Source organism: Aquila chrysaetos, chromosome 15 (assembly GCF_900496995.4).
Source record: "Aquila chrysaetos chrysaetos chromosome 15, bAquChr1.4, whole genome shotgun sequence".
NCBI lineage: Eukaryota > Metazoa > Chordata > Aves > Accipitriformes > Accipitridae > Aquila > Aquila chrysaetos.
In genome coordinates this window covers 28,113,043-28,251,477 of record NC_044018.1, presented here as the reverse complement: position 1 = coordinate 28,251,477, position 138,435 = coordinate 28,113,043, and the positions used below count along the sequence as shown (strand labels likewise).

Here is a 138,435-nt window from a genome sequence, read left to right as displayed (position 1 = left end):
CCAGCGTCCCCAGTGGGCTACGGGCCCTTCCTCATCGGCTCCCCTCCTGCCCCAGCCCCTTCCCTCACCCTTGGTTCATGCTCCAGCTTTGGGGCTGGGTTCCCACCTCGCGCTGTGCTTCCCAATCGCTGCTGCCAGGACTCGTGCCTGGCCCTACAGCCTCGCAGGGTGCGGGAGCCAGGGCATGCCGGTGGAGCCACGGGAGGGAGCCTGGGAAAAGCACGGGAGCCTGGCTGAAACCCTCCGACCAGGCAGGTCTTTGAAACCTCCCCAGGGGGGCTGGATGGGAATTGGGAGGCCGGGTACTGCGGGCACCTTGGAAGACCTCCAGGTTCATTCAAAATGAAGCTGAGGCCCTGAAACAGCCCTTCCAGAGGAGCAGCCAGGATATTTAGTGAGATATTTGCGTGTGCTGGGGAAACCTTGATGTGCAAACACTGCATGTGCAGATATTGGTTGCTTTGCCCTGTGTCCACCCCTCTTTGCTAGTGCTGCCCTCCCTCCAATTGCTCTTTCTGGTTAGGGCGATGTTCGGCTGCTCCATTCCCCTCCCCGATTGATGCCATTCTCGATGCGTCCTTGCCGTGGTGCTGATGCCAGAGCTGGGCTCCTCTGCCATAAGATTTCCTACTGTTTGTATTGGCTAGTGGCCTGGCTGAGCCATGCCCCACGTGGGCTAACTCATGAATCCCAGCTAAACCTTTGGGAATCACCTTCCTTTTCCCACTCGCCTGTGCTTTCTCACTACTATAGTGACGGGCAGAAAGGGCAGCTTTGTAGTTAACCACCGCAGTGGGATTCATCCAGCTTTTGGCTCAGCCCTGAGGCAGCTTTTCCTCCCCGTGTCTCAGTTCTCAATCCATCCCACCCTCCTCTCCACTCTCCCCAGCCTGTCCCAGAGCCTGAGTCCTAGAATTGAGTTTTGTTTCCTCAAGGCAACGATCCTTTCTCATGAACTACCAACAGAGAGTCCCCACTGCAGCTGGGGCACCGCATGTATCGATACCCAGATCAGCAGAGAAGAAAAGCCAAAAAGCAGCAGATTTTAAAAATGACAAATGCTCTTTATTGGACCATACAGTATGGTAGGCCTGGAAGTGGAGAGGCGGTAGCCATGAGGACAAGGAGTTAGAAATCAGTGTGGCAATTCATATACACAGAAAGCAATAACCTTTCCCACAGGTGCCTGAGAAAACAGAAGGGGCTGGAAAAACTCTTTAGTTGCAGACAAAACATTTGGAGGTTGTAACGCATGTTGCAGGCAGAGGCTTTTAGAGCATCTTGGAGCTATTTTCATTGCTGAGGACCCGAGACTGTGGTTTCACAAGGCTATCGCCCTTGTTTTAGGAGGAATGAAGCGAATGTGCGTGGCCGAACGCGGCTATCCCCGTTCAGCAAAGTGCTTCCACTTCGCTTTAAATGTGTGACTCCAGGGGACGAACAAGGACTGTGCTGAAAGAGGGCCACCACCGGGGTCCACGACGGCTCTCCAAAGCCCTGTTGGTGACCTGTTACAACCTATGCTTTAGCCAAAGGTGCTCCAGATTCTTGCGGTGGGGTCCTGGTCTCCCCCCGCTGCCCCAAAGGTGGAGGGTGAAGGACGGAGGAAGGAGAGGGTCTAGCGCAGCTATTTACACCATTGATTCGTAGGGCAGCACTTGCTTTCGGAAGGCAGGAAACACGCCGTCGTCCGCGTGGGGAGGCCCCCTGCTCACCATCCTTATCTGACGGTCTTTTTGGTAGTGGTGGTCTTGGAAACGATCCTCACGCTGCCTCCCGTGCTGGCACCAATACCTCGGCTGCTCCCGGAGCTGAAGGTGCTGCCCCCGCCGAAGCCTCCGCTCCCGCCGAAGCCTCCGCTCCCACCTCCGAAGCCGCTGCTGCTGCTCATGCTGTAGCTGCCGCCGCCGCCGCCGCCGCTTCCCATGCCGAGACCTCCGCCCATGCCGAGACCTCCGCCCATGCCCAGGCAGCTGCCGCCGCCGCCGTAGCCCATCCCGCTCGAGCTGCTGACCACGGCTGCAGGGAGACACAACGCACACCCGCTTTAGGGTCCTGCCGCCTCCCCAAGGTGGGGGGACCTGCACCATCACCCCTGCGGCCGCGGGTGAGCGAGCAGGGGTGGAAGCCGGGGGAGATACTTACAGACGCTCACGGCTCCGACTCCCTCGCCGGCAAGCCTGTTGGGAAAGGGGAAAGTAAGCAATAATGCCAAAGCACAGACAAGAGATAACATTAGCTGCTGGGGCCACCTAATTAGACTTTTGTGGCCTTCAGTAGGGACTATGCTCTGGTGGAGTATGTCTGTATCACAGGTGAAAGGTGACAATGCTCATTTTTATTAGTGCATCAGATGCCAAGAGCTGGAGAAACTAATCTTTTCCTACAAAGCTCACAATTTAAAATATCCCTCTCTCTGCCCTTGTTTTACATCACTTGGTGCTCCAGCCCCTTGGGGCGAGCTGTATCTGTGAGCCCAGGGAGATGCGCCCTGCTCTCAAGAGCAGCGCGCAACAGGTCCATGTGCTTGTCCCCACCTGCTCTCCTCGCCCTCCAGCAGCTTCCTGTAGGTCGCGATCTCGATGTCCAGGGCCAGCTTGACGTTCATGAGCTCCTGGTACTCGCGGAGCTGCCGGGCCAGGTCGGCCTTGGCTTTCTGCAGAGCATCTTCCAGCTCAGCCAGTTTGGCCTTGGCATCCTTGAGGGCCAGCTCCCCGCGCTCCTCTGCCTCAGCGATGGCTGCTTGGAGGTTGGCACACTGAAATTGAGGAAAACAGATATTTGTTTAACTTGGGCTACTCCAAACTGCTCTCCCGAGTATTGCTGTGGTACTGTCGATACTGGCTGGTGGCTCCCAGGATGGCACTGAGAGGTCCCGATGGGCCATTAGGAAGGTGTCGTAGGGTGGGTGACTGGGGAGCTGCAGCCATAATCCTGTCCCCCAAGAAAAGGGGAGACATCTACATCTCCTTGCTTTGCTACACACCTTTGCTGGGGTATCTTAGTAGCACACAATTTGCTTCCCCAGCAAGAAAGCAGCTATCACAGCACATCCTTGCACTGAGGGACCTTTTCTGGTGAGCAAAGACAGAGTTGGCCATTCCCTCTTTAATGCGGGGGGAAAGCTTGACCTTCCAGCCCTGCTCCAATGCCAGGACCTGGCTCTTTCTGCCGTGCCTGGCCACCATCACCTCCTGCCTGCCCTCCACCATGCAGCAGCTGCTCTGCAGGAACATCCCCCTCCTACCTGTTTCTTCACGCTCTCGATCTCGTTCCGCAGCCTCTGGACCATCCGGTTGATCTCTGAAATTTCTATCTTGGTGTTACGGAGGTCATCGCCATGCCGCCCGGCGGAGACCTGGAGTTCCTCGTACTTATAGGTAGAAAGGAGGAGAGAGCTGGTTAGGCACCACGGGGCTCAGGGAAGGATGAGGGGACTTCAGGGCACAAAGTGCAGGTCTGGATGCAGGTTAGGGTGGGGGACAACATTCCTCTGAGCAACCTGCCCATGTAATAACAGCATTTGCCATTGGTTATCAATATATGCTAGGGCAGCAGCTATTGCATTGCATAGAGCACCTATGGGTTGTCACCTACTGTTAAGAACCTGGAAAGGAAAGAGGAGTGCTCTGTGTCTAAGGCCAGATCTACCAGTGACTCCTTGTGAGCCCAGGGTCAAGGCATTTAAGCATCTTGTTCCTTGGTTTCACCACAAGGAATATGAGGCTGGTCAAGTGTAGTGGGTCCACAGGTGGACAGTGGGGATCTGTATGCAAGAGCCTCTTGCAGCATGCACAGAAAGATAAATTAATCTCTGGTGTAATGCTGTGATCCTTTCTGCGTTAGTCCTGCCTCCCAGCAGCTAGTGTGGTGCCCCATGAATCACAGAAATCAGTCTGTCATTCTGGTTACCCACCTTGTTTTGGTACCAAGCCTCAGCCTCAGCCCGGCTCCGGTTGGCGATGTCCTCGTACTGAGCTTTGACCTCTGCAATGATGCTGTTGAGGTCCAAGTTACGGTTGTTGTCCATGGACAGGACAACGGAGGTGTCGGATACTTGCTGCTGCATCTGGGACAATTCCTGCAGAAGATGGAAAAAATGAAGTTAACGGTCTGTTATCTGGGATGGAAGCTATGCAGACAAGATGGCTTGGGAGCCCTTTCTGCCAAGCCATTTTCTTGCATTTTCCCCTGCTCTGTCTCTATCTGCCCTTCTCTATCTTATGCCTGCATTATAATTTCAAAAAGGCAGTGACCACCTTCTCTTTTACTGCTGTACAGCACTAAGCATGGTGGCTGGAGCTCGAGAGCATGGAGAGCTGTACGGCAGGGAGCTGTGGAGGATGCTATTGCGGGGAGGACTGACTGCTTACCGCTTCGTAGAGAGCTCTCAGGAAGTTAATTTCATCTGCCAGCGCATCTGCTTTGGCCTGCAGCTCGACCTTGTTCATATAAGCACCATCCACATCCTAAAGAAAAGAAAATCAAAGACTTCTGATGAAACCACAGGCCAAAGGGGCTTCAGAACACCAGTGGGACCATCTTTCTGCTTCCAGGTCTGTAATTCTTTAGGCTTGTTTTTATGTTGCTATAATCAAGGTGGGTTTTTTTTTTCATGTAATGTTAGATGTTTACTGAGAGCCAGCACCAGGTTCTTGGGCAGAAGGCGAAGCTCTGACTCACAGGGATGTGACCAGAGACAGACTTGAACTGCGCCGCAAGAGGCCAGATGGTTTGCAACTGCAACTGGAGGAGCTATCTTCAGAAAACAGGGCAGCTCCATTGGCATGGGGAAGGTTATGCCCATTCGTGGCCTCAGGAGGACCCAGCCCAGGTTGTAGCCTAACCCAACCGTGAGGTTAGAGGACCCCAGCTTCCATCAGCTTTGCTTGAGCTCTGTGCGTGCCAAGTTAATTTCATTGTCCGTCCCATAACTCCCAGTTCACTCGCCTTTTTGAGGACCACGAACTCGTTCTCTGCACCAGTGCGCCTGTTGATCTCATCTTCATATCTGTTAGGATAAAAGAGTGAGAGGGTTTTGGTGGAAATGAAGAGCAAAGCCAGCATGGGAAGCAGAGATGGGACCACTCCAGTACCAAATCATTAGTTGTGGCTCACAGATATATTCTTTACTCCCACCTGTTTACAGTCCAGAGCAGATGCAGAGCAAATGATTACTGACTCTGAACCGGCAAGACTCCATGGTGTGAGTAGTCCCAGCTAAAATTAATAGATTTTAATCACTGCGCTTAAAGTCAAGCTTATACATAAATGTGTGCAGGATCAGAGCCTGTTTCAGTAGGAAGCAGGAGCAGGTATTCTTGGTGACCTTTGCCCAAAGCAAAGTTATGCAAAAGGTTTTCAACAAAGCTGCATTGCAACGCCTACAAATATATAATAATGTAACAATTTGATATTTGATATTATAATAATGCTAATGGCTCTGAATAAGCCGCTGCAGCATTTAATTAAAAAAAAAGTCTGTGATTCTTTAGCCATGGTTGTGCAAGAGCAGATCATGATGCCTCAGACTGTGTTTCTGTGGAACTTTTTATGGCTCTGAGCAATATCTTCTCATCAGATAATCAGGGCAGGGCTTAGCTAGAAAGTAGACAAAACATGTAGGCTCTTGAGGCAAAGACCTGGATTTTAAAGGCAGGTTTGTGCCAGTCCTCTAACTAATATTGGCAGAGATATCCCTGCAGATGGATCTCCAAGCGGTCATGGGAAGAGGTGGAAATTAGCCAGCGGACTGGGAACCAACTCTAGACTTGAAATAAAATGCATTCTCTTTCCCAGGCAGTAGCTCTAAAATCCAGACAATATCATTTGTCATTTTTGGCCTGATCAGTATTTCTAAAAGCCCATAATACATATCAAGATCTGAAATGCACCCAAGTACAACATAGCAGAAGCTATGTCAGTCCATCCTGTCAGCTCTAAGTGCCGTCTCCCTGTCCCCACCCCAAATCTGTCTCTTCACATCCTTAGCTATCTAATACAAACATATTTCAGGCCTCCAGGGTGTTTTTCTCAAATTTGCACTTGGCCAGATCTGGTTGAATAAGGGAGAGATTGTTCTCACCAGACTACAGCCAACTAAAAATGAACGGCCTCGCCTAAAAAAACCACCTAAATGTCCCTTATAGTCAGCAGACGCTGACTAGCACATCCTTAAAATGATTCATCCCACCTCCGCTGGACACTTTATCTCAGGATGGGATTAATTGCCTCCCCAGGAAAATAGTTTTCTTTGACAATGGTCAGAGAGAGCTGAGCATCTTTCGTGTAATGGGAGCTGAGCAAGGCCGAGCGCGTGCAGGTCGCCTGGGGCCCTCTGGAAAGGCTGGGATTTCCTTTGCAAAAAGAGAAATGGGGGATTTTGGAGCTGGCAGTTTGTAGCTATGTTTCATTCCCTTTTTTCATGTCCATTATACTCACGAGTTATGCATTTTTCTGTCTCCAGGTGTATTATTTTGGGAGACTCAGGGGATCAGTCCGTGACCTCCGTTACACTGGAGCAGCTTTCCACGGGTGCATGATTTCTGTGCTAAACACTGCTGCTGCACCTAAGAAATCTGGCATAACTAGAGGTAATTCTGAGACCAAGTTTTGGTTTTGTATGTTCATTTTGCAAACTGGGAGAGGAACCCAGTGCAAACACAAGGTGTGCACCAGCGAGCATGAGCCGCCTGCCCTGAATTTCCCGGCTGTTAATCATTTATGCTAAAGAGCACGATTTCTTACTTGTTCTTAAAGTCTTCCACCATGTCCTGCATGTTCCTCAGTTCAGAGTCCAACCGTCCCCTCTCTCCCATAAGACTGTCTAGCTGCCGTCTGAGGTTGTTGATGTAGGCTTCAAAAAGGGGCTCAAGGGACTTTCTGGTGACTGTGTGACCTTGCTCTTGGAGGAGGCTCCACTTGGTCTCCAGCACTTTGTTCTGCTGCTCCAAAAAGCGCACCTGGGGAGAAACAAAAACGGCACATGCTGAAGCCCATGTGAACAATGCACAAAAAATCCCGCTGCCAGGAAAAGGAGGGATCATTCAACACAGAAAGAAAAGGTCAAGAGACGTTGGGACAGTCGGGGGGAAATTATTAGGATCTTCCTAATTCAGGGCACTGGATTCTCAAAAGTATCAAAAGCAGCTAAGATGTTTAGCGAGATTTTTCAAGAGATATTAAGCAGGCCAAACACCTGTATTTGCAACTTTAGGTGTTTCGCCCCCGTCTAGATGCTCAGCCCACCTTACTGGTTTAAACTGGTGTTATCCCCTTGAGTTGTGTAGAGCTTTGCCATTTTACAGCCAGCAGAAGATCCATCCAGCCCCCGGGATGCTTTTTACAGGGAGGAGGGAGATTTAGTTTTTCAATAAAATAAGGCACTGAAAAACTCATCCTTGCAAAGAGGAAACATAAGACAGTTCTTAGTTTTCAGCCAAACCCACACTGTTTGTTGGCTGGGATTAGTCCAGGCAAGCCCCTCAATCCAAAGGAAGTTTCTTCCTGTTGTTTTTTTCCCGAGGCAACTGATAATATGCATGGCTTGATGCTCAAGACCAAACTCTCACCTTGTCAATGAAGGAGGCAAATTTGTTGTTCAGTGTCTTGATCTGCTCACGCTCCTGTGTTCGCACCTTCTGGATTTCCGGGTCAATATCCAGCTTGAGGGGTGCCAGGAGGCTCTGGTTGACAGTCACTTCATGGATGCCACCAGGTGGGCAAACAGGGAACCCGGGGCCACCTCGACCACCAAATCCGGGACCTCCCAGCCCAAATCCACTGCCCAGCCCATAGCCGCCACCACCACCAGCTCCTCCTAAGCCAAAACCAGCGCCTGCTCCACCACCATAGCCAAGACCAAAGCCAGCTCCTCCACCAAAGCCGTATCCACCACCGGCTCCACTCCGTAGACCTCCACCGACTGAGCTGTAGGAAATTCTTTTGCTTCCACCTAGGTTATAGAGACTTCTGCTGCCGAAGCCACCACCAGCTCCAAAGCCTCCTCCACCTCCGGCTCTTCCTCCTCCAACTCTGGAGACAGAGACGGAGCTAAAACTGCTTCTGGTACCACTGCCACCTCCTACGATAGCAGAGCCTGAGCTAAAGCCCCTCATGCCCCCTCCAGTAGATGATCTGAAAGAGATCCGACTCATGGTGGCTTGTTCAATTGGAAATGCAAAGAGCAGCAGAGGGGAAAAAAAAAAGGCTGGTGAATAAAAGCTGCGCGGCAGGAAAAGAGCAGAGGGCAACGGAGACAGAAACCCCTGTGATGGGAGAGCTTGGGAGCCTCCTCTTTTATCTGCTTGGAAAACTTGGCACGGGAATTCAGAACTTGACGTGCCTTGCAGCAACTTGCCTTGTCAAACACACCTAGGCTACGGCAAGGCACTGAAAAATGCATTGTTTGCAGGCAAGAAAGTAACGGAGTGAGGGAGCTCCCCCCTCTACCAAAGCCTGCTGCTCTGAGTCATGAAATTAGAATTGAATGGGACGACGTGCTGAGGTCTGTGCTCAGGGGCAGGATGCAACATGATTCTCCCAAGACCCTGGGAGCCAGTTTTCCTTAGGCGAGCAAAGGGCTCACTCTCTTGGGTAAGGCTACTTGCACTAAAGCTTTTGCAAGGTGAAGTTTAGGGTTTAACACGTTGGAGAGCAAACAGGGCAGCATAAATAGGGGCTTTTCCAAGGCTGCCAGCTCTGGGACTGGACATGCATGTCCTGTTGTCGGCTTGGGAAAGCTGGGGCTGAAGGTGGTTTTACTTATCAGCGCAGCTCTTTTGATTTATTTTGGAAAAGGGATCTGAATGATCACGGGCTTGCAGAGATGAGCTGAGTGGAAGTTGTCTCGTGGCAGTATTTTCTGGGATCTTACCAAAAAAATTCTCTCCCCTTGTTGCAGGGGAAACTGAGAAATTAGTTAGCATGGCTAACAGCAAGTTAATCCCTTTTCCAAAATAACTTCAAATTACATTAAATAGTACTACAAGGCTTATAAAATAGTTATTAAAAAGTTGCTTGAAATGATTGCTCTTCTTTTGAATCTCCTTGTCAGGCTCAAGGTTCAAAAGCTCCCTGTGAAGTGGTATTTTTATCACTTTTTTCCACCCCCCTGTATTTAACCAGCAGTTTCCACGTCATTGCTGGCTCTCCAAGGCGTTCTATGAAGGGGAATTCACCCGCTTTTCTGCCAGCTCCCGCCCATCCCCTTCTTCACTCGGCTGAGATCATTCAATTCGAAATTTTTTCTAAAATAGCTTTTGCCTCTTGATCTTGGGCTCTTGGGTGAACCCTCGCCCAGGAGCTTCAATCCCCATGCTGAGGCTGGGTCATGCTTTAAGACAGCGTAAAGGCAGGAGAGCTGGGGACATCTTCTCTTGTGTCCATGAAGAGCTGGACACTGGTTACAAGAGAAGATATCCCCTCCCTCCCATCCAAAATACTTCTGTAAACTGGATTCTGCCGAGCCGCATCCTTGTACCACGAGGGCTGCCCACCTCGGTCATGTTACGTGTCAGATAAAATAATAGTGCAGGGCAGAGAGATGAAACCCCGAGCAGCTAAATCAAAAAGATTCTTGAAATCGGCTACGTGAGCAATAAGTACAGGAGCTTAATCCAAAATGAGCAGCTTAAGGGTATCTGCTGCATCTCATAGCTTGTTTCTGTTGATGTGTTTCCAACTGCCGTGTTCTCTGTCTGGGAACTTGAAAGAACGTGAGCAGAAGGGGGTTTTTTTTGTTTTGTTTTGTATTGGTGGTTGTTGGTTTTTTTTTCTCATTTGCAATCAGAAAAAGCCAGTGCTCACAACTATCATCTCCTGCAAGCACTCCTGTCGCTGCTCATTGCCAATAGCGTGCGTCACCCGCACCCGCAGCGCCTTCGGGCGAGCTATCGGGAAGCCGATCGTTGGACGGGCTGTTGCAAGGCACCCTCCCGCTGAAAGGGAGATGGCTGGGCGGTAGCAAGGGGGTGCTCTCGCCTCGGGAGTGGAGACGTGGGAACCTCCTGGGTGCTGGAAATGCAGAGTTTTGCAGGGAAAACTGCACCCACGCTCGCACGGCCAGAAGCAATGAACCCCCATTTCACAGGTGATGCGTAGCAGCAGGTAACCTCAGTAATAGCACCACTGGGGTTATGCTGATATTGAAAATAAATAAAATCTGTTACAAGCATGGCAAATGTATGGAGATTTGCTTTCCTAAGCCTGCAGATGTGAATTGGCACATGTGTGCCGGATCCTGTGGATGGGGGCCAGGCAGGGAGCCTGCCTTTGACTTCCAAAGAGCTATGCAAAGTCACACCTGGGAACCAGAGCACAGGCTGCAAATGTTTTAATTAAAGCAAAGAGAAAGGATTCATGTTGAAGGCAGTCATTACCTCCCAGCTCTTCTAGGAAAGCCTGTTGCTGCAGACAACGGTAATTAAGTGGAATACTACAAAGGATTTGGAGGAGTAAAGCAAATGATGGTTTAGGCACCAAAACAAGGGAAATTCTTGCAGAATCTCTCAGTCCCACACAGTTTCTTTGCTTGGCTTGTGTCGCTCACATGCACCGTCCTCCTGAAGCTGTCCAGAGCTGCATTTGCCCCCTCAGACAGGAAGATTGCCTGCAGAGAGGATGTCAGTTTGGGAGGCAGGATTTGTTCTAGAGGGGTTGCCTGGGGGGATGAGGGCACTGCTGGGGGTGGTGGGTGGGCTGCGGATGCAGAGCAAAGGGAGGAGGAATGGGGCCAGCTGAGATGTTTGCAGGAGCTCGGCTGCCTGTGAGCACCACTCGTGGACTGTTCTTTGCAGTTTTTTTCAGCACAGGCTGGAAGAAAGACATTCAAAACTTTTAAGGTTAGTTAAGGTTAGGTTGTCATTAGCCGTATTAATTCCTTACACCCGTGCTGTGTAATTCAGTGTTTTCACAGGTGAGTACAGAAATCGAGGTGACTCAGAGTTTATTTTTAACCTTCACTAATTTTTGGCCTCTCTGTCTGCAACATCCTCTGCAACAGCAGGGACCAAGGAGTTGGGTTTTGTCCCCAGACTTTGGTCTTTCTTGCTGCGGCTTCTTTGATTTTTCTGGGTGAAGGGAGAGTTGATGCTCCCGTGTTTCGGTGCATCTGGGTTTCAGTGAGGTTTTCCTGAAGCGGTTGTGAGCGTCTCCTGTAAACCTGCTGGGCTGGCGTGTACTTGCTTGCTCCTTCCCATTTGCTGCACTGAGTTATGTAAAGCCGGGATGTTGAGCGGTCAGGGAAGAGCGAAGTGTCTGACTCTTTGAAATGCAATAAGGTGTGAGTGTTTGTCTGAGGGGTTTTTTTTCCCCTTTTTCTTCTTTATTCTCCTTTTGCAATGATGGCTGACCAAAATACCTGCATCGGTTGGAGAGTTGCTGTGCTCCAGCTCACCGAAACCCATCCTCTAATCTAGATCATCCTGATAAAATCCTCGCCCAGAGCCCTGTATATGCTTTGTTTTGCTACGACTTTTTAAGAAAGCAAAAATTAAATCCTGGGGGTTTGCCCAAGCTAGCAGAGCTGTGCAAAACCTTCCCTTCCATGGAATAAAGGCTTTTGGATTAACCCCAATCGTATGTTAAGAAATGAAGGGTGATTAATTTTTTTGTCGCTTAATGGATAAATCCCCACCCGCCACCTCCTCCTCCTCTTTTCTCGATTCTTCAATTTGTTTTGGGACAATTGATTTCAAGCTTTTCATTATAATTTTATCAGAATTTTGAAACTTTTCCCCCAAAGTAAAGCAAAGGCCCCTTCCAGCTCACTCTGCTGAAGGTTGGAATGTTTCGTGCTACTGGTTCTGTTTCAGAATAAAAAGATGTAGGAGCAAATAAATTACAATCCAGTTTTATTGGACATGTTCCAAAAAGAGAGAGGAAGGAAAACACAGCGTCATATCACTATCACTGAAGTATAAAAAGCTGCAATTTTTTTTAAAATGGTATTTTCACAAAAATAAAAAGATGTGGTGGAAGGCTAAAGGGGTAAATTCCATCAGAAAGGGGAAGATAGATTTTGGGCACTGGTGTGCCCAATTGGGCTCCTGCTCCCAATTGCCTCATTTCCCATGTGCTGGGCTGAAACCTGACTGCACTTTTCAGTTTACCAAATGTCTGTCTTTTGGCAGAGAAACCCACACATAGTGGAAATGCTGAAATACCCGCAGGAACGGTGTGGACATGGCCCTTCAGGCAGTTTTTTCAGTGTAATTTTCGCTGTCTCAGACTTTCACCTCAACTGCTGCTACCAAGACAGTGGGGAAAGTCAGCAAGACTTGGACTGTTGGATTATTTGGGCATTTTTTTAGACCATTGCAATAAAACCTAGCATGAGACAGGACAGCAACCCCATTTAACTGCAAATGCTGATCTTGCTTTTGAAGAACTCTCTGGCTCAGTTATTATTTAGAATTTAAAAATCCTATAATTTAGAAAACAAGCCCTTTTCCATATGCTTTGGATCAGTCACTGATAGCTCCTCTGACAAAATACACCCACAAGATTACGGTAAGGTGCCGCTTTGGGCAAACTTTCATTTAAGAAGAGAAAGGACAGGAACGGGAGAGTAGTTTGGGCTTCCTTTTAGATAAGCTTGTTGCAAGTTGAATCCGCATCGCTGTGGGTGGTACTTTTCAGATGGAGGTATCTCAGATTGCTTTCCTAATATTACGCTCTGAACCACTGGCCAGGCTCGTGTGCCTGAATTCACATAGCTGCAATGCTCAGCACATCTGGAAGAAACATGTTTTTCGAAGCTTGGCTGTGAATGGGGAAAAGAGGGATTTTCCATCACACTCGAGTGACTCAGAAATTACTCCTAACGGGCTCTGTGGTCCCATAATAAGGGATATTTTAGGAGGGGCCCCACACTTGCAAACCACTGCCTGGGATCTTTCAGCAACCTCCCGGGGTATTTCTACATAGCAGAAAAATAACCCACATCTCTGATAAAGATGAGTTGCTTAACTTGAAGGAGTGAGTTTGGTTCATCCCAGCAGTGAAGGCAAAGCAGACTGAGCTGAAGCCAAGTTCCCAGCCCATCCCTGGGCTTCTGTGGGCCAGAACTGAGCTAAAAACCCAAGTTATTGCATCTTCACTGCTATTTGATCTGTCTCAGCTGATGACTGTCAGCTAGCCACAATTACAAACAAGCTGCTCAGCCTCATTAAAAGCACACAACAACAACAAAAAAAACAATTTCCCATTCAGAAATTCACTTAGGCCCATGTTTTCCTTTTAATCCTGTTTCAGGTACTTTGAGAGAGCTGGTCAACACGTGCTCCGCTGCCTTGCTTGAACTGTGATCCAAATGCTTAAGAAATACGGTGCGAAGAGCCAGGACAGAGGTGGGTGGAGGGAATGGTGGTGTGCAGGAAGGATACAGGAGTGATGCAGGAGCAATGTGGGAGCAGTGGTTTTGGGGAGGGTCTGGTGTTGGTTTTACTCGGGCTGTGTAGCATTCTTCAGGCTTTGGCTTTTTATGCTCTTTTTGCTGGAGGAGGTTTTAGAGACAATTTTCACACCTGGGTTGGTGCCCTTTGCACTTCCAGAGCTGAAATTCCCTCCGCCAGTGCTCAGACCGCTGCTGCCACCACCTCCGTAGCCAAGACCACTTGCAATGCCGAGACCACCACCACCACCCCCCAGTCCAAGTCCTCCTCCGCTTCCAAAGCTGTAGCCTCCACTGCCGCCGCCGCCACCTCCAAGACCAAAACCACTTCCGCCGCCTCCTCCAAGACCGAAACCGCTTCCACCACCTCCTCCAAGACCAAAACCGCTTCCACCGCCTCCTCCAAGACCAAAACCGCTTCCACCGCCTCCTCCAAGACTAAAACTGCTTCCGCCGCCTCCTCCGCTTAGGCTCAGTCCACCGAATCCTCCTCCTAACCCAGCTCCACCAGCCATGCCAGAGCTGGAGCTGATGACAGCTGCAAGAAAAAGTAACCAGAGGGTTGGACATCTGCTTGGCAGTCGCCCAGTTCCAGAAAGAACCATCATCAGGACCTTGACCCACAGGACTTGAACCCAACTTCTGTTCTCTGTGCAAGCCACTAATGCTGGTGGAGGGCTCTGAACGTCTTATACTGGGCAAAACCTCACTTTTCCCAAGGTTGCTCACAGCCTCTGCTCCCACTGGGCACAAAGCAAGACAAACACTGTGATACTTACAGTAGCTGATGGGGTTCAGTCCCTCTCCGCTCAGCCTGTTGGAGACCAGATAAAGGGGAGGTTAGAGCACAATGAAGGAGGCAGGCAGGGGGACCAACTGCTGGACAAAGCAATAGTCGCTATTATTCCTGCAGGGATTTTGCTCCCACCTGCTCTCCTCGCCCTCCAGCAGCTTCCTGTAGGTCGCAATCTCGATGTCCAGGGCCAGCTTGACGTTCATGAGCTCCTGGTACTCACGGAGCTGCCGAGCCATGTCAGCTTTGGCTTTCTGCAGGGCATCTTCCAGGTCGATCATCTTTGCCTTGGCATCTTTGAGGGCCAGCTCCCCACGCTCCTCAGAGTCTCCGATGGCTGTCTGCAGCGTGGCACACTGCAAGAGGAGGGATTGGGACTCCTAAATGCTGCTTTTCTTTTTGGGTAAGAGTCACCCAAGGAAGAAAATCATTCTGGTTGGGGTGTTAATGAAAAAAGTTATGACCGAGGTCGTTCATCCATAGCTAATGTTGCTGGAGTTGAAATGCCAGCCTGGCAAGAATAATTTAATACGTGTTACAGCATGGTACCATTTCAGGAGGCAATTCAACACATTTAATGAGGCACATCGTACTCTGTGCTAACATCCCCAGTCAGCAAAGAAGAACTGCAGTGCTAAGGGACTACAGAACAGGGCTCCGTGGGCTCCTTTTGCTATTCCTACCTGGTTCCTCGTGTTCTCTATCTCTGACCGGATCCTCTGGATCAGCCGGTTGAGCTCAGAGATTTCCCCCTTTGTGTTGCGCAGGTCGTCCCCATGCTTCCCAGCCGTGGCCTGAAGCTCCTCGAACTGAGGTTCAGAAGGAAGAGTAAACAGTCTGAGATGTCCAGGTGGACAAGATGTGGCTCAAACAGCCTCATATAGGGACAGCATACAGGAAAAATTCCCCAGAAATGTGTCCATGGCATCTATAGGTCTGTTCACCTTGGTTTGGTACCAAGCCTCTGCCTCGGCCCGGCTCCTGTTAGCAATGTCTTCATACTGAGCTTTGACTTCAGCTATGATGCTGCTGAGGTCCAGGTCCCGGTTGTTGTCCATTGACAGAATGACAGCGGTGTCGGACACTTGTGCACTGAGCTGAGCCAGCTCCTGCGAGGAAGCATACAGGATCTCAGCCAGCTGCACTTACCTTTTCAAATGCCATGAATGATGGCAGTCACTGTCCAGGGGGTGGCAACAGGGCAGAAATCAGGGGAGGAGGGTGTCTGTACCGCATCATAGAGGGCTCGGAGGAAACTGAGTTCATCGGTCAGAGCATCCACCTTGGCCTCCAGCTCCACCTTATTCATGTAAGCAGCATCCACATCCTGGAAAAGAGCAACCATGGGGACATCTGCAGCTCCTGGTACCTCTTCTTTAGCTCAGCCAAGAACTGGCCAAGCCTGGAGATGAGGCTGCCCCTTTCACAGCTGCAGTGGTGCTGCCTGACTGGAGCAGCTGTGCTGGGCACATCCCCCTGGAAGAACACCAAAAGGACATCTCTTGGCCAAAAGAAGTGCTGGATGTAACTTAGTGGATAAGGAGGGGGTGCAGGCCATTTGGCCTTGGTACCCAGGGTTCCTGACACTACTGACCATCTTTGTTTCTACATGGTCTGTTTTGCCCAGGCAAGCACGTGTGTCTGTTGTGGGACAAGAATTTACTTCCATCCTCCAAGCCTCTCCATTCCTTTCCCCCAAAACCACAATCCAAATGGCAGCTTTTAAAGGATGAGGATGCAGCTCCATGAGATCTCCCATCCTTTAGGACATTCCCAGCCTGTGCAATGGTTAGGGTTAGCTCAGCATCCGTAACACCTCCTGTCTCACCCACCTTCTTCAGCACCACAAATTCATTCTCTGCTGCTGTGCGACGGTTGATTTCCTCTTCATATCTGTAGGGATAAAGGGAAAGACATGCTGGATCATACCTCGGTAAGCAGAAAAGTTGTACAGGTAGGACCGCAAGGTTATCTGGGCTGGGTATGGCATTTCCAAAACAATCTCCTGGAAACTGCCTAGCTCAAATTTGTGAGAATCTCATTTCTCAAAGGGTTTAAATGTCATTTTGACATAATGCAGATGGAACAAGGAGTGTAAAGCTGGTTTAGATGATTTTCCTTTGCAAGCATCATCACGATTTGTTGTGTCCTGGCTGAATCTGCATTTTCCAATTGGAAAAATGTCAATGGACCACCTTTCTGCTGCTGTCAAGGAAGACAGGGGTTCTGCAGGGAGAGATACCTCACAGGCTAGATGTTTGACTTTCAGAAAGCTAAATTTAAGTGAGATTAATCCTACTGCCTAACGCTAAGCTGAACCGTTTGCATCCTGCTTCACCCCAGGGAACCTGGATGTGCTGCTAACAGGCACTCACTTGTTCTTGAAATCCTCAACGAGGTCTTGCATGTTCTTCAGCTCCCCGTCCATGCGTCCTCTCTCATTGAGCAGGTTGGCCAGCTGCCGTTTCAAGTTGTTGATGTAAGCCTCAAAGAGTGGGTCCAGGTTGTTTTTGCCTGAGTTGTTTTTTTGACCCTGGTCCTGCAGGAGGGTCCATTTGGTCTCAAGAACCTTGTTCTGCTGCTCCAGGAAGCGAACCTGAGCATTGGGAAGCAAAAGAAGCTTAGCAGAAGATACCTGGCAGCATGCTGATGGCCAATAATCAGTAACTGGGACGGAAGCATAGCACAAACCAGGGAAATCCCAAACCAAGAGTATTAAATCCAGTGGTGAATATCCTCCAGATTATCTAGGGCTGTGTTAGCTCACCCAGTAGTTAAGCAAATCTGCCCTCAGTGGACAGTTCTCTTTAGAGTCAATTTAATTTAGCAAGCCAATGAGCAATCATTAGAAAATGTGGGTTCAGCTCTTTCATCACTTGCTTTCTTTAACATCCTTTGGTTTTTCTTTCTTTGTAAGAGATATTTATCTTCCTTCATTAAAGCTAAGATCTTAGTACTACAGGTTAAAAGACAAGTACTTAATTATCTTTCCTTTTGCTCATGTATACTACATACTTACCCAAGTAAAAGCCAAGGAAGGACTTAAGTTGAGTCAATATACAGAGGACTTTAGCTTGCAGGCAATACAGCACTAAGGACTAACATATCTGCTGTGATTCCCCACAGAGAGAGCTGGGCTAAGCAGCTAGGTCTGGACCTGAAACTGGCTTACTCCATTTAAACTAATATATCTTATTTCTCAGGCACAAAACCTGGATCTAATCCTCTTATTACTAGTTTCTAGTCTAGTTTTCTGCCTTGTAACTGTTTAGAAGAGTGTTCTTTTTTGATTACTTTAATGAAGACATGCAGATAGGAAATATGCAATAGGCTGTAGATCTATGAAGTCGTATTTTTGTAGCTACAAGACTGTCTCGCTCCCTCTCTATCATGATTCCACAGCACTTGATAAAGTCTCACCTTGTCAATGAAAGAAGCAAACTTGTTGTTGAGGGTCTTGATTTGCTCCTTCTCATCTTTTCGCACCTGATGGATGTTTGGATCTATCTCCAGGTTCAGTGGTGCCAGGAGGCTCTGGTTGACAGTCACTTCTTGGATTGTACCGACTCCAGCTGGGCCACCACCAAATCCCGCTGGGTTCCTGCCACCACCCAGCCCTCCACTGAATCCTCCCAGCCCCCCTACTCCACCAAAGCCAAACCCTCCACCACCTCCCTGTCCACCACCAAAGCCAAGTCCACCAGCACCTCCACCAAAGCCATATCCACCACCTCCACCACCAAGACCAAGTCCAAGACAGCCACCAGCTCCACCACCACCAAGTCCACAGCCACCACCACCGCTGCCTCCCAGGCCAGAGCCACCACCAGCTCCGCTCCCAAAAGCAGCTCGGAAGCTGCTTCCAACACCGATGGATATCCTTTTGCTACCACCAAGGTTGTAGAGGCTTCTGCTGCCAAAACCGCCACCACCACCGCCACCTCCTCCGATGAGCCTTCCAAAACCACCTCCACCTCCTCCAGATCGTGCCACAGACATCGAACTAAAGCCAGCCCTGTTGCCACTTGGAATAATAGCTGAGGCAGTGCTGTAAGATCTGCCTCCACCTCCCGCTCTCATGCTGTAAGTTTGCCGGTTCATTGCAGCAGGAGATAACAGCCCAGCACTGGGGAGAAGCAGCAAACTGAGAGAGTGCAGCTCTCCGATGGAAGGGAGTGCAGGATGCCCTTTTTATCCCTCTGGGGATCTGGGCTTGGTTGCATGGAAGTCCAGTGATCAATTTAGTGCCTTCATGGTTTTGACGTGCCAGGCAGCCAGCTGTCTTATTGAAACTTGTTAAACACTGATTGCACTCCAACACACCTATTGGAGCTGGTGCGAATCTGCTCAGCTAGAAGAGTTATCTAACTCCCTGATTTTTGGCACGGAGAGCTCAGCCTTAGTCTAAAGCCTCTGTATGCTTGCAGAGAGATGTATTATTTTATTTCCTAGCTGCAAAGCAAAAGAAAAGAAATTTAAAAGGGTGAAAAAAGAGAAATAGCTACCTGGATACGCTTAACAGTACTTATAAGATGCAGTAGATCAGTATAGAGCTTAGTGGAGAGTCCTCTGAATTAATTTGAGTGAAAGGCAGTGAGAGTAAAACAGCTAAATCTGAAGAAAAATATTTCACAGGGCTTCTTCACCTGAAGGCAGAGTGCGGGCATGATGTTCATGAAGCCTGACATCTCTTTCAGGGCTCTAATTTATCCAGTCTGCCTGTTCACGCTTGTTAGGCAGAGACCATCTTTTTGAGCTGACTAGCGCAAAGAGGTCCTGATCCATGATTTTCCTCTGAGACACTATGTTTAAATGTCACCTCAAATTTTGGCCATTTAGTATTAGGTATTTAGTCTATGGCAGATTTCCTAGGTTTCCTTTCTAGAGATATTGGCATCTCCAGAGGACAACTCCATCCCACCCAGAGGGTGCTGTTCCAATGTCTCCAGCCGACTGATGATGTGATCGATGCATTTTTCATCTTGATCTAAAAAGCATTTCAATGAAAGAGGCAGATTTGCTGAAAAAACACTTTGCCCAGCTTTGTGGAATGGTACTATTTGCATGTTAACATTAAGACGTAATCAGTCTTGAGTTTCTAGCTCTTTACATCTGTGATTTCTTTTAAAGACTTTTGAACTTTTCCATTCAAAATGTTGCCAAAAGGAAAGATTTAACCAGCATGAAAAATACTCCCTCAAATTCTCCTTATTTTACTTCCTGGAGTCCTTGGGAAAAAGAGCAAATTCAATAGGGTGTGGTGGCATTTTCTGGCATCTTAGAATTTGTGGAACTGCAATGTTTAGAGTATTTTAGTCTTCATATTTAAGAGCTCAGTTCGTTTTCAACATGTTGCTGTCCTGGTGGCATTGCTCGTGCTGTGCACATGACTGGAGCTTAAACGTATTTGCAGGACAGGACTCTACATGCCCTTCAAAATACATTCATGTGCCCCAGTGCTACAAAACCATTAAGTATGAGTTAAAATCCCACTGGCATCTCTGGAAGAAAAATTAAGCAGGTGCTTCGTGTTCTACTGAATACAGAAGACCAAATATCTGATTATCCTTGGAGAAATGCTGCCAGGCAGGCTCAGACTGGGAGAGTTGGGTCACTCAAATAGAATTTCCCATTGCAGTGCGAAATTCCCGGTTGGTACAGGTCGGCTTGCTTCTCTTTGGAAAATGTTGATCTGAATCTGCCTGGGATGTCACTTGAAATTCATGAACATCTATTGCCTTGATTATTTGCATAAAATTCAAAGCCTGGGTGCGATGGGAAAATGAGATTGTCTTCATGCTTTCTTGACCCCAGTAAAGGCAGATTGTCCTGAAGCTGACAAACGGGTTCGGATCAGATATTAAAGCTGAATGAATGTAATGGGATTAAAGGTGGGGCTGCCAAGAAGAAAGAGGGAATTGTCATTTTAGGCTCCTACACTCTTCTTCCTTCAGCCCACTGTCCACAAGGTATGTGAGTGATGCAAAGGTTGGGTGAAAAATGCACCATTTCTTTACCGGGCTGGTTTATTGTGTGGAGGAGCTGAGGTTGGTGGGCTACATACTCAGAGGCAGATGTGGCTTTTTGCATCTGTCAGTTTGGATCAACTCTACTAGGCTCTGTTGATCTACCAAGGGCCATGTCCAGAGTGACACTGAGCAGGATTTGGCCTCCAAACTGCCCCCAAAATCATGCTCCAAAATAGCCTGCTCTACATGAACATCTTCAGGCAGGCAGCAGAAAATATGGATTTTGCAATACTCGGAGGTTGAGAAGGGCAGGGATGATTAAAGTTATTCTCCCAGAAATGCAAGAGCTGCTGGGCTGCTTTGGTACCCTGGGGAGCGGGCTGGTTTTCGGTGTGCAGTTATTGTTTTGCAGGGGGCTGATCAACATAAATTATGAGCTGTTGGGGCACTGGAAGCTTCTCGTTCAGGTGTTTCTGCTTGTTATTTACATACAAATGAGATGAAGTCCGAGCCGTATGCATTGAGACAGAAAAGGTGAAGATAACTATTTCAAAAAACATCCTCTTTAGGTGGATGGGTTTTGCCTTCTCAGCAAGGGCTGATCCATTTGGCTTTTACCACCACCCCCAGCCCAGACAGTGTTGCTAAGGCATGTCATTTATTAAAAAATAATTAGTGATCCGCTACCTGCTGATCACATCCAATAAACCATCTTGCTTTCCATCAGAAAAGCACTGCAGACTTGAGGAGCCTGAATCCACTGGACTTGGTGCGGCCTCTGTGCTGGGAGAGAAGCAGAGGCAGATGCTCAGCCAGTGGTGGGTTCGTCACCACCATGCCGGCATGGACAGACCGAGCCTGGCAGGATGGTTGAACTCACCCACCCACCATGGAGAGGTTGGGTTGGACAAGCCGTTGAGTCAGCAGTGAAGTTTAGGAAGTAGAGTGGGACGTCGGGCAATAAATTATGACACCCAGTCCTCGGTGTAGCTTTCATGGGGTAAATTAACCTGCCCACTCTCTGTGCTGCTTCCAGACTGGGTGAGGAGAGACAGATTTCTCCAAAGGGCAGTTCAGAGCAAAGTTGTCTCAGGGGCTTTTGGCTGCACCCAGGCGAGCTGTGGGAGGGAAGAAGCAGGCAGGGCCGGCTGTTTTTCCCAGCATCCAGCTGTGCATCCAGCTGTGATGAGTGCCACCATGGCAAGCCCTTCCCAGCCGTGTTCTAGAGACCTTTCAGCGGGTCACCATCCCTTGGAAACTGGGGACCCTCGCAGAGAAAAGGGAGGGGGCAGCCTGATCTCACCTAAATCCCAGTCTCCCAAAATGATGGGAGAGGGTTTTCCCCTCCCTGCAAGGGACGTTGGAGGGGGACGTCCATCCTACAGACTCTACTCTTCGTATGAGGTCATGTGCTTTAAGGAAGGTGGGGCGTTTGACGAAGAAGGGCCCTGATGCTGTGTTTTGGGAAGGTACGCTTTTCTCTTGCTTTCTTTTAAAATTAGCCTACTCTTGTGAGAGGGTTTCAGGGGTGGGGTGTGGGATTATTTTCTTTTTGTTACTACCTGAGCTGGTTCTGACTGATTTCTTTAAACAAGGGCCTGGCTGCTTTTTTGTTCTCCCTCCAGAGATCCCAGACAGTGTGAGAGATCCCAAGTGAGCTGCACATCCCACGAGCAGTTAAATATCCTGGTTTACACTGCGTTTCCAGACTTCCTTGTGGCCACACTAATCTCTGGCTGGAATAAAGGTATGCAAAAGTGCATCAGGAAGGAGAGCAGACAAAGTCTCAAAAAAACTTTGTTAAAACTCCACTTCTTGCAAGCTACCAACCCCACCCATTTGGAGATTCATGTTTGAGAAAATATCTATGCTTTTGTATTATCAGGGAGGGAAATAAAACCCGTGAAGCAAAGTGTGAATTATGCATGTAGTTTATTGAAGGTAGCTGAAAGTTTGGAGTAAGCGAAGGATAATCAACTCTGTTCACTTACACATTAAAAGCTTTAAATCCGTTTATCTAGTACACACACAGGAAAAACAACGCATGCATTTAACTACAGAAATATAAGGTGCTCATCGGTGTGTAATTAAAATCTGCTCTACCAAACCTGGTGTAGCAACTTGGACCAATTTACATAAGCATTACCAACCCTCTCGCAAACAGGAAAAATGGGATTTTCTGGTGTCATTAGAGAAGTTAAATAATAGCTGCAGCTCCATCTCGGACAATTAAAATGTGGCTTCTCTTTCTGAAGTTGGGATGACCAAATTTTTCATCCCTTTGCAATAGCTGCATTAGGGAAAGAAAATCCCTGCTGAAAAGGGGTCAAGCAGAAAAGACTGATTTAAGAGCCAAGATGATGCGTGAAGACAGGTGTGGACTCTCTGAAATGAAACTTTCACCTGGCTGAGACCGTGGGGGTAAGTTTCCCCAAGAAGGACATGCAAGAGAAGGTGGGTTTTGGTCATGCAAAGAGTTCTTGGCAGAGCGACTAGCCTAATTGCATGGGCATGGGCAGCGCATGGTTGTGTGATCCCTATAGCTGTCAGAAGGAAGGGGAATACTGTTTTATTGCAGAAATGCTGACTATTTTAAAATATGTTGTGTTGCTGCCCTCCGGTCTCTACCGGGTTGTTCTGACCACGCGCACAGCTGTGCTGTACCTGCTCCCGGTGCCACAGACCCCTGCCCCGGGAATGATGACGGCTGCTGGGCTGCACTGCTCCACGCCAGCGCACATCACGTTCCCCAGGTTGCCCACGCCGGTGGCGCACTGCACCCCCTCCGCACCGGAGATGACTTCTCGCCCCACACAGCTGACCGCGCTCCTCGCCCCAAATCCACCCCCAACCCTGGGGAGGCAATCTACGCTCCGGGTGCTAAAGCCGGCGCCGCCGACGCCGAAGGAGGAGACCACCCCTAACCCCGCACCGGCCCCTCCTGTCTTGACGGCGCATTTCCCTCCAATTCCAGATAGGGATCGGCACTCCCCAACGGTGCCACCGCCGCTGACCACAGCTGTGGGATTAAAACAGGCTCAGTCACTCCCAGAGCAGCTAAAACCCAGCTTATAAAGAAACTTATAAGCTTAAAGGACTCGTAAGGAAATTAAGGGAACGCTTACCTACGCTCACAGGGTTGCCGGTACATATCCTGTTAAGAAAATAAATGTCTCAAAGATGTATTTAGGGAAATATTCCTCAAATACACAAGCAAATAGATGTGATGCGCAGCCATTGCCTCCTTAGAAACCCTGCACATACTGCAGCATTTCTGTGCACCCAGGTGTGAGGTGCTGATCCAAATTGCCCACTGAAGCACTGCAGGATTGGATCCCCAAATCCCACAGGCATCTTAATATCCCATCCTCTTTTTGTACCGCAAGCAGGGGATCTGACAGCAGCATGCTCGGTGTGCTGCAATCCAGCTGCCCTGGGAGGATGAGGAGGAAACAAGGGCAATGATCCCTTCTGTACCAATAGGGAGAAAAAGGGTGATGCTCCCCTCTGCACCCATGGGGAGCTACGTCCACCCAGCATTTCTTACCGCCTCTCTCCCCTCCTGTGGGGTTTCACCAGCTGTCATTACAAGGTGCAGCCAGGGATGCGCCTACCTGCTCTCTTCTCCTTCCAGTAGTGTTCTGTAAGTGGCAATCTCAATGTCCAGGGCCAGCTTGACGTTCAGCAGCTCCTGGTAGTCTCTCAGCAAACATGCCATCTTGTCCTTGGCTTGCTGCAGTGCAGTCTGCAGGTCGATCAGCTTCTGCCGGGCATCTTTGAGGGCACAGTCGCCCCGCTGCTCAGCATCACAGATGGCCGTTTGCAGAGCTGCAATCTGTGGACATTAACGGGCAAGAGGGTTGACAGTGGTGATATTAAGAGGCATCTCTGCAGGGTTGCTCATGTACACCCTTGTTTCTCAGCTAGGAAATGCCAGAGAGCCTAGATTTAGGCTAGACACATGATGGCTAAGCTGTTTGGGATGAAGGGGAGGGCACCTGTTGGCTGCACCCCGATAGGAAGCATACAGCAAACACCGTTTCTGTTATAGCCAGACCAACTGGCTTCTGCTTATTTGCTAAGTGAGAAATAAATCTGCTTCTTTGTGTATCGACAGCAGATGGGAAGCTACAAATATAGGCATAAGCTGGGGCGGGGGGGTTCTTTGCAGCCCAACACGGTGGGAGCTGGTGAGGATGAAACCCTTTGCTGGAGAAGTTGAACGCCCCACTGCCCATGCAACATTCAACCCTTTGTCCTACCTGTTTCTTCACGTTATCCGACTCGCACTGCAGCTTCTGGATCATCCGGTTCAGCTCGGCTATCTCACTCTGGTTGTTCCTCAGGTCATCACAGAACTTGCCCCTGCTGCTGTGGAGCTCCTCCAGCTATTGCGCAGAAAAAGGATGACGTTAATGCACCTGAATCGCCCCTTCCAGGGAAGGTGGTGACTCTCTGAAGCCGCACTGACGTTGGTGCTCCCGGGGAAGCACCCAGACATGACCTCAGCCCAGCCAAGGCAACAGTCTGAGGTAGGTCCTAAGCATTTGCCCCTTGGGAAGAGGATGGTGTTGCTGACAGGTGTGCACAGAGGAGACCTCTCTGAAGCAAGACTGTGATCTGCTGTGGTCTGTTTTTACAGAAAAGTCTCAAACCACAGTTTTAAGGTTGGGATGGGGTTTTTGGCATGACTCTCTTTAGCAAACTACAGTGCATGCACTCTTTGGAGTGGCTTTAAGTTGCGTCATGGAGGACAGAAATGGTCCTCAGAGTTTTGTTGGCCAAGGGATTTCATTGCCATCTGTGCTGGTGGTGTGAGTACTCACCCTGGTTTGGTAGAAAGCCTCCACTTCAGCCTTGCTCTTCTGGGCAATCTCCTCGTAGCAGCACTCAACACTTTTGATGATGCCCTCCATGTCCAGGTCCCGGCTGTTGTCCATTTGCACGATCACAGAGGTGTCACACAGCTGGCAATCCAGCTGAGCTCTCTCCTGCAAGATCCATCGTATGTCAGTCCCCTTCCCTCAACCAGCCCAAGCCAGGCATGCCAGTACCCCTGGCAAAGAGGGGCCTGGTGAGAAGGTGGAGGGTTGGGGGAGGTTCTCCCATTAACACCCAACTAGAGCATGTGGTTCTCCAGGTGGGTGACTGGTTTCCAGCAAGAGCTGGCAGCTGGGACTTGTTTTGGTGGCACAACATGGGATTGCTGCATGCAATTCCCTAAGGAAGGGTGGGGAATCCTGGTGGAGCAAGTTGCTTCACTGCAACTCAGCATTTTTGGCTGTGTCAGCAGTTTTCTGGGCTGTGAATCCCTCAGGGGTGAGCGCTTTGGGCCCCATTGCCTACAGACTGCTGGGAGCTGTATGGCTAGAAAAGGTGCAAATATAAAGTGTCCCCTGTGTGTTTTGTTAAAAACTTGCTACATTTTAGACAAAAGTGTTAACTTTCACCAGAATATTTTGACTAATGTAGCTTAAAAAGTGAAGCACTAAAAATCTCTGGGTTTTGAAGAGTAAGATGTCTCAGTGGTTCCCAGGGATGGTTTGGATTAGAATTTGAGGGGCTTTTTCATGCAAAAGATTCCTCCCTTTGCAGCCAGCAATACAGGAGATAACCAAGGACTCCCTTTGCCTTCCTGAAGTGTGTGCAATAGTGTTGTTATTAAATACATATAAAGAGATATAGATTTTTGGGATGCAGTTTCAGAATTTTCAGAAAAGACACCTTTCCCCGCATTTAGTTTTGTAAGAGCTCAGGGTGGCAGCAGATGATGCATCGTCGCAGGGGCAGCAGAGCAGGAGCCGGGAGCTCTTACCTCGGCGTAGATGCACTTCAGGAACTCCAGCTGCTGCCGCAGAAGGCCCACTCTCACCTCCAGCTCCTCCTTGGTCAGGTAAAGACAGTCCACATCCTGGAGAGACACCACATATTTGGTGAAAAGAGGTGAAGAAACAAGGACTGTGGCAAAGCCCATGTTTTCTGTTAGATTTGCAGGAAACCTCACTATCTCCAGCCCTTAAGACTATCTGGGTTTGCATTGTACATGCTAACATGCTAACCTGATAGGGGTTCTCCAAATTCATTGGGTTGCCTCTATTTTGGGGCTACTTGATGAGAACTCAGGCAGTGTCATGGTGCCAGGACTCCCCAGTTCTCTCCCCGGCCCCATGCCCAGGTTTTGCCCACACGTCTGCCACTCTCAGCTGGTCTTGCCGACGTTGTCCCTAGTGTGACTCACCTTCTTGAGGACCACAAACTCATTCTCCGCAGCTGTACGCTTGTTGATCTCATCTTCATATCTGCAGGAGGAAAGGAGAGGGATGGGATGCTGAGCCCCGGGGGTCCCATCCCCACCACCCAAGTGTCCAGTGCAGAAAATGGGAAGCGTGATTAAAACCAGAGCCTCTCCCTATTCACTTTGTACCTCCTTTTTGATTTTTGCTTTGTTGCTATTTCTTTCCTCCCCAATGGGCTTTGTTCAGCAGTTTTAAATAGTCCACGCCAGCAGTATCGGTGGCTGGAGTGAGATGGCAGTAAATCAGGCCAAACCACTAGAAATGCAAAACCCTGTAACTCAGCTGAAGGCTGGGATTGCTTCTTCTAGCCCTGCTGCTTTGTGTGATGTTTTTCTGAAGCATCCAGGACTCTGCGCTGAGTGTTTATGGGGAGACTGTGGCCAAAATGCCCCAAGGGAGGTCAGGAGCTTGAGCAACCTTTGACACTCACAGGTGCAATAGGAAGAAAAGCCAGTGCATAATGACCAAGTAATTGGGACCTAGAGCTTTCACAATATGATTCTATGATTCTGAGTCTGACCTCCTCGGTGGTGGCTCAGCGAGAAAAAAAAAAAACGTCTGAGATACTTGACTGTATAATCTCTGGAGAAAGGATTACTCTTTTATCCTGTGCTGTGTACCACCAGCCACAAAGTGTCCTGGTTCATGGCTTAGCAGAGCACACGGGGAGCTATTAAGGAATATCTGCAGCTTAGATTAAAAAGCCAATTCCCACATTCCCTCTGGGAAGAGAGAACGAACCCCAGCGGAGACGATGTGGATAAAGCGTGGGCTGGAGACAAATAGGCTGAGGGTTTTGTGGGAACAGATGGCACCGGGGACATGAGATGTGGGGGAGCCACAGGCACAGATGATGTGGGAGATTTGATATGGCAAACCACGACAGTGTGCAGGAGCATTAGGGAGAGGGAGAGTGGTTCCCTGTCCCTCTCCCTAAGGAAACACTGTGGTTGAAGAGCTCTCCCAGTCTATCACCAGCATCTGAGGTGCAGCAGTGGGACTCCAGTACAGGAAACCAGCCCAGTACTGGTGTACCCTGCTCTGCCTCCCTCCCTGTACCCCAGTTTTTGGACCTATCTGGTGCAAGTGTGTTGGCTTCACGCTCAGAAACACCGCTCAGGCCAGCAAATACTGCCGTCTGCAGCTTCTCTCTGCATAGTACTTACTTGCACTTGTACTCTTGAACCAGGTCCCTGAGGCACCGCTCCTCATTTTCCAGCCTCTCTCGCTCCCCCAGCACACACTCCAGCTGCTTCCTCAGGTTGCAGATGAAGTTCTCGAAAACGGGCTCCAGGTTTCTCCTGGAAGCTGGGAGGACATACTGCTGCAGCAGCTCCCACTTGGTGGTCAGCACCTTGTTCTGCTGCTCCAGCAGCCGGACCTGGGGAAGCAAGAGATGTGAGAGTCATACAATCCCCTCTTGTCCCAGGCAAAAGCGCTTTGGGCTTCTCCACTTCCAAAAGGAAAAAGTAAAAATAAAATCAGAAATGCAAATGGTTAAGTGCTGATTTCTCAGCAGCCTGAGTGAGACCAGCATCTTCTCTGAGCTAAACCTGGTCCCACCCAGGACTCATATCACAGGCTGAACAACATTGGTGTGTTTGCTCTGTGTTGAGGCCAATCATCTGTTTGACCAAAGCTCCATTCAGCCAAACACCACCTCTTCCCCTGATAACTGGCTGATGGAGGATCCACTGCCTCCCCTGACGGGCTGAGGACCTTAATGAGTCTTCTGGAGCACTAAAAGCTCCATCCAGGATCTCATTTGAATGTATCTGATTTAAACTTTAACCACGGATATTTATCATGCCTTTCACTTCTAGATTAAAGAGCTCTCTAGTACTTGAGAACCTTTATGCATCATGAATAAGTCATTTTTCAAATGGGAGGAAGCGGAGTTGCTCCTTTTACGTGGGTTTGGTTTTTCCAGCTGCACAACTCACGAGGAAAATCAAGATCAGACAGAGCAAAGGTTTCTCTGCCATTTGAAAAATCATTTCCTATAACACATCTCTAAACAGTAATGAAAACCCTTAGGCTTAGCTAAGGAAACAATGATAAATTACATCTGTTTAGGAAATCACCAAATCATTTCATTCACAGAGTGGAGGGACAGAGAGGTTAAAATTGTTCATCTCATTTTAGCTAGACATCTATCTTTCTACATCTCCTTGATGAAGCACACAAACTATTTTAAAAATGCCAAAGTCCTTTGGAGTTTATAGAGATGCGATAGCAATGTCAGATTATACATTTGTAATGAAACTTCCTATTTCGCCTTTTTAGATTTCCGTGTCTCCATCCCTTCTCTCACAGGTTTTGATTTACTGTATCCCCGGAGCCACTCCTGATTTAGCTATTTAGCAGACTGGTGACCATCGAAAGGTGCAATACTGGTGCAGTTGCCTTGGTGCAAGGCTTAAATCCAAACAGTCTCCAGGTCAGGACCACCATGGTCTATCAGAAACATTTACAATATCAGGGTGCCAGGAGAAATAGCTACCGACATTGCCTCTCTAGAGACAATCCATCCATCAGAGCCTAGAGACATGAGACAAGCAGCCTGCGCAGAGGGAATCAGGGTCTCACCTTGTCAATGAAGCAGGCGAACTGGTTGTTGAGATTCTTGATTTGCTCTTTCTCATGGGTCCGCACTTGGCACTCCTCAGGGTCGACCCCCACGCAGAGGGGCTTGAGGAGCTCCGGGTGGATGCTGACGCCCCGAATCCCTTCGGATCTACCTCCGCCGAGGCCGATGCCAATGCCGCCACCGTAGCCTCCGATAGCCACGCCGTCCCCGAGACCTCTGTAGCTGCCCAGGCCCCCGTAGCTTCCGCAGTTACCAAACCCTACGACCGTGCCCACGCCAAAGCGGCCTCCGCCGTAAGCCACGCCGCAACGTCCGACGCCAGCGCCGCCGTAGACCCCACTGCGGCAGCTCCCACCGAAGGAAATCCTTTGCCCTCTCCCCAGGTCGCAGACGCTCCGGCTGCTGAAGCCACCAATTCCACATCTCCGTCCCACCGGCTGGCAGACGGAGGCCGAGCTGCTGTTGCCCCTGCCGAGGCCGCAGACGGCGGACGCGGAGGAAAAGCCCCGTCTTCCCAGGAGAGAGCTGGAGGTGTAACACTGTCGACTCATGGTGGCTGGGGGAGACGGGAGGTGAAGCGGTAACGGCAAAGCAGAAGAGCAAGAGAGGAGCAGGGAGTAAAAGAAGGAGATCTCCTTTAGCTTCTCTGAGGCAGAGCCCTTCTCCTTATATACATTTCAGGAGGTGCCTGAGATGCAAAAATTTAATTTATCCACTGGGTTTGGTCTGCCTGGCAGCAAGGAATGGCTTCCAACATTTTAAACCCACAGCAAACACTTCTATCTCATACGAAATAATGTGGAAATTAAAATAAACTGCTTTGCTTGCAAGCTTCAGTTTCAGGACTTATATTTTACTTAATTAATCTGCTTCCTTATTGTGTAATTATAGTTTAGCAAAATAATTCAAGGGGTTTTTATTCATGGCTTGTTTACGGTTCGGTTTCACCACAGCGTTTAATTATGTTTCAGGACCTCCTGCAAAATGTCGTGGCGATGCCGCCTCTTCCAGGGTCTCTCGCCAGCTCAGGGCTGGCTCTTGAGCAATGACCGGTGGCGATAGGGGAGAAGGAAGGCGTATCTGTCAAAGCACAGCACCGACGTTGTCGGGAGCATTCTCGTAAGCATTCATTTCTTCCTCTCATGGGTATGGCTAGAGCTCTCGTAGGCAATTCGGTTGCAGCCGTGTTTGCCGGTTCGCGTGCTGGTAAGCGGAGCAGGTTGGGGTTGGTGGTTTCCGTCTCAATGGAGCATGAACTGCACGAGGTGGTGCCGAGGACGAATTCGGTCATGGGATGGATGCTCTGGCAAATTGGGGGTTCATGCACATGAAGTCAAGGCACTGGTCCAGCTGGGCCCCTTAGAATATACAGAATTGAAGATAAGGCATTTCTGGGAAATGCTTTGCTGCAGACAGCGATTTATTTCTGAATTATGTGCCTAGGGAAGGTGAGGATTGTGTTTAGTATCTGGGTGTGATGTGACTGGCACACACGGCGAATTCGCGCAAACGATAGCTGGAGATGCAACAAAGAAGTGAAGCAAAGTGTTACAGACAGGTTGAGAAATGTTAGCCAGAGTGAACTTTTTTCCTCATATTCCTGTGACACACCTATTTGACGTTAAATTATTCTAGTAATATCTGTTAATGAGAAGGTACCATACCATCTTAATTAAAATTCTTAAAAAGATTTTTGAATTTCCTTGGAAACAAATAAAGTTCCTTTTTTGCCTTAACAAAGGGGTCTAATCACAGAATCACAAGTGATTGCATAGCTTGCCCTAAGAAGTCTTTGCATCTTTGCCGGGGGAAAATTAACTGGTTCTGGGAGGATTCCTAGTCAGTGCTATTGTAAACTTGAAATAGGTTGTCTTGAATTAAAAATAATGCAAAGGAATTAGGATTATTTAGAATACTTGTGGAGTCTCTCCAGGTAAAGATCTTCCTTTTTTTTTTTTTTTTATAGGTCTCATAATGAGTTGAAATGAACTATAAAATACTGTATGCAATTATAATCATGCAGTAGTTCCATTGTAGCTGCATTGGTCTGAGTATATTAGGGTGCACGTCTTGCAATGAGATGTACTTTCATTTGTGAGATTGAGATAGTTGGAGAAAACAGATGAGCTTTTGGGCACTGCATCCTTCATGTCACTCTGCCTGAGGTAATCCAAGCACTGAGACCTCTTGCTAGTAAGTGAAATGGGGAAATATTTTGGAAATTTATTTTATTTGGCGCTGAAGTGTTGGTGCAAGCATTGCAGAGGACAACTGGGTGTGTGGTCTGAAGCCAAACCTGGGGCACTCGCTGGGATCAGGGCATTCATGGATGGGCTAAAGCATCACTTAGCCTTTAGGTAGGTCCGTACAACATGACCTTCATGAGCTCTTTTAGGTGGGCATAACCACGGGCAAGCTGAAAAACAGGGAGAAGCCAGGCTGTCAGATTACCAGCACAAGTGGCTGCAGTCCTGCTTTCTGTATGCCTCGGCCCTGCACGCTGGCTTGGTGCAGCTGTGGTGGGGCAGAGACGAGGGATCGGGGATAGTGACCAGGAGCAGCCACTGCTCTGAGCTCTGCTATCCAGCAGGAGCACAGAGAGAGGCTCCAGCTCCTTTTCATGGCAAGAAAGACTCGGCCCTTCATCCTTGAGGGTAGCAACTTGCCGGTTTTTCCAGCTGTGAGAAATCTGGATCTGGTTCGGATCAGGTCCCTGCTATCCTCCCTATCTCTGCTCGGCCACCCACCGTAGAGTGCCTTGCCACATGGGTGATACATACACCATCTGAGGGCTCTAGACCCTCCAAGTCCCTAGTCTTGTTGGAAGGCAGGGAAAATGCCGCTCATGTTACAGCCATCCACGTTGCTCCACCGGCTGCGAGCCCTGAGATCCCTTCTTACGTACAACGTGCTGCCAGGCTGTTTCCCCGTGGATCGAAAGCAACAAACCTGCGCTTCAACCTTTGGCTCCTCCTCACAGCCCTAAGAAGTGGCTTCTTCCAGGTGCCCAGCCTTGCACATCAGAGCGAGATGGTTCAGGGCAGCGCTTGTGGTTTCCATCTGCTGAGCTTTCACAAAGCTGGTTCGCAGTCACATGGTGGAAGCCCTGAGCACTGGTTACATCAGCTTCAAAGGAGGAAGCACTCTGATGTGATTTGGTCTTCTGAAAAGAAGGACTGCAATGGTTTTTATTTCATCGGACTCAAACATGCACAGCACTGGCTCAAGTCAGACGCAAATGCCTTCTTCATAGAGACCTTCTTCGTAGAGACCTTCTTCATGGCTCCATGCTTTGTCCTGGCTGATTGCAGGTCAGATAGTGTTTGAAAAGCTGTAGAAAGGGACTAACGTTCCTCTTTACAAGGAAGAGATGAAACCACTGTTTTCAGGCTGACGGTGTTCAGCAAAGCTTTAAAGCAGCAGCTTATACCCAGATTTACTGGGGAAAGCCCTGAGGTCCTTGGCCCTAAATATGCCTAGAATGGTGGTGGCTTCCATGAGACTTATGCCTTTGAGATTTACGTGTACCCAGATGCATTAGAATAAATTAATTCTGCTTAAGCACCTTACTAAATTGGGACCTGTTAAGCCATCTGTGCAGATAGGGAGAGCCTAGGGGTTTTTCCAGCTTCCTGTTATGATTCCAGCTGTAACAACCCAGCCATCCAAGTCTGCCTTCTCCCAGTGAGAAAACCATTTTTTAAGACCCTCTCCTGAGAAAATGGGGTTGGCAGGGCTTGGCCATGCTGATGCTCTCCCTCCCTGCAGGCTGGGCAGTTTTTGTGGCTCCTTGCGAAAGGGACCGTGCAGTCACCATTAAAATGGCTAATGAGGCCCCTGGGACATCTCCCTCTGGTTTCATGGGTCCAGCCCTCCAAAGGTGGCTGTTCCCGGTCTCTTAACTGCAGCTTGATTCTGCTCCCACATCAAAGCAGATGGTGGATTTGTGGGGACCAGGGAAGAGATGATGGTCTGGGCTCCTTCCATTGCCACTGGGCACCTTGCTTTCCTCCCAGTAACCTTGCTCCACAGTAGCTCTTCACCCTCAGCCTGGCTTGTCCCTGGCCATTTATGCTGCTTTGGGGCAAAAAGATGGACAAGCTAATTCCTGAGGTTCCTTCCAGGCCGTTCCCGGAGCATCAGTGGTCACTGCCCATATGCACCATCTGCATTTGCAGTGCTGCCAGATAAGACCTTGCCAAAACCTTTACCTTCCTTCCGCAGTCTTTCTGCTGGACAAAAATGAGCTGTGGGTGACCAATGTTGGTCACGTCACCAGTATTGATGAGAAGATGTTGGGATGTTATGGCAGTAAGCTAAGCAGAAGAGAGTATTTCTCCCAAAGGCAATGTCTCATGCAAGGAACATGGAGAGCTACCTACTAGCCAGAGCTGGATGTCTGCCCTGCCTGTGTGTGCTGTGATGCACTGGCCACACTTGGTGCCCTGACAGCAAATGCAGGTGCTTCATTCAGGGCAACTTTGTCATATTCTGGGCAGTTCTTTATTCGTGTAATGAAAAACCTGGGCGTTGGATGCAGAGCTGCATGCACCTTTCAGTCAGAGCTTCTGTGACTTCTGGATGTTTGACTGCAGTAGGCAGCATGCCAGCAGCAGCACAAGGCAGCCTGTTTGGATTTTTTTAAATCTGCGTTTAAAAACTCCGATGGTGTTACCAGGTGACCTAAGCCAAGAAGCTCTCCTTCATAGTTCTTATTTACCGTCTTATTTTGCAAGAGACAAATAGGTTTCATACCAAACACCACGGGTGTCCGCCACCTTCCTTTGTAACGTTCCTCTTTTGCATAGGAATTTGTAAGGCACTTTTGCATCATCTGACCAACTTTGTGCTAACACTCGGGGCCGATGGACTATTAGGGCTGTGAGTAATGGGGTGGAATTGGTATGGTAGTGTCATGATGAAAGCACAACAGCCAGGACTAAGCATTGGGAATTGCCGCTGCAGAGGGAGAGCAACCGCATGCCATGGGCACAAGGTTTGCACTGAAAGTGTTTTTCAAGGGAAAGGTGGGCAACCGTTGTAAAAAGCAGCCATGAGAACCACATCAGATTTTGAGGTTGGCAATACTGCTGAACTGTTTCATGGGACAGTCATCTCTTCTCTTCTGTGATACAGGCTTTTTTAGCCAGAAAGCATGTTCTTTCATGCACTAAGCCAACCAGGGACTCCAGAGATGCCCTCCAGCAGCTGAGTGAAAGGGGAGAGTGTGGGAGGAGGGAAATTCAGCCACTGAATTTCAACTAGTTCCCATCAATAGGTCTGTAAATCTATGTCTGTGTGTGCACATGAGTATATATAATAATGACCATAGAAAGTAGCTGTTCAGTATGTGCGGTTAATGTAATAGAGTTAATTTTGCAAACTTATAAACAGGTTTCTTAAAAAAAGTAAAGTAGAGACAATGGGCAAAATTGCGTGCAGTTTATTGGCAGCAGAGCAGAGAACACAGAACTTCTATCAGCAGTATGATCTCTGTGTGCCCTGTTGAATTAACAAGCATCATTCTGCAGAGAGGGACAAGGAGACATGTTCAGTAGAGAGCAAACTCTATTACTGGCCTCCTAAAAATGACTTGGCAGGTAAGATAACATAAAAGAATAAAACCAATTCTAGCATGGGAGTCCTCTTACCTGAATTCAGCTACCTAAAAACTAGTTACCAGTTTGAAGCTAGAGGCATGGGCTCCATGAATAGTCAATGAGAGAGTTTGGTATCATCAAGCAAAAGATTGTTTTCTAAAGTCACTAGTGCTGGAGAACCTAGAGCCAAGGAGTCACGCTTTGCAGGGCCATGGGGGCATGATCCAAAAGCAGAGGTGGTATCTGTACACAGCTACCAACCTCAGCAAAATAGAAGGACAAATATGAACCAGGAGAAATAACAATGCTGTGTTTATGAGCACCTATTCATTAAGCTTTCCAGATGGACACTCAGATTAAGGAGATTATACCTCTAGAAGGTATAGCTCCTAGAGGACATACCTATTATCTCTAATGAATGGTTGGAGTCACTTTTGTGATTCATTTTGCCACCAACATGCAAAAAACTTGCCATGTGTCACTCCAGAGGTGGCAGCTTGGTGCATAAGCTCTGTATTATGGTTGTCTCCACTGACTTAACTAGAGATAAAGAGCAGAATTTGTCCTAGAGGAATTTGCAACCAACTTCTATTCATCACAGCCCTGATACTCAGAAACACCTTCTCCAAAGTTACCTAAAGCCCCAGTGCTATCTGCCCTGGAGAGCAGCCAGCTGAAACACCGGGCACCACAGTCTTCATTTCCACAGCTCAGCAAGCCTACAGGGTTGTAACCTCCATTTCCAGAGATTAACTCTCTGAATTGCTAGCAAACCACACATTCAGGGAGATAAAGGTAAGCAACAGTAATGATTATACCTCTGGACTGGTAATCCCTCCTCCCAAAGCTAAATGCTTCCCTGCTGCAGCTATGTCCTCCAGCGTGCAAGATGACTACGCCTTCAGAGATGCAAAGTCATGGTTTGATTTCACTGTGTTTCTGAGGTGTATTCCTTCACTTCTTGACCTAAATCTCCTCTTTTAGGAAACTCTTTCCTTCATGGCCAGAGATGTGCCCATACTGAGTTTGAAATCCAACTGGGACACTATCACCGTCCATTGCACTGGACTTGAGAACCTGGGCTGCAAGAAAACCCAGCACTCAGTAACTGGAAGAAAAAGCCAGAAACAGCACAGAGAAATGTAAAACAGAAAATCTTCCTGTGAATCATACATTTTTCATAGCTGTGCCAACAGGACTCCCTGGCCATGCTCTGCTGGAGGATAAAAGGAGATACATTATTAGGCAAATCTGCAACTTACAGAAGAAACTCCACTGAGTGGGATCTTAGAAATTCACAATTTCATTTAACAGCTACTCTTAACTCTGCACCCCGGCGATCCCGAGTGAATCAGGCACCCATCTTCCTCTTCCGCTCAGTGGGGATGCACACGCTGAGGAGATTCATTGGGGGAACTCCAGTATAATTTCTTGAAGCAACATCCACACATCAGTGTTTTGCCTTGTTATTCTCTTTGTTCTTGTTATTATGTGGTTGCTTTTTCTCCTTGAATATCCTATGGGGTAATCTGCCTGCTGGGCGCTGCGTGTGATACCAGGGAGTGTTAAGCACCTGCCTCTCTTGTTCTCCATACAGAAATGGCTTGCATGTGGAAATCTCAATGACCTAAAGACAGCTTGGTGTTCAAGACATCCTAATAATTGCACACATGGCCTTCCAGCTCCTCCTTGGCTTAACGTAGAGAGTATTTCGTGTTTTTTTCTCCCAGGCATTTTTGCAAACACCGTCACCACGCTGCTCAGCATCACAAATATCCGTCTGCAGACAGGCTACTTGTCAAAGGACAGACGGGTGGCTTTACTTTCCCTTTAATTACTGAGCATGACAACTGTGGCTTCGTTGTCCTCATTTCAATTAAGGACTGACAAACACCAAAGGCACACTGTCCCCAAAACATCATACCCCCTTTGAGTGACTTCTTTCAAGTTACTCCAAGAGTACATGATAAAGAGAACCAGTTGCTTATGAGGTTGCTACTAGGTTTGACATAATTGCCTGTTGCTCTGCAGAGGTTTAGCACCTCCTTCCCACCCAAACCCTTCATCACTGTCACAAGCAGAGCACTGCAGGGCAAGCTCATGGTCTCATCTCCAAAGCCAGGTCTTGGATGCTGAGTGTTCAGACCCTGTTTCTCAGTTACACTGAATCCTCTTTCCTTGATGCCAGAACTGAAAGAGCAACTTAAAATGTAAAAGCTTTTCATGCTTTACCGTTCCACCTGCTTGCTTTCTTCACATAAAATAAACACTGTTAATATAATTTCTGTTGTACAAAATAGCCCATTTCAAGAAAGCTAGCAGAGATCCTGTTTAATACACCACCCTAGGTCAACATCTGGGCTCCTCCAGAGCTGGCAGTTGCTCTTGTGCAATGGTATTCAGTAGCTGATGGGTCCTTCATTTATGGTACAAAGCTTTGATGTCTGCTCTGAGCTCCGTTCAATGCTGGGATTTCTGATGGTGCCTGAGTCCCGTCGGTTGTCCATTTTCACAGTGATGGAGGCGTTGCAAAGCTTGTGCCTAAAGGTTGCAAAAAGCTGCAGTCCAAAGTGATTCCCCCTCATTTGCATCACTTTTGGAGAAATGCAGAACTAATTGTATAATGTGAGTCTTCATCCTGCAGCTACAATCTGACCTGGAGTGATTCATCACTGAGGAATATACCAAGCCTCCTTTAATCCTGAAAAAGGATAAATCCACCTACTGAACTGGAGCATGGCCAACAAGCGTTGGGTATAGACAGAGGATTCCCCATGTAGGTAGCACATGAACCCTGAAGAATATCAGTGGGATTTTTGTTCCCATATGCAACTAGCACGTAAACCCTATTAGTGAATATGTTGGATAAGTAGACGGTCCAGCTCTGAAACCCAACTCTGTCTACGCTAAACTGGGCTGTGCTAAAGATGAGGGTGTTTCCAGGAAAAAAACATAACCTGCGTTTCCCTGCGGACAGAAAGGGAGGAATTGCTACCTCTTCAAACACACATCTCAGCAATTCCAGCTCCTGCCTCAACAAACCCGCCCTGCCCCGTGGCTCTGTCGTGGCACAGTGTGCACCGTCCAGCTCCTCGGGAGCCGACGCAGCACCAGCCGCATGCAGACGCCGAGCAGTTCACACTCAACTAGCCAGTTGGTTTGCATGGCTGGTTTGGGTTTGGGTTCCCTTCATTTCTTCTAAGCAGACTTGCGGATCATGTTGTCTGCGGTTAGGAGTTTCCTCGAGCCACCTCAATGACGCAAGCCTAGAAAAAGTGGATAAGGAAAGTCAAATCTGCTGGCCTGTGTTTTGAGAAGAGCAGACCTCCTGAAAAGGTTTCATTGATGTGGAAGAGAAGCCTTGAACCCCCAAATATGCTTAGGGACAGCCAGGTCAGAATTTACCCAGATGTTTGGTTTGGCAACCAAACAGAAAGGTCCAACGTTCACTTTGTTCTAGTACAGCTGAGTTGAAGCATCTAAAGAAAACTGAGGTTTCCATTAAAATCACCTTAAAAGGAAAGAAGTTGTATTAAGCAGAGGTGAGAAAAATCCAGCATAATCCTATATTGCTTGTACCCAAGGAGGTGGAGAATCCTCCACCCACACACTGAGCCTGGACCACAAGCCCAGAATATCTTTCTCCAACCCTGAGATCCATCCCTTTTCAAGTGAGACCTCTGACTAAAACCTTCCCCCTCGCTCCCGTTAGTAATATTGACCACATCACAAGAAACAACTTACTTTTGAATATAATGTGGATTGTGGAGCCGTCTGGCTGCAAGGAATGAGTGTTCACAGGAGGAACTAATTACTGGCTAATTTCTTACCTGTATTTATCCACAATCTGCTTTGTGGCAGGCTCTTTGGGTATCGTTTGTTCCCACCTGCCGTGCAAAGTGTCTATCCGCTTCCTCGGGCTGCAGATGCAGGCCTGAAAATATGGCCTCGGATTTCCCATCTGTGCAGCCACGAGACACCCCACTTGGGTGCCTCCTCTGTGTTATGGGAGTGACAATAATATAGTAATAATTATAGTAAATGGCGCGTTTATTAAAGAACAGAAAGCAACATATCAGGAGGAGAGTTAGACACCGTCTCATTTGGTTCAGGGGTCAGAAAGGGGAAATAAAACCACTGTGCTTTCTGGGACCTGGATACATAGCTTGAAAATTGGATTGCTGAAGGAAAAAAAAAAGCAAATGATCCCTAATAATGATTCCCTGAGCAATGGTAAAAAATGTAATAGATCTACATCTGCTTCATCAGGCCACAAAAATGCAACTTCTGTCCTCCAGGAAATTCTGAGCTATTTAAACTTTTTTTTTAACACCTAGGATAAAAAGCTGAAATTACACAAGTGGATTTTTTTTTTTTTTTTAAGTGGGGTATTCCAAACCATATCTTTCTGGTGTGTCTGGGGACTTCCCAGTTTGGCTCTGTAAGGAATTCACTGCAGAATAAAGCAAAATTTCTGCTCCTACCTTATTGGCAAAGCAGGCAGATTTGCTCCTGAGATTTCCTTATCTGTGTATTTCATAGTCCCAGATGATTTAGCCCCATAGCTGTACCATTGCTGGGACCTTTCATCTCTGCTGATACTTTGGCTGTTTTCACTGCTTGCAGAATGACTGGGACCAGGCTCACCATCACGATGATTCATCATGCAACCTCTCCTGCTGCTATAAACTCCAAACTTTCTGCACTCACCGGGGTCCCTGCAATCTCTGAGATCTTTAAAGCCAAAACTACGGTATGTACGTCCACATCTTGTACCACCCTCGCTGCATCCTGTGTGTCGTCCACGACAAAGGACTCCATAGACATGCACAGAGACCAAAGAGGGTTCTTGTTTCAGCAAAGTTGTTCAAATTTCTTGCTGTTGCTACTGATTCAAAGGTTGGATGAATTTGCTTCTGCCTTTTCTGCTGCTTCTGAGCTAAAAAGGCTCCAAAGACCCATCGTCCAATGCTAGACCGCAGAGGTCTAGCATCTTTAGCTCGTTCCGGGTAGGGAGAGAAGAAATGGGCAGAGCAGGAAGGGAAAGAGCCCGTCTAGTGGCAGACTTTGAAAATATCCCTTATGTTGGGCATGTCTGGATGAGATTAATGTCTTTTGAGCCTGCGTGGATTTGTTTGGTAACTGGTATCTGCTTTTGACATGAAAAAACATTGTAGTAACTATCACACACACAGAGAGAATAATAAGCAAGTGAAAAAGCTTAAATGACAATCTTGGCTCGAAGAACATTTCCTTGTTTAATGTATTGCACTCAGGTTAATTACCAGTTCAAATATTTACTGTAAAGTGTGTTCTTTCAGTTGATTGCTGCAGCTGTGCCATCTCTTCTGCCTCGTACTGCAGGGACATGCTGTGGAGATGACTTTCTCAGAGATTACTTTCTCTCTGTTCCTGTAAGAGTCCCACCTCTTCCTCCTCTTCCCACATCCTTGTCTTGGTGTATGTAGTGCAGAGAGATGCTTTATGAGAAGGTGAGTTGCCCTTTCTAGTCTATAAATTAAGTTCAGAGTGAGTGGGTCAGTGTGATAAGGGTGTCTTTTTTGAAGACAAATTCATGGCAGAAGTATTCCACCCTGGACAGGGTGGCTGAAATGGAAAATGCTGGTTACAAAGGGTGGTGACATATTTGCAAGAGGTTGCCTGACACAGGAGTAGAGTCATCCCTGTCTTCATACTGCTCTTTCTGCAACACACCCAAAACATGCTTAGTTTTTGGAGAGGGGAGACACTCTGAGCTGCCCATCTGTCTCCATGGATGATGGAGGAGACCTGGACCATGCACTTAGTCTAGATGGCTTTGCTTCTTCCCACTTTCTTCTTCAACTCCTTGACTGTCATAGGCTTTGCCTTGGAGTGCTTATATTGGTCAGCCAAAACATCAAAACCAAAACAGAATAAAATTACTGGAATGGTATTTTTAAATTATTAATATTTTTTACTGAAAGAACTGAATGGAAACATTTCTCAATTATCAAATGGTTTTCTCTGGTTATTTTTAACTGACAGAAAATCCAGTTCCCCAACTTAAAACAATTGTTTGTTTAAGATAATTTTTATTAGAAAGAAGAGCAAAAAAACAATCAAAACAATCCTCAAGATTTAAAAAAAAAAAGAAAAGTGGGAAGGAAAAATAGCAATCACTTACCAGGAAATGTTCCTGATCTTGTCGTACAAGCTTTAATGAATAGTTTGAAAACCATTTGAGATGAACCTTTTCCTTTTGCTACTGTGACAAAATCTTAAGAGCTAGCCCATTCAGCTGTAGCTATAGAGAAAAAATAAATGCAGCCTTCATTTTCCTCTTTGGTTTGCTAAAATTATAGCTAAGAATATTTGGGTGTTGGCTCAAACATGAGGAGGAAAGGAGCTGCCCTTGTTTTGGAAGAGGTAGTATCATCTTCCTTTCTTCTCTCTATTATTCAGTCCACTAAAAGATAATTATTCTCCCACTGAAATTAGGCAGTCGCCTACTGCTTCCTCGGTTGGGATGGGAGAAGTCACCCTTGCTAATGTTAGGAAGCTATTTTAGACTCCTGTCTGCAGTTCACCCCTGAAGCAAGAGAATGAGGCACTGCAACTGACAGCCCAGGCTTGTGTCTTCTCTTATCTGGGGAAACCTTGGTCCTGACTTTTTAATGGTCAGGAGAGGAAAGCTCTGGAAAACCTGGGGTTTGCTGGGCTTTCACCCCTTTGAGGCTGGGAACATCATGCAAAGCCAGTTCCTGTTTCTACGGGCCATGGAGGGAGAGCAAGCAAGGGCAAGACCAACTGGTCGAGTCAACCAGCAGCAGCTGGTGAGGACTAACCCCAGGTCACAAACCTGTGGCTTTCTCCACCTCCTCTTTCTCAAGCAACCATCTTTTTTAGCAACAGCAAAAAGTGGCCTCTGAAACAAAGCCAGGCTGAGTTGTTCTGGCTATGGATTGTGAAGGGACGGCCATGCCTCCTCACAGCCACAAGGAAGACCCAAACTTGGAGCCACAGTAGTTCCTGGAGAGCCGTCCTGCACACACCGCCTGGCCGTGGCCCACAGTGATATCTCGAAACTGCGCAGGGATTTGGCAACATTCAGGCAATTAACTGGAGCTGCCTACTATCTCAGCAGGGTCTCTAAGGATTGGGCTTGCCACCTTTCCAAATTACACTTGCAAGTGGTGAATGCATTAAGCTCAGATGCAGTGTTACCCACCTAGGTGGGCTCCATCTCATCTAATTGTAGCCACTTAAAAGTTATATAAACTGCTGAACTGGGTTTCCTTGTTTGAGAGGGGCTCAGGTGGAGGACTGTCCACCTCACCTAACCAGTCTCTTACACGCAGATGGTCAAAGTTAGATGAAACAGTTTCTACTCTCAGCATAGAAATGACACCTCATGCCCTTCCCCAGAGGTGCTTATCTTCTTCCTTGCATCAGTCTTTAATATTCACTTTTTTTTAGGTTGCAATTAGAATTTTGCCCTGTGAGAGCAGGGAGATTAGTGGTGCCGTGTGACCTGTAATACTTCATGTGCTGGAGACAGGAAGACATTCACTGTGATGATAATGTCTGCGAATCCAGCGGATGACAGGCAGGGTGTATTTGTCTGAGTACATGCAGGCGTCTCACATGGTGATGTCTCTATTTGCGCTAATACCCTGCCCGAGGCTGCCTGCAGAGCCAGGAGAGATCTAATTGATGCAGTCAGTAGAGTCTAGAGCTTGATGCATTTCATACTAAATTAGGCACCTGTGTTTGGTCAGATGAATAACCCCATGGAAATGTTGGTTTCTCTCCATGAAATGAGCCCCCAGCAACCAGCTCACTTGTTGAGCTTAACATGGGAGACTTCAAAACTGAGACAAAGTCAATCGCACCCTGTTATGGCCAAGAGATCTCACAACATATCTCTTTGCCTTTTAAGTCATACAGGATAAATGTCACACTTTGTCAGCCCTAACACCACTGAAGCAAAAGTTTTTATGTCTAAAATACATATGACTCTGGCAGTGCACAGTCCTGATCACAAGCCTGTTGAGCTCAGGTCAGCGTTGGCTTCTGTGTTCATTCAACTGCTGTGACATGGAAGGATCGAACAAATACATTGTTCTGAGGTTGCAGCAGTGAATGAAGCTACAGGATGGCAAACTTGTCGTAGAGGACATCTTACAGTGCTCAGAATTATTTTGGAGGTTTCTGGCAATCTTTGACATCAGTTGCTACTTGGGCTATAAAATATCTTATAGGTGGTGTGATATAAGGAGGTAAATAAAACAGAATAAACACCATTGGGCTCTCCTGGCATCTGAGTGCCACTGTGCTCCAAACTGCCTAAAGAGAATCAAAATATGTTTGATTCTTTCTTTCCCCCATAAACTGCGAAAGCGTACTTCTTCACCCATTTTGTAATTTCTTTAAATACCATCTATGGAAAAATGCAGAGACGAAACATGTACTTTCAATGCAGTTTATTGAAGGCGCAGTGGAAAGCTGGGAAGTCTGAGCAGTCAATGAAAGAAGCTCTGTTCATGTGAGTATAAGATGTCAGCTCAGAAGATTTATGCACCAATAACTTCCCTTGGCATTTTGGGGGTAGGGATGGGGGGTGAGCTCTTCTAAAAATCAGCACGCTTTGAACTAGCCACCCCTAACATGCAGAAGCAAATGAAAGTACTACGTATTCATCTGTAAGCAAATTCCACAAAAAGCCTATGGCTGCAGTGTAACTAGCAGGTGCTTTGAAAGTTGAAATTGCCTTGTTTAAAATTTAAGCTCAATTTTGCAGCTCAGGGTTTCTTCTTTGACTAAAAAAAAAAGCGGGGGGGAGGGGTGTGTTCTCCCAGTGCCTCCTGGGAAAGTTAAATCATCACTCTCTTTTCTGAAATGCTTTGGGAGGAGCTGGAAGAAAAAGAGGTGTCTTGTAAGGAAGAACATTGTTAATGAATCTGCTCGTTATGGGAAAAGCCAGCGAAGGCAGCGCAACAAGCAAACCCTTAAAGCTGTGATAATCTAGACAGTATAAACTCAGAGAAATAATACTGTGTTGAGCACCTGCTGGAGAAGCTTGCTAGATGTGTCTTTAGGGTTGGGGACTCTGAAAACATAACTTGGTGGGGTATATATCTGATGCTAATAAATGTGGGAATGGGCTTGGTGACAAATGTTGCTACTAGTGGGCAGAGAAACTATCCTGCATCATCTCAGTGGTAGGAACTGCGTGTCTCAGTGTTGCTCTCCAACGTTGCTGGCTGTGCCACCTCCCCAGCTGACAGCCCTATGGAACAACGCATGGGTCTCTGACAACCCCGAAGTTCCCCACCACGCCGTTGTTGCACCCCACAACTTCAGGGCTGTTTGCAACGACAACAGGAGAGCCCCCCAGCTGCCTGATGACGCAGCCTTGGTTTCCGAAGCTGACCACCCCACCAGCTTGGCAAGGCCCCATCCTAGCATTCAAGCCCCCATTTCCCGTGCTGATGACGGTGCGGGCTGGGTACCCCCCGCTCCGGGAGCTGAATCCCCCATTTTTGCAGTTGACCCCTCCGGCTTGGCAATACACCTCTGGGACACACTGCTTGGCCACCGAGCTAATGACTCTCTTGGGGTGGAGCCCAGCGCTCCGGGAGCTGAATCCTCCATTCTGGGAGCTGTGTCGTCCGGACCGTCTCCCCAGGGAGCCGTAGCCACACACAGCCCCGTTTGCAGCCAGCATCCCGCAGTCATCGGGGATATTGTAGCCACTGCTGACCACAGCTGCAAGACAGCCCATGGGATTAATTATTTAGAGAGGAAAACTGGAACACTCTCACAAGGCAAGTTGTTTCATGAGTGACAGAACTGACCAAACCTGATTTCCTCTAGATTTGTCCAACATATTTGAGCCCCTGCTCCTTCCAACTCCTCCCCCATGTCCCAACACATCCCCTCACAGTTTCTCCCGGTTCCCAGGCGGCTCATCTGGCTGGTGGCATATTCTTTCCCAGGTTCAATGCACATCAGTGCATTGCCTGGCGGGTTCACCAGGGCAGCTCACTGTTGCCTCCAAGAGTAGAAAAGGGTCATGAATTTGACCTTCTCCCCCTCCATCCAAAAGCCAATTTTTTTGAAATTCAGAGGTATTTGAGATTTCTGGGACTAAACCTTCAACATCAGCCTGGTCTGAAATGGAAAGGGAGGCAGAAGCAGAGGGGGCTGGGGCAGACAGGTAATGTTACTCCATAAGCTGTCTTTCCTAAAATGAGAAACCCTCACGGCTGTAAATCTTCAGGTTACTTACACACGCTCACCGGGTTCCCCACACATATCCTGTTAGGGGAGATAAGAGAAATGCACGTTATCCTATTAACCAGTTGCATGCACATCTAGAAACCTGACGTTACTCATAACTTCCAGCTGTACAACCAGCCCACTTAATCCCTTGTTTTAACAAGTCTGACTATCCCTAGGACAGGAATTGTTTTTGCTGGCAAAAGGGTGGCCTGTATGGCCTCCAGCCATCTCTCCAGCCCCAGTTTCTGTGAGCCTGGAAGGATCCTGGAGCTGCAAAATTCACTTGGGAGCTGGAATCGTTCCAGACTCTGATATACAGGAGAAAAGGGACAAGGTCTCTGTCACCCACCTGCTCTCTTCACCCTCCAGTAGAGTCTTATACGTTGCTATCTCGATATCCAGGGCCAGCTTGACATTCAGCAGCTCCTGGTAATCCCGCAGCATGCAAGCCAGCTCATCCTTGGCCTTCTGGAGGGCATTCTGTAGCTCAACGTGCTTCTCCCGGGCATCTTTGAGAGCACAATCCCCACGCTGCTCAACGTCACAAATGGAGGTTTGCAGGCAGGACACCTGTCAGAGGGGAGGATAACAGTGCACGTGTCTTCAAGGCTTCATTTCCTAATTCCTGGACATTCTGGTTTTGGATTAATCTGCTCTTCCAATTGCAAACAGAGAAAAAACCACCAGCTTCCCTTCTCTCTATCCACTTTTCAACAATACACTTTCCAACTACAGCCTAGGGCAGGTCTTAAGACTACTAAAGGCCAATGCGTCATCTTCCCCCATATCTGAGCTGTCCTCCAAGACATTGCCCTTTCTGGAAACATCGCCTCTGGGCCTCTCCTACCTGCTTCTTCACGTTCTCCAGTTCACACTGCAGCTTCTGTATCATCCGGGTTAGCTCTGAAATCTCACACTTGTTGTTTTGCAGATCATCGCAATACTTGCCTCTCTTATCCTGAAGCTCCTGAAACTGGAACCAAGAAACAAGACAATCATCGTTTTTGACCTGCAGCCTGTTAAGTTGCCAGGCAGACAGCCAGGTTGCTTCTTACTCACCCTGGTTTGGTAGAAAGCATCAACTTCTTCTTTGCTCTTCTGAGCTATTTCTTGGTACCAGCATTCAACATTCTTGATGATGCTTTCCATGTCCAGGTCTCGGTTGTTGTCCATTTTCACGATGACTGAAGTGTCGCATAGCTGGCGATCTACCTGAGCTCGTTCCTACGGGTTGGGGAATGGCTTAGTCAGCTGTTAGCAATTCTCAGACTTTATAGTGAAGGAAGGGCTGGGCCAAAGAGCCACGCTGCTCGGCTGATGGATATAACAAGTCAAGAAATGTCCCTCAGGTTGGCTCAGCAGAAAATCCTCCCTGCTGGATGAGTTGCCACATGTCAGCTGCTGACCTACATGCTGACCTGCAGCAATTCTGTCCACATCAAGGGCAAGGAATTTGAGTGACTTAACCCTTGGTATCCTGTCATCTTCAGCTGCTTTACTGATGTTAATGACAGGATTAAGCTGGGAGTTTCTTTAGCTCTAATCAGACAACTGCAATCCGGAGTAACTAGACAGATGCATCTCTTTTCTCAGGGGTAGAGTTGGGACACAGCCAATTCATACCTGGAGCTGCATTAAGAAAGGGGGAGCCACCCTATTTCCAGCATAATCATGTTAATATTGTATCAACCTTATACTTCCATGCTTTCAAGTATTCAGGGCTTGGGATGAGACATGTCAAAGAAGGGTTTCAAGCTGTAGAAATTTGGAGCACCTGAAGGATGAGACAGCACCACCAAACTCCTGGGACAGACCAGAGAAACTCACCTCCTCAAACACACATTTCAGCAACTCCAACTGCCTTCTTAACAGATCCACCTTCACCTCCAGCTCTTCCTTGTTCAAAAAGATGCAGTCTGCATCCTGAAAGAGAGGAGATACGTTCCAGCCCAATCTCGCTGAAAACATTGGAGAAACACACAGAAGACAGAGGTAGTGCCAATAAAACAGAAACATGTTTCAACAAGATTTCAAGAGCAGAAAGGTGCGAGAGGGTGAGTCAAGATGCCCTGGTGTCTCCTAAAGGAAAACAAAACCATTCCAACGTGACTTACAGGGATTAGTTTATTTATTACTTAGGACCTAGCTACAAACTCAGAATTGACTAATGAGTATTTAAACATAATTTTTTAATATTGTTCAAATGATTTCTGCTTTTCTGATGTCCAAGTATAAAGTATGTGAAGAGAGAGTCAGAAAATAACCAGCGTCTTAGACACCAGGTATTCCAGTGTGACCTCTCCTACTCTGTCCCCCTTCCACAAATGCACCTTCCCATTATGCTTCAAGAATGTGCTTGGGGTAACAAAACTATTGCTGTAGTGCTGATGATGTAAGCTTTGAGGATACATTATTTTTACTTTCTACTTGCATTTGCCTCTTTTTCTAACCGTGTGCCTCTTTACAAGCCTCTCTCCTTCTGCACATTATAACACTTTTGCTGGGCATTTCCTAATAATGCACTTTTTCAACCAAGCTTTACACCAAATAAAACTATTTTAGGTATAACGATTCATGTATTTTGAGCTTCTCACCTTTTTGAGTGCCACAAACTCATTCTCCACAGTTGTACGCCTGTTGATTTCCTCTTCATATCTGTTGGAAAAGGAGAAGAAAAGGGCTGAGGCAAGCAATACTATCAGACACACAGACATTAACCATCACGTATAAATAACAACCTTAGCTTGCTCAGAGACTGCCATCAGGCACTGTAAGATCAGTGTCTGGAGACCAAACATTAGACCATCCCAAGATCAGAAGCTTCTTCATGAACAACAACATTAACAATGCAAAGAGTTTGCAAGTGAGACAGAAGAATGTGACATCCCCAAAGGGGATGTGCCACATGTCTGGGAGATGTTGCCTGAGATGAACCAGAGGAGAATTGAAATGCCAAGAGCTAGAGGAGACCTGAAGGTCCTTACTTGCACTTGAACTCCTCCACCAGCTGGCTTGTGGCACATTCTTCGCTGCCCAGTTTTTGCTTTTCACATAGCAAGCAGTCCAGGCGCTTCCGCAGGTCGCAGATGTAATTCTCAAAGTACAGTTCAAGGTTTTTCCCTTTCTTTGGTAGGACGTATTGCTGCAGGAGGCCCCACTTGGTCTCCAGCACTTTGTTCTGCTGCTCCAGGAATCGGACCTGCAGGCCAGAAAATAGCAATTCTTCAAATAAAAAGATGAATGCAATAACTCGACATCTGGTTTAACTGTCTGCTCTCACTGTGAAACTGCAGGTGGAAGAATTGGATTTTCAGGAAGTGAGAGGTGATATGCCACGATGATCATAAAATTATCTGCCCTTATTTAGAAATCTAAAAGTCACATGTCTAAATTATTTAGAAATCTAAAAGTCACATGTCTAAATCTGCCTTTCTCACCAATGAATAGAAATAAGGCTCCTCTGGATGGTGCCTCTGATGTATTTTAGGATGAGATTGAGTCCCCAGAGGGTAGAACCTGTTTGTCTCTGTTTTTTCTACAAAGGGATCCTAAGTGACAGCTCAGACTTAGATATCTAAGGTTTAGGTGCCTGAATCAAGATTAACCTCCTTTGCCTTCAGAAATGTTTTTTGGAACAGTCGCTATATTTAAAGACAAAAGGGGGAAAAGGGTCTAATGGAGGATGGAAAGATGACCCCATCAGGGCTGTAACTTCTAGCTGAGCTAGAACAAGGCTGCCATGAGAAATCCAACCTTGAACCGAGGCTGTCCAGAGAGGATACACCTGCAAGAAAGTCCAGTGCTACTGTGGCCACGATACAAACACCAGCAAATACTAGGACTGGCATGTGGCTGAAATGAGCCCTTCCCCAGTACTGAAGATCCCAGTCTGAACCAACATGGCTCTGTGGGAATCTGGACCCTTGCTTGGACCCAGCTCAGTGATTCATGGCATCAGCTGGACTGGGGTTTTGGAGGGGTTTCGTTGTGTTTTATTTTTCTCAAAGAAGTGCAAGTACAGAGCAGGTTTGCACTCACCTTGTCGATGAAGCAGGCAAATTGGGTGTTGAGTGTCTTGATCTGTTCCTTCTCCTGACAGCGTATTTCATGTTCCAGCGGGTCGACCCCAACGCAGAGGGGCTTCAGAAGCCGTTCATCGATGCAGATACCTTGGATGCCATCAGCTTTGCGATCAGGGTAACCTCTCACAATACTATATCCCCTGGGGCCACAAAGGCCAACCCTTCCTCCAACACTACCGTAGCCTACACCTCCAAAGCCGAACTCTCCAAGACATCCAGTACCGCAGACTCCATTCACGTAGGAAATTCTCCTGTTTCCACCCAGGTTGCAGACACTCCTGCTGCTATAGGCACCAGCTCCACATCGGACAGGTTGGCAGGCAGAGGCAGCGTAGCTTCGACCACAAATCTCCGAAGCTGAACTGAAGCCTCTTCGTCCCAGGACAGATCTCACTGTAGGCGCCTGTCTGCTCATCGTGGCTTATTTGAAGGTGGAATATGAAAGTTTAGGGGAAGCTCTTCTGCAGGAGAGGAACAGAGATCCCGCTGAAGTGACACAGTGATGCTACCCCTTATATATATTTGAGAAGCTGGCCTTGATAGGATCAGGACATTAATTTAAAGCGCTTAAGGGTTTGGTTTGCCTGGCAGCAATAAATGCTCCTCAAAATGCAAAACAGCCCAGCAAATACTAACTACTGAGGAAATAAAAAGGAATCTAAAAGTGCTCTGTTTGCAAGTTAGCTTAGAATATATTACGGTTTGAAGTGTTCCCCTAACTTACGCTAATTATAGTTTAGCAAACATTTTTGAAGAAACTCTTTGTGATTTGTTTGCAGTGTGTCGTTTGGGGTTTTGTGTCTCATGGGTTTTTGTGTATGATGGCATGTTTTGCAGACTTGCACTTTGTGGGGGTAATTTCACAATCTTTGGGTGCGGAAAAGTAACCAAAAAAAAAAAGTCAACCATGGAAAAACACTGTGGAAGTTGTGTTGTGATGGATGGATCATTTCTGTACCTGAAACACCAGCAAATTCACTGAGTTATGGGTCTGGATTCAACTGCAAGGACTCAAAATGCCCCCCAAAAACATTGCAATGCTGACCTTCTTTTACCACCATGAAACACTACCAAAACAGAGCAGGTTGCGTCCAGGAAATGTGGCATATTCCAGTTTGCTTACCAGATTTATGTTCTGTGCAGTCAGCGACATTTTCACTTGAGTAATGCTGCAAATTCTTAACCTGAAGTCCATTTGAACACAGTTAAATCTTTGGCCCTCGCTATATTGGACCCTTTACCAAGCTGGATGTTGGAGACCTTTCTGATCCATCTTCTGGTAGTCTCTACAGGGAACAAAAAAGGAACAGTAGCACATTTCAGCCTGGTGAGATCCATCTCATTCAAGAAGCGACAGCTAAAAGTTGGGTGACTGCCAGACACGTCCTTGACACTCCATGGAGGTACACCTCCAAGAGAAACAGCCCCTGGGTCTGTGCTTAGGGGAACTGGAGTGATTCACTCTCTTCAGGCACTGGTCTTTCTCCATCAACAGAGGAAGTCTTAATGAGTGGATTAGACTGGACACCAGAGAAGGCTTTGACTCACATTGGCAAGATGAATCTCTCTCTCTCCTAATCACCACCCCAAGGAGGTGAGAGAGTGAACCTAGCTGCCAACCATCTCAGGGCCTTCTCCAAACTGACATTTGGAAAGTCAAAACAATAGGCCTCTTTCAGCTCTTTGAGAGTAAAGTGTTTGGGAGAAAAAAGAGACATTATAGTGCAAACAACTAAATGCCCTCAGCCTTTCCTGACTGAAGGGGAGCGATGTCTGGAGAAGTCTGCGTGTTATATGTACAACGTGATGGTATCTGGAAACACCCAGTAGCTGTGTTCCCTCATTATCATTAACCCCCTCCAAAAACATTTTCCAAGAGTTAGGATCAGGCACTGCAAATCATAAAACCAGGGCTAAACCCCCTTAAAACATTAAACCTTCTAATATCAAGTTCTTAAAAAGAAGACATGCACACTGAAACCATAGGATGTGACTACAGCACTGAGATTCATGAGGCTATTAATTGAACATGTAATTGCAACTTATGTGAGTTTGAGGGGCTGGTGGTATAAATTAGTTGTGTAAACAGATACTTTTGCTCTATACAAATGGGATAGTTCAACATATTTACAGCATGACTTTTGGATTACACCTTTGTTTATAGTATTTTAGGCTCACAGTTCATACTGGGTTGCCAGCACAATTGGTAATATCAGTTAAAACAAATATTAGAGACTTCAAGCTAAAGCTTGTAACTTCCCACATCCTTTAAGTTCTAAAACAAGATTTATCAGAAGTGAAATGCATATTTGAATCCAAACAAGAGTACAAAAGGCAATTGTTACAAGCTCTGTATAGGAAAACTGCATCCTGGACCAGAATTCAGACTGAAGGCTGGTGTGCCACTGCTCCCTTTCTGCACCCCATTATACACGTCAGCTCTGTGGGAGACACCTGGAACGTAGCACAGACTTCAATTAAACGTCTGTGAACCAACTGTGCTGCAGCAGCCCCAGTTCCAAAACACCTCACCAGAGTGACCGATTTCCTGATAGGTAAGAGATTTTTGGGCATAAGTTGCCCAGTATTGGGTAAAATTTCTGTGTTAGCCAAATCCCTGTTGCTGCTCCTGAATCCCAGTGAGAAGGCAGCAATGCAGAAGGTTCACTTAATGTCTTTTAGGTCTTTCCAAGGAACAACAAGTGTTTTGCCTGTTGGTACATAAGACCTCAAGAATTGACAATTTGTTATTGTGAGTATGGACATGGGAAATGGGAGAGTACTCTGAAGAAAAAATGCATCTTTTTTACTCAAAAAAAAAAAAAGGAGGGGAAGGACTGAGGAAGCAAAAAAGGAAAATATTTTTATGAGGGGTTGGATGAGTCATTTTGACAACTTGCAATCTCTCCCTTTGTCAGCATTCGTCTCCCTGAATGTGCTGCTGAAAATGGAATTCATTATAAGAACATGTGAAGTTCACTAATTTGTTTTTTGCCTCTGGAGATGAATCTGAACTAGCTCTTAAAATATGTTTTATGCGATAGTCTCAAAGAGCCATGCTCCATCTCTGTAATTATCCACAGCCATAGAAAACTCATTGCATTCAGATACGACAATGGCAATAACCTATCTATGCTAACAACATTTGATGGATGTAAGATTGGGTCGTAACATGTATTTTTATACACATGGTTTCCTGGACTGTATAGACTCTTGTTCACGATATTCATGAGATGTTAAAGAATTGATTTGATTAATGCAGCCTCATTGCCTTGTATCCTAAAGCCAAAGTTGTCCAAAGCAATTCAATCTGGTAATGTATTTTTTCTTCTCATTAGCCTACATCTGCTCTATGTTAGAAGACGAGGCTGGGATTTTCAAAGGGTGTTCCTCATAAAATTCATCAAACATTGGGCCAGGGTGCACCTTCTTCCCTCCTTCAGCCATCAAACTAGGCTTGTATTCTAATTTCATCTTTGAGACTCCCTCTATGGCTAATGGAAAGAGATAGGCATCTCCAGACGGTGATTCATTGCATCCTAAAATAGGCAGCTAAGACAGGTGGGAGGAATCCACCTCTGGAGGTACTTACCTCTATTCTTATTGACTACCAGAGGCAGTCTAGACAACCAGACAACTAGACCAGGCGCCCCATTTCTGGATGGTTAAAGTTAGGTGAAATTAGTCCCACCCTTTGGGCGCCAAATTTCTTTAGCACCTTTGAAGTCTTAATGAGTGTACACAACATCACACGCTCTCTAGATTTGCTCAGTTCCTGATGTATGCATATATCATATCTCTGTGCAGTGATTAGCACCTGTAAAGCTGAGGCTTGCAACAAAGCAAAGGATTGTTTTGATCTTTTTCATGTTGATGTCTTCCTCCCACAGAACTGCACAGTGGAAATGAATGTGGGATGTATGGGAATCCAGGCCCCTGAATGGGATGGCATCACACTGCCTGTTAAAGTAAAAAGATTAGAAAAGGAAAAAAAAATATTGCAGCTGTTATTAGGTTACAGCAACTTCCCTATAAATCTACAGGAGCTCTTATCCCTTCCAGCTGAAGCTGTTTTCTTGGGTGGCGGATGTTCTCTGAGCCATACAGAAGTAAGGAATTGCCCATGGAAGGTGGGTCAGGTCCTCCTGGGAAGCATATTCAGCCAGCAGAAGATAAGCTCTTCCTTTTGTTACGCTAAAGCCTTAGTGCCCAAGCCCATGTTTTATTTGATTTGTGCAGCTTTGTGATGTACTGCTGAATTTCTGATTAAATGCCTGGCTGATTCATGAAGCAGTGATGTTCAGAGAGGCTGGTCACAGGTTTAAAGTAAAGTACTTGCTAAATTAACTTATCAGATCTTGAAATGGGGGGGAGGGGGATTTTGGGAGCGAGAAAGCAACCCTAATTCTACATCATTTCCCTGACTTATTCTTCTGTTGCGTAAAAAGTGACAGGATCATCTATTTTCAATGGGAACACCATAACCTTTATGAGATACTTAAACCCCTTTTGATGAATATTTATGGCTGCTCGATTGTTCTTTTCTTCTCAAATCTTTCTTGTGGTTTTCTTCATTGAGGATTGTGCCTGTTTTCTTTTTTGCTCCTCTCATTTGATTGGGAAATATCTTCCTATCACATGAGAATTATGGGGGGAGAGAAAAGGTCTTCCAATTCTGAATCACGATTATTTCATCAGATAGGAAAGACCTTCCCTCTGGATTGTCCCTTTTGTAAAACATGTATCTGTCCAACTTGCCTCTATATGTTTCATTTCTTTGTTCTGCTCATTGGCTTTCATCAGTTTAATCGCAAAACACTTTAGTCCTTGGTGGCTGATTTATGTTACTAATTTGTTGGCTTCTTTTTTTAATCTGCTTGAATGTACAATAAAATATCTCCCTTTGATCTGTTTTGAAATGCTAAACTGGTTGTTGTAGGATTTCTAAAATGATGTTGAAAAAAAGCAACCAAGCACATTCCTGAGTTTTTTCCCTATAATGACCCTATTGCAGCAGATTTTGAAGAGGTATAAAATGTGTTTTGTCGTCACACCTCTGTGGTAGACAAGCTATAAAAATGCAAAGAGACTGAGATGACTTCTCTATGAATCTTAGAACAGCCATTGAATAGCATTGGGTAGGAGCCCAATTTGGTGCAAATCAGCATAAATAAGCTGATTTTAAAAGGCTTCCATAATTTACACCAACCAAAGACTGGATCTACATGACAATCTCTGGGCAGCCCTGCCACTTCTGCTTAATTGTTAAGGCTTCTAATGAGCAGATACGTCTTGACCAATTTAGGAATGGGGCATTTCTGTATTCTTGCAAACACTAAAACCCAAGTGGCAACACGTTTGTTCTCCATGAGATTTATTGGAAAAAGAGAAAAAGTTTAAAGCTCTTGAGTCATCAAGATAGAAGTGAGGGTGCAGTAATTTATGCAAACATCAGGACACTAAGCAAGGAAGCTAATAGGAGCACAAGTGATGTAATTACTCTTTGCTGACTACAGAAGGTGAAATGTGTTTTTTTAATTGAGATTTCCTTTATGACTTGCCTGCCTGCATATGGATGACCAAACTGCTCCAAGTCAGCGAACAAAGAACATCACTGGAGTCGTGGCCCTCCTCTCCATGACCCTGTGTGTCTCAGCACTACAACTCCACTGACTTGCCTAAAATTACGTCAGACAGACTTTGATGAAATGGTGAGTCCTAGAGAGCTCATTTCCAGAAACACTTCCCAGAGCACTCTAGGGAAAGGATTCTAAATTAAATGTCACAACTTGTTTCATACATAGCAAAGGCTTAATCAGGAAAAAAAAGAAGGCTGGTAGGAAGCAGAAACTGAGTGATAATAAGATAAGTGCCCCAACACAACCCCCAGACCTTTAAAGAAACAGCAGAAATCAAAAGGAAGATGCTTTAAGTGTCCCTTTTTTAATGTGATCCCAGTGGAGTTTCTCTGATGTGGTTTCATGAGGCTACAATGTTCTTGTAGCCAGGATGCCTCTTCCTTGTGCGTAAGGTGGAGTTGAGGACATTTTAACCACTGAAAGTAGAGCAAGGCTTTCATTTTTCTACTTTAGGTCTTACGTCCTGGTTGTCCTGACTCTCACAGCTGAACTTTAGATCCGGGTGGCCCTGGGGCATGGAGGTCCAGCTGAAATCCTCACCCCTGGCCAACACATCCCTTGTGGGTGAGCTGAGTTTCCCATGCTCTTTGCAGCTCTGCAGCTCTCTCCACAGCTCCCTGCAGTCCTACTGCACAGTCCACCAGTGCCCAGAGGGGCTGAGCTCTGGCACGAATGGCCCCCACCTCTGGCCCTAAATTCTTCACTCCTAGGGATGCAGCTGGGACCACCAGAGATATACTGCTTGCCTACAGAGCTGGCAACGCTTCTGGAAGTGAATCCTCTGTGGCAGGCACTAGCATCTTTGGGTAGGGATGCTCTACCAGCACTACAGGAGGACTTGCATCTTCTGGCCTGTCTACCAGATCCACATCCCAGGTTGGCTTCGCAGCCAGAGATGTTGTTGCAAGGGGTGGTGATCACTGTCATGGGAAAACACAGGTGGAATCACTCATGGGCAGGATTCAGCCTTCCTCCTCCCCCTGCAAACCAGAACTAGACTGTTTAATGTTGTAAGGAAAACAGAAAACCTGGAGCTTACTTACACACTTTCACAGGGCTCCCAAGGCGTATCCTGAAGGAGAAGAAGGTCACAAGGTTATCCTTCACATACCTAGCATTTCTAGCATTTTCCAGCCTCCTTGTCTCTGCCAAAGAGTCCCAAGGACTGAACGCTGCCCATACATGGTTGTAGTGGTACCCACCTGCTCTCTTCAGCCTCCAGTAGGGTCTTATATGTTGCTATCTTGATATCCAGGGCCAGCTTGACATTCAGCAGCTCCTGGTAATCCCGCAGCATGAAATCCAACTCATCCTTGGCCTTCTGGAGGGCATCCTGCAGCTCAACGTGCTTCTCCTGGATGTGTTTGAGGGCACAGTCCCTGCGCTGCTCAGTCTCACAAACTGATGTTTGCAGAGAGGACACCTGTCAGGGGAGACACAAGAAGTCGTTACTTTCCCTGCCCTCTTTCTTGCCATCCTTATCCTTGAAAGAGAAATTCTCACTTTTTTTTGAGAGTCTAAAATTGGGAAGTATTGGGGTTCTTTTTAGGAAAGCCAAATGTTTCCAAAATCAAATATCAATTCTGAAGTACTACAGAAAGGCTGGACATGTCCCTGTACTGCCAGACTATGTTTAAGTCTTGTTTCAAGGATACCAATACCTTGTTCTAATTGGAACTAATAATTAAGGTTTTCCATTACTTCCCGTTATAAACTATATAATGAATTAGATGGTCTGAAAATTATACCAGTTTCTATGGGTGCTGAATTACTGGTGAGTCATAATTCTACCCTACTTATTGGATGCTTTGAACCTGTGTCAGAAGCATTGCCTCCTGCCAGAATTCTTGCTGGAGCAATTTTAGCAATTTTCCGAGTGGCTGTAGCTAATCCAATGATCTAATTTCCTGCAATTAGTTCTTTGCAATAATCAAAATGATCCAACAGTAAATAGGCCAGCAGATAATCCTTATTCCCCACTCAGCGCTGGTAGGATCTTCTCTAGACCAATGGAAGCAGTGTGAGGCAATGCTTCTTATAAAGATGAAAGAAATGCCACAGAGATGTAGAAAACGTGACTTGGAATCTTACACCTAGGATCCAGTGAGTAAATATGATCCATCATACCTGCTTCTTCACATTTTCAAGGTCACACTGCCTTCTCTGGATCACAAAACTCAGCTCTTCAATCTCTTGCTGGTGGGACTTCAGTTCATTGCAATCTCTCCCCTTTGCCTCCTCCAGCTCTTGGAACTGATAGTAAGAAAAGAGAGACCTGGCAATTAATGCTGGTAGTGTACCTAGTATAGAAGCCTTGCTTCTCTTTCCAGAGTGAATTAAACTAGGTTTAGAAAAGTCTCATGACTTTGCAGCTCCTGAGACTTTGAGCAGCAAATGGAGCTTTCCTCCTGTAGTTTTCACTGCTCAACTCACCTACAACCTCCCACCTACAGCCTTCCCAGCATGACTGAGTCTTGTCCCATTGCATTGTATCTGGTCTGGGGATGTTCTCCTGACTTTGAGACTTACAGATTTTAGCAGAATGGACAATTAGGTCCAGAAGTTATACAGTGAAGACAGAAAGAAAAAATCACCACCTTTGCACTACTACTTTTGACAGTGAGAGAATTAAGGATATGTCACTGGATGCTACAACTTACCCTAGTTCTGTACAGCACATCCAACACTGCTTTGCTTTTCTGAGCTATGTCCTCATAACAACACTCAGCACTCCTGAGGATGCCCTGCATGTCCAGGCCTCGGCTGTTGTCCATTTTCACAATGGCAGAGGTGTCACAGGGACTTCTCTCCAGCTCAGCGATTTCCTAGAAGCCATGTGTTAGTGGCAGTAAGGTGTCAGTATGTCTCTGTCCCTGGATTTCTTATCTCACACTCCAGTGGAAGTAACACCACCACTAAGAGTCTGACCTGAGCCACAGCCCAGGATTGGAGACTAGATTTGGTCACACATGCAGCTTGAGGGTTTGGGGTTTTCGAGATCACAAAATCTTCCTTATCTGGGATTCTTATTGCCTCCCAAAGAGAGCCAGATGGATTGGCTTAATCAGGCCTAAGTCAAGAAGCAGCTGGTAGGAATAGCTGCCATCAAGCAAGGTTGGGACAGGAGCATCCATACCTGAGCAGAAACACATTTCAGGAACTCTATCTCCTGCTTTAGGGTTTCCACCTTTGCTTCCAGCTCTGCCTTGGCCAGATAGACACAGTCCACATCCTAAAAGAGTTTCCAGACAGTTAGAAGTCAAAATGGTACCTACACAGAGACCTAAGGCAATGTAATTATATTTTTAGGGTAGGAAATTTTGTTTAGGAAAAGTCATTGGGAAGCTCAGATTTCCCCTGAACAGCAACAGCTGAGAGGTCCCAAAAGCATATACAATATTGCTGAGTTCTTGCTTGAAAGACATCATGACTTGGGCATTAGGACTAGAAAGCTGTCAGTTTAGAATGAAATGTCCTTTCTGTGCTAAAGGGCAGAGGTGTAATGCTCTCTGGCAATACTCTGTGACATGTTTTTCTGTATCCATACTTGTCCAATGACTTTTAACATTCTCAAGACCTGACCCTTGCTTTGCAAGGAGCAGATCAGAGGAAAGTCCTTGGATCTCTGCATCCAACCCTTCCATTCATACTAATTCCTTACCTTCTTCAATAACACAAACTCGTTCTCAGCAGCCGTGTGTCTGCTCACTTCCTGCTTGTATCTGTTGCAGAAGAGAAAAGACTGGTTACTGGGTCATTCTGAGACCAGAGACCTTGTTTGTCTGAGTGTTTAGGGGTCAGGGTGCTTTTGGATCTCAGCTTTCTGGACCTCAGAGAGAAGTCTATCAATACAGACAAAAATTCAAGTCCCATTAGACAAGCTGTTTGAGCTCACTGCCCTGTGGATGGTTTCTGCTCACTCACTTGCACCTGAACTCTTCAACGAGCTTCTCTGTGTCATTCAGCTCAGGTTCCATCTGCCCCTGCTCGCGCAGCAGTGAGTCCAGCCACCTCTGCAGGCTGCAAATGAAGTTGTCGAAGACATGCTTGGTGTTCTTCTGGGATGGCAGAACCTGCTTTTGCAGTAGGTCCCATTTGGTGGCCAGCACCCTGTTCTGTTGCTCCAGATGCTGTACCTGCATTCAGAAAGCAAAGCCACCTTCTTCAGGCACATGCTTAGCTGTATTGTATGGGGACCAAAGGAATGGGGGGGGGGGCCAAGGCATCTTCTGAGTCAATGCTTCAGGGGTTCATTGTGGTTTGAAGGGGATGAGAGGACAAAAGGGGGGCATTGCAGTCTTCCTAATCCTATAATCCTAGAGCAAACTAGGCATGCTGCTCTCCCATTCTCCAAGTAAGCCCTAGACAGTACAGCCTTTGTGGCAGCTACAGAAACCATGGAATATTCAAATAAATCTGCATATCAAATGGCTGATAGTGGAAACCACGTTTACCGATAGGAGACAATGCAACTTTACAAAGTCTAGCTGCACAGAGAGAAGTCAACAGTGCAGAAGCTCAGTAAGATACCTTGGAGGAACAGCTCCCTTTCACTATGAATAATAAAAACAGATGCAGCTTATCAAAGCACATAAGCACATAAACCAGATTAAAATAACATTATCAGCTAGATCTGCATTTGCAGCTCATAGTACTGGAGTCACACATGCTAAAACCAGCATACAGCTCATGTAATAGGATGAGAGGAGAGGAATCGAAGACCTGAGCACAAAAAGGTTTCCTTCACACTTAAACCTCATCATTCCTTTAAGTCTTGTCTCAACTCTCACCTTGTCAATCAAAGAGGCAAACTGGTTATTGAGGATCTTCATCTGCTCTCTGTCCTGCTTTTGGATGTGCTGGATTTCAGGGTCGATCTTCACATCAAGAGGCTGCAGCAGGCTTTCACTGACGTGCACTTCACAAATACCTTCACTTTTGCAGCTCCTGCTGTGGAAGCCTAACCTGTGACTCCCACCTTCACTGTTGGCATGGATGCCCCTGCACCTCCAGCCTCCACAGACCCTCTGTGCGAGGCTTCGGTCAGAAGAAATCCATTTGCACCTATCTGTGTTTTGGAGGCTTTGGATGCTGTGTCTCCAGGCTTCATAAGTTCTTCCAAATAGCACAGCAGAGGGGAAAACACTGCTTCGGCACTGGCTCATGCCACTCGCAGCAGAAGATGATGAGAAGAACTTTCTTCCATGAAAAGACCTTCCAGCTGACAGCTGCTGGCTCATGCTGGCAGACGTGATGGAGGAGAGGATGCTGGAGGACAGCAGAGCATGCAAGTCAAAAACGGGCCCCTCTCCTCCAACAGCCCTGGGTGCCTCCTTTATACACATCTCAGAAGTGGGGCTTGGTTGATGCAGATGAATAATTTGGGGTTTTCTTGGGGTTTGCCTTAGCTGGCAAGGTTTAAATAGGTAGGTTTAAATATGCAAAACAATGCATAACACGGAACATTTGTGAAATCCTATGGAATTTTACTGTTTTTAAATTGCTTTGTTTGCATATAGAGCTTGGAGGATCCCTTGGGCTGGGTTTTGTAAGGATTCTTCTTTTGTTTTAGTTTGTCCTCCTTCCTTACATGAATTACAGTTTAGCAAATGGCCTTAAGAGTATCTCCCTCTGTCAAGGACAATCTGTAAAGGAATGTTCTGTTGAACAGCAAATTATAAGTGATTTTTGCAGTATCTGTTCTTTTTGTAGTCACTCCCTTCACAAAGGGTGGTATAAGTCCATGAGGCACAGCCAAAGGCAGCCCGGTACTTGGAAGCTGGGAACCATAGTGTGGGCCAGACACACAAATTTCCTTGTGGTGGTACAAGAGTGCAAAATACTTCTTTTTTATAAATAGCCCTCCACACACCATCCCCTGTTAAAGACCATAACTGACTGAGCAGGACCTATCTCTTCTAACTTTTGATGCTAGGTCTGCTGAGAGACAGGCACGTCTGAGAGATTGCTCTCCAAAGAGCCTTTGTCTTCTTCACTGAGTCCAAGAAAGTCTAAAATGACCAGCTCAGACTTGCATGCTCAACTTTTAGAGGAATAAATTACTGTATCAGTATCATCTTGTTAAGTTTTCGGCTTTGGTTGTATAGAACACATTGAAAAATGACGCTCGTGTGGAGAAGACAATAAATAGCTTAGAAAATAGGAAGCTCAGCCACAAGGCTGTTAGCTGGATGCTTGTTAATCATTTAATTGGAAACTGCAGTAGGCTTGGCCTTGGTGGGCAGATTATGAATGCACCAGCAACCAGTATCCTGCGAAAATACCTTATTAATACAGCTGCTGTATGGTTACTCTCTGTTACTATCCTTTATATTTGAGTTTGTAATTAAAACCCTTGGAATACCTCAAGGCAAATAAAAAAGATTTATTAGAATTGCTTGACAGATGGGGAAGAAAAGGCTGATAAGTTTAATATATTTGCTGAGAGCCTCACAATACCTCAGAGGTGGAGCCAAGATTACATCTCTGTCCTTGCGGCTTCTTGCCAAAGTCTCTTTCAAAACAGAAAGGTGAAGGGTTTCATTTCAGATGATTTAAAAGAAATGGTTTTCCCCTGCTATTATGCCATACTAAACCTTAGCTCTTTCAACAGGCTCAAACCTTGGTCAGTGTTTTTTTGGCAATTAAACATTTAAGCATTTCAAATTCCTAAGAAATAGGATAGTATTTCACGTGTTCATGTATTTCCTTGGTTTTGCAGGGATTTTTTTAATATTTTTTTTCACTCCCTGGGCTCATTGGAGGGCTTTTTCACCACCTTTCGCAAGGAGGCTGATGAAAACCAAAACTGGTTACCAGCAACCTTGCTGGTATTCTGTCTCCAAGAGTGGCTGATGCCAAAAGTTTTCTTGTACCTCATTATTTGCAAATGTTCTTCACTGGAACAGCTTGCCCTTAGCCCAGCAAGAGAGATAATTGATGGTATGAAGTAGCTGGAAAGACAACTAGCTTAATTGCAGGTTCTTGACAGCTCTATCAATTACACCTACACACAGAAGAGCAGAAATGATTGAAGTCCTGGGTGTCTCGGCTGCTTAAATACAGGCAGAGTCCATGGCAATCCCAGCTGGAAGAGCAGGATTGGAGCCCAGGGGGAGGGCTCTTGGCCTGGAGCTGCTCTGACTCAGTCTTCATTTTGTGCTTCCAGTTTGTCTCTCCTTGGTCTCCCACTGAATCCCCCCTGCTGCATCTGCATGGGCCCAGTGACGAGGTACCACGATGCTTGATGGTTCTCCCACACCTTCTGAGCAGGGGTGGGTGTTCTCAGAGCACTTTGCCTGGCCCTGCTGCTAGCAAGGGGAGTTTGGCTCCTTTCAAGCAAGAAAGAGTTAGCTCAGAGTTTTTGTTTCCTTGCTGTGGTTAGAGCCTACAGGGTCATGGGTGGTTTCAAAAGTTTTCCTCCCATTGATACACTTTGATAAGCAAAACTTCTGAACTTGGGTTTTCACACCCCCAGACATAGCGAAACGTTCATCCATCCAGATCAGTCTCACCTCTGACTCTGAGTCTACATGTCCCCTGATGACTCTGAGTCCCCAAAAGGCAGATGATGCCACCTGAAGCAACCCTTGGGCTGTTCTCATCTGCCCAGCTCGGGCTGTAGTTTAGAGGAACACAAGGTCAGCTCTGCCTTCCTCTCCCAACTTCATCTCATCCCACCCAACTTGCTGCAGGAGACAAAGTTTTTGTGTGTTATTTGACAGCAGTCTCCAGGTTTAAAATACAGAACTTCTCCACTTGCTTCCATCCAGTTGATGGAACTCATGTATTCATGTCAGAGCAATTGTGTTTGCTGCAGCTCCCTTTCAGGAGAGGGAGGGTTGTACGTGTATGTGGGCACCAGGGGAGTAGCTCCCAGGGTAATCACAGCTCATTAATTTACTTCTAACCACCAGGAATTTTGGAAAGAGGGCCAGCAATGAAGATAGGAGGCCCACAGTTTTCATGGTGCTACAATGTAGCCCTGACTAATTTCACAGCTTTTTGCCAAAGCAAATCAGGAGGGAACTTCTTGTTCTGGCCACATCTGTACAGCAAAGAGGGCTCAAGCCCAAAACTCCACCAGTCAGAGAGAGACTGGGAAAGCCGGCACAATGACCAGCTCTACACCACTACAGTACAACTTGTTTCTCCCACTAGGTGGTGGTATCTAATGCATCGTGAACTTCCCTGTCCACATGGGTTCTTCGTTGGGTTCTTGGTGGTGACATGAGCCTGTTCACTCCTAGTTCAACATTCAGAAACCTCTCAGGGTCCCACTAGCAAGAGCTAGCTCACAGCTGTAGAGGGCAATATTTAGAAGCCAGGACAGCATGGAGCAACAAGGTCCTCAGTCCTTGCAAGAAGGTGAGATTTCATATGGATTTGTACTCCAAGGTTGACTATGAGCCAGGGATGTTTTGTAAAATATGTGTGCATCCAGTAATGAACCTCTGGCAGAAAAACAACCCTGAGATAGAGACTTACCACCAGCTTTAAGGACAACTGACCTACTGTCATGTTCTTCATCACCTTGGTGTCCTCCCCTCATACCTAAAATCTTGCTCATCATGTCAATACTCTTTGGAGACTCAAGCTGTGCCTAGGCACAGGGTGTCAGTAGACACCTTCTTTCAGTGTTACATCCTGAACATGTTTACAATGTTGTGATGATTGATAATACGTGCCCCAGTACATTAACTGGCTTTAATCTGAAGGCCCCACATTATGATCTTCTTCTCATGACTTCAGTTCAGCTCCTGAACCTCAAAACTAAAAATGTCTCTGGGCACAGCCTTAGACAGTCTATCTTGTGGCATTTTCCATCAAAAATGCATGGGCAATATCTAATTGACAATAGTAACTTAGTGTTGAGTGAACAAGAAGTCAGCAGTGGATATGTCCCCATGCTCCCCACGTTGACCTCTTTTAGCCACTTTCCACACTTTGCATGTGCCGTGGTGGTAGAAAGAAAATCATCTGCTTGATCATCTCAGCTCAAATCTGTATGGTCCAAAGACCTGAAACTCAGCCTCGGTCTTAACAGAGTTGAATACACAAGCTCCTTACAGATACTAGCAGAAGTTGGACCATATAGCTGCTGAAGGAAAGGAACCACAAAATTAAGCATTTAAAAATATCATATTTTTAGACAACTGAAATCCTGGATGAGATTTTTCTCTCCTACTTAAACAGAGATACTTTTATATGGAAGGAGGTGCCAGAACACTCATTTCCAGAAACTGGAGATATCATTATAGCTTAGCTGACAAGCAGAACAGGTTTTGATATACCCTTCCAAACCATTCCTTCACTAAATTAGCCCAGCACTTAAGGCTATGTACTACCAGCATGTAAACAGTACTTCAAACAACTTAGTGGAAATGCTGATCAAGCCTCTCCTAGGAGTTGGGGGTTAGCAATCTCTTTTCTAAGCTGGTCTCCCAGGCTCCTGTTATAGTCAACCGAAACAGATGGTTTGTCTGATCTCCAGCGGGTGACTCACCCGGTACTAAGGTAGATGCACAAATTAGGTCTTTTGAATTGCCTCCCAAAGTGCCTACTTCTCTCCATTGATTCTACCTTCTTCCTTTTCGACCTTTCACTCTACAAAACAGATCAGTAAAAAACCCACAGACTGACCACAGTGTTCATAATTATTCTTTATTTCTTCTGATTAGAGATGAGAAGCTCTAGGCACCCTGTAACAATGAAACTAAAGCCCAACAGTACTTGGTAGTGTGCAGAATTACCTTTCACAGCTTCCACTTTTTATTGTAAGAGTGGAGGCTTTGTCTTGATTGAAAAGTCTTACCTAATCTCTTAGATGAAAAATGGGGTTGTGATGATGCAGCTTATTTATCACTTGGATCCTGAAGAACTGAACTGTTTCAGCAAGTGATGTAGAAGCAGCCATTAACAGGGTGAATAAACTGTCCCCACCATTGAAGGGTAGCTGTGCATGGCGTTTTGCAAGCCAAGGTAAACTCATACCACCCACACAATGAACCTGTGGGATGCGAGCCAGCACAGATGAAAACACAGGCTCATCTCAGCAGGGTTTGCTAACACAATCTCCAGATTTCACTACCACAGCTGACTGCTTCACAGCTTGCGTGGGGCTTTCTGCATTTGATGAGGGCAGTGATAACCTAGTTTTGACTGAAATACAGTGTCTAGACCTCCCCACATGAAGGGTACTCATAACTGCTTCCAGACTATACTATAAAGGTTTGATTTAGCCCTTTGTGGCTCCCTGTCAACCTTCCCTAGTTGTTTTCATGGCTCTATGGCCATCTGCAAATGGGTCTCCACAGTGGGTTTCCCACCAAGCTGAGTATCTCACTCACTGGCTGCCACCCCCAGGACCCTTCACAGTTGGATTTCTTTGAAAAACAGTTAAGAACATCCTACCTTCCCTCCGACTGGGCAAAAGACATGAAATATTCCTGATGGGATTGTGACATTCCAGTTATCTAAGTGGAGTGTTGCTAAATGAAGGTGACACAGTTGCATTGAGCTTCTTAAACAAACTTTCCTGGTAATGTCAGCTTCTCTGCTCTTCATTAGAACTTTTGAATGGACTTAAAGTAAGTTCTGTGAGAAATTTAGAAAACATATTGCTTCCTCTGCATAGAAGTGACCATTGAATGAGATGGCCAAAAAAGGCTTACTTGGTTACATACCATCCAATTTTGATTTGGGACCCCAGGGGGGGAAAATGGGACTAGAAGCAAGCTAAGACATTGTTGTTCATAGACTTTCTGCTCCTTTATCTGCAACTGCAATGCTAACAAAATCTACATGGATTATTCGATCTGTCCCCTGGTTCTTTAATGAGTGACTCCTGGAGGGAATGATGGAACTGAGATGTGGCCATGGGTCCTGGCTGACTGGCTAGATTAGGCCAATAGGACTTGTCCCCTGGAACCCATTTTCACAGCAGATGTTCAGCCTATGGCCCCCAACAACAGACATTCTTTTGTAAACCCCTTCTTCCACTTTATCACTGATTTTTTCTTGAGGTTGGATCAGATCTCCATAAACTGATTTATATATTTAAAGAGTTATTACAAAAACTTCATCATACACATCAGGCTTGTGCCCACCCATAGACCAATACACACACAACAGGCAGGGTTTCAAGCTTTTAGTTGCCAAAGACAAAGGTTCCAAACAGCCTGAGTTGAAGTGCTCAGAGAAAGCCTAAGGAAACAGTAGCAACCATCACAATATTGTCATAAAAAAGAGGTGTGTGGCTGGAGAATTCAGGAGATGGCTGCAGGGAGAAAAGAGCTTGGAATTGTGTGACACGTTCAAACTAGCAGTAACCCAGTGGTGGGCAGAAAAGCCACCCTTGCCTCTAATACCAAAGGGAATGCCTTCTTCCCATTCCATAGAAAGACTCTGCAATGTAAATATTATAGGTAAGAAGCACCTGCAGAAAAACCTGAACAACTTCCACAGGTAAAACTGACACCCCACCCTCAAGACGACCACCCTCCTTCAGAGCTGGATTCTCTAGGCCCATCTCCACAACTATATATACCAGCTCCACAGCTCTCACCACTATAAATCCCTTCTCCTCCAGAGCTAGACCCAAAAACAGAGCCATACCCTCCACTGTCAGACCTGCATATACCACCGTGGCTCGATCCGATGCCTCGAGAGATTGAGCTTCCTCCACATCCAGAGCTAGACACTCTCCAGCCAGAGCTGCTGCCCCCACCAGAGCTCATCCCTCCACTGTGGGGGCTGCATCTGCCACTGCCAGAGCTGGATCCCCATCCTCCAGAGCTGTGGCCACCTCCAGACAGGGAGCCTCCACTGCCTGAGCTTCCTCCTCCTCCTCCACAGATGGACCCACTACTGCCAGAGCTGGATCCCCATCCTCCAGAGCTGTGGCCACCTCCAGACATGGAGCCTCCACTGCCTGAGCTTCCTCCTCCTCCTCCACCAGAAATGGACCCGCCACTGCCAGAGCTCAATCCTCCATGACCTGAGCTTCCTCCTCCTCCTCCTCCACCTCCCGAGATGGACCCTCTCCGGCCAGAGCTGCTGCCCCCACCAGAGCTCATCCCTCCACTGTGGGGGCTGCATCTGCCACTGCCAGAGCTGGATCCCCATCCTCCAGAGCTGTGGCCACCTCCAGACATGGAGCCTCTACTGCCTGAGCTTCCTCCTCCTCCTCCACCAGAAATGGACCCGCCACTGCCAGAGCTCAATCCTCCATGACCTGAGCTTCCTCCTCCTCCTCCTCCACCTCCCGAGATGGACCCTCTCCGGCCAGAGCTGCTGCCCCCACCAGAGCTCATCCCTCCACTGTGGGGGCTGCATCTGCCACTGCCAGAGCTGGATCCCCATCCTCCAGAGCTGTGGCCACCTCCAGACATGGAGCCTCCACTGCCTGAGCCTCCTCCTCCTCCACCAGAAATGGACCCGCCACTGCCAGAGCTCAATCCTCCATGACCTGAGCTTCCTCCTCCTCCTCCTCCACCTCCCGAGATGGACCCTCTCCGGCCAGAGCTGCTGCCCCCACCAGAGCTCATCCCTCCACTGTGGGGGCTGCATCCGCCACTGCCAGAGCTGGATCCGCATCCTCCAGAGCTGTGGCCACCTCCAGACATGGAGCCTCCACTGCCTGAGCTTCCTCCTCCTCCTCCACCAGAAATGGACCCACCACTGCCAGAGCTGGATCCCCATCCTCCAGAGCTGTGGCCACCTCCAGACATGGAGCCTCCACTGCCTGAGCTTCCTCCTCCTCCTCCACCAGAAATGGACCCACCACTGCCAGAGCTGGATCCCCATCCTCCAGAGCTGTGGCCACCTCCAGACATGGAGCCTCCACTGCCTGAGATTCCTCCTCCTCCTCCTCCACAGATGGACCCGCCACTGCCAGAGCTCAATCCTCCATGACCTGAGCTTCCTCCTCCTCCTCCTCCACCTCCCGAGATGGACCCTCTCCGGCCAGAGCTGCTGCCCCCACCAGAGCTCATCCCTCCACTGTGGGGGCTGCATCCGCCACTGCCAGAGCTGGATCCCCATCCTCCAAAGCTGTGGCCACCTCCAGACATGGAGCCTCCACTGCCTGAGCTTCCTCCTCCTCCTCCACCAGAAATGGACCCACCACTGCCAGAGCTGGATCCCCATCCTCCAGAGCTGTGGCCACCTCCAGACATGGAGCCTCCACTGCCTGAGCTTCCTCCTCCTCCTCCTCCACAGATGGACCCGCCACTGCCAGAGCTCAATCCTCCATGACCTGAGCTTCCTCCTCCTCCTCCTCCACCTCCCGAGATGGACCCTCTCCGGCCAGAGCTGCTGCCCCCACCAGAGCTCATCCCTCCACTGTGGGGGCTGCATCTGCCACTGCCAGAGCTGGATCCCCATCCTCCAGAGCTGTGGCCACCTCCAGACATGGAGCCTCCACTGCCTGAGCTTCCTCCTCCTCCTCCACCAGAAATGGACCCACCACTGCCAGAGCTGGATCCCCATCCTCCAGAGCTGTGGCCACCTCCAGACATGGAGCCTCCACTGCCTGAGCTTCCTCCTCCTCCTCCTCCACAGATGGACCCGCCACTGCCGGAGCTCAATCCTCCATGACCTGAGCTTCCTCCTCCTCCTCCTCCACCTCCCGAGATGGACCCTCTCCGGCCAGAGCTGCTGCCCCCACCAGAGCTCATCCCTCCACTGTGGGGGCTGCATCTGCCACTGCCAGAGCTGGATCCCCATCCTCCAGAGCTGTGGCCACCTCCAGACATGGAGCCTCCACTGCCTGAGCTTCCTCCTCCTCCTCCACAGATGGACCCGCCACTGCCAGAGCTGGATCCCCATCCTCCAGAGCTGTGGCCACCTCCAGACATGGAGCCTCCACTGCCTGAGCTTCCTCCTCCTCCTCCTCCACAGATGGACCCGCCACTGCCAGAGCTCAATCCTCCATGACCTGAGCTTCCTCCTCCTCCTCCTCCACCTCCCGAGATGGACCCTCTCCGGCCAGAGCTGCTGCCCCCACCAGAGCTCATCCCTCCACTGTGGGGGCTGCATCCGCCACTGCCAGAGCTGGATCCCCATCCTCCAGAGCTGTGGCCACCTCCAGACATGGAGCCTCCACTGCCTGAGCTTCCTCCTCCTCCTCCTCCACAGATGGACCCGCCACTGCCAGAGCTGGATCCCCATCCTCCAGAGCTGTGGCCACCTCCAGACATGGAGCCTCCACTGCCTGAGCTTCCTCCTCCTCCTCCTCCACAGATGGACCCGCCACTGCCAGAGCTCAATCCTCCATGACCTGAGCTTCCTCCTCCTCCTCCTCCACCTCCCGAGATGGACCCTCTCCGGCCAGAGCTGCTGCCCCCACCAGAGCTCATCCCTCCACTGTGGGGGCTGCATCTGCCACTGCCAGAGCTGGATCCCCATCCTCCAGAGCTGTGGCCACCTCCAGACATGGAGCCTCCACTGCCTGAGCCTCCTCCTCCTCCACCAGAAATGGACCCACCACTGCCAGAGCTGGATCCCCATCCTCCAGAGCTGTGGCCACCTCCAGACATGGAGCCTCCACTGCCTGAGCTTCCTCCTCCTCCTCCTCCACAGATGGACCCGCCACTGCCAGAGCTCAATCCTCCATGACCTGAGCTTCCTCCTCCTCCTCCTCCACCTCCCGAGATGGACCCTCTCCGGCCAGAGCTGCTGCCCCCACCAGAGCTCATCCCTCCACTGTGGGGGCTGCATCTGCCACTGCCAGAGCTGGATCCCCATCCTCCAGAGCTGTGGCCACCTCCAGACATGGAGCCTCCACTGCCTGAGCTTCCTCCTCCTCCTCCACAGATGGACCCGCCACTGCCAGAGCTCAATCCTCCATGACCTGAGCTTCCTCCTCCTCCTCCTCCACCTCCCGAGATGGACCCCTCTCCGGCCAGAGCTGCTGCCCCCACCAGAGCTCATCCCTCCACTGTGGGGGCTGCATCTGCCACTGCCAGAGCTGGATCCCCATCCTCCAGAGCTGTGGCCACCTCCAGACATGGAGCCTCCACTGCCTGAGCTTCCTCCTCCTCCTCCACCAGAAATGGACCCACCACTGCCAGAGCTGGATCCCCATCCTCCAGAGCTGTGGCCACCTCCAGACATGGAGCCTCCACTGCCTGAGCTTCCTCCTCCTCCTCCTCCACAGATGGACCCGCCACTGCCAGAGCTCAATCCTCCATGAGCTGAGCTTCCTCCTCCTCCTCCTCCACCTCCCGAGATGGACCCTCTCCGGCCAGAGCTGCTGCCCCCACCAGAGCTCATCCCTCCACTGTGGGGGCTGCATCCGCCACTGCCAGAGCTGGATCCCCATCCTCCAGAGCTGTGGCCACCTCCAGACATGGAGCCTCCACTGCCTGAGCTTCCTCCTCCTCCTCCACCAGAAATGGACCCGCCACTGCCAGAGCTGGATCCCCATCCTCCAGAGCTGTGGCCACCTCCAGACATGGAGCCTCCACTGCCTGAGCCTCCTCCTCCTCCACCAGAAATGGACCCACCACTGCCAGAGCTGGATCCCCATCCTCCAGAGCTGTGGCCACCTCCAGACAGGGAGCCTCCACTGCCTGAGCTTCCTCCTCCTCCTCCTCCACAGATGGACCCGCCACTGCCAGAGCTCAATCCTCCATGACCTGAGCTTCCTCCTCCTCCTCCTCCACCTCCCGAGATGGACCCTCTCCGGCCAGAGCTGCTGCCCCCACCAGAGCTCATCCCTCCACTGTGGGGGCTGCATCCGCCACTGCCAGAGCTGGATCCCCATCCTCCAGAGCTGTGGCCACCTCCAGACATGGAGCCTCCACTGCCTGAGCTTCCTCCTCCACCAGAAATGGACCCACCACTGCCAGAGCTGGATCCCCATCCTCCAGAGCTGTGGCCACCTCCAGACAGGGAGCCTCCACTGCCTGAGCTTCCTCCTCCTCCTCCTCCACAGATGGACCCCGCCACTGCCAGAGCTCAATCCTCCATGACCTGAGCTTCCTCCTCCTCCTCCTCCACCTCCCGAGATGGACCCTCTCCGGCCAGAGCTGCTGCCCCCACCAGAGCTCATCCCTCCACTGTGGGGGCTGCATCTGCCACTGCCAGAGCTGGATCCCCATCCTCCAGAGCTGTGGCCACCTCCAGACATGGAGCCTCCACTGCCTGAGCTTCCTCCTCCTCCTCCACAGATGGACCCGCCACTGCCAGAGCTCAATCCTCCATGACCTGAGCTTCCGCCTCCTCCTCCTCCACCTCCCGAGATGGACCCTCTCCGGCCAGAGCTGCTGCCCCCACCAGAGCTCATCCCTCCACTGTGGGGGCTGCATCCGCCACTGCCAGAGCTGGATCCCCATCCTCCAGAGCTGTGGCCACCTCCAGACATGGAGCCTCCACTGCCTGAGCTTCCTCCTCCACCAGAAATGGACCCACCACTGCCAGAGCTGGATCCCCATCCTCCAGAGCTGTGGCCACCTCCAGACAGGGAGCCTCCACTGCCTGAGCTTCCTCCTCCACAGATGGACCCGCCACTGCCATAGCTCAATCCTCCATGATCTGAGCTTCCTCCTCCTCCTCCTCCACCTCCCGAGATGGACCCTCTCCGGCCAGAGCTGCTGCCCCCACCAGAGCTCATCCCTCCACTGTGGGGGCTGCATCCGCCACTGCCAGAGCTGGATCCCCATCCTCCAGAGCTGTGGCCACCTCCAGACATGGAGCCTCCACTGCCTGAGCTTCCTCCTCCACCAGAAATGGACCCACCACTGCCAGAGCTGGATCCCCATCCTCCAGAGCTGTGGCCACCTCCAGACAGGGAGCCTCCACTGCCTGAGCTTCCTCCTCCTCCTCCTCCACAGATGGACCCGCCACTGCCAGAGCTCAATCCTCCATGACCTGAGCTTCCTCCTCCTCCTCCTCCACCTCCCGAGATGGACCCTCTCCGGCCAGAGCTGCTGCCCCCACCAGAGCTCATCCCTCCACTGTGGGGGCTGCATCTGCCACTGCCAGAGCTGGATCCCCATCCTCCAGAGCTGTGGCCACCTCCAGACATGGAGCCTCCACTGCCTGAGCTTCCTCCTCCTCCTCCACAGATGGACCCGCCACTGCCAGAGCTCAATCCTCCATGACCTGAGCTTCCTCCTCCTCCTCCTCCACCTCCCGAGATGGACCCTCTCCGGCCAGAGCTGCTGCCCCCACCAGAGCTCATCCCTCCACTGTGGGGGCTGCATCTGCCACTGCCAGAGCTGGATCCCCATCCTCCAGAGCTGTGGCCACCTCCAGACATGGAGCCTCCACTGCCTGAGCTTCCTCCTCCTCCTCCACCAGAAATGGACCCACCACTGCCAGAGCTGGATCCCCATCCTCCAGAGCTGTGGCCACCTCCAGACATGGAGCCTCCACTGCCTGAGCTTCCTCCTCCTCCTCCTCCACAGATGGACCCGCCACTGCCGGAGCTCAATCCTCCATGACCTGAGCTTCCTCCTCCTCCTCCTCCACCTCCCGAGATGGACCCTCTCCGGCCAGTGCTGCTGCCCCCACCAGAGCTCATCCCTCCACTGTGGGGGCTGCATCTGCCACTGCCAGAGCTGGATCCCCATCCTCCAGAGCTGTGGCCACCTCCAGACATGGAGCCTCCACTGCCTGAGCTTCCTCCTCCTCCTCCACCAGAAATGGACCCGCCACTGCCAGAGCTCAATCCTCCATGACCTGAGCTTCCTCCTCCTCCTCCTCCTCCACCTCCCGAGATGGACCCTCTCCGGCCAGAGCTGCTGCCCCCACCAGAGCTCATCCCTCCACTGTGGGGGCTGCATCCGCCACTGCCAGAGCTGGATCCCCATCCTCCAGAGCTGTGGCCACCTCCAGACATGGAGCCTCCACTGCCTGAGCTTCCTCCTCCTCCTCCTCCACAGATGGACCCGCCACTGCCAGAGCTCAATCCTCCATGACCTGAGCTTCCTCCTCCTCCTCCTCCACCTCCCGAGATGGACCCTCTCCGGCCAGAGCTGCTGCCCCCACCAGAGCTCATCCCTCCACTGTGGGGGCTGCATCTGCCACTGCCAGAGCTGGATCCCCATCCTCCAGAGCTGTGGCCACCTCCAGACATGGAGCCTCCACTGCCTGAGCTTCCTCCTCCTCCTCCACCAGAAATGGACCCACCACTGCCAGAGCTGGATCCCCATCCTCCAGAGCTGTGGCCACCTCCAGACATGGAGCCTCCACTGCCTGAGCTTCCTCCTCCTCCTCCTCCACAGATGGACCCGCCACTGCCGGAGCTCAATCCTCCATGACCTGAGCTTCCTCCTCCTCCTCCTCCACCTCCCGAGATGGACCCTCTCCGGCCAGAGCTGCTGCCCCCACCAGAGCTCATCCCTCCACTGTGGGGGCTGCATCCGCCACTGCCAGAGCTGGATCCCCATCCTCCAGAGCTGTGGCCACCTCCAGACATGGAGCCTCCACTGCCTGAGCTTCCTCCTCCTCCTCCTCCACAGATGGACCCGCCACTGCCAGAGCTCAATCCTCCATGAGCTGAGCTTCCTCCTCCTCCTCCTCCACCTCCCGAGATGGACCCTCTCCGGCCAGAGCTGCTGCCCCCACCAGAGCTCATCCCTCCACTGTGGGGGCTGCATCCGCCACTGCCAGAGCTGGATCCCCATCCTCCAGAGCTGTGGCCACCTCCAGACATGGAGCCTCCACTGCCTGAGCTTCCTCCTCCTCCTCCATCAGAAATGGACCCACCACTGCCAGAGCTGGATCCCCATCCTCCAGAGCTGTGGCCACCTCCAGACATGGAGCCTCCACTGCCTGAGCTTCCTCCTCCTCCTCCTCCACAGATGGACCCGCCACTGCCAGAGCTCAATCCTCCATGACCTGAGCTTCCTCCTCCTCCTTCTCCACCTCCCGAGATGGACCCTCTCCGGCCAGAGCTGCTGCCCCCACCAGAGCTCATCCCTCCACTGTGGGGGCTGCATCCGCCACTGCCAGAGCTGGATCCCCATCCTCCAGAGCTGTGGCCACCTCCAGACATGGAGCCTCCACTGCCTGAGCTTCCTCCTCCTCCTCCACCAGAAATGGACCCGCCACTGCCAGAGCTCAATCCTCCATGACCTGAGCTTCCTCCTCCTCCTCCTCCTCCACCTCCCGAGATGGACCCTCTCCGGCCAGAGCTGCTGCCCCCACCAGAGCTCATCCCTCCACTGTGGGGGCTGCATCTGCCACTGCCAGAGCTGGATCCCCATCCTCCAGAGCTGTGGCCACCTCCAGACATGGAGCCTCCACTGCCTGAGCCTCCTCCTCCTCCTCCTCCACAGATGGACCCGCCACTGCCAGAGCTCAATCCTCCATGACCTGAGCTTCCTCCTCCTCCACCTCCACCTCCCGAGATGGACCCTCTCCGGCCAGAGCTGCTGCCCCCACCAGAGCTCATCCCTCCACTGTGGGGGCTGCATCCGCCACTGCCAGAGCTGGATCCCCATCCTCCAGAGCTGTGGCCACCTCCAGACATGGAGCCTCCACTGCCTGAGCTTCCTCCTCCTCCTCCTCCACCAGAAATGGACCCGCCACTGCCAGAGCTGGATCCCCATCCTCCAGAGCTGTGGCCACCTCCAGACAGGGAGCCTCCACTGCCTGAGCTTCCTCCTCCTCCTCCTCCACAGATGGACCCGCCACTGCCAGAGCTCAATCCTCCATGACCTGAGCTTCCTCCTCCTCCTCCTCCACCTCCCGAGATGGACCCTCTCCGGCCAGAGCTGCTGCCCCCACCAGAGCTCATCCCTCCACTGTGGGGGCTGCATCTGCCACTGCCAGAGCTGGATCCCCATCCTCCAGAGCTGTGGCCACCTCCAGACATGGAGCCTCCACTGCCTGAGCTTCCTCCTCCTCCTCCACCAGAAATGGACCCACCACTGCCAGAGCTGGATCCCCATCCTCCAGAGCTGTGGCCACCTCCAGACATGGAGCCTCCACTGCCTGAGCTTCCTCCTCCTCCTCCTCCACAGATGGACCCGCCACTGCCAGAGCTCAATCCTCCATGACCTGAGCTTCCTCCTCCTCCTCCTCCACCTCCCGAGATGGACCCTCTCCGGCCAGAGCTGCTGCCCCCACCAGAGCTCATCCCTCCACTGTGGGGGCTGCATCTGCCACTGCCAGAGCTGGATCCCCATCCTCCAGAGCTTTGGCCACCTCCAGACATGGAGCCTCCACTGCCTGAGCTTCCTCCTCCTCCTCCTCCACAGATGGACCCGCCACTGCCAGAGCTCAATCCTCCATGACCTGAGCTTCCTCCTCCTCCTCCTCCACCTCCCGAGATGGACCCTCTCCGGCCAGAGCTGCTGCCCCCACCAGAGCTCATCCCTCCACTGTGGGGGCTGCATCCGCCACTGCCAGAGCTGGATCCCCATCCTCCAGAGCTATGTCCACCTTCTCGCACCACCTTCTCGCTTTTCAAGTTTCCAGATCGTACTCCAAATATTCCTCTAGCACTGGCACCGTGGTCAATGACACCTGTAAGAAATAGAAGGGATGTCCAACTTATTCTTTTTACTCAAAAAATTTTAAGCACAGCTGGTATAATACTTATGTATGGGCATCATTGTATGTACTCTAGTGGTCCTTGTCATATGTTTGGAAAGAGGCAACAAGGGTCTTCATTAGTAGATTTTCCTGTGAAATATTTTCTCATATGTTTCTGGCTTTATTAGCTTATCTTTAATATAACTTACATGTCTACTCCATACATTAACAGTTAGTGCAGCACTTCCTTTAAGAAGGCCAAGTGAACAGGTTTCTCTCTCCGTTAGCTGGCCCCCGATTTCCACAAGTTTTAGGACTCAGTTTCTTTTCCTTCAGTTCTGACATGCACCACATAGACCTATGAATAAGTGAGGTGTTTCCCACTTCTTACAGATTTGGTTGAACTTAGCCAACAGGTTCCAAGGTCAGTAGCTCAATGTTGGCATATTAATGCATATACACATGTATTCACACACACGCTCACAAGGGACTACCATTTCCTTCATTTCCCTAGGGAACTCAGAATGGAGCTAAGATAGGTTGTTCTGGTGGTAGGTGTTAAGTACCACAGACAACAAAACAGTAACAGTGCTTTTTTAAAAAACCAAAGCAAAGCCTTGAGATACTTACAGATTGTGGCTGGTGAGCCTTCCTGTATCCTGTGAAGGGAAAGTGACATTGAGATAATGCATCCCATAAAAGTAAAAGTCAGGCTAGGCTCTATCAGTAAGCCAATGAAAGAGGTCACTCCTTCCAGGCAGCAATTCATCCTGGAGATCTAAGTGATAGGTTGAAGAATGGGACGCACTGCTTTGCACAGCTGCCTCTATCCAGGATGAATAGTTTGTACCTACCTGGTCTCCTCCTCCTCAAGAAGTGATCTATACATGGCAATTTCAATATCCAGGGCCAATTTCACGTTCAGGAGCTCCTGATAATCATGAAGAAGGCGAGTGAGATCATCTTTGGCCTGCTGCAGGGCATTTTCCAAATCCTGAAGCTTTTGCTGGCCATCTGTGATGGCAGAGCTCCCACGCTGCTCAGCATCTTTAATGGTTTCTTGGAGGCTGTTATTCTGCAGAGGGCAAAAACAGAACATGTCCATTTCCCTTCTACGGGACTGGGATTTTCAAACCCTTCTGGCAGTCCCTGGAAATTAAAAGATCTGCCTCAATGACCGAACTTGGATGATGTATTAGACTGGGTAAATTAACCCAAATTAAATCCCAATGTAGACAGCCAAAATCTAAATCTGCTTCATTTTGAAGAGAAAACGTCATTTCTAGGTTTGCCTCCAAAGGATAGGCTACGTTCCACTGCACTGAGTCCCCATGTAAAAGTGACTTAAACAGTTTAGTCATGTTGGAGAGTATCAGCTTTACCTTTCTCCTTGCAATTTCAATTTCTTGTTGTAGTCTTTGGATCTGCCTGATAAGTTCCTGGATTTCCTGATAACTGTTCCTCAGTTGCTCACGTTGATTTACCCACATGTTCTGAAGGTCCTGGTACTGATGTGCAGAGAAGAGAACAGACATTTTTGGTTTCTTTTCCACTGAGCAGACTTGCCTCCCCGTCTTGTCGATGTTTACTCACCCTGCCCTGATACATGGCATCTACTTCAGCTTTGCTTCTCTGAGCAATTGTCTCATACTCCTGCCTGACTTCTTCAATGATGCCATCCATGTTCAGTTCTCTATGGTTGTCCATGGACAGAATGACATTGGTGTTGCCAACTACTGTTTGCAGCTGGGACAGCTCCTGCAAGGAAAAAAAAATTGGATTTTAACAGTTCATGTGAGCAGTCCAGGTTGTGTTACGAGGAAAGAAATGGCACCCTCTGGCCAGTTACCCACTGGAACTTCCCTACTTGCATCCCCCAGCTCCTATTGTTCCACCACCAGTTTTAATTTTCAAGTGTCTCTTCCAGGTTTCGTGACACACCAGACCCCCTGTTCACTCACAGATGAAAAAGGACTTTATAAGATCAAAGGCCAAGGATGATCCACTCTCCACACCACTCTGCAATGTCCTGTTCAGGTGAAATTTCTGAAAACCTCTGAAAGATACACGCCCTTCAAGACCTGAGGATAAGTTTTTCATCTGAGAAGCATACTCACAGCTTCATGTAAGCATCTGAGGAACTCAAGATCCTGCTTCAATATTTCCACCCGAACATCAATCTCCATTTTTCCCATGTAGGCACTATCCAGTTCCTGTAAAAAAAGCCATAGGCATATTTGTATTGCTTTGATGCTTGGCAAACTCTCCACTGAAGTGCAATTCTTGCAAGACTTGGTACATTTCTTTAAAGCCTTCATTCCTGGAGTCAAATAATGGCCCATGAAGCTCAGCTTTCATTTGAAAAGCAATTGGAACAAAGGGAAAGTTTCTAACTCTTAGAAGAAAAGAATGGCTTAGAAACAAGCAAAATAGCTGTGGCAATAAATGTGTTCCTGGAGAAAATGCAAAATGTAGAAACATAGACTTCATTAATTCTTCTAATAAAAAGTTGTCTAAATTTTCTCTTCTCCTATCTAAGCCATCTATAGATATTATTTAACCCCTAATAACAATGTCTCACCCAGATTGTGACTGAGTGAATAGAGAAAAAGACTGGCACTTTTAAAATACTCATCTTACAAAGGACTGATTCAGTCTCTAGAGGAAATGATTTCTCTCCAGTCTTGCAGTAAAAAGCTCAGGTTTTCGATGACTTCAGTTAGACGGGAGCGAGATGAAGTTAAGCAAAGACCCTGGTTTTGAAAACCTCAACACCATCCAGTTATTGCTTTATTTCTGAGGCTGTGATTTAGCTCAATGTCTTGGATTACTTCACCTTTTTAAGCTCCACAAACTCCTCTTCTTTAGATGCACGCTTGTTGATCTCGTCCTCGAATCTGTTACAGCAGAGAAAAGAAATAGGTAGCTCATTGCCTGCCTTACTTTTTCAGTCAAGTGGGCCAGGAACCAAAGGGAATCATCCAGAAAGGGAATGTATCAAGTTTTCATTTAACTGCAATTTTTGGCAGCTGCAAAGGCAATTGCAAACCCTCTGCAGAACTGTATGCTAAGTTAGCCTATGAAATGTGGCTAATATAGATTGATATACATCAGTTCTAACAGCCTTGTATTTCTGAACTAAACTTCCCCTGTTTCAGAACTGTGGACATATATATTTTGGGTGTAGCTAAACCAGGAGCGACTGTTCTCAACTTGACCCCACTGGTAAGGAGTCCTGGGTTACTCATTGCCTGGGGGAGGAAGGGCATGAAGGAGGACAGGAGGAGAAAAGAGTGGGATAGATCTGCAGGGCCTTTGATTTTCCTCTTACTGTTCTGGGTTCTACCAAATCTGCTTTAGTCTTCCAGTGTCAAAGTCAAGTCCCATAATGAACCTACTGCAGAGTAGTGCTACAATGGCTACAAAACTCTTGAAGGTGTGAAGCTAAGCTATGCCATCCCAGGGCATGATTAGCATTGCCTTGGAAAATTCCAGTATGCTTTTTCCCAGACCTGTGATTACTCACCTCTTTTTATAATCTTCAACAAGCTGAAGCATATTATAAGCTTCTGGATCCAGCTGCTCCTTCTGGCTCTGGAGCATTTCTAGCTGCCTTTGCAGGTTGCTGATGTAAGATTGGAAGAAAGAGGTGATATTTCTGCTCTCCTCCGGTCGGGCACTTTGCTGCTGCAGAAGTTCCCATTTGGCCAGCAGAGCCTGGTTCTGCCGCTCAAGACATTGAACCTGAAAGGCAAAGCAGAAGAGTGTCTCAGCCACTGGAAAGCACTGGGGGAAACACTGACATCAGCATTAGTCTCTATAGCAAAACAAATCCTAACTAATATTTCCAACACAGTAACATCTAAAGGTTTTGCCAGGTGGGACCAACTGTAGTAACACTGGTACCAACACAGGAGACAGCTTAGACTAACAGGGGACACACCTCTTTTTTCCCAATGTGTTGCATAAGAAGGGCATGATTTTACCACTGCTTCTCAAAGCTGATACTGAAATCTTTGCTGGCTTTTCATCTCTTAAATGCACAATATTTAGGGAGATGATTGGGGTGGAGGGAGACTTCAGCTGTTTCTGAAGTACGTTAGACACCCAAATACATGAGAAGAATTATCCCCCTCTCAGAAGACCGCATGGGACCACTCTCTTCCCACATATACCTTGCCTTAGAGAAGAAGGTCAGAAAAACCTATAACATGCAGAGCTGGTATTTTTGGAAACCAGAGGGATAGCATCTCTTCAGCTGGGACACTGAACAGGTTATAACCTGGAAGCTGACATCCAGAAAGTTTAAAAAAAAAAAAAAAGAGTTAAAGGAAAGGTGCTCCCATTTTTCAGGACTAAGCAGGCTTAAAACTTCTGGGTGTAACCAACACCTTTTTGGTAGGGTAACACAAGAAGCCATTAAGTCTTCACGTGTAACAAATAATACAAGCTTCCACACTACGCAGAGACACATGTCACCACTCAAAGGCACATGTCAGGTCTGCGTGGGTGGAAGTGTTTTTGTGGCTGTTTTGTTCCTGTGTCTGTGAGTAGAAACGAAAGAGAAGACGATGGCAGACAGAGATGGGAGTATTGTAGTGTAAACCAAGAAAGAGGTAAAGAAGACAGATGTGGGGGCCACAGGCCACCTGAAAGAGGCTAGGACCTCCAAGCAAAGAAGCAATTTGTTTTGTAATTCAGAGAAATGCAACATTTTGCCTTGCTTGAGAAAAAGAAACAGAACACATCAAGGATGTCCAAGTCCATCACCCATTTTTCCTGCTAGCATCAACAATTCCCAGGCACCAGAATATTACTAGCCATGCAGAAACCCTTCTCCTCAAAAGAGAAGTCACTTAACGTGTTGGTGACATCCCAGTAGTTTGTTATTGTCCTGCCACAAAAGGCGACTCAGAGATACTTATCCCAGGGCTAAATGTAAGTGATTCATGCAGCGGCGTTTATAGCAAGCTATTAAAAACTTCACACCAGCACAAGGGAATCTAGCCAACGCTGTGATTTGGAGGGGGAGAATATGCAATGTAAAGGTGTCCCCATGCCTCACACAGGCAGAGCAGCACTCCTTATATTTCCCCCTTCCAGATAACAAGTAAAAAAGAGAACAGGGACTCACCTTATTGATGAATGATGCAAATTTGTTGTTGAGAGCCTTAATCTGCTCTTTCTCATCTGACCGCACTCTCTGGAACTCGGGGTCAACTTGCACTTGTATTGGCCTCAGCAGGTTGGTGTTGACATGGACTTCCTCGATGCCTCTGCCAACACCAGCCTGCCCAAAACCCTGTCCAGCCCCTTGTTCACCAAAGGCACTTCTACCAAAGCCTCCTCCAAGCACCTCCCTGCCTGAACTTCTGCCACACATGCTACCAAGCCCTGCTTCACCACCTTGAAAAGCTCCCACAAAATATCCTCTTCTACCAAAGCCCCTATCAAGATGTCTCCTACCACCAAATCCCAGGCACCTCCCATATCCTCCTCCTTCTCCTCCATAGCCTCCACCAGTAGAAACATCCCTAAACCCACCAAGGTTGTGGAGACTCCTGCTGCCATAACCATACCCATACCCATAACCACTGTACCTTTCTTCTCCTCTATTGTCTTCACAATAGCTTACGGTAGATGAACTTCTCCCACCACCCAGTCTGCCACAGTGAGCAGAAAAAGAAGTGAAATTCCCATCCCCAAATCGGTAGAAATGTTGGCTCATAGCGTCGCTTTCAGAGCGTTAAGAGAAGGCGAGAGCACAGGCAGGGAAGGTTCTGAAACAGGAGGAGAAATGAGAGTGAAGAATCCTCAGCTCCTCTGGTGGGGGTGACAGAAGTTCTCCTTTATACGTTCTGGAGGAGTTAGTCTCCATTCCGTGGTAATTAGCAGGTCTGTTAATGTTGTTATTGGGTTTGGTTCATCAGGCAGCAATTAACGGCTGCCTGAAGAGAGGTCAGAGTAAACACCACACACCAGTGGAGGAATTGTGAAATTCCCCAAATCCTGCTTGACACATGAGCTTTGTTCAGATGAGATTTCCTTATCTCATTAGCCTGCCCTCCGTCATTAATTACAGTTCACACAGTTATCCATGCACATTACCATGGTTTGTTCTCTCTCAAATTTCCCCACCTCTTTTGGCATTTCATTTCATGAGACAGAAGGCCTTGATATTGTCCTCATATTGACTTCAGGGTAGCTCACCTTGCTTCACCGCATCATCGGGAGTACCTACTACAGGAAGCAAAGACTATTGCTCCCTTAGCTTCCCATTGTCTCTTTTTTGTCATTGCCAGTATATCCACCCAAGAGTAAGTATTACTTCTGCAGGGCTGCAGGGAGAGGGAAGGTGGTGAGATCTGGCCTTCTTGCTAATTGCATAAAAAAAAAAAATTTGCCTTTGGCTCATAAAGGTGAAATAGCATCTAGAAACCAGAAAAAATGGAATCTCTCGGTATCAATTTTAGCTTTAAGTAAATGGATACAGAGTTTTAAATGTAAAAGAGAAAGCTCTGAGATAAACTTTAGTCAATTAAAGTAGACATTTAACTATTAAAGATTAAGATGAGGTCACCTTAGGGAACAGGTGACCCATCACTTCCATACTTTTGGCCCTTCTGCTCTTGGCTGCTCCTGCTCTTCCATGTGGGAATAGTTAGACCACAAACTGAAACTACCTGTTTGTGGATTGTTGGTTTTTAAAGGCCCCGCCACCGGCTAGCTGAGATACCAAATACAGTACTGGGCTCCAGGCTTTTCTGCCCAGATTCTCCCACTGAGCATCTGCCTGATCCATCCCTCTAGTGGAAGGTGTCCCTGTCCCCGCCCATGGCAGGGGGGGTGGAACTAGGTGATCTTTAAGGTCCCTTCCAACCCAAACCATTCTATGAGTCTATGATTCTCTTTCCTCTCCTCATCACTGTGCAAGACTCCACCTTTCCAGTCTGAGCACACTCCGGTGCAAGACTCAATGGCCATGAACTCATTTAAAAAGCATTTGGGAGCTAAATCCTGCTGCTGACAATACCACTGAGAGCCTTCAGCCTCGACTAATAGCTCTAGAAGACAACTGAGATCTGATACACTGTCCCCAAAAGCACTGGTAGAACAATTTCCACATGGCAAGAACCTCCCCTTTGTCCCCTACACAACATTAGGAGAAGCTGGGCTTCACCCGAAGGGGATGTTTTTCCTTCCAAAGGTGCTGGATAAAGCCACACTATGAACCCTTCAGTTATATAGAGGTTATGTGGTCAGGGCTTTGTAATCCTTGCTCTGGCTCCTTTTGGAAAGCACCTCATAAATCCCCTAAATGAAAGGTTTGTAGGGAGAGGTTATTAGACCAGCTGTTATTAGACCAGCTGATATATCTAGAAGCGGACAAGATTTGGGGCACTCAGCGACCAGATGAAGGGGTTTTCCCAGAAGTAGACACAGTGTTTTTCCAGACAACCAGACGAGAAGTACTACTTTTCCCTAGCAAACTGGATCTCTTCTAGCCTTACACCAGGAATGGCCAACTGGTAACCCAGACCTTCCATTTGTGCTACTTTTTTGTAATTAATCTTCAATAGTTACCTACATTTTACTGAGAATTTCAACCAAATTTCCCACTGAATTTCCTCTTTTTATATACCTATATAAAAACGTGACTTGGATCGCGAATTCTGTGTCCCACTGGAAAGAATAATTACAGTGAACAGAAAAAATGTGTAATGACCATAATTTTAAATTGAGTGGGGGGGAAATCTGGAAACCGATCTATTTCAACACATCTGGGTAAGGTTTGCCAAAGCATTAGGATAATACACAAAAATCTTCCCTGTTCTCTTTTAGTAGGGCTCAATATTTTCTAGATGCTGGTGCATCTCAAGAGAAACCAATGTCATTTGTCCTCCTTCACTCCCATATTTCAGTCAAGCTAAAAGATGCTCTCAGAACTGTATCCACTCTCTGCAAAATTCTGTGTAGGACAAACTGTGTCTGAACAATGCTGAGACTGAAATTCCTGTGTGACCTTGGAGCCATTATTAGGCTCAGGTAAAGATTAGGAGGACAATATATGACTTCCCGTCAGGAGGAGGTGAGACTGTGGACATGACCCATGATTTCCTTGTGAGATCTGAGCTAAAATGTCCCTTTTGCTTGCCTTAATGATTCCTCAGCAACATACACAAGAGTTTCTAAAGGGTTGCTGTTGTCCACCTGTCTGTTGAGTTTATGAATGACTACTTTGAGTGCAATTCATCTTCATCCCCACTCTTTCAGGTTTGAGTGTGGCTTATTCCAACACACACTGCATCAGGCAACACTTTAGATCATCCACATGGATCTTGGAAGGAAGCGTTATGACCTAGGGGAGGGAACACCCGCAGACCACATAAGCCAGCTGCCTGTGGAACAATGGTTAGAGAGATGTCGATCCAAAATCACTGCCCTAAATACATACATCAACTCGCTGCGTGAAGCAAACCAGGTGGCAATTCATACAGAACCACTGCACTGATCTCCGAGGCAGCTGTCTCCTGCTTGAGAAGGCCTCCTGCAAACCCTGCATGAGAAGAGGAGCCAACCTACCCCACATGCCACATAATCTAGAGCGCAGCATGTAGGTTGCTGTTGTGATCATTGCTGGCACCAGCCTAGCCTTGGCACAACAAACCAAGCCACACCTGAACCTGTTGAGCTGGCTCCAGAAACAGTGATGCACCCAGAGAGATGTTCATGCATTCTGCAGATGAAGGGGGAGCTTCCTGTGATACCTTCCTCTTCCCTGCAATGAGTTGGCATTGCTCTTGGATGTACCTGGGTGGCTTCTGCTCTGATCCTTTAAAAGAAACAGCAAAACAGTTCCCAACATGCATGGAGCAAAAGGACCACAGGTTCAAGCAACATCTTTACCACAGAGATGGGTTATCACAGAATCTGCCAGGGAGTGGAAGTCTTCAAGGGCTGTTGAGATAGCCACATGGTCAACCAGGCTTTTTGTTGTTGGGGATTTTTAAGATAAATTTAAATTGCATCCCAAAAGTTATTCATGTAAAATTGACTGCCTGGGCTTCTTCTATAGCTGTTGGAGGAAGCACAGAACATCCACGTGTAATTCCTCCCATCCAGAAAAGTCCATGAAGCAGGTGATGATGTTCCTCCCATCTGGCGAAGCCTCTGAGACAGGTGGCATGAGTGTGCTTTTCCGGATGGTCTCATTTCCCTCTGAGGACCATAAGGGAACCTGGAGAGCTCACTCAACTCCCGAATTTCAGGTGGTGAAAGTAATGTCAGTTGAGCCATCCTCTATCAGACCTATGTCACAGAGACTGCACCAAGGATTCGCGTTTTCAAACTATAAAGACAATTCACAAACAGACCCAAGCTTTAGCTCTTTGAGCGCAACTGATGCAGGAACCTGCCAACCTCCACAACGCACATCCATCTCTGTCCACCTCCAGTCAACCCAAATAATAAATGGGAATAATAAATTCTAGTACCTAGGCTAATGCTCAAGGAAATGCCTCTACATTCTTGCAGGACCATTTTAATCAACTCAAAACAGAAAGCCTAAACCACTAAAATCCTGCAGATGTCTCAGAAGACAGATGTAGCTACTGTTCATCAATGCCAAACATAAACTAGTGATCTTTACATTGGCAGAGCAGAGGGTAGATAAGTACAGTAATATACTTATTACTATTAAATAACCACTGCACACCCATACAAGTGGACACACAGCAGTGTAGTACAGTAGTACATTAATAAATACAGTATTTAGATTTAATAGCTGTCCAGATAAAGTAGATAGACACACACACATAGGATTGAAATAGTAGATCTTGATCACTAGTTGCCTAAATACCTGCATAAGTAGGGCCCTAAGTCACTTAGAAAATGGGACTGAAATCACATAGGCACACTAATAAAAATGCCTTTCATCCCACAGACTTTCATTTTCTCACACCTTCTATCATAGGGACTAACAATAACCTTTTTCTGTGGTCAGTGGAGGCAACAGGAGATTCTGAGAAGAGAACAAAAGGAAGAGAAGTGTCAAAAACCTTGTAATGGCAGGAAAAAGAAATGTGAAATGCTGGTGTGAAATTCTACCAAAGGTTTATGCTACTTTAATTCTGAGGCTCTCCAGCTTGGAGAGCACCTTGCCTGCACAAATATATTGTACTGATTATACAGACACTTCAAGGTAGGAGCAGGAATATGATCACAGAGATCAGATGGAGTTTCCCTCACCCAGACCTACATCTGGGTAAGACTGAAAGTTGCTATTACACCACAGAAAAAAAGCCCCATATCAGAGCACGTTCACAATTACATGAGCTGTCAATCCTTCATAGTAAAAGTGAAGCTTCCTCATGAGGAAACTATAATTAGAGGAGGTCTGGGAAGCCCCTGAGATGGGAGGGCTTTGTCCTGCATAGACTGATATAAGAGGGTACTGAGTTCAGCTGGTTGGGAATGGTTTTTGGGGGAAAATGTTATTTTGTCTTTGCTAAACAGAAGTATTTTCTGCAAATGCTATGGTTGAATTGCACAGAACCGGGGTGGAGGCTAGGACCGAAGATGAGGGTGCAGAGCTGGCCACTCCAAAAGACATGAGCTCCATGGATAGACAAGGAGGAACTTGGCACAGTACCTGTCATTGGCTTCTCTATCAGGAGCTGCTCCATAATATGGACATAAGGAAGGGACCAGTGGACCACAGCATTTGAGATGGTAAGAAGCAACAGTGCATCTCTGCTTGCATGTGAGTGATTCTTTTTTGAGTGGAGAAAGGACAACAGGTAGAACAAGGTGGCCACCTGTAAGAGGTTGGAACCAAGTGCTCAGTTCATAAGTGCAATGACAGCAAGGCAAGCTAAGGAGAGACAGTGTGGGAAGTGGTGGAAAGCCTATGAGGACAAAGGAGAGCTGTCCCTGGAGCTACAATCCTCTCTCCTTGACTGTGTGGGGAGCCTGCATGATGGCTTTAGATTAGACCTTTGACTTGCAAAAAGTCAGAGTTAGGCAGGATGAATTCTACCTGGTGTGGGGTAGGTCACTTCCCATCTTTGTCTTGCCTGCTTAAGGCACTTTGAATGGGGAGAGGGGTGGGCTGTGTTAAGACTTGATTTTAGTCTTACATCTGGACCAGCAAGTATTCTTCTAATGCAAAACAAAATATTATTTTACCTTGCAATGCAGTTAACAACTGACTAATGGCTATTTTAATAAATGACTAATTATTCTGAGTTAGCAGAAAGGTAAACAAGTCAATAACTTACTTGTAACCACCTATAATATTATCTATTCAGAAAATAGTAATCATAATTATGATATCTGTTGATGTCTTATTTCCCCTACAAGAATCTGAAAGTATCAATTTAATATAATGTGTGAAAATAGTGAAGTAATTTTTCTATTGCTGTCATTATTAACAATTGCAGTGAGTGGAAGCTTAGTAGAAGCTTATTGCTTTTTTTTACTTTATTGGCTAACCTAATGCAAAATATCATGCTCATCCCTGACATCTCTTAAAGGCAGAGCAAGTCCTGGTTCCTCCACACACAGCACACCTGCAGCTGATGCCCTCAAGCTGGGGCATGTGGTGCTGGAGCAAGGCAGAGATGAAATCTCCAAAGTGTTTCAGGAGGAGGAGAGATACGGCCTGCAGAGAAAAAAAAAAAAAGAAAAGAGAAAAATGAGGATGAAGAGGAAACTGGATTGAACTCTAGGTTAAATGCAGGTGTCATCAGAAAACATGACTTTTTTCCTATGTGCAGCTGCTTCCCAGCAGAAAAATAGTCAACATATGTGGCATCCGTCACATAAATAGAGGAAAAATATTAGGGTAGCTTCTTGATCAAGACCTACAGTGGGAATAAGTAAAGGGAGTTGCTGGAACTTCAGTAACTGACACCAGCAATCAGCACTCACAGGAAAGGTCTGAGTTCGTGACTTTGGGGACTGCTTCCAGGAGGACCCCAGGACAAGCAGCTTAACCCAATCTGGTTCAACCATGATCCACAGGAACCAGCCATGCATGGCGGAATTCATTTCACTTCACCTGACCCACTAAAGCCATGGAGAGGGAGAGGCTGGCCTGCCCTGAGTGACACTCAACCCATTCAGCTGAGCCACGTCCCCGTGTTTGCAAGGTTTCTTTTAGCAGCCAAAGGCATTAAACACCCCAGTAGTCCTTTCCACTTCTACAAAATTTGAGGAAACAAAGAAAAGCCTTTCACGCTCAGTGGATCAGCCTTTCCTAGGTAGACAGGGAAACAATAGCTCATTTGGTCAGAGAATAGAGGTAGAGAACATGCTAAGAGGGGTATCCCAAGCATCAAAAGACACTGTTTATGATTGAGAACAATTTTAATAACATCCCTTCCCACAGGAAGTTGAAACAGCTGGAAATAATTCTGGCAGATGTTCAGAATCCAGTAAACAATGTGATTACCAACCTACAAAAGAAGTGGGTCCAAGTGCTGCCTTCTCCCGGCAGTGTCATCACATCTGGGAAGTTCACCACACCCAGTCACACTTACATATCACCTGGGCTGGCCTCCCAGTTGGCTTAGAGCTGATAATTAGTCCAATCAAGGTCAGAATTTGTGATCAATTGAGTAAATCACTCTTTTGAGTTATTGGAACCTCAATTGCTGTCATTAGCTCTGCAGCAGCAACAACAGCATCCACAGGACAACAAAACAGGTGGAGAAAGGATAAAGCAACACAAAAAGCACCAGAACTTTGGTTATTCTCAGACTAGACCTCTTGCCCAGCAAGGGAAGAGCCTGAAGAAAAGTCACCTAGCATAGGCATCGCGTGATGCCCAGCTCTGAAGGTAAGTATTTTGGCTAATCTAGCCATTTAGGGTCTTTGCAGAGCTGGTGAAGAGAGGCCACCACCTCCAGAAGGTGATTCCCTCTCTGAAGAATCCATCCTTGAATCTTTCTTTCCCCACATAATAGCAGTTAGTCAAAGTCTCTTAGCACAACCTTACAGATAATGTGTTTTAAAGAATGGCATTTCTTAACCAAGAGGACTCCTCCATCAGAGGGGTTCTGCCAGATATATTGTGTATGTCCACAGTTTCAAACAAGCCCCATTCCACCAGTCTCTCCTGGGTTTGCAATGGTCTGATTGGCGGCAGATGTGACAAAGACCAGCAACTGAGTTTGACACAAAGGTACGAGATTCCCCAGCATTCATCCTCTCAAGAGACCTGTGGCATCATGAGATACCTTACACTAAGGAGCACTTCAGACCATCATAAATGGTACTATCCCTGGAGGATCCATCCCATCACGCACACTTTGTCCCAGTCCCACACCCACACTTCTTTAACCAGATCCCAAGGCCATACGGTGTCCAAAACTCAGGACCTGGCGCTTCCCCAGCAAACCAACAAGCTCCTGTGTCATGGCATCTCCCAGTTAAAAGCTCCAGTTCACAACAGCAACTGTGCAACATAATTTGCCAGCCAAGCCCTTAATTCAGCTTTTTCCAAAGAACTTGAGACTGGCAGCCAGCTCGCTCTCGCTGCATGCCAGATCAGCGTCTGATCACTTTCGGAGCACAGCCACTGCTGCGGAGCACTGTTTGGGTCTGGGCCAGCAGGTTTTGCATGGTAAGTTGGGCATGGCTTGCTGACGTGCACCTTCGAGCTGGTGGGGCAATGGGCCCAGGGAGGGCAGCACGTCATTGCCTCCCACCAGCACTTCTCAGGACCACGCACATTTTGTGCCTGCTTGTGCGCGGCACTAGCCAGGGGTTTGTGGTTCTGGAAAAGCTGTCTGGGTAGGATACGGTATTTGGCTGCCTGTCTTATGGCCCAAGGGATCTGTTAACGTGCCGGCTATAAATCTCAGGGAAGAGCTGCGGATGGAAATAGTTTGCTCAGAGGCCCAGGCTGCACTGCAGCAGTGTTTGTCATGGGAGTGCACGACATGGGTCTTGCTATTGTTGCACAGACATAAGTCTGTAAGATTTAGGGCAAGCTTCACTGGGCAACATTTATTATGGTTTGTCTTAGGTGGGAGAGTATTGTAAAATCTATGAAGGCTGGTTTGATCACTCAAAACCTCCAGATATTGCAGCTCGTATTGTGGTACAGGGATAGGGCATTTCAGATGATGACCATGGGCAGTCCTGGCACCTCAAGAAGAACCCGTCATGACCTGCCACTCAAAGTTGTTCTTTAGCAAAGGAAATTCTCCCAGGTCCACATTCAAGCTCTGGTCTGGGGAATAAGAATAAAAATCTGCTGAGCGCTCACCTCTGTTAGGGGACATGCTGCAACTCTTGTCCATGTTAGGAAATTATCAGCATTGCTACATGGCCCATGAGGGCTGGAACTGAAGTATTAGCATCTGGGGAATTATCTCATCCATCAGCCATTTTCATCCTGGATTGCAGCTGCACTTTGCTCACCAAGGCAGAAGAATGCCAGTCCGCAGGAACAGAGGCAGATTTGCACACCGGAACGACCGGCAAAGGCATGCCACCGCTGGGAAGAGCCAAGAGAGTTGCAGACTGCTAGAAGTAACCCTATGACTCAAAAGGTCACAGACTTTCCCAAATCATACCGCTTTCAATTCTTCCCGTGCCAGAAGCAGTCAATAACATACAAAAGTTTTAAATACAGTTATTTATTGTCACTGGGGACCTCAGTCAGAGCCATCAATCATCTGTGCTAGGTGCTGTACAAACAAAACCATTCACACGTTGTCACCAAAAGCCCTTTGGAGCCACAGGCATGCTGGCTCTGTACCATGCAGGGAGATAGATTGCTAACACTTTGCCATAAAGAGTAATTTAGATCTATCTTTTGTGCATTTAAAATATTTTCTGAGCCCTCTAGTGCTGCTTGGCACAGTCTGTGCTTTAAAAACCATCCAGAGCAGCAGTTTGCTGCACACCTTGGTGTCAAAATAACCATTGAGCCCTCAGCGTGGCCAAAGGACGCACAGAGCCTGAAGTATCCCATTGCATTTACCAGTGCTTTGGTAGCCTGGTGTGAGTAACTTCAGCCATCACAGTCTGTCAGATCCAAGCACAAGATAAACTCCCCTGTTCAAGGCCCAATTTGCCTACCTAATATTCCAGAAAAGGGACCTATCTACCTACCCCTGAATGCTACATCCCACCAGAAGTCTTTACAAGTGTCACAGTGAAAAAATTACAAGTCCTACCTTGTCAACAAAGGAGGTAATGTTTTCATTGGGGATCTTGATTTGCTCCTTCTCCAGCATTTGCACATTCTGGACCTCAGGGTCAACATCTAGACTGAGAGGTGCCAGGAAGCCTTGGTTCAGGGTGACTTGGATGCTAGCAGATGGGATGGAGGGGAACTAGCATATCTTTTTCCAACAAATAACCTGTTTTCACCAAAGAGATTTGCCACACCACCTTAGGACCACTCAGCAGCAAAGTTCCCTCCCAGCTGAGACCTTCCAGCCTGTAGGAAACACTTCTATGCCCACCATTTGTGGGGAGACTCATACTGCAAAGCCACCGAAGCCATTTCTTTCTCAGCCCAAAAGGTTTCAAGCAGGCTGTGCTGCTGGCAGGTATGACAATACCAGAGCTACCCTTGCTCTTGTTCAGCTGCTTTACTTCAAATGGACAAGGCAGTGGTACGAAAACAGACCTTCTAACAGAGGATCAGTGTATTTCCTTTTTACATGTCTACAAGAAAAGAAAGCAATGCAAGCCAGCTGAAGGGCTTGGTTCCTTGGCTGCCGGCCCAGCCTTTACTCCAGCAGATTTCAAACACCTGTGGAGGCACAACAGAAATAAGAGAACTTTTTCTAGGGACTTCAGAGAGTGGTTTTGTTGGGGAGGAGGAAGGGAGGCTGGTCTGAGGACCTCCAGGACCAGCGTGAAGTGGCTGTCCAAGTCTGAGATAAGGACCAGTTCCTGTTTCAGTTGATTCTGGCCCCATATCAAACCCTGTAAAGATCAGGCAAGGCAGAGGACCTGCAGCTCAGGCAGATCTGCCACAAACACAGTTATTGGTAAATGCAACACACCACTTGTCCTTTCGTCTTTCATCAGGCTGTCACTTGTGACCGATGACTGCACTAAGAATGGAGCCGGTCCTTCCTTTAGGTAGTGGTTTTCTGCACAACCTGAAATTCCCATCTCAGCCTGACCGATAATTTATGGGAAAGTCAATTCGTCATCGACCTGGAGGACAACGGCAGGTTGAGGTGTGTGAGAGAACGGGGCAGTGTCCCTTGCACAGGCTACAAGCCCTCTAGTGGCATTTTGTGGCTATGTCTACCCTATCTTCATCAGGTCTGCCCAACAAGCCCTGGTCCCCAGGCAACGGGAGATGTCGACTTGCTTCAACCCATGCTTGTAGTTAAGAGTGGATGTTGTCATGCCATGCCATGCTATGCCATGCCATGTCATGTCATGTAGACTTTCAGCTAGGCCTGATGGGCACCAGCAATAGAGGTGGTCAGAAAATGTGGATTGTGGGGTCGTGAGTACAAACCTAAAGGAATATCAGCCCACTCTTAGGGAAGAGCTAGTGAGTGTGGAAGCAAGATGAAGGGCAGAGAAGCACCAGCATCCAAACCAGAGTGGGTGGGAGGAAGAAGAGGAAGAAGATTTGTAGTCAGCACCAGACAGACAATATGGTTGCCGTAAGTTCTGCAAATCCTGCTCTACCCGTCCCAGCTTTAGCTGAGAGAGCCCTGGATGAAATGGGGCCAGGGGGGAGCTGGAGGTACACCGCATCCACTGGCAGCACTCATCCAGGTCACCTGACTGTGTGGGAGCAGATATTTTGTTCAGAGACACATAACATGGGAGCAGCGTGTGATTTGCTTGCAGTTCATTGAGCACTCTCACAGAGGAACAGGGCTGACATCAAACAGGAAGAAAAGGCTGGGATTAAAGGCTCTTGACTGTTGTCACAATCTCTACAATCAAAGTTGAAGTGAATATTAACTTAGATGAAGGGTCCAAATTCTCCTGTAAAGCCCTAGATGATGCTCTAGGACATGGACTTCTTTGGATCCCAGTAAGCAAGACTCACCCTGCTGTCACAAGATATCCCTGGAGACTGACAACAGAACCAGTTTCACTCCTGCTGAATCCAAGACAGGAGCAGCCAGGATCTGAAGAGGCAAGAAAGGAGGTGTTTTAGCATCTAGAAGAAAAGAACAGGAGCACAGCTTGCAAAAGAAAATGGAAGAGCTCTGCTTTGCTCTTTAGCTAAATTTCTTCAGTAGCTACATAGCTTTAGGTATGTTGGTCAATGTGTTTGCTTGCAGCAGCTTTCAGGTCTTCAACCTTTGGGTTTTAAAACTCCTTACAAACCCAGATACTTGGTGACTGTTGCTGCTCTCATGGTATGATTTCAGTCTCTCTTGAGAAGGTCAGCAGGTTTTCTAGTGAGTATTTCAGCTAGTTTTGAACTTAAGTCAACTTGGAGGCAAGTGAGCTGGGGGTGTTGCTGGTGGTGTTTGAAGTGTAGATGAGGGACCAAAGAATGCTGATTTCCACATTTAATCTCCTATAACCTCTCTGCACCTCAGCTCCATTGCTCTGAATTTCTCATCCTTGAGGATCATGAAGGGCTTCAGCTGCTCAGGAGATACGTGCCATGTAAATAACAGTGTCAAAGATGCAGAGGCAGATCACCTCTGAGGAGACAATGTTCCCATCCTTTCAACAAAGCTGTGCCACTCATAAAAGCAAATGTTTCCTGCTTACCTGTTCACTGTCATATCCAATATAACTACAAAGTGGGTGAGTCTCCTCCATATTTGCACAGTCACCAACCCAAGGGAAGCAATCTTGGTAGCTTCTGAGGCCCTCCCATAATAAACATGATTAGTAACAATTAAAAACTCATTACAGCTCTAATTACAGCCAATATAATGCCACCTGGATTCATTCCCCAATAAGCTCATAAAATATTGCACCTATTATATTTCTTTCCATGTTCTAATGCAAAGAATATTGCACCACTCATGCCCTGAACCAGGTTTTATGATAGACATCTACCTGCTCTCGTCTCCTTCCAGCAGCTTCCTGCACATGGCAATCTCAATGTCCAGGCCTATCTTCACACTCAATGAGTCCTGATATTCCTTCAGTGCCTGGCCAAGCTCCTCTTTGGCTCCACTGAGATCTCTGTAGACTTCATCCAGTTCGCTTTTGGCTTTGTTGGAGGTGAGATCTCCTTTCTGTTCCACCTCAACAATACTTGGTGGAAGGAAGAGTGTTCTGGGTCCCACCAGTTGGGACCTAACTGTCCTCAGAGCCGTAGGGCATCTAGTCACCAATGGTCTTGCACTAAACCAGTTGGTGACTGGACAGGCCAGCAATCCCAGACTGTATCTCACAACCCCACGTTACTCGGACTGAGTGATAGAGACTCAGTGGTAATTGCTAGGAGTAAGACATTTGCCATCTCACTTTGAACTCCAATCTTTGCAAGCCAGAAATTATCTGAAAATGCAGGCAGGTTCTTGTAAGCACCTAAGCAGAGCCTGCAGGAAACTCCTGGGAGCAGATTTTGTATTAGCGCAGATGGCACATGCCCTTTGCTGTAGAAAACCGGAACTTACAAACCAACAAGAAATATATTTATTCTGTATTTTTTATCCTGTATATCCAAAATGGCAACAGCTCTACCAAATAATATTGAAGACGTATCATTGCTTGATGACACTGAAGCTGTTTCACAAGTAAATTCACTCATTTTAAACAAAACAGGCCCCTTTGCTGCAAATATGGATCTACTTTTACACTAGAGCTAGCAGCTATCAGAATGCCCCATGGAGCAGATGAAAGGGAGCCCAGCCACTGGGCTGTTATGATCTTTCATTCAAGCATGATGCACTTGAGCAATTAGCATTACTCTGTTTTTCATGAGCACAGCAGATGGGAGAGATAAACTCTGCAACCTCTGTGTTATAGCCTGGCCCCTCTCCAGGAAAAACTCAGGGAACTTATAAAAAGCCTGTGGTTTTCTGCAGGATGAAGCCTGCATCTTTGGCTTCCTGGATTCCAAGACACTGGAGATCTTCGCGCTCTCTGCCATCCTCCCAAAGAAGTCCCCAGGAATGCTCTAGGGCTTTGCGCCATCTTGGTCTGTACCTGTCCTTGGACTCTTCACTGGGATGAGGAAGTAGGAGATGACTTCTTGGTGTCTCCCATCCCCAGCCTATAAATTTTAGAATCAAAAGTGTCATTGTTTACTCAAACAAGAGAATAAAGCATATTATAACCTCGTATAAACATCAGATTAAGAAGTCAAGAGTGTCAACTGAAAGAACATTTTGGGGAAAATAAGAAAAGCGGCATGAAAGTAACACTAGTTCAAATAAGAACTATCATTTCTTCCTCATTTGTTTTGTTCATTTAGGTGGCAAGGACTCTGCAATACGGATCTTCTCCATTTCTGTACTTTTATCTGACAAACACTGAGACTGCACCAGGGTAATGCACGCACTACAGTACAATCAGGGTTGATTCACCTACCGCTCTGGCTCTTGCTCCTCCCAATGCTGGAGAAGAATCCAACCAAGCATTAATCAAATTAATTTGGTTGCAATGGGATGTTATTTAGAGAGGGCTAATGACTAATCTGGCTGGGCAATCTAGAGTTATAATAGCAGGTTTGAGGCTGTGTCTCATACTTTCACGCTGCTTTTTTTCATGAGTAATTTCTGTCCACGTAGCATCTTCAGGCCTTCCCACCACTCACGTATGAGGTGCCAGTGCCCATGTAAGAGCCCTGCTCGTCAGATAGATGGTGCTGCTTGCCCTTGTGCCAGCCAAGGGTGGAGGACAACCACTCTTCATTGGTGCATTAACCGCCCGCTGCAGACCTGTCACTGGTGTCCTCCCCCATTGAGGCCTCCAGGGCGCCTGGGTGGAAACTCCAGGCACCATCAGGACTGAGCCACTGCGTGGTGGTGATGGGTTGGCCGCATGTCCTCTTGGGATGACAGCTGTGCGGAGGACTGGTGCTGGCTGCTGCATCCCAATGGCTGCGTTCAAACTGCCACATCCCAACAGCAGTGGTCAAACTACCCCAGTCCAACTGCCACATCCCAACGGCCACATTCAAACTGCCACCATCCAAGTGCCACATACCAATGGCTGTTTTCAAACTGTCACCATCAAATGGCCACATCCCAACAGCCATGTTCAAACCAATCCTAGTCTATCTGTCACATCCCAACAGCCATGTTCAAACCACCACATCCCAACAGCCATGTTCAAACCACCCCAGTCCAACTGCCACATCCCAACAGCTATGTTCAAACCAATCCTAGTCCATCTGTCGCATCCCAATGGCCATGTTCAAACCACCACAGCCCAACGGCCATATTCAAACCACCCCAGCCCAACCGCCACATCCCAACAACCCCGTTCAAACCACCACATCCCAATGGCCATGTTCAAACCACCCCAGTCCATCTGCCACAACTGCCCTGTTCAGACCACCACGTACCAACTGCTGCCATTCATTGCTACATCTCAACCACAATGTCCCTGCTGGTGGCCCAACCTGCTGAGGTGCCAATCAACTAAGGGCTGGACACTTCATCCTGCTACGCTTGGGACAAGCGCAATCGCCCCACCTCAAGGCCACCAGCTTGACATCGCATGTTCCCTTCCTGCGCCACACTCCTCACAGCCGTGGCTCTCCCACCCAGCAGAGACATGGGGAGTCTACTATGGAGGAACAAGACAACACCTCCTAAGAGGAGAGGGAAGGGCCATCTTCCTCCTCCTCACCTCAGCTGGGCAGTTCATGGCACTCAGTGATTTGCACCATAGGACAGAGCACCGTAGGCATTGCCGTTCCTTATGGTGAAGAACAAAGTGTATTTTCCCTCCCCTGGGGACCATTAATTGATAAGACAACACAAGGATATCTTTTCATCTCTCTGCAGTTTATTGGTAATGAAAGAACTTGGAGGAAAGAGGTGCTGGTAGAAAGCAACCATGCAGTAGGGTTCACGCAACAGAAGGTTTGCAATAAGGCCATACATATGTCAGGTGTGAAGGAGAAGAGGGAAAGTGATCTATAAAATATTAAAGCTGCCAAATTACTCCACCAAGGGAAGGTGGACATCTCCAAAGACCTGTTTCTCACTCCTAAATCTGACTATGAGACATTATCATGTTTCTTCTGCTTACGTGAATTCCTGATATAGCTGAAACAAGCATGTGGGTAACATGCAGGACACGCGGAAGTCGCAAGGGAAACACGGCCATTGAAAAAGAGACCTTAAAAAGTGAAAGGAAAGAGCAGTTTTATACACGCTCCTCCTCAGCCAGTGCAGCAGCTGGGGGTAGCAGCAAGAAGTGCAGCAAAAGATGCTCAGATGAGCTCTGCAGTCCCTGGTACCCTCAAGGAAGTTCTTTCATGCCTGGAGGCTGGTGGAGCTCAGAGAGGAGCCGGGCTCTGCCAACACGATGGTGTTTTGCTGCAAGTCTCCCCTTGGGCAGGATGATTTAAGGAGGTTCTGAGCTATAAGGGAAACAGTTCATTTCTTTGCTGGATACCGGTTCAGGATGGAAGGGGCTGTGCTGCTGGCTGGAGAAAGGAAAATATGCTTCTTTCCTTGGAGGGACTGAGGTCATGACTCAGTATTTTACACCTGAAGATTTAACCGTTGTGGTTGTGACACATCTCCGCACAGAGGAGGATCCACCCCCTGAGATGAAGTTGCCACCTCCAGAGCTGCACATTCTTCCACTTCCAGAAGAGAAGCCACCGCTGAGTATTCCTCCTCCCATTCCACAGCTGCCTCCGATGATGCTTCCTCCTCCGACCGCACATACTCCCCCTCCCATACCACTGCTGGCTCCAAAGCCACCAGCTCTGCCTCCAGCAATGGTGGTTCTGCCTACCACAGCTGCAAGAGAAGGACAGGCTCACTGTACATCAAGTGACAGCCTGGGAATCCTCACGAAACCCAGGGTAAAAGCCATTCTGCAGAGAAAATGATGTACAGATACTTACAGACATTTACGTTGGACAAGTTGTCTCCACAGAGCCTGTGTAGGGAAAGGAACACAAGTTGTAAGTCTAATATAATAGAAAGCAATTAAGCTCCATGAAATTTCCTAACAACTCCTTTTATTTCCTGTTTCATTTAACATCAGTCAAAACCACTGAGAAATATTCCCTGTGGGCACCTCATTTCTATTTTGGGCTTAAAAACTTGGGGAAAAAATGAAAGTAAATCAGATATCAACATTAAATAGGTTGTGATAGATGATTAAACCTCAGTCTGTCCCAAGGAGAGACATTACATTGGCCAGACCAACCTGACAGCAGGTCTCACCTGTTCTCCTCTCCCTCCAGCAGTTTCCTGTACATGGCAATCTCAACGTCCAGCGCAATCTTGATGTTCAGCAGCTCCTGGTACTCCTTCAGCAAGCGAGCCAGCTCCTCCTTGTCTTTGCTCAGGGCACATTCCAGCTCTTCCAGTTTCCTCCTAGCATCCTTGAGGGCCATCTCACCCCGCTCCTCGGCCTCGGCAATAGCTGACTGCAGCTGATGGTTCTGTGAAAGAAAAAAGAAAAGCACTTTCTCAGTTCCCTTCTGCACAACCCCCCGTCACTGGAGCAGCCCTCAGGGCACAGACTGGAGGGAAAATAGGCAGGAACCATCAATCTCCTCCAAAGGACCTGAATTTCAATGACTACGTTTCCCTCATGCTATCCTTAGCACACCACCCATCTCAGTCATGACCCAGCCTGATGCCATTACCCAACAAGATGCTGAACAACTCCTACCTGCTTCTTCACGTTCTCAATCTCAGCCCGCAACCTCTGGACATTCCTGGTCAACTCTTGGATCTCTATCTTGGTGTTGCGGAGGCTGTCCCCATGTCTTCCAGCAGTGTTCTGCAGCTCTTCATACTGATGGCATGGAGACAAAACCACCCATCAGTGATACAACCTATCCAGAACTCAGGCGGTTCCCTTGTTCTGTGCCAAGGGAGACATCAAGCAGCAGAGACCGTCCCAGGTGCTTTGACTGCTTCCCAACTCACCCGGCTCTGGTACCAAGCCTCAGCTTCAGCTCTGCTGTTCTGAGCAATCTGCTCGTACTGACGCCTGACCTCCTCAATGATGCTGTCCAGATCCAGGTGCCGATTGTTGTCCATGGACACCACCACAGACAGGTCCCGGCTGATTGTCTGCATCTGAGCCAGTTCCTACAACCAAGACATGAGTTAGCCTGACCATCTGAGAAGGGCAGAAAAGAGCAGCAAGTCCAGGCAGCCTCTCCAGACCAAATCCACGTGGGACCTCCATGTCCAACCTCAGTGTCTTTGGCCACCACACACCTCATTGCAACTCCAGGCAGTCCAGAGGAAGGGGGAGCTCTTACCTCCTCATACATACACCTCAAGAAGTTGATTTCATCAGTCAGAGCTCCCACCTTGGCTTCCAGCTCTACTTTAGTCATGTAGGCACAGTCCACATCCTAAAGGAAAGATCACACAGATAGACAACAGCTTTGTCCCATCCCAGAAGAGCCGTTGGCAGCCAGTGCCTCCTGTTGGAAGCTGCCCGTCTTGGTGCTGCCTCCTTCCAATGTCTTTGCAGCCTGTCCCCCCAAACCCCCTCTCTCCTGGTCCCTCTGTGACTCACCTTCTTGAGCACCACAAACTCGTTCTCAGCAGCGGTGCGCCTGTTGATTTCTTCTTCGTACCTGTTGAAGGGGACAAGACGAGTCTCTTGGACTGTTCATCAGTCAACCAGTGGAACCCCCCTTCCCTCCATGGCAACCTCGGCCCCATTTCTACAGAGCTCCACAGCAAAGGGAAGACAGTGTGGGAATCTCCAAGCTGGCTTAGCTCTCCTGTCTTGGTGCTCATTTCTTCCTTAGTCTGCCACTGCACTTACTTGGTTTTGTACTCCTCCACGTATTGCCGCATGTTCTGCAGCTCCGACTCCAGCTGTCCCCTCTGCCCCAGGAGAGACTCCAACCTCCTCCTCAGGTTCTGGATGTAATTTTCAAAGATGACATCGAGGTTCTTCCTTGGCCCTGAAGGCCCTTGCTGTTGGAGGAGCTCCCACTTGGTGGACAGGACCTTGTTCTGTTGCTCCAGGAAGCGGACCTGAAAGCCCACAAAGGGGTGTGTGAGATACTCACCCAGGGAGACATCACACTACTCAAACCTCCTGCTTATTTGGGAGGCCAACGGAATCATTTCCCAAATCTCCAACAGGACTGTGGCTAGTTGAAAGCCAATTTTCCAAGAGGGGGATTCATCCCTTCTTTCTCCTCTTTTTTCAATTATCCTTGAACTTCTCCTCCTACATTTATTATCTATTGGATTACACTCCAGATTTACAGTATATTGACATTTCCAATTGCAAATTTTGACCCACATTCATTTGCAGAAGCATCAGATAATTTTTTACCTTCCAGTGAATGAAATCCCATATGTCTCAGTATTGGAGAACATTCTGCTTATCAGATACAATAAGTATCTGCCATATATTTATGGCATATATGCCATATATTTAAAAACCTATGAAGCACATTTATAACCAATGTTCTCCCAGTGCAGACAGTCTAAAGAATACTCATCTGTACTTGATCTGAAATAAGGAACATTCAGGAATTAATTGAAAGCTCATTCCTACAGTCTAAGTTCCTTGAGAAGAAACTATCCTTGAAAAAGGACAGACTTAAAGAACCGCTTAAGATAACCGACTATATTATGATCAGTTTGGCCTGACTGCACAGAGAACACTAGAGAGAAAACCTAAGGAATAATTTGGATCAACTAAACCTAGAGAAAGTCCTTTGGTTTCTCTGCAGATATAAAATTTTTACATTTCCTTAGGAGACTCCATGGAAACACTACCAGCCTTCCAGACCTGGCAACACTGAGCTAAGAAGGACAATATTTCCCTCTCCACAGCACAGAAAAGTTCCTCAGGGTCCCCATTCCCAAGCAAATACAGTTCCAGCCTCTCACCTTGTCAATGAAAGAGGCAAACTGATTGTTAAGAGTCTTGATCTGTTCCTTCTCCTGGCACTTCACTTGTTGGATCTGAGGATCAATATCAACATGGACCGGCCGCAGGAGGGTTGGGTCAACCTGGACCGGTTGGATGCCTCCAGGGAACCCAGGACCACCTCTCACAGGACCACCAAAGCTGCCTATTCCTCCACCAATGACACCTCCTCCAATGCTGCCAAATCCTCCTCCATAGCCTCCACCAAAGCCACCAATTCTACATCCGTATCCACCGCCATAAGAGCCACCCATGGAAATTCTTCCGCTGCCACCCATGTTATGGAGGCTCCTGCTGCTAAAACCTCCACAACGTCCGCTGCCTCCAATTCCCCTGGATGTGGAGAACGAGCTATAGCTGATCCTGGTTCTGCCCCCACTTCCTCCAAAGCCACCACCGATGGCAGAACAAGAGCTGTATCCCCTTTTGCTTCCGCCTCCAAAGCTTCTACAGATTGACTGCCGAGACATGGCTGTTTCTTCCAAGCAGAGTTGAGGAGAGCAGAAAGACCAATGGAGCTGTGCTGCTGAGGGATGAATGCAGAGAGAAGTGTGCACAGTCTTCTCTGGTTCCACAGCTTTAGGCATTCCCTTTTATCTGTTTCTGGAGGTGGGCTGGGTCTACAAGGGCGTGAAGAGGAAACAAATTTACTGTCTTCATCAGCTTGGTGCGGTTAACAGATTTTTGCCAAATTGTTGACTCCACCCAGAAATACGCTTTGCAATGCAGAAGAGAATAAAAGAGCAAGAGCATTGAAACAGGTCTCAATGAGTAAGTGGACTTTCATATCTTTATGGCATCTGGAAAAATATGTTTTACAGTGATGTAGTCATGTTCTTCCCTCCTCCCACCTTTCTATCTGTTCTTAACGATTTTGCAGTTTGTCTGGATCTAGATCTTTTGCACTGACACTCAATGTCAGGAAAGCATTTTGGTGAAAATCAACTAGAATGAGACTTTCACAATTCCCCCAAGCACACCCCAAATTTCCTTCTGAAGTGGAAAATTGCTGATGGCTTTCCAAGAGACAGTTTCCCAGTATGGAGCAAAACCACCACACATTAACAACAGTCAGCATTTTTTTTTATCGGGAAAGGAGGTGCTTAGTTCCTTTCCTAAGAGCATCAATTGGGATGGGAGTGCCTTCTTCTACTGCACATTCCTGCAAAATGTGTCTCCCAGAGTCTGAGATAACCTCGTACCAAGACTCTGAGCACCAGAGCGGAATGAGCAAGAGAACAAAGATGTCCAAGCTCCTTCCTTGTGCTTTTCAGATGGCCACAGGGATTGCCGAACCTGCAGAGGACTGAAAGGACGCTTCAGGCACTAGATGCGGTAATGACGACTGAAGACAGACAAATAGCAGAGAACTGCAGATAGGGATAACAGTGACTTGTTAAAATGGTTGGGGTTTTTTTATTTAAGTTGGTAGGCAAATGATCAGGCTGAGTTCATCATACTTGATCATTCTGAAATAAGGGACAACTAAAAGGTACAAGAAGATCTGATGCTTTCTTAAGTAATAACAGTTAAAGTATTCCTGTATATGAAGTGTGCTTTAAGAGGTATGGCAACTTTGCCCACACCTTTGACCACAGTAAATTTGGGGTGGGGGAGAGAAGGGGTACTGACCAAATTCATGTTAGAAAAATGTGTTTTTAAGACAGCAGCTGCTGTTTCAAACTAGAAAACAATAATGATTCATTTAATGCACAAGCTATCTGGCTATGAAGTAGGAAGTTCACCTGAAAGACATCTTGCTGATATATTCTGGATCTCATTAATCAAATATATATTTTAGTTACACATGTGAAATCTAAGAAAAAAAAAACCCAATATTTTCCTAGTGCTTAGCTCCAGAAAATCATCAATAAAAGCCAAGGGAAATATATTTGAAATCTTCTAAACATTTCAGCAATCCAATATTACATTATATTTAAGCTTACAAAGTGTACTATAAATGTATGTTTGAATTTTCAGAATCTCCTACAAGACTTGTGCAACTAAATGTTGTTTGAAAGTATCACTAGGTAACAGCCTTCAGCCACAGACACAACCAGCCCAGAGAATCACTTTCAAAAGCCACCAGAGCAATCAGAAACATAAATGTCATTGACTGCCACTGAGGCAGAGGCTGCTGGACACCACAGTCTCTTCACTTCACAGAACGAGGCGTAGGGCAGTGGAGATCATTAACCTTGAGGGGGACTCAAGTCATGGTTGGCTAAGGGTTATCCTGCCCTTGAAGGACACAATTCATGGTTGGCCAAGAGTTATCCTAGCCTTGAGGGGGACTCAAGTCATGGTTGGCCAAGGGTAATCCAGATGTGTGTGGCCTGCCCTATGCAACAGGCTGCAGCTGGAGAATGAGCAGCCATCCCTACAGCAGGGAGGGGACACGTCCCCTTTCAAAAGCAGCTTGAATGAAGAGGGTCTTATTCCTCAGTTGTCATCCCCAAGACAGAGAGTTAAGTTCTCCACTTCATTCTACAGCCCAGTGCACTCGCTCATGGTGAGCAGTCCCGGGAAGATGTAGGGTAACTCCATTTTTGCTTAGAGAAAACAGGTCATCTCTTCCCATGGCCTCTCTCCAGATTGCCAAACGCATGGTAGCTGCCTTTCTCAGTAAGCAGCATGACTTGGTTGTAACATCCCACGTGGCGGCTCCACGACAAGGGAGAAGATCTGTTAAGTCAGCCAAATGCCTGGATGCTGACCACATTCAGCACATACAGATAAGACGCCCAGATTGAGTCACCCTGACGTCTTCAGACAAGATGTGAAGATTATACCAAACCTGGAGTCTCTTCAGCCTCCTCCAGGTAAAACTCGATAGACAGCCTAGGCTCCAGCCGGCTGTTCCTTCAGATCTCTTACGCAAGGAGCTGTGCACAGCAAAATCATCAACACCAGGCAAAATGTAAACTCGGCAGAAAATGTAGATGGAGACCAAGCCAGGCTGCAGCTTCGGATCTCACACAGCAAAGAGATTCTGGCAGCATAGAGGAGAATGTTGCAATGACTCCTCACAACAATGCCTACAAAGCCGTGTTTCAGATTTTAAAGCTGAGAAGAAACACAGTCTTAAAATTAAGAATGAAAACAGGTGACTCTTGCCCCAAGCCAAACCCGAAAGTGCTCTTGGCACAGCCCCAGCATCTCAGAGGCATTGCCTTCTCATCGTCTTCTGTTTGGGCCAAACCCAGTCACATTCCCCAGCTCTAACACACTTCTGCTGGGCTCTAAAGCAAGTCAACGTCCCTCTTCCAGGAGCCCTGTAACCATTCCCCACTGCCTTGCCTGGACCTATTCCTAGGTCTGCAGCTTCCTGACCTGCTACAGGGACACTGGCAGCTCACAGCAGGTTGTTGTGGGACTCCTGAACCACTACTGAAAGTGGTTTCTGTCTCTTTGATCTCTTCTTGTGGTGGAGGAACTGAAGCACGGCACAGATCAAACACACCTGCATTCTTCTCCCAGTCCCCCCTCCTTGAGCTAGACCAAATCTCTCCCTCTCGCTCTCCACGTAAAGAAGAGACACTGGGGCAATTAATCGACTTTTCAGGGAGCTGATGGGTACCTGAGCCCATGGGTTTGGGACGAATCACGCCTTCCCAGGCCTTTATGTTCCCGCTTCTGGTGAATGAAGGGGAGGATGAGTTAGTGGTTCTCAAGCACTCCTGGTGCTCGTAGGGTGCCGAGCTGTGCAGCCTGCCTGGCCACATCCTACTTCTACACCAGGGGGTAGGTGCTTGGCCAACATCCATATCCATGCTTCCAGGCAGCTGGAAACCCGCCCTCCCACCACTGCCCACAAGACTCCTACCATTGCCACCTGCCCCTACCACAAACCAAAGTCCACTCCAAGGCAGGAAACTCAGATGAACTGACAACAGCAGACTGATCTGATGTCTGCTCCCACCCTGCTGCTGCCGATTTCCATCATCAATCAACGTGTTTGGGTCTCTACTGGTTTCGACACTATGCACTGTCAGCGTTCCTGCATAAATCCCAGAACTTTTTGTTTGTGATTCAGCATACCCTGCACACAGGTTCCTCCTGCTCTAAAAAATTGAAATCCAAGAGAGAGATTGATAAAACCCCCTTCCTAGAGCAGCAGCAATTCGTATGTCACCAGAGCACTCCAGTAAGATGTGGCACGAGCAACAGGGCACTGAGTGCCTCAGTTTGCATAAAGGCTGACTCCTAAATATTGGCACAGGTTAGCCTGTAGCCTCCTCATTGATTCAGAAGGTTCTGGACCCCTCTGCGCTAGAGGTTTCCAGACACAACAAATGAAGCCATCACCTATGGAAACGACTATACATGGTTCCAAGGATGGGGCTATATCAGGACCTGCCCAAAAATTTAGTGGCCTCCTGAATTCCTCCATCTTGGGCTCCCAGTGCTCCTGCCTGCTCACATTTACTGCACATTGTGTGAACTGAGCGTCCAGGACCCCACCATTCTAGGTATGGCTCGTGTTTTCAGGCACTGCAATGACTGATACGAGTCAAGAGGCATCACCCATGCTTGGACACTTGCCTAGCTCCATTCACACACCCATTCAGCTCCCTCAAAGCACAGTCACGACACGTTGAACAGAAGAACAACCCACACCTTCCCACCAAGTTGCTTCCCCAACAGCAGAAACCACCTTGCCTAGAAGTGGCTTCCAAAGCAATGACGCAAAGACATCATGAAAGTTCTCTGCAATTTATTGAGAATGGCAACATCCCAAGGAAGTAGGGCATACCACAAACAGAAGAGGAAGGGAGGTGGGGACAGTACATCTCGTTCCATGTCACAGGGGACCAGGCACTGAAGAGCAAGCTTTGTTCTCCTTTGAAAAAGTCCACGTGTGTGTGAGGTCTTATCAGGTACCATGGAGAGCAAGGACAAGCGGAACTGGAAGCCATGGCTCCAGAGAGAGCTCCTGCTTATGGCACACCTGGGGCTACCAGGTGAGCAAAGCTGCCCAGGTGCTCCAACCTGGGGCAGTTAATCCCTCTGGCCACATGCCGAGAAGATGCTCCCTCCCCAGCTCTGCCACGGGACGAGTCCCGCTTGCCCCACACCTACCCTCACCCCAAAGGCTAGTGAATGGAAGCAGCGGGATGTACTGCATGCAGAAGCACCCCAGGGATACGGCCATCGAGGAAGGGACATGAGGACAGAGGAAGAAAGAGGAGTTTTATACACATTTGCCACGAGGCAGCCAGAAATGTACAACACAGCAAGAAAGGCAGAGCGGTTCCCTCCTGTAAATCAGCTCTCCGTGCTGGGTATCCACATGTGAGACTTTTCTTTGCTCAGACGCTTATTTCATCACTGGGCTTGGGGCTAACGAGCAGCTTGCCAGGGCTGCTAACGGGATGTGGCATCGCCACGAGACTCCCCTGATGGGACCGAGCCAGGTAGATGTGCTGGTATGTGGTGGGCCATGAGGGACACAGTTCATTTCATTGCAGGACACCGGAGCTGGATTTAAGGAGGTTGGGCTGCTGCCGGGAGAAGATAGGGGCTGCTTCTTTCCTTTTTCAATCTGGCTTGGGGGCTCAGAATCTCACTCCTGAAGATTTGACGGAGGTGGTCGTGACACATCTCCGTATGGAGGACGATCCCCCACCAGAGCCGAAGCTGCCACCTCCGGAGCCGCACATCCTTCCACTTCCAGAAGAGAAGCCACCGCTGTACATTCCTCCTCCCATTCCACAGCTGCCGCCCATGCTTCCACCTCCAATGCTGCTTCCTACTCCACATAGGCCTCCTCCCATTCCTCCGCCCATGCCGCTGCCGCCTCCGAAGCCTCCTCCCATGCCGCTGCCGCCTCCGAAGCCTCCTCCCATGCCGCTGCCGCCTCCGAAGCCTCCTCCCATGCCTCCTCTGCCTCCAGAGATGCTGGTCCTGCCTACCACAGCTGGAAGAGAAGCACAGGTTACATACAGGCTGTCCACTGGCAGGCTGTGTCTCCAAAAAGACATGGTCTGCTATTACTTCTCAAGGAAACAAATGCAGATACTTACAGACATTGACGTTGGACATGCCATCATTGCACAGTCTGTGAAAGAAAACACAACCTGTTTATCCCAAGGGAAGTGCACATTTCTTCAGCTGAGAATTTCCCTTTTTTTACAAGTTATATACACCCTATTCTTTCTGAATTTCCTAACTATTCTTTAAAACAAATGAGCAACCTTGAACTTAACATTCTTATAAGAAATGTCGAATATATACTTAAGGCTAAGAATTAGAGCATGAGTGATACGAAATTTATCTTTAGAGTGCATGCAAAGATTTTACCCACATATAGTATAATCTGTCAAGAATTTAGTCAAATAGATAGACAGAGAGGTACCTGTTCTCCTCTCCCTCCAGCAGTTTCCTGTACATGGCAATCTCAACGTCCAGCGCAATCTTGATGTTCAGCAGCTCCTGGTACTCCTTCAGCAAGCGAGCCAGCTCCTCCTTGTCTTTGCTCAGGGCACTTTCCAGCTCTTCCAGTTTTAACCGAGCATCCTTGAGGGCCATCTCACCCCGCTCCTCGGCCTCGGCAATAGCTGACTGCAACTGCTGGTTCTGTGAAAGAAAAAAGAAAAGCACTTTCTCAGTTCCCTTCTGCACACCCCCCATCACTGGAGCAGCCCTCAGGGCACAGACTGGAGGGAAAATAGGCAGGAACCATCAATCTCCTCCAAAGGACCTGAATTTCAATGACTACGTTTCCCTCATGCTATCCTTAGCACACCACCCAGCTCAGTCATGACCCAGCCTGATGCCATTACCCAACAAGATGCTGAACAACTCCTACCTGCTTCTTCACGTTCTCAATCTCAGCCCGCAACCTCTGGACGTTCCTGGTCAACTCTTGGATCTCTATCTTGGTGTTGCGGAGGCTGTCCCCATGTCTTCCAGCAGTGTTCTGCAGCTCTTCATACTGATGGCATGGAGACAAAACCACCCATCAGTGATACAACCTATCCAGAACTCAGGCGGTTCCCTTGTTCTGTGCCAAGGGAGGCATCAAGCAGCAGAGACCGTCCCAGGTGCTTTGACTGCTCCCCAACTCACCCGGCTCTGGTACCAAGCCTCAGCTTCAGCTCTGCTGTTCTGAGCAATCTGCTCGTACTGACGCCTGACCTCCTCAATGATGCTCTCCAGATCCAGGTGCCGATTGTTGTCCATGGACACCACCACGGACAGGTCCCGGCTGATTGTCTGCATCTGAGCCAGTTCCTACAACCAAGACAGGCAGCCCAAATGACTCTCAAGCCTAAATCCACGTGGGACCTCCATGTCCAACCTCAGTGTCTTTGGCCACCACACACCTCATTGCAACTCCAGGCAGCCCAGAGGAAGGGGGAGCTCTTACCTCCTCATACATACACCTCAAGAAGTTGATTTCATCAGTCAGAGCTCCCACCTTGGCTTCCAGCTCTACTTTAGTCATGTAGGCACAGTCCACATCCTAAAGGAAAGATCACACAGATAGACAACAGCTTTGTCCCATCCCAGAAGAGCCGTTGGCAGCCAGTGCCTCCTGTTGGAAGCTGCCCGTCTTGGTGCTGCCTCCTTCCAATGTCTTTGCAGCCTGTCCCCCCAAACCCCCTCTCTCCTGGTCCCTCTGTGACTCACCTTCTTGAGCACCACAAACTCGTTCTCAGCAGCGGTGCGCCTGTTGATTTCTTCTTCGTACCTGTTGAAGGGGACAAGACGAGTCTCTTGGACTGTTCATCAGTCAACCAGTGGAACCCCCCTTCCCTCCATGGCAACCTCGGCCCCATTTCTACAGAGCTCCACAGCAAAGGGAAGACAGTGTGGGAATCTCCAAGCTGGCTTAGCTCTCCTGTCTTGGTGCTCATTTCTTCCTTAGTCTGCCACTGCACTTACTTGGTTTTGTACTCCTCCACGTATTGCCGCATGTTCTGCAGCTCCGACTCCAGCTGTCCCCTCTGCCCCAGGAGAGACTCCAACCTCCTCCTCAGGTTCTGGATGTAATTTTCAAAGATGACATCGAGGTTCTTCCTTGGCCCTGAAGGCCCCTGCTGTTGGAGGAGCTCCCACTTGGTGGACAGGACCTTGTTCTGTTGCTCCAGGAAGCGGACCTGAAAGCCCACAAAGGGGTGTGTGAGATACTCACCCAGGGAGACATCACACTACTCAAACCTCCTGCTTATTTGGGAGGCCAACGGAATCATTTCCCAAATCCCCAACTATGGCTCATTCAAACATCCAAGCTGCTAAAGTGCATGACAAGCATTATTAAATTTTGAGTCATTCTGAACTTCTCACTTTGGGACAAACAGATGTTGCCAATAGAAAACAGCATCTCTATTTTCCATAGCATCAGTTTTGGACATTGGTATCATCTTTGCAGTAGTGAAGTCAAGTAAATAATGATTTTTTTCATCTAACCTCACATAAATTCTCTTTACAAGGGATTTTGTGTTTCTTTGGTTTCTATTTGAAATGAAAATAACCAAGAGTGTTGGAAATGTATTTAACACTCTGAAGTTTACAGAATCAGTCCCTTGAAAAGAATGTTTCATCAAAAAGAAAACCATAGTAATGAGAACTCTTAGGACAACTAAATAGATGATGATGACTTTACCCTGAATCACTGGAAATTAGGCTGAAGAGATGACTAGGCAAAAGAATCTACAGAATGCCCTGCAGATGTTCTCTTTAATCTTCTATTAGTATGAAAACCTTGTCTATTGTTCAGTATTACTTAATAAGACCTTAACAACAACTTGCTGGTAAGGCATCAGTCTTGCAAACTTTAACAAGTACTTGTTGGTAGGGAAAAAAATGCCCTTTCCACACCACAGGAAAATAATTTAAAATGCCCACCTCCAAATAATCACAGTCCTAAATTCTCACCTTATCAATGAAGGAGGCAAACTGATTGTTAAGAGTCTTAATCTGCTCCTTCTCCTGGTTTTTCACTTGCTGGATTTGGGGGTCAATCTCAACATGGACTGGCCGCAGGAGGGTTGGGTCAACTTGCACTGGGTGGATGCCTCCAGGGAAGCCAGGGCCACCAAAGCCACCCATTCCTCCACCACCCATTCCTCCACCACCCATTCCTCCACCAAAGCCACCCATTCCTCCACCACCCATTCCTCCACCACCCATTCCTCCTCCAAAGCCACCCATTCCTCCACCACCCATTCCTCCACCACCCATTCCTCCACAACTCATTCCTCCACCAAAGCCACCCATTCCTCCTCCATAGCCTCCACCAAAGCCACCCATTCTGCCTCCGTATCCTCCACCACCATAGCATCCACCCACAGTAATTCTTCTGCTGCCACCCATGTTATGGAGGCTTCTGCTGCTAAAACCTCCACAATGTCCACCTCCTCCACCTCCCCTGGATGAGGAGTATGAACTGTAACTGATCCTGCTTCTGCCGCCACCTCCTCCAAAGCCACCACCGATGGCAGAGCAAGAGCTGTAGCCCCTTCTACTCCCGCCTCCAAAGCTCCTGCAGACAGACTGCCGAGACATGGCTGTTTCTTCCAAGCAGAGTCAAAATCAAGAAGAGCAGAAAGACCAACGGAGCTGTGCTGCTGAGGGATGAATGCAGAGAGAAGTGTGCACAGTCTTCTCTGACTCCACAGCTTCAGGCACTCCCTTTTATCCGCTTCTGGAGATGGGCTGGGACGGCATGGGTGTGAAGGTGGAAACCAATTTATTATTCTCATCAGCATGGTGTTGTTGACAGATTCTCAGTTGAGCTTTTCCATATTTGGGCTTGCCTAGAAACACACCCTGCAATATAGAAGTGAATAAAAGAACAAGAACATTGAAACCGGTCTCAATGACTAAGTGGACTTTCATATCTTTATGACATCTTTGGAATCAACTTTTACAATAATGCACTTTTCTGTAGCCCCTTATTGGATTTCCAACCTTCATTAGTGGTTCCCAATAATTCCAGATACCAATCTTTCCAATCAAAACTCCACTGAAAGGAGAAGTTTTGATGAAATCCCAGCTATAATACAGCTTTCACAATTCCTTAAACACACCCTAAATCCCCTTTTTATATGTAAAATTGCCTTTGGCATTTTAGTAGTTTCCCAATCTTGAACATGAACTCATGACACCAAAGTTTGAAGAGACTCAGCATATTCTCCTGCTAGAAAGGAAAAACATCTCCCTGGAGTGCACATGGTGTCGCTTTGAATGGGAGTGTCTTCTACCTGTGGATTAAATTCCCTCCAACTGTACCTCCCCAAATCTGTGACAACTAACTGGGACCTTGGATGATACTGGAGCAGAGCGAAGAAGACAACTTGAATCATCTCTGTGCTCTTCTGAGGGCGACAGATAACGACAACCTGTGGAAGAACGAAGAGACATGTCGGGCAGCTGCTTCAGTGATGACGATTGGGGACAGACAGAGAAGCACTATAGAAGCAGAACGACGGATGAACAATTCAAGATGGTGAGGAGTTCTTGCTGCTCAGATGAATGTTGCTGACCTCCTCTTTACCTGGTTATTTCCAAAGATGAGACAACTGAAGTGGAAAAAACTGTTGAGAAATGGAGCTATTACAAATTCTAAGGCATAGTATATCCTCTTGATTTCAAATATTCTGTTGCTAAAGGAACATATTTTAGAAATGTATTCTGTAGGATGTCTCTGAAATAAAGAAGCTCATTTTTGGATTGCATATAAATAATTACTCATAAATTTCCAGATTACGATAGAAAATATACAATGATACTGATGTGCAGTGTTCTGAAGAAACAAGATTATAGGTGTTGGTTAAAAGGAAACTGAGGTCTGTAAATACTATTTTAAAGGCATTCTGAAGGTATTATCTGTCTGGATATTATCAATCAAATATATGTTTAAATTAATGAGTGAAATATACAGTATCTCTAGATAATAGCCAGCACAAGTAAACAAAAAGTGACAGAGAAAATATACATTACAGCCCTTCAAATAATTAAAAACAAAAATGAACATGAATTTAAAGTCATTCAAAAGACCTAAGTATGAACATATACATTCATAAGGAATTTTCAGAATCTCCTACAAGACTTGTGCAACTAAATGTTGTTTGAAAGTATCACTAGGTAACAGCCTTCAGCCACAGACACAACCAGCCCAGAGAATCACTTTCAAAAGCCACCAGAGCAATCAGAAACATAAATGCGATTGACTGCCACTGAGACAGAGGCTGCTGGACACCACAGTCTCTTCACTTCACAGAACGAGGCGTAGGGCAGTGGAGATCATTAACCTTGAGGGGGACTCAAGTCATGGTTGGCCAAGGGTAATCCAGATGTGTGTGGCCTGCCCTATGCAACAGGCTGCAGCTGGAGAATGAGCAGCCATCCCTACAGCAGGGAGGGGACACGTCCCCTTTCAAAAGCAGCTTGAATGAAGAGGGTCTTATTCCTCAGTTGTCATCCCCAAGACAGAGAGTTAAGTTCTCCACTTCATTCTACAGCCCAGTGCACTCGCTCATGGTGAGCAGTCCCGGGAAGATGTAGGGTAACTCCATTTTTGCTTAGAGAAAACAGGTCATCTCTTCCCATGGCCTCTCTCCAGATTGCCAAACGCATGGTAGCTGCCTTTCTCAGTAAGCAGCATGACTTGGTTGTAACATCCCACGTGGCGGCTCCACGACAAGGGAGAAGATCTGTTAAGTCAGCCAAATGCCTGGATGCTGACCACATTCAGCACATACAGATAAGACGCCCAGATTGAGTCACCCTGACGTCTTCAGACAAGATGTGAAGATTATACCAAACCTGGAGTCTCTTCAGCCTTCTCCAGGTAAGACTCAATACCAAGCCTAGGCTCCAGCCGTTCCTTCAGATCTCTTACACAAAGGGTTGTATGCAGCAAAATCATCAACACCAGGCAAAATGTAAACTCGGCAGAAATGTAGATGGAGACCAAGCCAGGCTGCAGCTTCGGATCTCACACAGCAAAGAGATTCTGGCATGAAACTCAAGAGGGAGCATAGCAGAGGATGTTGTAATGACTCCTCACAACAATGCCTACAAAGCCGTGTTTCAGATTTTAAAGCCGAGAAGAAACACAGTCTTAAAATTAAGAATGAAAACAGGTGACTCTTGCCCCAAGCCAAACCCAAAAGTGCTCTTGGCACAGCCCCAGCATCTCAGAGGCATTGCCTTCTCATCGTCTTCTGTTTGGGCCAAACCCAGTCACGTTCCCCAGCTCTAACACACTTCTGCTGGGCTCTAAAGCAAGTCAACGTCCCTCTTCCAGGAGCCCTGTAACCATTCCCCACTGCCTTGCCTGGACCTATTCCTAGGTCTGCAGCTTCCTGACCTGCTACAGGGACACTGGCAGCTCACAGCAGGTTGTTGTGGGACTCCTGAACCACTACTGAAAGTGGTTTCTGTCTCTTTGATCTCTTCTTGTGGTGGAGGAACTGAAGCACGGCACAGATCAAACACACCTGCATTCTTCTCCCAGTCCCCCCTCCTTGAGCTAGACCAAATCTCTCCCTCTCGCTCTCCACGTAAAGAAGAGACACTGGGGCAATTAATCGACTTTTCAGGGAGCTGATGGGTACCTGAGCCCATGGGTTTGGGACGAATCACGCCTTCCCAGGCCTTTATGTTCCCGCTTCTGGTGAATGAAGGGGAGGATGAGTTAGTGGTTCTCAAGCACTCCTGGTGCTCGTAGGGTGCCGAGCTGTGCAGCCTGCCTGGCCACATCCTACTTCTACACCAGGGGGTAGGTGCTTGGCCAACATCCATATCCATGCTTCCAGGCAGCTGGAAACCCGCCCTCCCACCACTGCCCACAAGACTCCTACCATTGCCACCTGCCCCTACCACAAACCAAAGTCCACTCCAAGGCAGGAAACTCAGATGAACTGACAACAGCAGACTGATCTGATGTCTGCTCCCACCCTGCTGCTGCCGATTTCCATCATCAATCAACGTGTTTGGGTCTCTACTGGTTTCGACACTATGCACTGTCAGCGTTCCTGCATAAATCCCAGAACTTTTTGTTTGTGATTCAGCATACCCTGCACACAGGTTCCTCCTGCTCTAAAAAATTGAAATCCAAGAGAGAGATTGATAAAACCCCCTTCCTAGAGCAGCAGCAATTCGTATGTCACCAGAGCACTCCAGTAAGATGTGGCACGAGCAACAGGGCACTGAGTGCCTCAGTTTGCATAAAGGCTGACTCCTAAATATTGGCACAGGTTAGCCTGTAGCCTCCTCATTGATTCAGAAGGTTCTGGACCCCTCTGCGCTAGAGGTTTCCAGACACAACAAATGAAGCCATCACCTATGGAAACGACTATACATGGTTCCAAGGATGGGGCTATATCAGGACCTGCCCAAAAATTTAGTGGCCTCCTGAATTCCTCCATCTTGGGCTCCCAGTGCTCCTGCCTGCTCACATTTACTGCACATTGTGTGAACTGAGCGTCCAGGACCCCACCATTCTAGGTATGGCTCGTGTTTTCAGGCACTGCAATGACTGATACGAGTCAAGAGGCATCACCCATGCTTGGACACTTGCCTAGCTCCATTCACACACCCATTCAGCTCCCTCAAAGCACAGTCACGACACGTTGAACAGAAGAACAACCCACACCTTCCCACCAAGTTGCTTCCCCAACAGCAGAAACCACCTTGCCTAGAAGTGGCTTCCAAAGCAATGACGCAAAGACATCATGAAAGTTCTCTGCAATTTATTGAGAATGGCAACATCCCAAGGAAGTAGGGCATACCACAAACAGAAGAGGAAGGGAGGTGGGGACAGTACATCTCGTTCCATGTCACAGGGGACCAGGCACTGAAGAGCAAGCTTTGTTCTCCTTTGAAAAAGTCCACGTGTGTGTGAGGTCTTATCAGGTACCATGGAGAGCAAGGACAAGCGGAACTGGAAGCCATGGCTCCAGAGAGAGCTCCTGCTTATGGCACACCTGGGGCTACCAGGTGAGCAAAGCTGCCCAGGTGCTCCAACCTGGGGCAGTTAATCCCTCTGGCCACATGCCGAGAAGATGCTCCCTCCCCAGCTCTGCCACGGGACGAGTCCCGCTTGCCCCACACCTACCCTCACCCCAAAGGCTAGTGAATGGAAGCAGCGGGATGTACTGCATGCAGAAGCACCCCAGGGATACGGCCATCGAGGAAGGGACATGAGGACAGAGGAAGAAAGAGGAGTTTTATACACATTTGCCACGAGGCAGCCAGAAATGTACAACACAGCAAGAAAGGCAGAGCGGTTCCCTCCTGTAAATCAGCTCTCCGTGCTGGGTATCCACATGTGAGACTTTTCTTTGCTCAGACGCTTATTTCATCACTGGGCTTGGGGCTAACGAGCAGCTTGCCAGGGCTGCTAACGGGATGTGGCATCGCCACGAGACTCCCCTGATGGGACCGAGCCAGGTAGATGTGCTGGTATGTGGTGGGCCATGAGGGACACAGTTCATTTCATTGCAGGACACCGGAGCTGGATTTAAGGAGGTTGGGCTGCTGCCGGGAGAAGATAGGGGCTGCTTCTTTCCTTTTTCAATCTGGCTTGGGGGCTCAGAATCTCACTCCTGAAGATTTGACGGAGGTGGTCGTGACACATCTCCGTATGGAGGACGATCCCCCACCAGAGCCGAAGCTGCCACCTCCGGAGCCGCACATCCTTCCACTTCCAGAAGAGAAGCCACCGCTGTACATTCCTCCTCCCATTCCACAGCTGCCGCCCATGCTTCCACCTCCAATGCTGCTTCCTACTCCACATAGGCCTCCTCCCATTCCTCCGCCCATGCCGCTGCCGCCTCCGAAGCCTCCTCCCATGCCGCTGCCGCCTCCGAAGCCTCCTCCCATGCCGCTGCCGCCTCCGAAGCCTCCTCCCATGCCTCCTCTGCCTCCAGAGATGCTGGTCCTGCCTACCACAGCTGGAAGAGAAGCACAGGTTACATACAGGCTGTCCACTGGCAGGCTGTGTCTCCAAAAAGACATGGTCTGCTATTACTTCTCAAGGAAACAAATGCAGATACTTACAGACATTGACGTTGGACATGCCATCATTGCACAGTCTGTGAAGGGAAATTGGTAAATTTTCATTACCAAACAAAAGAGGCATTGTAAAAACTCAGAACTGTATTTTCATTATCAAAACATTTTCCTGCTTCATCCTTATCAGCAACTTCGGTATTACTAAAATGTTTAAGGCGGGAAGTCATTGACAATTCCTCTTTACAATGAGGTTCCTCCAGATTTGAGGTTCATTAAAAAATTTGCACATAACAGAAATGAAATAGTTATACCACCTGTAGTGAACATGGTATGCCAATTATCGATCCTGATCACCCAGAGTGCAAATTGCCGTATCTACCCATTTTAACCAAAAGAGCTGGTCTGAGATTACACCATTAATGTCAAAACTCAAGGCATCCAGCATAGTTCATAACATCCCTCTCAAATCAGAGGTCAAGAGTTTACCTGTTCTCCTCTCCCTCCAGCAGTTTCCTGTACATGGCAATCTCAACGTCCAGCGCAATCTTGATGTTCAGCAGCTCCTGGTACTCCTTCAGCAAGCGAGCCAGCTCCTCCTTGTCTTTGCTCAGGGCACTTTCCAGCTCTTCCAGTTTTAACCGAGCATCCTTGAGGGCCATCTCACCCCGCTCCTCGGCCTCAGCAATAGCTGCCTGCAGCTGCTGGTTCTGAGGAAGACAAAAGGGCACTTTTTCTAATCTCATTTTGTCACTTAGGATCAGCCCTCAAACCCCAAGTGGAGAAGTCAAGGAAAAAAAGGAAACATCTACATGAAGTAAACAAGGGGTTGTTGAAGAAACCGTTTCTGCCCCACACGTGGTCATTTGTAATCCAACCTGATGCCAGCATCCCATGAGACGGTAGCCAACCCTTACCTGCTTCTTCACATTCTCAATCTCAGCCCGCAGCCTCTGGATGTTCCTGGTCAACTCTTGGATCTCTATCTTGGTGTTACGGAGGCTGTCCCCATGTCTTCCAGCAGTGCTCTGCAGCTGTTCGTACTGATGGCACCAAGACAAAGTAAACCTTCAGTGAAACATTCCTGATGCCTAGATGAGATTTGTCAACAGTTTCATAGCTCAGGTGCTGCTACAAGGACCTATCATGTTGGTCATGGATGCCCATGTAAAAGATGGTTCTGAGACTCAATTATTGGTTTTGAACTTTGAAATAGATCTTAGTGACACTAATAAGCATCCCTTGGCTTCTCAAAAGCTACTTTGGGCAAGCATTTACTAGTTAAGGTACATTTTGGGGTATCTTTATTGAGACGCTTGTACCGTGCATCAAATTGAGATTCTGAGAACCTTGAAAACAGTGAGTCAGATCCCTCAAAAGCAACACAATTCCTCTTGAGACTTCCTCCTACAAGCTCCAGCACCATTAGCTTGAAGAAATGTCTCACATATTGTCATAAATTATCTGCGAACTCTAGCCATCACCCAGGGTTCCCTAACTGCTTCCCAACTCACCTGGCTCTGGTACCAAGCCTCAGCTTCAGCTCTGCTGCTCTGAGCAATCTGCTCGTACTGACGCCTGACCTCCTCAATGATGCTCTCCAGATCCAGGTGCCGATTGTTGTCCATGGACACCACCACGGACAGGTCCCGGCTGATTGTCTGCATCTGAGCCAGTTCCTACAACCAAGACATGAGTTAGCCTGACCATCTGAGAAGGGCAGAAAAGAGCAGCAAGTCCAGGCAGCCACTCCAGACCAAATCCACATGGGACCTTCATGTCCAACCTCAGTGTCTTTGGCCACCACACACCTCATTGCAACTCCAGGCAGCCCAGAGGAAGGGGGAGCTCTTACCTCCTCATACATACACCTCAAGAAGTTGATTTCATCAGTCAGAGCTCCCACCTTGGCTTCCAGCTCTACTTTAGTCATGTAGGCACAGTCCACATCCTAAAAGAAAGATCACAGAGAATAGTTTCGTTTCCTCTTGGAAATCCTTCAGGATCGTGGAAATTACAGTCTGTGCTGAGGGTAACAGCTGTGATGGTGTTATTCAACTATGCAAATTAAAACCAAGGGACTTCAAATATCATCCCACAGATCCTACAATGTCTACAAATTCCCATTCAAGAGGGAGTCCCCTCCAAGCACAGATGAAGCCTGCTATTCGAGCGATCACTTTGTAGTGCATGTGACTCACCTTCTTAAGCACCACAAACTCATTCTCAGCAGTTGTGCGCCTGTTGATCTCTTCCTCATACCTATGGAGAGTAAAAATACAAGCTGAGTTTCCTGAATTTTCCTGCCTAAGGCCACACTAAACAAACTAAAAGGAAAAAAAAAACCAGAATAAAATACTTAGACTGAAAAAACTATGTCCACAATTGCCATAAAAAGTGTGTGCATGAAGAAAAACAACTGCCAAGCTGCTTGTGTTGCTTTCTGGGTTAGACTGTCACTGCACTTACTTGGTTTTGTAATCCTCGACGTATTGCTGCATGTTCTGCAGCTCTGACTCCAGCTGTCCCCTCTGTGCCAAGATTGAGTCCAGCTGCCTCCTCAGGTTCTGGATGTAATTTTCAAAGATGACATCGAGGTTCTTCCTTGGCCCTGAAGGCCCTTGCTGTTGGAGGAGCTCCCACTTGGTGGACAGGACCTTGTTCTGTTGCTCCAGGAAGCGGACCTGAAAGCCAACACATGGAGTATCCACCATCACATGGGGAACATCAGCAGCAGCCAAGGCATCTCTTTCATCACATAAAAAGGTTCTCCTTTGCACAACAATGAGAGAACTGGTTAACATCTTTTTTTTTAAAATTTCTGTTCTTGCCTAATCTGCAAGATCGGGAAAAGGAGGACATTTCTAAGTCATATTCAAGTCAAAGGAGCTTTCAAATATAGCACCAGCTCCAAGTGCATTCCCATCGTGGGTAGTGTAGAAGTCTTAGATTTCTAGTCTAGATTCAAAAGCCTGGATATTTGAAAACAACAAGAAAAAAATTATATTAGTGAATCCTTAAATGGGAGGGTATTTGGAAAGAGAATGGTACAGGAGGGAAAATTTGTGCCTGAAACCTGCAGAAGTTTGGAGGCGTTGAGCCTGCTTGCAAGAATAACTTATTAGTTGAACCTGGTGCAACAGGCTAGATTAAAGCCCTGAAGACACAGCTTTGATCTCCTATGGATGAGAGATTCTCATCTCTTCCCTAGGAGTACTTAATAAAAAGACTCTGCTCAAGCTTCTCAGCCTGCTGATATTTAGCTCAAAAAGGACAACATTTCTGCAGAACTGGAAAGTTCCTCCCAATTTTGACCCGTAATTAGACACAATCCCACCCTCTCACCTTATCAATGAAAGAGGCAAATTGGTTGTTAAGAGTCTTGATCTGTTCCTTCTCCTGGTTTTTGACTTGCTGGATCTGGGGATCAATCTCAACATGGACTGGCTGTAGGAGGGTTGGGTCAACCTGCACCGGCTGGATTCCAGGGCCACCTCTACCGGGGCCACCAAAGCCTGGCATGCCAAAGCCTGGTCCACCAAAGCCACCCATTCCTCCACCACCCATTCCTCCACCATAACTACCCATTCCTCCACCATAACTACCCATTCCTCCACCATAACCACCCATTCCTCCAAAGCCACCCATTCCTCCTCCACCCATTCCTCCACCAAAGCTGCCTAGTCCTCCTCCATAGCCTCCACCAAAGCCACCCATTCTGCCTCCATATCCTCCACCGCCATAGCATCCACCCATGGAAATCCTTCCACTGCCACCCATGTTATGGAGACTCTTGCTGCTAAACCCTCCACAACGTCCGCCACCTCCAAATCCCCTGGACATAGAGAATGAGCTGTAGCTGCTCCTGCTTCTGCCGCCACCTCCTCCAAAGCCACCACCGATGGCAGAGCAAGAGCTGTAGCCCCTTCTACTCCCGCCTCCAAAGCTTCTGCAGACAGACTGCCGAGACATGGCCGTTTCTTCTAAGCAGAGTCAAAAATCGAGAAGATAAGAAATATCAATGGACTTGTGCTGCAAGGAGATGAGTGCAAAGAGAAGGGAAGTCAGTCCCTCTGACTGGAGGGCAGTAGATGCTCTCTTTTATCTGTTTCTGGAGGTGGGCTGGGTTTGCATGGGCGTGAAGGAGGAGACAGTTACTGTCTTCATCAGCGTGGTGTGGTTTACAGATTTTCATCTTCAATTTGCCAAACATTGACCCTACCCAGAAACACACCCTATAATGCAGGAGAAAATTAAAAAAGATACAACTGTGTCTACCAAATGGTAGCACTCAATGACTAAGAAGTCTTATGCTTTTGCGGTATAGTAACAGCCTCCCTAGGATATACTAGTCATTTTTTTTCACCTTTCATCCATTGTGGTTGTTTCCCTGCTTATGTTTATCTTTATTTTGATCTTTCACTCCAAAGCCCCATGGCAGGCAAGCGCTGTAGTTCATGCCAAGTTGTAGCATGGCTTTCATAATTCCCAAAACACACCTATGTTACACCCTTAGTCGTCTTCTTACATGGAAAATTGCCCTTGGCTTTGAGAAGTAGTTTCTCAATCTAGAGCCAGGGCTCAGCAAATTGCATTTTGATGAGGCTCTGCGTCTTTTCGATAAATAAAACCTTACCAGAAACAAGATACCGGAGCTATGGTTGGCACTGGAAATTTATTTATTGTTGGACAAAACTCTTACTGAAAGTGAGTCCTGGAGTCTTCATGCCAGGATAGTCTCAGCACCAGTGAAGAAATGCCACAAATATCACAGATGGGAAATCTGTTTAGGATTTTCTGAAGGCTTCAGGTCCATGAGAAGAGCCAGAGAAGACATCAGGAACCCAGCTGCTACGGTGGGAAGTGTGGACAGACGGACAGATGGCTCTGAGAATAGACAGAGAGAAGGAGGCATGCAAAATCATGCTGCCCACATAATAAATCCTGTAACTATTTACATGCAATTAGCTAAGCAGAGGATGCTGGAGAGCTCACCTCGTTTGTAGAGACACACAGAAATGAGGAGAACAGAGGGCACAATAACTTTCACTTGAGGAAATGCATGTTTTTCAGCTGCCTGGCTTACTTCAGTATTTACATGCAAATATATTTTTGGCAGACATACACACTTGCAAGCTGTGTTGAGCCCTCCTTCAAGAACACAGGTAGGTATCCTTTTTAAGCTTATTTGAAAGCAGTCACCAGATTTTAGAAAGGCAGAAGCTGATCAGAATACTCTGGTTTTGATGCCATACTAAGGAAGGATTAGCTTATGAGTTAAACATGCAGTAATAAGGCTATGACCCATCACGCATTCATCCTTTTGTCTTGCAGAAGCCTGCTTATCAAATAACAATGTCTCATTTTTTAATTTTTAATTGAGAAATTCATTTTTTATTAGTTTTCAACTTTTTAAAGCCACCTAAGGAATTCTGACGTTCAAAAATCTTTATGACTATGGAGGCATCTAACTGTGCTGGTAGCTGTCTAGCAAAGTTCTCAGAAGTTCCCATAGGACACAGGCAATTAAGTGCATCTTGAAAATCCACACTAGCAACTCTTGGAATCTTCAGATGTTTAAATACCTCTAAATATATCGCCCAGACACCTATTTCCAAAAGTGCCTAGGGACCTGGACCGTGGCGTAACGTGCGGCTAAACTGGCATTTCCACTGAAAAACATGGCCGTCCCTGCAGAGCCTGCTTGTCCCACCTCCCTCCCCAGCACCAGCGTGGATTCCTGAGCACACAGGGAAGCAGATCAGGGGATGGATAGGGCTAAAAAAAAAAATATAACAACAACAAGTCACTGGGGGAGGGATGGGGAGGACAGGGGTTTTGGTGGTTGTACAGCATGGTTTATAGACAATAAATATGTGGGCTGGGGAGGTCCCGTATGGCTTGTTGGTCTTCAGCAAGACTTTGTCTCCTAAATGCCACAGTTGGGACAAACGGCTGCCCAGGCAGGGAGGTTTTGAAGCACAACCTCAAACACCACTGCAACCATGAGCCAAAAGACTTGACAAACATCTGATCCCCTCTTGGGGTGAAGGCAAGAGCCATCTCTCAACAGCCCTTCCCGTCTAGAGGAGAGGCAAATTGCAAGCAAGACCTGGCAGCGCTCTCTCCACGGACCCAGGTTGTGAACACGCTCCGCTTCTGATTTATTAGTCAAATACATTCCACCGCTGCCTGCCACACCACAGGGTTCAGGAGAGTGCTGTGGGTTTATAGCTCCTATAGATATAATCACATATATGCGCATGCACAGACGCACACACATTTAACAATACCTCCCTCTGCATTACCAAATACGTGGTTACGTTTTTCTGGGGTTTTTTTGTTTTTTTCTTTTTCTGTGGGTGGGACGACGTGATCAGAAAGTTTTCGTGTTCCCAGCCGCACTGGGAGGAGATGCGTTAAGTCAGCACAACGCTCCGAGTCCCGAGCGCCCGTGTTTAGATAACAAGCTTGTTGAGTCATGGCCACACCTCCAGCCAAGTTTAGGAAATCAAACTGGGATTTGGATATCAACATCATCACCCGGTTCAAATGCAATAGGCAGCTTTAGACTACAGGGATCTCAAACAACATTGTTGTACTACCAAAGCCCTGATGAAGGAAAATGACCTTTAAAGGTCCCTTCCAACCCAAACTATTCTATAATTCTATGAAAATAAACCGGCAGGAATACAGGAAAAGCTGCTCAGGCCTTGAATACTTGGAGGAAAAGGCTCATTTCAGCAGCAACACTGTCAGTCAATGTGCACTGAACTTAGGAAAAGTCTTCAACCACAGAAAGGGAGAACTTCTGGGAAAAAAGCAAAGCAAAGCATTTAATTCCCATACTTCCCATAAAACACTTGACATCTAAGTGTTTTTACTGTGCTTTAGAAGAGACTTTTAAACCGGGGAAAATCATGATGAAATTAAACGAAACTTCTTTCAGGCCATGCAAAATGTTTTTGCTCCTCCAATAAAAGGCAGAAATTATGTCACATCTCGGTCCAGCCCAGGAGAATTTTCCCCTAATTGCTGGTGCAATCATAGGAACAAAAGGCAAGGGCTTTCTGGTGTCTGTTTGTTTTAACTACAGCATTTGTACACATCTAGAAGCCTTTTGTCTCTTCATCATGCTGCCCTGATGTCAGGAGTCATTTGCTGGAGGCAAGTTTACACAGAGGCAGCTAGTTTGGGGTGACTCTGAGGGAAGTAGATGTCTTTTCATTCAACGCCATCTGAGGTCCCTTTACAACTCACCAGAATATTTAACTGTTGCCCAAACCATCTCCCCATCCAAGTAGTTACATGCCTTTGCTGGCAGCATTGTGACATTCCACAGTCGCTGGTACGTTTATGTCTCAAGCATTTACAAACAGGGAACGGAGCATGGGATAAATGAAATGACTCATCGGGATCGCAGAGCAAGTCTGCGGTTGACCAGGGATGTGATTCAAGGTCTCCTGAGCAAGAGGTCAAACCACACCAGGAGTTTTTGGTTCTAAATGTACAGGTCATCAAAAATATTCTATTTCTGCGGAGAGGCAGGGCTTGACAGGGGGTTGAGATCTTGCTCTTCCCATGGGCTCAGTTACCTTTTGGAGATGCCTTAAAAGCAACCCATGGATCCCCGGCCAGTCCAGACAACAGTAAAAGCTGCAGGGCTGGCTCCAACATCATGGATACTGAGGAATTAGCTCTGAATTAGCTGGAGGTGTGATGATTACCCTTCCCTCCTCCACACCATCCCTTATAGGATGCTCCAAAAATGCTTAGGGCTGTGCAATGTCTTTGCCATGACAGCACCAGCTAGTCATGTGGGACCTAGCATTGGGACCACCTTGGAGGACAGGGAAGCACGGCTGGAGGCCAGTGGTGTGCTTGGAGGCAGTGGTCAGTCAGAGGTGGACTTGGGAATATCCCAGGTTGGCCAACACAAGCAAGAAAAGGGCTTAGGAAGAGAAAGGGGAAAGGAACAGCTTCCTAACATCAAGTGAGTCTGAAAGTCTGCTTTGCTCTAACGGGACCAACTGCCTCTGTCACCGCAGGAGACCCAGCAGAAGGACAGAGAAGCATCCACGTTCAACCCAACTGGCTCTTTCTCTCCTGCCACACTGCCAGGAGTGGGCTCGTTCCCATGGATGTCATTCAAGAAAACCCCAGGTATTTCACGGACTCAGCTGGATCAGACCATCACACTGAGACTGACGCAGCAGTTTTGTCACCCCAACCACCTCACCCCTGCAAGACCTCCTTCGCCTTCCTGCCAAACTTATAAACCATCCACATTTTTGGAGAGAGAAGATGAGAAGGATGGGAGACTGGGCTACACATTTGCTTTGGTTCCTTTAAATGCAAACTTCAAAGGGCAAGAGAAAGTCGGGTAACACTTTCAGATCTCAGCAAAAGAGGAGTCCTGTCGCAACACGAAACTCTTTGGTCAGAGAGAAAACCACACAAGCTTACTGCCTCTAGTGTTTATTAGGGTATGCCACATGCCAAAGGAGAAAGGCTTAAGCAAACAAGCACAATTGTTCTCATGATCACAATGAGAAGGTAAACCCTGAGCAAAACTAAACATTTTACAACAGCTTCTAAAGAACACAGTGACACCACCAGTATCTTGCTTAGAAATAAAAAAAAAAAAAACTGCAGCGGGGTAAGAAATGTCTTCAGCTGGGACTAGTCACCATTAGGAAATTCTTGTTTTGGAGTTCGAGCCCTGGCTGATGAGTAGCACCGATTAAAATTGCACCACATCTGGATCCAGCACAAGATCTTGAAAGAAGTCAAGCCTTTCTGCAGGCTTCACAGGACACCAGTTCTCTGAGCAGCACAGGGACCAATCCCCTCCACCCGCGGCTGGGGATGCCTCTGACTTGGACCATGCTGCTTTATAGCGTTATCCCAGCCGTGTTTGGGGCTTTCCAGTGAACGGGCAGGTCATGCTTCCAAATGAGTCCTCAGTACCCTGGTAACAAGCAGCTTTGCAGTGTCTCGAGGGGAACGCTGGGGAAGCAAACTGTTCTCAAACACTGTTGAGAATCTCAGTCATTAGCTGGCGAATATAGCCATATTTTACTTTTCCATGTAGTTTCTGAGGGATGGTGGTGGTTTAAAATGAAATAGATGGCCATCACTTTGGCAATGAAGGGGTGGTGGTGGCCATCATGAAATTTTCTTCCTTTCTCCTTTGGGTGCTGGGGATGGGGGAGATAGCTTGCTTTCCTAGACCCTCTGGTTGACAGACACAGAGCTGGGGCTCTTCTTCAGGGTGGTGCCAGACCCCACCACAACTGACTTACACTCTCTGCCCACGGGGCAGAATCCTGCCCCTCCGGAGCCAAATCCCCCCCCCTGCACCAAATCCTGCCCCGGAGCCAAATCCACCCCCTCCTAGGCTGTAGCAGAAGCCAGCACCACCTGTGTTACAGCTGCCTCTCCCACTTCCAGCACCCAATCCGATTCCTCCTCCTCCTCCAAGGCACAGTCCGCTGCTGTATCCACCTACCACAGAGCTCATGCTGCCTCCCACCACAGCTGCAGAGAGGAACAGAAGGCACAAGGTTACCTCTGATGCCACCATGAAGTTTTGGAGCATCAATCCCAGCCCGCTGTGCTCCTGTGGGAACGCTACTTACAGATGCTCACCGTGCTCTGACACTCTCCAGACATCCTGCAAGGAAAAGAGACAGAGCATCAGCTCCAGCCGGAGCATCTGGACTGGTCCAGCTCCATGAAGCCAGACTTAGTCCATCAGACCATAGGCATAAATAACAGCAGCTACAGGACTGTAGTCCATGGCTAATGGCAACACCATTAATATTTTAGTAGAGGAGAAGTGATGTGCCACGTTCTTCCCATTGATTTAGCAGGATGCAGTCAGACTCCTGCTGTATCCCCACCCACCTGCACTCCTCTCCCTCCAGCAGCTTCCTGTAGGTCGCGATCTCGATGTCCAGGGCCAGCTTGACGTTCATGAGCTCCTGGTACTCGCGGAGCTGCTGGGCCAGGTCCTGCTTCGCCTTCTGCAGGGCTGTCTCCAGCTCAGTCAGTTTGGCCCTGGCATCCTTGAGGGCCAGCTCCCCGCGCTGCTCGGCATCCGCAATAGAGGTCTGCAGAGTTTCACACTGGAGAGCGAGACACGGATGTCATGAGTGGGGCAGGGGCAGCCAGTTGGAGATGAAGCCATGACCCCAGGTCACTTGGGCTCAGCTATTCACAAATACAGCAGGTTCCCTCCCGCTTACAATGACTGCTACCAGACTATTTGCTTTTAGGGAAGCTCTGAAGGGCATTACCAAGAGCTCACACCCATTTCTCAAAAAACGCAGCCTCTACCTGTTTCTTCACACTCTCGATCTCAGCCCGTATCCTCTGGATCATGCGGTTGAGCTCAGAGATCTCGATCTTTGTGTCCTTAAGGCTGTCTCCATGTTTGCCTGCGGTAATCTGCAGCTCTTCATACTGGTAGGCAGAAGTGAGAGGAGCACGTTAGGTCCACCATGAGTGACTCCTCGCAGTGGCTCCCCATACCGCCCCATCCAAGCCAAGGTGACCATGTGCACACCAACTCCAGTCTGGCTAGATCAGTACCAGCAATATCCCAGGTCTCAGCACGGTCAGAGCTACCACCAGTAACTCTTCCACCTCCTCAGACATCGGTGATCACAAGCAACCTGTGGCACACTCACCTTGCATCGGTACCAAGTCTCAGCCTCCACTCGGCTCCTGTTGGCTATCTCCTCGTATTGGGCTTTGACCTCTGAGATGATGCTCTCCAGGTCCAGGTTTCGGTTATTGTCCATAGAGACAACCACAGAGGTGTCGGAAACGGTCTTCTGCATCTCAGACAGCTCCTGTAATTCACACCAGATCTGGCTTTAGCCCTGCTGTAATTTCCTTAGAGCATCACAACCCTTCTCCATCCTGGCATCCCCCTCCAGAGAGCATCTGGACCACTTACCGCTTCGTAAAGACACCTCAAGAAGTTAATCTCATCTGCCAGAGAATCTAATTTTGCCTGAAGTTCCACCTTGGCCATATAGGCTGTATCCACGTCCTGCAGCAGAAATGGGAGGTGAAAACCTTCTGCCTGATACACACCGTTTTATCTGACGTAACTGTGAGCCCTTTGGTGTTCCTTTTCCCTACGGGGCATACATCTAGGGGTCCTGGTTTATGTCTGGTGCTAACGAACTAGTGCTGATGGAAGCAAGACATCCTCTGAACCAAGATGTATCTTTGTGTTAAAAAAAAAAAAAAAGGACTTTAAAAAAAAAAGGACTTTACCTTTTTTAGGAGCACAAAATTGTTCTCCGCATCTGTCCTTTTGTTTATTTCTTCTTCATACCTGTTGATTATAATGAGGGAGATTGAATCTGTCTGCTTATTTTGGCTCTGGCTGCTGCTGGCAACTAGACATTGTTGGCCTCAGACTAATGAACGCAGCAAAAATAGACCTGCCATGAGCGAGATTTATGGACAAGCAACAGCACTTTGCCTTTCTAGACGAGCCCTGGCTCCTGCCATCTCTAATGCCTTGCTGAAGAAAGCCTGCAAAGAGGGATCCTATCTCCGCCTAAACTGAGTCCTGGTGGCTGTGGCCACTCCAACTCCTCCTACAAGACCCAAGGACCTTCAGGTCCTCAACTTGGTCCACTTCCAACTGCTCACTAGGGCAGGTAATTGCTGCAGACTGTTGAGTGGTGGAGATGATCTGCAAAACAAAGTCAGTTTTCAACCTGCAGCCTCAGTAGAGCAAGGGATCTGGTTGATCCTGATGAGTCCCAGACTTGCTTTCCCACCAATTTTTGCAACTCCTTCAGCGCAAGCATTTCTCCAGGCTTTGTTCTTGCTTTTCCAACTGAGCAAATTAATCTAATAAATAATAGCAGGAAAAGAATCTTTTTTTTTTTTTTTTACCCCACATCATCCTTCCAAAGAAAGCTCTAAGCTTCAAATCATGAAGGATGTTATGGGAAGGAATCCATGAGGAAATGCATGAGGAAATTATAGTAGGATTTAGCAACTGATCTAATTACTTCATTAAATCATAATGTCATGGATTCTTAAGCGAGGAAGACAAACAGTGAAGGATCCTGCTTTAGTGAGAAGCGTAACTCAGGCAACAATACATATTGAGAAACACCTTGAAAAATCACTGCCTATTGTCAAAACTCAGTTGATGAAAACTTTCCCAAAACCTTTTACATTTTCTAATCATTGAAACAAGTGAAATATTGCCAATTCTTATGATGCTTCCCATTTTCTGACTGCTCAAAGCAAGTTTTTAATCTCTATTTTTTCCCCACCAGACAGCCCAACCATGACTACACTGAGAACAACATACTTGGTCTTGAAGTCTTCCACCATATCTTGGAAGCTCTTCAGCTCTGACTCCAGCTGAAGCTTCTCACTTGAGAGGCTGTCCAGCTGCTTCCTCAGCCTGCTGATGTAGGTTTCAAAAAAGGGGTTGAGGTTTCTGCCACCCATCCCTGTCCCACCCTGCTCCTGCAGGAGTTTCCACTTGGTCTCCAGGACTCGGTTCTGCTGCTCTAGGAGCCGGACCTAAATGAGTGCAGGGGTGGATAGAAAAAGAGTCAGGCTATTCCCAAAAGCATCTTTTTATTGATTTTTTTTTTTCCCCCATGTTTTCCATAACTTTTTGCCATTTAATGAGTTTAGCCTTCCTGCCTATTCTCATCTCCAGTGAACAATAACTCCAGGGTCCCACTGGACAGGTGGGACCACAGCTCTAGGATGAGTGGGCAAAGGTGGGTCACCTTCCCTCTTCAGTCTCACAGTCCTTAAACAGGAGAAACACAGTGAACTTCATAGCTTTGGCATCTTCTCCCTAAAAATCGGCCAAAACATGCGAAGTTCTTCAGCCCACAGATGGACAGAGTCCATCAGCAGAGACTCCTCTGAGGATGCTCTGCATGCAGGTACCTGGTCCCAGGGCTTAGCACCAGGACTGTGGTCTTAAGAAGCAAGGTTCTTATTCCTGGGTTTCTCCATAACCTTGGGAAAGTCACTTCTCCAGCCACCATCTCTCTGTCTGCAGGGGTTCTTTGGGGTGGTCTAGGCAACGCCTGGCTCCCTGGATATTATTGGATGGGTATCTCCCAGTAATTGCAACCAGCACAAGCTGTGGTGAGCTCAGACCTCCACCTCCCAGGCCTGGGTTGAAGCCATTCTCACCTTGTCAATGAAGGAAGCGAATTTGTTGTTAAGCTTCTTCATCTCCTCCCGCTCTTGTGTTCGCACCTTCTGGATCTCAGGGTCGATTTCAAGGTTGAGTGGGGCCAGCAGGCTCTGGTTGATGGTCACTTCCCTGATGCCGCCCGGTGGGCAAGGGAAAAAGCCTTGGCCTCCCATCCCGCCATCAAATCCTCCACCAAAGCCACCAAAAGCACCACCAAAGCCTCCACTGAAGCCACCTCCAGCCCCACCACCATAGCCACCACCAAATCCTGCCCCAGCACCGCAGCCGTAGCCAAAGCCTCTTTGGCCGCCAGCCCCAAAACCTCTGCAGACAGCACCACCTCCACCGAACCCTCCCAGAGAGGTACTTTTACTCCCTCCTGAGCAATAGAGGCTCCTGCTGCTGAAGCCACCGGCATTGCCAGTTCCCCAGCATCCTCCATGGGACGCAGAGCTGAACGCGACCTTGTTCCTCCCTCCGAAGCAAGCGGAGCTGGAGCTGAATCTCTTGCTGATACCACAGGACTGGCGAGACATGGTGACGGGTCCCCAGCAGTCAAAGAGTGAAGAGAGAAAAGCCAAGTGGTGCAGCGCGCAGGAGGAGGTTGGGAGGTAAGAAGAGGTGAGTTCTGTGCGTGCAGTGGCTGAGTGCCCCTTTTTATGTGCTCAGGGAGTTGGTTGGGTGGCAGGGGAGTGGAGATATCTTTCTTTTTTTTATTCTATTCATTGTTTTAGGGCTTGGAAGGATGCCCTCCTCTCTTTGCCACCACCATGACCTGCCTCAAAACACTCCCTCGAGAGCTAAGAAAAACAAAGGTATTGTTGGTGTTGGAAGCACAACTCCAAATCATATTCCCTTAGCTGCAACTGTAAACTCATCACAGGCCTTTCTGAGCCTCTTATGGCAATGACAAAGCACTACAAATTCCTTGACATATTACACCCTCAAGGGAGACCCTTGTTTTAGCTAGATCACTCATTTTGAGCCTGATGGCAGGTGCTTGGTTCACTGCATTCCAACAAAAATGTGGTTTCCCAATCACACCCTCAAAGGCACTCTGGTTCAACCTTCTGCTCAGAGGAGATTTGACTTGGGTTGTCCAAAACTGTTTCACAACCAGAGAGCATTAGTCCTTGGCAGGGCTATAAAATCAGGTTTATGTCAATGAAGAAGACTTAGAAACACTTTTAAGAAGGTTTTAAAGTCATTTTAGATCACTCTGACTGGTGTATTGAGCCTGGGGGGACACAGAGGGGTTTGCAGAGATCAAAATATCTTGATATTTCTGTGTTCCACACCCTTCGCCATTCCTCAACACAGTCAAGATGCCATTACCAGCCTGAGGAGCTCTAGCCTGCATCCATGATGGCAGATCCCCATCCCTCCTAGGCTGGAAGCCTTCCAGGCACTGCCGGGATATTTCCTGATCATCCTCGCAGGGTCTCCAGCCAGGAGCCCCCTCCACAGCACGTGGCACTTGGCAAAGCCGCTCCCGCGAGCTCGCATTGTTTAAAAAAGATACGACTTAATTGCTTAACCACTTTTAATTTATATTTTAATGAGCAGAGGTGTCTGAAGATGCCTTCCGACTGAGGATCCCCATTTATCCCGCCGTTAAAAAAAAATAAAAAGCCGTAAGACTTCCCCCCAAACCACAAGCTGCAGCTGAAGCCGTGACAATAAAAGCCAACTCTGTAATTATCCCTTTTATTGGAGACGCTCGTGGGAGAGGTTTGGAGAACCAGTTTCAGCTCTGAGCCTATTCACCCCCAGCTTTTTTTTCTGCAAACATGCAAATCTGGGTCCGGGTGCGTCTCTGCAGGAAGGGAGGATTTTTCCTCCTGAACCTCATTGGGCATTCGTTGAACTGCAGGATTTTCAGCCCAAGGGGATTTGCGTTGCAGGGAACAGGGAAACCCGCGCTCCCCTGCGGCAACAAGCGTCCTGCACGCCCCGGTCCCACCTGGAAACCCTCTCCCGCTCTGGGGCTCTGGGATCCCTGATTTTCCAGCTCGCAGTGGGGACATGGTCGGGGTGAGAAGGGAAGCGGCTTGAACCCAGCTCTGGCCCGAGGAAAGGAGGCAGTGCCTGAATCTCCCCGACCTTACGCAACCGGCAAATCTGCCGAGAAACCAATTGAACCTGTTTGAGCCCAGGCGGAGAGCGTAGCTGCCGGGAGTTCCCAGGGTGGCTCTGCCACCGGTTCCTGGCACGGCTCCTGGCTCACTGCCGGCCAAGGCGCTTGCCCAAGAAGCCAGCTGTTGGGCCAGCAAAGCGCCCTGCTACACCCACGAAGTCCTGCTCCACCACAGTGGGGTGGGAAAACCTCACTGGGACATTGGTACTCCCTCCCGAACCCGTCCTGCATCCCAAGGCTGAGCATCTCAGATGCTTCAGCACTTGCCAGGCTGGTTAACGCACCAGGAGCAAAGCACCGGCGACAGTGATGTTTCCTGGGGACCCAACGTTGGCCACCATCGCCCACCCAGCGCCAGGACGGAGTCACCCGGCAGCAACAGCAAAGTCTTGGGATGAGCATCCCGGGGTGGAAAGCGCACCGTGGAGGTGACCTTCCTCCCAGAGCCCTGGGGTGGGGAGTGGAGACAGAGCCCACGGGACAACCCAGCCTGGGTTTAATTGCCAGCGCCTGCCCTCTTGCCTCCCCCACGGCGGGCTGGGAGGAGAGGTCAAATTCCAGCAACTCCTCTCTCCTTGCAAGAGCCGTGACGGTAGCAAAGCTGACGTAGTGCGCAGTAGAGATTAGACGTTTCCAAACACAGGAGACACGAGTCCTCCTCTTAAAGACCAGCTTGTAGCTCAGAAATCCAGATAAAATCTTGACATCGGGTTACTGCCGGGTTTAAAGCTCCGTCACTAAGGACCTGGACACGCCACCGAACAGGTCCAAGAGCTCAGCAGCCGTTGATCCCATTGCTCTGCAGCAATGCCCACACCCCCATCCACCTTCCAAGGTGTTTCTCCTCTCCCTGAGGACAGCGGGCAAACCCCCAGACTTACACACATGCCTAAGAGCTTTGCTAGGCCGGGCTTGAATGAGATGCTGGAAAGAGAAAATAGGCTCTTCCCATGGAAAGATATAAATAACCAACTTCTTTGCATCCTAACCCTAGCCCAGAGGTGAAACCTGATCCCAAGAGGTTTTGCAGCTCCACTAACATGCACGGCTGCATTTCTTTAATGAGCTTCCGAGACTTCCTCGGGGCGCCGCGAGGCCACGGCAGGAGAGTTGGGCACACGCAGATCCGCAGAGGTGCAGCCTGAGCATCCATGGCAGGTCCCTGACATGTTGGGGTGGCAGCTGTGGGGCAGGGACCCACGGGCTCGGTCACCGCCGGCACTGGGGCAGCTGGCTCATCTGCCGTGGGTCATCCCTCATCTGTTGGCAGATACCTGCGCAGGGACACGAGTGTCTCCAGTCTCAACGGAGGAGCAGGCACACTCCGTGAACCTTAGCAGGAGATGAGCTGTGGCAGGATGCAACCCTTTCCTGCACCAGACACAGTGCCCAGACAGAAACTGGGATTTATCCTACTGATGGTGCTCAGCATCTCTCATTAGGATCATAGGGATCATGATGCTGGAAGCAGCACAGTCCCTCGGCTGCAACACTAGTTTATACTGGGAGTATTTCAGAGCCAGGGAAGCTTCTCGAAGCCAGCAATGGGCATCGAAGCCCACGGCAGCGAGCGCAGCCCCTCGCTGAAGGCTGATGCTGGGCTCTTCAGTCTCGCTGCTTGTTCTCCCCACAGGCCAGGTCTCGCATGCAAAGCAGAGGAGAGAAAGAGAGAAATTAAAGCAGGACAGGCAAGTGAGTCCTGCAGAGCTCTTTGATGGTGCATCAGCGGCTGCAGCCCCGGGCCAGCTCCTCTCCCAGTGAAGAGCGGTGGGAAGAGGGTAGGGAGAGGAGACGTGTCCTCGTTGGGGGGTTAAAAAGGCTTGGGACAACCCCGTGCATCAAGCCTGGAGCCGAATAGCCGGAATATCCATACCCACAGGTACCCCCACAGGAAAGGGGACCACTGATACGGGGTCAAAGCACAGGCAGCATCCAAGCTGCAGCACCCGTAACCTCAACTAGGGGAAAGCAGAGCAAAACCAGAGAGCCCTAATGTACCCGGTTTCAGCCTAAAGCTGCACTGGCACGGCGTTCGACCGAGAAAACCCCGCTTTGTTGAACAGTAAAGGAGCAGGAGACTCCTGGCTGCTCAGCTGGCAATTACTAACCAGGGAAATTGCAGGGCTGGGATGTGAGCTGGGAATCATAAAAGCAGAAATAACAAGGTGGGTCCCAAGAGAGATCAAAGCGGCGTGTTGCAGAAGACGGGCGGCACCCCCGCTCCTGTCAGAGCTGCAATTGCAGAGAGCAAAGAGCCCCGGGCACTCGCTCGGGAGCCTCCTTGTAAGAAAAGATGCTGCTAACACATAGCTTACAGGCAACCCCTTCTCCTGGGAACCTGCAGCCCTCCGTAAGTGGGATTAATAACAGCAATAATTCCTATTATTATGGCGATGCCATTAAATGCTTTCACCTGATGCAGCGCTGGCACCGCTGTTGGGTGTCACCTCTCCCGCTGTCCCCTGCCATCCGGGAAGTCGACCCAGCATCTTTCCCCACCGCAGGGCAAAGCTCGTCCCAGCCCTGCCTCCCAGGCTCGACGGTGGGAAAAACAGAGCCAGGTCTCCCATGAAATGAGTGTTAGGGATAATTACGGATGTAGCCGCTTGGACTGGAAGCGGGAAGCAGGGCAGCCCCCGCAGGACACCCCTGGGGAGAAGAGGACCTGCTCCGAGGGATACAGGGTGGGGATTTACCCCAAGCAGGGGCTGGGCTGACCCCGGGGGGGTCCCACGGCATCTCAGCAGCCCAAGCAAGGCCAGGGCACAGCCGTACAAGCCCATCCCATGGGAACAAAGACCCGCTGGACACCTATTTCCCCCTGGTTTTTCCTACATTGGAGGAAACTCTGCACCGAGCATCCTTTGTCTATGCGGAGAGCAAACAAGGCCCCCAAAATGGGGCAAATTTAGAGGGGAAAGGGTCATGCTGAATACACCTGCCATGGGGCCGAGGGTGGGGAATCGCACATTTATGTGGCTTCAGGAGCATTGGCAGGACAGAGCATCTCCCCCAGCCCATTCCCTCACCCCGACAGCATCATCTGGGGCCAGAACATTCATTTTTAGTGAAAAAAGGGTGAGGAAAAAATGGGTTTGAAGCCTCAGAGCCTCTTGGAAACAGAAACGTTTCTCCAAACTCCTGTGGATTTGGCAGGAGGATGGAGAGGATTTTGCCCCACACAAAGGTCCCCTCATTTCTCACAAGCTGGGGAGGGGGTGGAAATGAGGCTGTTAAACTCTCTGGCTTTTACATGAAGCAATCAGAAAAGGAGCATTTTGGGGAAGAAAACTGGCAAAATGGATGGGAGAGCATCTCTCCCTTCAGCAAAATTAGAGCTCAGGCTCGGCAGAGGATTGAGCATGGATTTGGGAGCCACTGCCAGACCAGTGGGGTTAAAGCAATTGGGGTCGGGGGGGATTTTGGACCCAACAGCCTCCAGGTGCAGAGGGAAAGCAGCTTTGCTGCAGCATCACCCCCTCCCCAAATTGCTGGGGTCACCCCAAGGATGAGCCGAGGGGAAAGGCAGATGTGGGGCGATGGAGGTGGGAACCAAGGGCACTGCACCCCGTGGGATGTCCCTGCATCTGTCCATCCATCCGTCCGTCCATCCATCCCATGCCGGCCGTCACGCAATCCTTTGGGTGCGTCGGCCGGGGATGGTAAATGCAGAGCACCCTCTAAAGGGCAGAGATGTGCTGGGAAGCCAAACCAGCCACCCCAACCCCCTAAAAATGGGTGCATCCCGCCCCACCATCCCATCTCACCCCGGTTTCCCCTGCCCGGGGGTTCGCCAGCACCCAGGGACTGCCCCGTGCCTGATCCCAGGGTGTTTTCCCCCAAAAATAAAAGCAACACCCTCCCCAAACTGTGCCAGGTTTGGGGATTTATCACCCCCACGAGCAGTCAGGGAGAGGGGAAGCAGCCAAAAGGGAAGGATGGGGCCATGGGGGGGGATGCTGGGGGTCAGGTGGGATTTGGGGGCTCCAAGGGGGAGGGCAGCACCCCGGGAAGGGCGCAGGGGTGTGCGTGTGAAAATATGAAGAGGTAAGCTTTGGGCGGATCCTGCCCCTGACGCTAATTACAGGCATTAAAACTCAGGGCAAGCCCAGTCTTGCTGCTGCACCCCAGCCCCAAACCACACCTGGGCCCTGGCAGCCGAGGGGGGACGAGCCCCCCACTATGGGGCAGGGACCCCCCCCGCATCACCCCGTGCACACGCGTGTGTGAGGACGGGTGCACGCCTGGAGGTGCACGCCCGAGTATCCAGATTTTGGGTGCCCCCTCCATGGGTGCTGCTCGTTTCCACCCGCACACGCATCCATTCGCAAAGGGGACCCCAAAACACTGGGGCTGGGGGGGGACCACAAGGGCGAGGTGGGATTTGGGGTGAAGGAGCCCGTTCTGGTGGTGGATTTGGGGGGTCTGGGCTCGGATGGTCCCGCGGAGGCAGAAATGGGGGTTCAGGTCACGTCAGTGGCAGGAAAGTTTGGGGGGGCACAAAGTACGCGAGCCGGTGGCTCGGCTCCATCCTCGGAGACCTGGGTCCTCACGCCGGGGTATCCCCACCGGACGGGGTCCCCTTGTCCCCCTCCAGCACCCACCACAAGCCCCTAACGGCCCCCCAGGAGCTCAGGACCCCCAAACCCCCTCCCCCTCTTCCCCCCCCTGCCCAAGAGGAACCCAGGCATCCGTGTCCTCCCTCCCAGCCCCCCCCCGACCCTGGGACACCCCGAAAAGAGCAGGGGAACCCCCCCAGCCCCAGGGATACCCAAAAAACATGTGGGCTGCGCACGGGGCCCAGCACGTCCGTCCCGGTGAGTCACTGCTCCACCCGTGAGACGAGCTGAGTCAGGCATCAGCCTGCCCTGGCAGCCTCCCCCAGCCCTGGGGGGGGCCGCAGCCAGCCCGAGTCCACGGGCATGGACCCCCAGGGTGGTTTATAGGGTCAAATCCTGCCAATGAGGACCAGGTCCTGTCTGGTGGCAGGGGGGTCCCCTGAGCTGCAGCCCTGCATCCGTGCCTCAGTTTCCCCACACAAGATATTCAGCCCTGGGAACTTTTTCAGCGGTGACGGGTGATTTTACCCCCCCCGCCCCGGAACCCTCTGGGTGTCGCTGGGTCCCACAAAACCACGGGGTGATGCCAGGGACCCTCGACGTCCCCCCCCCCCCCGGCGTCCCCGGTCCCAGCAGGGAGGGGTGACACTGAAACCCGGGGTGGCACGGCACCCTGCCCGCAGCAAAGCGCTGTCCAACCCCCCCCTTCACCCCCCCCAGCCCTGCCGGGACCTGCCTGCTCCTGCCCGGCCCTGCCCGCCGGGATCCGGCTGTGCCAGCACCCATGGGCGCCCGGCACCCCGCGTTTTGGGGTGCCCCCCCCCTGGGGGAAGGGGGTTATGCAGAACAGGGGTGCTGGCACCGAGATGCGGTGATGCTTCCGAGGGGGGGGGCTGTCCCCTCCAGCCCCCCCCCCCCGGCTTCCAGATAGCACCGTGGGTGCATCCCGGGGGTCCCACCGAGCTGCCGCCCTTGGCGGGGGGGGGGGGGCTCAAGCACCCCCCAGGACGCCGAGGTTCTCCAGCCCGCCCCGTGCCTCAGTTTCCCTGCAAGGTCACGTCTCCACGACCCCCAGCGTTTCCGAACGGGGGGGGGGGGGTCCATGCCCAATCCCCCCCCCCGGGCTCAGCCCCATCGGCTGCACCGGGGCTGTTCCCCGCCCCCCCCCCCCAAATCCTCGGTGGGGTTTGGAGCCGGGGGGGTCAGGGCTGGGGTGGGACCCCCCAGGCCCGGCTCACACACACAGGCACAGTCCCCCCGGGGGACCAAAGGGGGACCCCAGCATCCTGCCTCCCCCCGGCCCCCCCCCGGTCCCAGGCAGCTGCCTGCACCCCGGGAGCTGGCAGCAGGAGCTGCCGTAACCCATCCCCGCTCCTCTGCCGCCCTCCAGCGTCCCCGCGAACCCCAAAACCATCCGGGGGGGTGGCACGGCTGCCCCAGAGGCTGGGGGTGAAGCCCTCGGGGGGGGGGGGCAACCACCCCACCCCCCCCCGCCCAAGCACCCCGGTGAGCCCCCAAACCAGCTCGCAGCCCCCCAAAGAAGCAGGGTGAGCCCTTAGGGATCTGGGTACATCCCTGGGGGGGGGGGGGGGGGGCGGACCCCACCAACGCCAAACCTCGAGGCAGGGTCAGGGTGGTGTCAAAATTGGGGGAGAGGAGCAGAAAAGGGGGTGCAGGGCAGTGGCCCCACTTTAACGCCCCCCCCCCGCCCCGGGCAGGGGGGAAGCCCGGGCACCGCGGCTGCTCCCACCCCCCTTTTTTTTGGGGGGGGTGGTCAGCTGTGTCACCCCCCACCTGAACCCAGCACCAGCCCAGCTTTGGCCCAAGGGCCCCCTCCAGAAGCTCGCCCCCCCCCCGCCCCGGGACCAGGGGGCTGTCAGGGTGGTTTTTGGGGAGCCTCTGGGTCCCCCCTTTGCATCGCAGCACAAACTTGGGGGGGGGGCAAGTCCCTGGGGTGCAGACTGGCAAGGCTGGGGGGATCGTGCATTGCACAGGGGGGGACCCCACGGCCCCCCCAGCGCATGTTAATTAGCTGCAAGCAGTAATTGCAGTGGAGGCAGGCAGTGCAGACGGCAGGTGTCACCTCCGGACCGGCAATGGGGGGGGTTGCACCCCAATTCCTGGAGCACCCCAATATCCCGGGGACATCCCCCAGTCCCACCTCGCAGCCCCCCCCCCATCCCTCTAAGGGGTCACCAGAGGTGCCAGCGGTGCCGGGGGGATGCTGAGCCCCCCAACTCCATTGCATGGGCCCCCCCCAAAGCCACCCACGGCCCACCCCACATGCCCAAATCCTCCCACCCTGTCACATCCTGGTGTGAACAGGATCTGTCCCCAGACCAAACAAGCCGGTGCTGCTAATTATTAACCAAGGGGCAAAGTCCTCGTCAGCTGCATCCCCACTCCAAGCCAACATCCCCCATCCTGCTGCCCCCCCCCGGGGACACCCTGGGCACAGCTCTGAGCCCACTTGCCCCCCCCATGTCTCTGCCACCACCAGCTCCAGTAGCCCCGGTCATGTCCCCCATCACCTCTGAGGGGGTTGGGGTGGAAAATCCCATTAAACACACCCCCCACCACTATTCCCAGGGCTGGATCTCGGAGCGGGGGGCCTGGGACCCCCAAACGGGGCTGCTTCACTCCCTCCCTGTGACTACGGCTCAGGGGGGAAAAGGGGGACATGGGTGGGCACCCAGGGGGGTGTCCCCTCCTCCCTGGGTGACTTGGGGCCTCTCTGGCCCCACTTTTGGCACAGCAAACCCCACGGGCGGACGATCCCATGGCTTTTCGGGGTGCAGAGGGAGCCGAAAATAAAAGGCTCCCACACTTTTCCCCCTAGCCGCACCCCAGGGCTCAACCGTCCTACGAGACACTGGAGAATCCCGGAGAATCCCGCAGGGCTGAGCCTGGGGCAGCTCCCGGATCCGGGCGATGTAGGACAGACGTGATGGGAGCCGTCACTTGGATCCTGGAGAGAACCTTGGTTTGGGGGAAAACACCGCAGGATTTGGCCAGTTGGACTTTGAATGCCGCCGGCCACAGCCTCGTTACAGCCAGCGCTAACGAGAGTTGTAATTAACACCCCTGCAGGCTGGTGTTGGGGACCCTAAAAGACACCCCACAACGCATCGCATGGCACGGGGCTGCACAGTTGCGGGCTGGGACAGATCCTGACACTGTCCTGACACTGGGACAGACCCTGGCGCCCCAAGACGGATCCCGGCAGCCCTGGCAGTGGGGGGGGGGACACTTCTCCAGGTCCCCCACATCCCCATGGGCAGCAGCTCCCGGCACCGGTGTTTACCAAAACAACTCTGTATTTCAAAGGTTTTATTCCAGCAGCGGAGCCGGCAGGAGCCCCCCGGGGGGGGGCCAGGCCCCCCTATTTCCCACCCCACAGCTCCGATGGGGACATGGGGGG

At 48.8% G+C, this 138,435-nt stretch overlaps 10 protein-coding genes across 23 annotated transcripts; all 10 read right to left on the bottom strand.

The window, feature by feature from the left end:
• Window positions 1–1,034: 1,034 nt before the first annotated feature.
• LOC115351058 (keratin, type II cytoskeletal 6A-like) lies at window positions 1,035–8,457 on the bottom strand. The gene is made up of 9 exons (XM_030037366.2): window positions 7,572–8,457; window positions 6,748–6,962; window positions 4,951–5,011; window positions 4,374–4,469; window positions 3,917–4,081; window positions 3,248–3,373; window positions 2,538–2,758; window positions 2,146–2,180; window positions 1,035–2,019 (listed from the first exon to the last, which is right to left on the bottom strand). Exons 1-9 carry the CDS (start codon window positions 8,154–8,156, stop codon window positions 1,721–1,723), a joined length of 1,803 nt encoding a protein of 600 aa, XP_029893226.1. The 5' UTR covers window positions 8,157–8,457; the 3' UTR covers window positions 1,035–1,720.
• Window positions 8,458–12,316: 3,859 nt separating this feature from the next.
• LOC115351076 (keratin, type II cytoskeletal 5-like) lies at window positions 12,317–18,287 on the bottom strand. Its single transcript, XM_030037407.1, has 9 exons — window positions 17,607–18,287; window positions 16,562–16,782; window positions 16,019–16,079; window positions 15,418–15,513; window positions 15,131–15,295; window positions 14,870–14,995; window positions 14,322–14,542; window positions 14,173–14,207; window positions 12,317–13,931 (listed from the first exon to the last, which is right to left on the bottom strand). The coding sequence occupies exons 1-9, from the start codon at window positions 18,285–18,287 to the stop codon at window positions 13,444–13,446; spliced, it is 2,094 nt and encodes a 697-aa protein (XP_029893267.1). The 3' UTR covers window positions 12,317–13,443.
• Window positions 18,288–22,068: 3,781 nt separating this feature from the next.
• Window positions 22,069–29,679, bottom strand: LOC115351054 (keratin, type II cytoskeletal 4-like). Its single transcript, XM_030037360.1, has 9 exons — window positions 29,041–29,679; window positions 27,618–27,832; window positions 26,394–26,454; window positions 25,971–26,066; window positions 24,982–25,146; window positions 24,418–24,543; window positions 23,770–23,990; window positions 23,281–23,309; window positions 22,069–23,174 (listed from the first exon to the last, which is right to left on the bottom strand). Exons 1-9 carry the CDS (start codon window positions 29,590–29,592, stop codon window positions 22,780–22,782), a joined length of 1,860 nt encoding a protein of 619 aa, XP_029893220.1. The 5' UTR covers window positions 29,593–29,679; the 3' UTR covers window positions 22,069–22,779.
• A 13,412-nt stretch (window positions 29,680–43,091) lies between these two features.
• LOC115351055 (keratin, type II cytoskeletal 4-like) lies at window positions 43,092–49,498 on the bottom strand. Its single transcript, XM_030037361.1, has 9 exons — window positions 48,946–49,498; window positions 47,892–48,106; window positions 47,502–47,562; window positions 46,735–46,830; window positions 45,967–46,131; window positions 45,755–45,880; window positions 45,257–45,477; window positions 44,915–44,943; window positions 43,092–44,391 (listed from the first exon to the last, which is right to left on the bottom strand). The coding sequence occupies exons 1-9, from the start codon at window positions 49,402–49,404 to the stop codon at window positions 43,913–43,915; spliced, it is 1,851 nt and encodes a 616-aa protein (XP_029893221.1). The 5' UTR covers window positions 49,405–49,498; the 3' UTR covers window positions 43,092–43,912.
• A 5,425-nt stretch (window positions 49,499–54,923) lies between these two features.
• Window positions 54,924–59,973, bottom strand: LOC115350947 (keratin, type II cytoskeletal-like). The gene is made up of 9 exons (XM_030037106.1): window positions 59,419–59,973; window positions 58,553–58,764; window positions 58,290–58,350; window positions 57,765–57,860; window positions 57,289–57,453; window positions 56,756–56,881; window positions 55,831–56,051; window positions 55,672–55,700; window positions 54,924–55,548 (listed from the first exon to the last, which is right to left on the bottom strand). The coding sequence occupies exons 1-9, from the start codon at window positions 59,971–59,973 to the stop codon at window positions 55,121–55,123; spliced, it is 1,893 nt and encodes a 630-aa protein (XP_029892966.1). The 3' UTR covers window positions 54,924–55,120.
• Window positions 59,974–64,106: 4,133 nt separating this feature from the next.
• LOC115351052 (loricrin-like) lies at window positions 64,107–70,155 on the bottom strand. The gene is made up of 6 exons (XM_030037346.1): window positions 70,078–70,155; window positions 69,853–69,972; window positions 69,167–69,500; window positions 68,868–69,127; window positions 66,585–67,049; window positions 64,107–66,473 (listed from the first exon to the last, which is right to left on the bottom strand). The coding sequence occupies exons 1-6, from the start codon at window positions 70,085–70,087 to the stop codon at window positions 66,115–66,117; spliced, it is 1,548 nt and encodes a 515-aa protein (XP_029893206.1). The 5' UTR covers window positions 70,088–70,155; the 3' UTR covers window positions 64,107–66,114.
• Window positions 70,156–72,542: 2,387 nt separating this feature from the next.
• Window positions 72,543–81,403, bottom strand: LOC115351053 (keratin, type II cytoskeletal 1-like). Of its 14 annotated transcripts, none has more exons than XM_041128859.1 (12): window positions 80,253–81,399; window positions 78,645–78,862; window positions 77,955–78,015; window positions 77,236–77,331; window positions 76,712–76,876; window positions 76,501–76,626; window positions 75,973–76,193; window positions 75,749–75,777; window positions 74,258–75,109; window positions 73,673–73,969; window positions 73,439–73,492; window positions 72,543–72,745 (listed from the first exon to the last, which is right to left on the bottom strand). In XM_041128859.1, coding segments are annotated over exons 1-12 (2,715 nt in total). In that variant the 5' UTR covers window positions 80,847–81,399; the 3' UTR covers window positions 72,543–72,743. The 14 variants fall into 14 exon arrangements, with proteins under 14 accessions (XP_040984793.1, XP_029893208.1, XP_029893207.1 ...); XM_030037348.1 differs by lacking the exon at window positions 72,543–72,745 and adding exons at window positions 73,209–73,324; window positions 73,976–74,030 and having other exon boundaries at window positions 73,439–73,732; window positions 74,358–75,109; window positions 80,253–81,403; XM_030037347.1 differs by lacking the exon at window positions 72,543–72,745 and adding an exon at window positions 73,216–73,324.
• A 14,629-nt stretch (window positions 81,404–96,032) lies between these two features.
• On the bottom strand, window positions 96,033–100,731 carry LOC115351056 (keratin, type II cytoskeletal 6A-like). The gene is made up of 9 exons (XM_030037362.1): window positions 100,105–100,731; window positions 99,020–99,234; window positions 98,765–98,825; window positions 98,502–98,597; window positions 98,161–98,325; window positions 97,901–98,026; window positions 97,447–97,667; window positions 97,122–97,156; window positions 96,033–97,014 (listed from the first exon to the last, which is right to left on the bottom strand). Exons 1-9 carry the CDS (start codon window positions 100,729–100,731, stop codon window positions 96,743–96,745), a joined length of 1,818 nt encoding a protein of 605 aa, XP_029893222.1. The 3' UTR covers window positions 96,033–96,742.
• Window positions 100,732–104,855: 4,124 nt separating this feature from the next.
• On the bottom strand, window positions 104,856–119,182 carry LOC115350946. Its single transcript, XM_030037105.1, is given in 18 exon segments — window positions 104,856–106,064; window positions 106,171–106,205; window positions 106,503–106,723; window positions 106,956–107,081; window positions 107,216–107,380; window positions 107,517–107,612; window positions 107,780–107,840; window positions 108,035–108,249; window positions 109,028–109,783; window positions 114,698–115,053; window positions 115,160–115,194; window positions 115,601–115,821; window positions 116,029–116,154; window positions 116,626–116,790; window positions 116,967–117,062; window positions 117,313–117,373; window positions 117,581–117,795; window positions 118,457–119,182. Coding segments are annotated over 18 exon segments (3,939 nt in total). The 5' UTR covers window positions 119,084–119,182; the 3' UTR covers window positions 104,856–105,702.
• Window positions 119,183–123,584: 4,402 nt separating this feature from the next.
• On the bottom strand, window positions 123,585–128,947 carry LOC115351057 (keratin, type II cytoskeletal 4-like). Its single transcript, XM_030037365.2, is given in 10 exon segments — window positions 123,585–124,469; window positions 124,471–124,651; window positions 124,753–124,787; window positions 125,021–125,241; window positions 125,453–125,578; window positions 125,806–125,970; window positions 126,078–126,173; window positions 126,404–126,464; window positions 127,464–127,681; window positions 128,315–128,947. Coding segments are annotated over 10 exon segments (1,773 nt in total). The 5' UTR covers window positions 128,855–128,947; the 3' UTR covers window positions 123,585–124,339.
• Between the last annotated feature and the right edge of the window lie 9,488 nt (window positions 128,948–138,435).

What these genes read in the sequence shown, in the direction of transcription:
- LOC115351056 (XM_030037362.1), bottom strand. Translation starts at nt 100,731, where the DNA reads ATGCCTAAAGCTGTGGAACCAGAGAAGACTGTGCACACTTCTCTCTGC. An exon ending in TTGCCTCTTTCATTGACAAG is followed by an intron (nt 99,235 to 100,104) that starts GTGAGAGGCTGG and finishes GTGGGCTTTCAG; the next exon opens with GTCCGCTTCCTGGAGCAACA. An exon ending in CTGGAGGGAGAGGAGAACAG is followed by an intron (nt 97,157 to 97,446) that starts GTGAGACCTGCT and finishes TTCCCTACACAG; the next exon opens with GCTCTGTGGAGACAACTTGT.
- LOC115350947 (XM_030037106.1), bottom strand. Translation starts at nt 59,973, where the DNA reads ATGTGTATAAAGGAGGCACCCAGGGCTGTTGGAGGAGAGGGGCCCGTT. An exon ending in GTTGAAGAGTTCAGGTGCAA is followed by an intron (nt 58,351 to 58,552) that starts GTGAGTGAGCAG and finishes CTTCTGCAACAG; the next exon opens with ATACAAGCAGGAAGTGAGCA. An exon ending in AGTTTGTGTTATTGAAGAAG is followed by an intron (nt 57,861 to 58,289) that starts GTAAGGAATTAG and finishes AAACTCTTTTAG; the next exon opens with GATGTGGACTGTGTCTATCT.
- LOC115351054 (XM_030037360.1), bottom strand. Translation starts at nt 29,592, where the DNA reads ATGAGTCGACAGTGTTACACCTCCAGCTCTCTCCTGGGAAGACGGGGC. An exon ending in AGTTTGTGGTCCTCAAGAAG is followed by an intron (nt 26,067 to 26,393) that starts GTGAGTCACACT and finishes GTGTCTCTCCAG; the next exon opens with GATGTGGACTGTCTTTACCT. An exon ending in CGGCAACCCTGTGAGCGTAG is followed by an intron (nt 23,175 to 23,280) that starts GTAAGCGTTCCC and finishes TTAATCCCACAG; the next exon opens with CTGTGGTCAGCGGCGGTGGC.
- LOC115351053 (XM_041128859.1), bottom strand. Translation starts at nt 80,846, where the DNA reads ATGAGCCAACATTTCTACCGATTTGGGGATGGGAATTTCACTTCTTTT. An exon ending in CTTGAGGAGGAGGAGACCAG is followed by an intron (nt 75,778 to 75,972) that starts GTAGGTACAAAC and finishes TTCCCTTCACAG; the next exon opens with GATACAGGAAGGCTCACCAG. An exon ending in AGGCTCACCAGCCACAATCT is followed by an intron (nt 75,110 to 75,748) that starts GTAAGTATCTCA and finishes TATTTCTTACAG; the next exon opens with GTGTCATTGACCACGGTGCC.
- LOC115351055 (XM_030037361.1), bottom strand. Translation starts at nt 49,404, where the DNA reads ATGAGCAGACAGGCGCCTACAGTGAGATCTGTCCTGGGACGAAGAGGC. An exon ending in TGAAATGTGTGTTTGAGGAG is followed by an intron (nt 46,132 to 46,734) that starts GTGAGTTTCTCT and finishes CCCAACCCGTAG; the next exon opens with GAACGAGCTCAGGTAGATCG. An exon ending in GGGGAACCCGGTGAGCGTGT is followed by an intron (nt 44,392 to 44,914) that starts GTAAGTAACCTG and finishes GCTGTCTTGCAG; the next exon opens with CTGTGGTCAGCAGTGGCTAC.
- LOC115351058 (XM_030037366.2), bottom strand. Translation starts at nt 8,156, where the DNA reads ATGAGTCGGATCTCTTTCAGATCATCTACTGGAGGGGGCATGAGGGGC. An exon ending in TGAGAGCTCTCTACGAAGCG is followed by an intron (nt 4,082 to 4,373) that starts GTAAGCAGTCAG and finishes CATCTTCTGCAG; the next exon opens with GAATTGTCCCAGATGCAGCA. An exon ending in AGGCTTGGTACCAAAACAAG is followed by an intron (nt 3,374 to 3,916) that starts GTGGGTAACCAG and finishes TCTACCTATAAG; the next exon opens with TACGAGGAACTCCAGGTCTC.
- LOC115351052 (XM_030037346.1), bottom strand. An exon ending in GAGAGGGTCCATCTCGGGAG is followed by an intron (nt 69,501 to 69,852) that starts GTGGAGGAGGAG and finishes GAGGTGGAGGAG; the next exon opens with GAGGAGGAGGAAGCTCAGGT. An exon ending in CAGTGGCGGGTCCATCTGTG is followed by an intron (nt 67,050 to 68,867) that starts GAGGAGGAGGAG and finishes TTTCTGGTGGAG; the next exon opens with GAGGAGGAGGCTCAGGCAGT.
- LOC115351076 (XM_030037407.1), bottom strand. Translation starts at nt 18,287, where the DNA reads ATGAACCGGCAAACTTACAGCATGAGAGCGGGAGGTGGAGGCAGATCT. An exon ending in TCCGAGCCCTCTATGATGCG is followed by an intron (nt 15,296 to 15,417) that starts GTACAGACACCC and finishes GCTTCCTCGCAG; the next exon opens with GAGCTGGCTCAGCTCAGTGC. An exon ending in AGGCTTGGTACCAAACCAAG is followed by an intron (nt 14,996 to 15,130) that starts GTGAACAGACCT and finishes TCTGAACCTCAG; the next exon opens with TTCGAGGAGCTTCAGGCCAC.